Raw genomic sequence first — 144,179 nt, 5'->3', positions numbered from 1 at the left:
GGAAGCAGAGAACAGAGTAAGAGAATGCAATCAAACTGAACAGGAGGGAGGAAAAAAATTATAATAAAAAATAAAAATAGACTTAGGGAACTCAGTGGCACCATCAAGCACAATCATATTCACATTCCAGGGATCTCAGAGGAAAATAAGAGAGAAAGGGGGGCATAAAATGTATCTGAAGAAATAACAGTTGAAAACTTCCCAAACGTAAGGAAGCAAAGAAAAATTCAGATCCAGGAGGCCCAGAAAGCCCCCAGCAAAATCAATCCACAGAGGTCCACACCAAAACACACAGTGATTAAAATATCAAAAAGTAGTGATAAAGAGAGAATTTTAAAAGCAGCAAGAGAAAATAAAATGGTTACATACAAAGGAAACCTCATAAGTCTATCAACGAATTTTTTAGCAGAAAATTTTGCAGGCATTCCCCAGAAGGAAATGGCATGATATATTCAAAGCACTGAAAGAAACCCCCCCCCCCCCAGCCATGAATACTCTATCCAGCAAGGCTATCATTAAGAATAGAAGGAGAGATAAAGAGTTTCCCACACAAACAAAATTTAAAGGAATTCATGATCACTAAACCAGCCCTACAATAAATGTTAAAGGAGACTCTCTGAGTTGAAAGGAAAGACCATACATAGGAATAAGAAAAGAAGGAAGCACAGAAGCAGTAAAACTAGGTATATCAATAATAATCAGTGGAAGGATTCACAAAATAAAAAGATGTAAAGTACAACACCCTATATACCTCAACAAGAGTGGGAGGAGAGTAAAGAATGAGTTTAAACTTAAGTGACCATCAACTTAAATAGACTTATATTTGCAGAGCATATTACATACAAACTTAATGGTAACTGCAAATCAAAAACAAGTACTAGACATGAAAAGAGAGAGAGAGAGAGAGAGAGAGAGAGAGAGAGAGCGCATATTACTAAAGAAAGCCAGCAAACTATGAGAGAAGAGAGCAAGAAAAAAAGGAATGGAGAAAAACTAGAAAACAACCACAAAACCAGTAACAAAATGGAAACAAGTGCATATCTATCAATAATTACTTTGAATGTAAAGGGACTAAATACTCCAATCAAAAAAGATAAGGTGAAAAAATGGATATGAAAGTGACACCCTACAAGAGACTCATTTCAGATCTAAAGACCCATGCAGGTTGAAAGGGAAAGGATAGGAAAGCATTTTTCAGGCAAATGAAAGTGAAAAGAAAGCCAGGGTAGCAATACTTGTATGAGATAAAATAGACTTTAAAACACAGACTTTCATAAGAGACAAATAAGGATACTATATTATGATAAAGGGAACAATCCAACAAGAAGATATAAAAATTATAGATATTGATGCATCTAATACAGGAGTACCCAAATATAGAAAGCAGCAAATAACAAATAAAAATAAAGTAACCCATAGTAATATAATAATAGTAGGGGACTTTAACACCTCACTTACATCAAAGGATAGATCATCCAAATATAAAATAAACAAGGAAACAGTGGCTTTGAATAACACATTGGATCAGATGGATCTAACAGATACACTCAGAACTTCCATCTTAAAACTGCAGAATACACATTCTTTTCAAGTGCACATGGAACATTCTCCAGAATAGATCACATTTAAGGCCACAAAATAAATCTCAACAAATTCAAAAAGGCTGAAGTCGATCCATCTTATATGACCACAACATTATGAAACTAGAAAACAACCACAAGAAAAAAATCTGGCAAAAACACAAATATATGAACGCTAAATAACATGCTACTGAACAGAACAGTGAATAGTTCAAACAAGAAAGCAAAAAAGAAACAAGAAAAAAACATAGACATGAATGAAAATGAAAATGCAATGGTCCAAAACCTTTGAGACACAGCAAAAGCTGTTATAAGAGGGAAGTTTATAGGAATACAGGCATACTTCAGGTTGCAAGAAAAATCTCAAATAAACCACCTAACCTCACGTCTAAAGGAGATAGAAAAGTAAGAACAAACAAAATCCAAAAGAAGTAGAAGGAAGGAAATAATACAGATTAGAACAGAAATAAATAAAATGGAAACTAGAACAAAAACAAAACACAATACAGCAGAGCAATGAAACCAGGGTCTGGTCATTTGAAAAGATCAATAAAACTGGTAAACTTTTAACCAGGAGAAGAAGAAGGAGGAGAAGGAAGAAGGAAGGAAAGAAGAAGGAAGAGGAAGAGGAAGAACAACAACAACAACAAGAGGGAGAAGAGGGAGAAGAAAAAGAAGAGGAGGAAGAGGAGGAGAGGGAAGAGGGAGAGGAGAAAGAAGGAAAAGGAACTCAAATAAAAATCAGAAAGGAAAGAGGAGAAATAACAACAGACATATGATCATTTCAGCAGAGGCAGAAAAAGCATTTGACCAAGTACAACACCCATTCCTGAGAAAAGTCCTCAACATAGTAGGTTTAGAGGGAACATATTGAACATTGAATACACTGAACATATTGAACATACCTCAATACGATAAAGACCATACTGGAATATGAAGGCTGGTGCTTATGTGGTGGTTTTGGAGGTAAAAGCCACACATAGAGCATGGCAGAACAGCAATATATCTAGAGGGAAACAGCCTGAGTCCCATACCATTAGAAAGCTGCCCTATTAGACCTAGATAGCCTAATTTTATACTTCTTTCATATGAAAGAGAAATAAATTTCCACGTTATTTTTTTAATCTGTATATATCATTTTTATGTCATACAAAAATTACAAAAGTATTTACAATTTGTTAGCTAACTTTAAAAGATGTATTCATCTGTCATATATCAGCTGACTTAAAATTCTATATTTGACACATTCTCTTACTGTTTGAAGGCTTAAGTATTTGTTTCATAGAATTTATTATTTTTATAAAGAGATGAGATTTTAACTTGTGAGTGATTATTATTGTTTAAAAATAGATATTAAATTGACTGTAAACCATTAATTAATTCAGAATTTCTCAATTTATTTAAAGTTCCAGCTTTCCATTAAGTTACACTGAATCCATGAGTCTAATTCTGGATTTATTATGCCATTCTATAAATCAGTCAGTGCTGGGGTATTTTAGTTCTGGCATAGCAAATCACTCTTTATCATTAGTTTTCAAAATTCCTTTTATAATTGTCTATATTTATTCTCAAGATAAATTTGAAAATAGATTTATATAATTGCTTTGTATCAGGTCATATTAGTAAATTCTTATTTTTAATCATCCCTCAGCTTATTGTCTTAGAAAACCTTATTTCTCTACTTATATAAAAAGAAACTTTAAAACATATATAAAGAGAGAAGTTTGGAAAAACAGGGTACCATTTTAGAAAAAGCGTCGATCATTTCGCAAGTTTGTTGACTGCTGATATGCCCAGTTCTGCTTTGTGTTCTATCATGATCATTTTCAAATGCTTAACTGCAAATTAAGTTTGGTAAATACGTGATTAAATTATACTCCAGTTAGCGTTTGTCAGATTTGGTAAAAAGTAGAGGAGGATGACCAGATAATTTTACATTTCAGATAAACAACTTTTTTTTTTTTTTTTTTTTGATATGTCCCAAATGTTCAACACAAATCCAAATTTAACTGGAGGTCCATATTTTATCAGGCAATTCTAACTCTAGTACAAGGTCAAGTGACATTCAATTTAAAGAACTATCCTCAGTTTTAAGTTTGTAAGTTTGTCTTTCCTAAAGTTTAGTGTGCCTTCAAAAATGAATTAACTTTAAAAATCGTAATTTCCATTTTATTCCTTTCACTTAAGATTTTGAATTTTCAAAAATACATGACCTTTAAAAAAGTGAAGTTGGTAAATGTTTGGTATCTTTGATTATCATAATAAAAAGTTGAAAACCTTATGTATAACAAGGTTCCCATTTAAAGTTAATAAAATCCAGGGTGCCTGGGTGGCTCAGTCGGTTAAGCGTCTGACTTTGGCTCGGATCATGATCTCAGGGTTTGTGGGTTGGAGCCCCGCAGTGGGCTCTGTGCTGATGACTCAGAGCCTGGAGTCTACTTCGATTTCTGTGTCTCCCTCTCTCTCTCTGCCTTTTCTCTTCTCGTGCTCTGTCTCTCTCTGTCTCTCAAAAATAAATAAACGTTGAAAAAAATTTTTTAAAAAGTTAACAACATTCAAAACCAGAGAACCTATAGTTTATGGCATACCCCTTAACTCCACTGCCTTGGAAAGAAAAGTAACGATGCTCCTATGTTGTTATAAATTTGTTGTGTGAAGCCCAGAGGGTAGCTACCAAAGATGAATTGTCAAAGGGCCCAGAGCAAAATTTTCCAACCCGCACTTTGGGCTAGTATGCCAAATATTTTATTGGCATTATCCAGAGTTGATCTACTCCAACAGCTCCACCTTGGGTGAGAATACACTTATGAATTCACAAAACGTGGCAATTCATTTTATTTTTAAAAAATGCCATGTTTTAAAAATGAAAAGTGGGACCTGAGTAAAAAGCAATGTGCAAAAAACAGGATACCAGAATTCAGATTTTGACCATTTGAAGAAGCAGGTTTCATCTTGAAAATGTAAATTTTATTGCATTGTATTACAGATAAAAAGTGTGAAAGAATCCTGTGCATTCTTCTTGTTTAATCTCGCTTTACATGGTAATCTTTTACCTTTTTTTCCTTTATATCCTGTTCCATCCCCCTCCCTAAAATTCAACACATCTTTGTTCTTTTCCATTTTTATGCTTTTCTGTGTTCCTTGTTAAATTAAATCCTAAAAGTGTCAAAACGGTACCCATTCTTCTATAGCATTTATGATTTTTCAAAAATTATTGACAGCCAAAGGTGTATGTAGTTGTTCCATGAAATCACTGAGGGAAATTGAAATTAACATGAATATCCCTTATTTGAGCAACGGGGAGTTTAGCAGCTGCCAAGGGTAACAGACTAATTCAAGTCATTTCTATAAACTCTTCACTCAAAAAGAACAGGAATAAATTGCATTGAGTCTATTTGAATCAACATTATCTTTTGACTTTTTATTCTCTCGTAATTTTCACCCCCTCACCTACCTGCCTACCGGTGCTCAGTTCCATTTGATGTTGGGGAAGAAACCGGGAGGAAATTGTTAGATGGTACCCATTTTATTTATTTATTTTTTTAATTTTTTTTTAACGTTTATTTATTTTTGAGACAGAGAGAGACAGAGCATGAACGGGGGAGGGGCAGAGAAAGAGGGAGACACAGAATCGGAAGCAGGCTCCAGGCTCTGAGCTGTCAGCCCAGAGCCCGACGCGGGGCTCGAACTCGCGGAGTGTGAGATCATGACCTGAGCTGAAGTTGGACGCTTAACCGACTGAGCCACCCAGGCGCCCCAGATGGTACCCATTTTAATCTAATCTAATGTAGTCTGAAGTGGACATAAAGGGGCCCTATAGCAGATATACATGGTACCTGCTTGTGTTAATTCAAGAGTTCAATATGCAAAATAATATATTTATATTCTATTTCTAAATTAATAATCTAGGTATTCTCAGTTACTACCACTTAACTAATCCCATGCTGAAAGCATTAATATTTTGTCTGTACAACTCAGTGAGGAAAGCATTTTTCTTCTTAACTAGGATAATTTACTTGTCCTCAGCTTCTTAACATATCCATCTGGGAATAGGATTATAGTCTCATAAAATAATTTAATATTGTATTTGCTGTTTACTTCAAAAGCAATATAATATAATATAATGCTATTATTAGAAACAATTGCTTAATTGTTTGAATTAAACACTTAAATATCATTCTCCTTTCAGAGTCCTTAAACATTTCAGGGGTGCCTGGGTGGCTCAGTCGGTTAAGCGTCCCACTCTTGATTTTAGCTCAGGTCATGATCTCACTGTTGTGAGATGAGCCTTGTATGGGGGGCGTGGGGGGCCTCTGCTGCTCCCTCTCACCCTCTCTCTGCCCCTCCCCTGCTCACACTCACTCACTCTCTCTCTCTCTCTCAAAATAAATAAATAAACATAAAAAAAAAAAAAACATTACAGAGATGTGTTCATATTATGATTTAACCATATACCCTTATTTTAAAAGGTTTACTAAAAAAACTATTTCTTATCCTGTGAGCGTAATTGGATAGTGTGATATTGTGATTTATACTTAGAAATAAATTATATATATAATTATATTTTATATGTATAATATATATTTTATGTTATATATTTGGTCTAAATATATAAAATATATTTGGTCTTTGTCCACTGTGCCTGGCAGACTTCCTACAACCTTTTTAATTTCCTGAGGGGAACCGTAAAGGTGTCTTCTGTTACTGAAATGACTTATTGACTCCAATTTAGGATGGCAGCTGAGAAAGGACTGGAACTTTCAGTCTTACCCTCCAGACCCCAGGGTAGGAAAGCAGGACTGGAGTTTGAATCAGTTGCCAAAGGCTAGTGATTTCCTTGATCCTGCCTTTATAATTAAATCTCCATGAAAACCCAAAAGGACCAGGTTCGGGAAGTTCCTGAGATGGTGAACACGTGGAGATTTAGGAGCAGAATATGGATGCTCCATAGCCTTTCCCCCTACACTGCCCGTGCATCTCTGCCTTCTTGCTGTTCCTGCGTTATACCCTTTGCAACAAACTGGTAATCTAGTAAGAAAATGTTTCTCTAAATTCTGTGAGCTGCTCTAGCAAATTCATCAAACCCCAATGAGGGGTTCATGAGAACCTCTAACTTAGAGCCAGTGGGTCAGAAGTGCAGGTTAACAACCTGAGCTTGAGGCTGGCTTCTGAAATGGGAGAAGGGAGCAGACGTGAGGGACTGACCTTTTAACCTATGGAATCTGATGCTCTGGTAGATAGTGGTAGATTTGAGTTAAATTGTAGGACATCCAGCCAGTGTCCAGAGACTTGCTTGTTGGATGCCTGGGGTTATCACCACCCCCACCCCCCCCACACACACACACACACTAGAATTGGTTCCAGAATACTAAATAGCACAGATCCTTTCATTGTTTTGAACATACTTCCATTATAACAGCGTAAATTCTGAGTTTGCTAGAAATACTAATGTTGGGGAAATACACACACAGTGATGGATAAATAGATGATAGGTAATGTGTAACTTAAAATGCTTCTGAAGTTACTTTAGATATATTTTTTCATTTTTTATTAGTTTTTTTTTTATTTTTGAGAGGCAGAGAGAGACAGAATGCATGTGGGGAAGGGGCAGAGAGAGACAGAATGCATGTGGGGAAGGGGCAGAGAGAGAGGGAGACAGAGACTCCAAAGCAGGCTCCAGGCTCTGAGCTGTCAGCACAGAGCCCAATGAGGGGCCTGAACTCACGAACCGTGAGATCATGACCTGAGCCGAAGTTGGACACTCAACCGACTGAGCCACCCAGGCACCCCAATTACTTTATATCTTTATTATTAAATAATTTTAATCCAAAGCCCTCATATTAATCTTCCCACTCCTTCCTAGAAGCACATAGAAGAAGGAACTATTCTGAATTTGTTTTCTAAAATGTTGATTTAAGTACATGCATGTTTTTGTGAACTCAGAGCTCACAGTATCTTGCAGTATATTTATTATTTTTCCTTTCTTTAAATTAGTATTAATTGCCTTTTAATCAAAGAGTTATTACTTATGGGGGCTCTTTATATTTATTCATCAGCAGAGTGATTTGCTTGTGTTAGTTTTCAGTGTTTTGCAAATCCATGTTTATTTTTTTACTTAACCTTGCATTGTAGTCCAATAATATGCTTAGGGTTAAAAAAAAATTGCATGCATTTTCCTTTTGAACAACACTAAGAAGAATATTTTTTAGTTTTCAATAAAAGTTTCAATGGAATATGTAATCTCTGTTGGTTGGATAAAACATTTAATAATACCTACTAGCTTCTTTATAGTTAGCAATGAAATCAGCCCTCCTTTATGACACAAAATTGGTCCATACTTTCATGTCCTTATGTCAAACTGCATCAAATTTAGTGATAAAAACAGAGCCTTCTTGCTCCAAGAAATACTTTGCTTAGAAGTCTGATTCACACCTTGCACTTTAAGACTTAAAGACTGGTCTCAATCCAAAGATGATATGTTATAAATACTGTCTAATCTGAGTCAGCTTCTTGACTCCCAAGACCTGCTTTAAAATAACCTAACACAGGTCCTAAAATCCTATAATGAATAACCTTTCAATAATTTTCCCATTTCCAGACACTACTGATACCAGGTCAAATTGTTTTTTTACCCCCCATATTTTACTGAATCTAACGGACTCTACTCCATCAATGTTTTCTATGGTGATAATCTGGGAGTCAACAGTCAACAGTAGGAGTTTGCCTTTGTTAATCTCATATACTACCATGTTTTATTTAATGATCTTAGTCATATATGCTAATCATGCTAAACATGCTAATCAATACTAAGCATGCTATTTTAGCACTAAATTGGTGTATATATATGCATGCATGCATGTATGTATGTATATATATGTACATACATACACATGTTTGTATGTCAAGAGATGTATTATGACACCCCATCCTTGTATTTATAATTTTGTCTCATATAATCATAATTTTTGTTTTTAAGCAATGAATATGAAATAATTTATATTGGAATATTGTAATTTAATCAATTCTTGTTTTAATTATTGATTTATATAAGCTAATTCTTTACATTATTTTACTACAAGAGTTTTTTTCACCTTTATGCTTTTGGTGGAAAATTGAATATCCTGTGCTTTATCATTTTTAATTTATATGATTCTTTCTCTTCATTTTTTTTTTTTTTGAATGTTTATTTTTGTGAGAGAGACAGAGTACAAGTGAGGGAGGGGCAGAGAGAGAGGGAGACACAGAATCCAAAGCAGGCTCCAGGTTCTGAACTGTCAGCACAGAGCCCGATGCAGGACTTGAACCCTCGAACTGTTAGATCATGACTTGAGTCGAAGTCGGACACTTAACCTACTGAGCCACCCAGGCTCCCAACTTTATATGATTCTTAATAGAAAAACCCCTGGTGAAGGGGTTCAGTTACTCTCTCCTTACTTCTGCCATATTCCCACTCAACAAATCTCTTGAAAAATTATCACAAATTTTAACTCCACAGCATATTTTATAATTTTAAAAAATGTCTTCAAGAAATGTCACTTTGTAATTTTTGGTAGAAAACTGAGCATTTTAAATACTACATGAACACAATTTTGTAGTCCCTTTCTCTTCTAAATTGTTGTTGCCATTGCTGTTTATTTGATAGGCTGGCTGCTTGTTTATTTGGTAACTTGCCCGGAGTAGACCAGTGAAACGTGTCTCTCCTCAGTGTGTAACCGCTTATCTCACTCAACAGGTTTTGAAAACTCTTGCTATTAGTTTAGCCATCTCTTCCTGGAGTCTCCCCTGTGTCTGCTTAGACTGTCATCAGTCTGGGTTCAAACATCTAAGCCAGTAATTCTTCCATCCCTCCTCCCTACCACTGATGCAAGCGGGGTTGGGGGAGCATATTCGAAGACCAGGTGGCTTTCAGATCTGTCCAGTTTGACTTTCTGTTGACTCTTCTCACTTTCCCTTGCATGTGTGCACATTCTCACAATCAACCCGGGACATGTACACATGGTGGGTCCATGTCTTCTCCACATGTGCACGCAGCTTGCAGTCAGCAAGTGTATGCAGTGAGCTTATCACGCAGTCTCTTCTGGCTGACTCCTCTGCCGGCTCTTCCTGTTAAATTTCTGTCCAGTCTACTGGATTATTGCTTGCCCAACCAAGTCTATGCCCTCAGGTTCACAGAGATACTGCCTTTTCCCTTCCCACCTCCCTAAACTGATGTTGCTTCTCTTACTGCCAATGCCTATGGACAAAGGGTTTCCTGGGCTCTGTTCCAAATCAAGTAACTGCCATCTGATGGTAAAGTTACTCATTTTTGGTGGCCTGCCCCAACCTGGGAGAAGTCCTGTGCTGACCAAGCTTGGGGCCAAGTGGGGAATGATAGCTGCCTCAGGTAGAAATTCCACTGATTACCCTGTGTTCTTAAGAGCCACCGTGAGAGCCAGGATTCTCAGATGGCCCATGGTCCCTGTTCCTGAGGTTCACACCTTGTATCATCCTTCACTTAAGAGTGGGAAAAACCTGTAACTTGCTTCCAGCCCTTAGAATATGGCAGAGTGGAAGAGATTATGCGGATGTAATTAAGGTCCCAAATCAACTCTATTTAAGTTAATCAAATATACATCCACACATTTTGTTAGAGATTAGTAATACTTAAATGCTTAATTGTCTTCAAAAAAGTCTGATTAATTTGGAATGAGTATGTGATCCAAAAGTTCAATCAGTGTGCCTGCCTCCCACTCATACCCCAGATTTCAGAGTAATTGATAATAGTTTTTCTCCATAAACATTACAAAAGAAGATAGCGGTTTTTGAAAGAAATAAGCATGGGACAGGATACAGCACGGTAGTGTGTATACATATGTGTACACACACATGCACACACAATGGTCTTGAGTAAAATATAAAATAACTATAGATGAAACAAAATTTAAGAGAACATTAGGAAATAAAGTCCTGACTGAGATGTGGGTGAAGGTCCTGGAATGACTAGGTCAGTGTGTATGGTTTGATTGTATTCTGATCTAACATGTGTGTTTTGTTTGTTTTTTGGGTTTCATTTTGCTTTTTTGGTTTTGGTCTGTTGTGTTTCTTCTTCTTCCACTTTTTTTTTTTAATAGAAACAAAGACTTTATTTGTTGTTTTATATTTTCAGGGTTTAAGGTAGAATATAAGCATACAAAATCTGGGCAAAGAGAAAACTTGTATGGTTATTTCAAATAATACAAGAAAGGCATCTTTATAAAACTTAATACTTCTACATTTAACTAGATATATAAGGAAACTTCATTATCATGGCAAATGTATACTTCTAAATAAAGATCCTCTAAGAGTATTTCTTTCTAAAGCATTCAAAGGAGCCATTGTAAAAAATATGGTTGGCAGCAGTTGTGAGAAGAACTGGCATCTAAATAAATCTATGAAGTCTCGGTTAATGTGGATACATAAAAATAATTAAAAACCTATCTAAAAATATTGTTGTCTTTTTTGCATTGGTATGTTATTTCCTAAGGATAATGGTGAGTGAGGTACACATTCTTCCAGCCCTGTGTGTCTATTATTCTAAATAATCCATTTCTTTTCATTAAGCCTCACTGTTTTCTTTATATCTTAAAAAAAGATACAGGTCCTATAATGCAAAGTTTTAAATTCCAGATAAGACGTATAAACACTCCATGTTCTTACCTAATTAGATACAAGCATTTTTTTTTTTATTACTCACTTTTTCCTACTTTTATCTTCCTTTATTTAAATGCCTTTTTCTCTGTATCGCTGTTCCACAGCATAAGTCTTAACCAAAAGTTGCTTATTAAGTGCCCTTGTGTGGATTGTTACTAAAAGGATGTACCAATGGGCATGTTACAAGAATTTAAAAAAAAAAGGATAAGATTTACCTTCTGAGAATGTAGGTTTCAGATGAAGCGAAGGAGGATACAAACACAGGGGAGGGAAAACTGAAGTACAATAGAGAAAACAATGACTTAAAAAAAAAAGTACATCAACATAAAATGCTTACAGAAAAGGGCAACTTCGGAGGATGGCCGGTGTCACACATACCTACCCAAAGCTTCATGAGGACAAAATAATTGTCAGAGAGAATGAAGAAAACCCCTGAGGTTTGATATTTTAGAAAAGAATAAACCTCACCATACAAAAGAGTAATGTGATAATTGAAGTGAAAGGCAAATGTAACAGGATAGTCTGATAATAAAAGGTAGGTGCCTATTACGCAAGATACGACTAATGGGATTTACACTGGCCTAGCTCTCTCTCTTCTAATAAGGGCATCAATCCCATCATGAGGTTCCCACCCTCATGACCTCATCTAAACCTAATTACCTCCCAAAGCCCCATCTCCAAAGACCATCCCATTGAGGGTTAAATCTTCAACATGAATTTGAAGGCGAAACAAATATTCGACCTAACACAGCCCATTACTCTTCTCTCTTCTTTCGCTCCCGGTGACTTTTTAATCACTCTCTACGTGCCAATGATTTTCTAAATCTCACTTCTCTAACTAGAGAGGCTTTCTATGCTCAGGACCTACACTTCCACTTTCTCTTTAATATTTTCGCTTCAACATGTCAGCACAGACTTTTCAAACCATGGTTACGTTTGATTTCTTCATTTGTTTGCGTCTTCTCACGAAACGAGGCCTCTCTTTATTTTCCAAGTTGCTTAAACCAATATATGGCTGATGGTGTAAACTGTTCTGAATTTTTTATGCTATCTATCTGTTACATCACTGTACTCTGCTCATGTTCACTTCAATATTCTTCTGAAATCAATTCACTGCATTTCATGGCTATTTCTACCACACTGGCTTAAGTAATCATCACTATAACAATACCTACCAACCTTTCACTCCTGTAAACACAGATTGATTTTCAACACATCAGCCACATATATTTGTTGAAGATGAATACATAATTGTGGCAGATTTCTATTTAACAGCTTCTTAGTGAGTTTCCATTGCCTTCAGGTAAAATTTAGACTCTGGAACAGGATCATGACGACGTGTATTATCAGACTTATGCTTATTAATCCATTGTTAACTGTTCTGGCCATTCCTGTGAACTTAGAATTCACATTTGCTTCCTTAGTTTCTCGAACACTACAAGCAGTTTCTCACCTAAGAACTTTGGCATATGTTGTTCTATCTGCCTGGAAATTTGGATCTACTCTGCATAAGATGAAATCTAAACTTATCATTCAGGTGTTAGTTTAAAGTTCTCCAACTCAAAGATGATTACAGGGGCACCTGGGTGGCTGAGTAGGTTGACCACTGACTGGATTTTGGCTCAGGTCAGGGTCTCACGAATTGTTGAGTTTGAGCTCTGCACTGGCAGTGTAGAGCCTGCTTGGGAGTCTCTCTCTCTCTCTCTCTCTGCCCCTTCCAAGCTCGCTCGCTCTCTCAAGATAAATAAATGAACTTTAAAAAAAAAAAAAAAAAAAAAAAAAGATTACATCGATGCCCCAATCCAAAGTAAGTCTTTCCAGTGATTCTTTTCAATTTTATCTGTACTCTCTTTGATAAAAATTTATCATCATAATTTCCTGATTTTAATTTGCTTAATGTCTTTGTACTCTTCTTAAAAAGATTATGGTCTTCCTGAAGGCAGACCTTTTTTTTTTTTTTCCTGCCTCTAGTTCATTCATTCTTCAGTGGGTTCCTGAAGGATGGAAACAAATATCTAGCCACAGGAAGTACTAATTTTTTTTTTTTAATTGAGTAAATGAACTTGTCATTTTTTTTTTTTAATTTGGAAACATTTTTAAAAATCTACAATTGCTAGAAATCATTACTGAGGAGTATAAATTATCCAGCCTTTAAATAAATGAATGCGCAGATACAAAAAGTTTTAACCTACCAGACTAACAGTTGAAATTTGGGGAGAAATTTATGAAAACAATGCCTTAATTATTTTGCTGCTAGTGCTCTGTGTATGGTACGAAGAAGATAACCATCTAAGTATTTAGACCTCCTCTACATCAGTGTATTGTTTCCACTAGTCAAGTCATTAATCAAGACGTGCGGGGGTTATGTGTGTGGGGGTGAGTAGGAAAAGGACACTGAGGAAGAAATTTAGCATGAGAAATAGATTTAGAAAAAAAAAATAGCATGGAATTAATTACCTGAAACAACTCGAGTGTGCATTACTTAATGATTAAATTTCTCTGAGTAATTCAGAGCACTTTCTCTAAATCTCCCCTCCAGACCTGTGAAGGCCCTGCCGGGCTTTGCCTCCAGGCGCTGCTGTGTCACAGAACATGCAGGCGTAATGGGCACATTTGCTCCACTCTTTGCATGACCCTCTCCACGGGCCGGATTCCGCCATGACTGACTCATGCATAAATCCACCAGAAGCCAGCGGCAGTTTTACATGATTAAAGATGGCAGAATCAGGGCCACACATACATTTCCATGCAAATGGGCTTGAGAAAATAGCTTACAATACATTATGTAAACATATTTAGAATGAATAAACACACTCGGCTAAGTTTTCAAACATCTGTTCAGCTGGTGGCAGCACCCCAAATTTGCATACCTAACTCCTTTTTAACCAGGGCTTAATTTTGCCCTCTGTGTTATTAGATCATAGTAGCCTTTTAACTCCGAAATACATAACTGTCATGGTATCAGTGATGCTAATTATCATTTGTTTTTTCAATCCAACTGCACTGCCGTTTAGCTTTAGACTTCCTTCTGTGCTTCTTGTAAGAGAGAAGGGTCTATGACTGGGGGAGGACTTTAATGCATATTCCAATTCAAGCCATGTGTTACCAAGGAAAGAACTGAGACTTGAATTATTTGCATAACTGTGCTTCTAGCCATATACAAATGCAGACATTCTAACCACAAGATGCATATTACGCCCACTTAGTGGCATAAACCTGCCACTGCTTGTAGTTTATGTACCCTTGAGTTCAAACAGTTGTGTAGTACCAGTATTTTGTTTTCTATTTTTATTCAGCGTGCCCTTCCATAGTCTCTATTGGTTTCTGCCGAAAGTCATACAAATGGATAACATACGATCTAAGAGTACCAGGGCTTACTTAGAAAGCAAAATTTCAGAGCAAGAACTCCAGCTTCTTTCCAGATTTAATGAACCTGAGCTCCTCCTTATGAAGAAATTCTAGAACAGACAAAGCAAATATTCATTTGTTTCTTTGAAAAAGACCTGTTTCCAAAAGACCGTGCTTGCAGAAGAGTTATTTAAGACTAAAACAAACAAACAAATGAAGAATAAGAAAATACACCCCCCCCAAATATGCTACTTTGGCATCAAAATTATTTTCAGCTAATGGTAATTAAAAAGCAGCAAATATAGGGGAAAGCTCTCTGGACCTTCTCCCCTTTCTGCCTAAAGACAGGATATGAGTTCTCCTTTTTCTAGAGAAAGACTCTTATCAGCTCATTTGCAACAAGGAAAGAACAAAACTTACTCCATTGGTTTCCTCCCATATGTTTACCTTCCTACCATCTGCCACCCAAGAAAGCCTACAAATGCTATCTCTGTCCTGTTACTCTTCCACAAATGTATTGTTCTTTCTTGAAGATGCTATATAAACCAGAGTGCTTAGTCATCACATTGAGTTACTCTTATTTTTAGGTCTTACTCATGTGATGTTCATTAATAAGCTATTTTTCTCTTTTTAATCTTTATTTTTGTTAAAGAGCCCCAGACGAAAATATAAGATGTTTGCCTCCTCTATACAAACAAACAGTGCTTCTCGCAAACTCTTCTGTTATATTTATTCTTAGAAAAAAAATTGCATTTCTCATTTTTGAATCTTTAAAATTTGGACATTTCTTCCAAAATCCAGTTATGTCATTAAAAAAAAAAAAAAAGAGGAAAGAAATGAATGATATAAACATTGTAACCAGTTATGGGAAAATAATTATTAGAATTCATTTCAAGTCAAGTCAGAGTCATTCATTCACATATTCACTCATTCAGCACATAATTACTTGTATCTAACACTCCACCAGTCTCTGGGGACATGCTATTTAACTAAATAAAGACCCAATTTCACAAACATTACATTCTAAGAGGAATAAAAACAACAGGCAATTAAAATATAATGTGTCAGTTTTATGATTGTGTACTAATCCAAAATTCATATGTGTTACCAGAAAGGCTTCACTGATTGAAGATATCTGAGTGTCCAGGACCCCCAGCAAAGGTACAAGATATGGGAGCAAAGCCCTCTGGGGGCCTCCAAACTACCCCATCTGCTGGATTAATACAAAAATTTGACTTCAGTCAATGTCTCTAGAGCTAAAAACTTACTCAGTTGGAATATTTAACCAACAGATATTTCAGATATAATGAAACTAGAATTTTTTTTTAAGTCTGTATCTTTTGGAATAATTTATGACTCGTCAGTAGATAATCAATACAACATATTTGACCTGGAAGCTTGATGCTGTTTTAACTGAAACGAATGTGCAAGGCATTGGCTTTGGGAGTACAGGGTAAGCATAGGCTAGAAGGGCTCTATGACCTCAGGATATTCTCATAATTGAAAAGATAGTAAGGAAGTTGTTACTGGAGCCTAAATAAATGGCCAGGAAGTTTGGTAACATGGTCATCAGTAGTAATACTTGGAATAGAAAATATACCTTATGACCTATTGGATTTGGCTAAGAAAATGGTCATGTGGAAATTACTAAATAGTTATTTTAGGCATATATGACAGGTATGCTTAGAGAAAGAGGTGCCAAAAAAGGTAAATAATCAGTTTTAAGCAGAATTTAGAAGACATTTAAAGAGCCAGGGATTAATGGGAACAAATTAAAACTATTTTTCATGCCCAATCTCTTCCTTAAAAAGTCCCTCAGGTAGAAAATGGTTTCGAGGCAAAGGTTAAATCCATAGCACTTCCACCAAAACAGGGGCTGAAAGTTAATCTCAACACTGAGGCTTGAAGAACCTTTATTGGGATTTCAAAAAGATTGAAGGGCAGCCATGGTTAGGTTTCTAAGAATCTTAAGGGCATGTTTATTAAACCTATCTTGAATAGACAAAAAGGCTTCTAAGTATCTAAATGTGTTGTTTGCATAGTAAACTATCAGCACAAAGTATAAAAGAGTCTAGAGTGAGATATGTGTGACTTTGTCTAATGAATTAAACGATATTTCAGTTCACAGAAACCTCACAAAGTTTTTAAGTCAACTGTACCACTACCTGGATGTGTGGGGGCCTAGGTGGTACATAACATGTCTCTGTAGTCTGCTGGTCTCAGTGCAAGAGAAATTGTATTCAAGGAACCGAAGCCCAGAATACACAGAAATGATTTAGTACAGACTCATATATGTTATAGATAACATTCAAGAATTTCTGCTGAGTTGTATTATATTTGTGACTTAGAAGAAAGTATACAGGATATACATAATCCAAATATAACAAGTTAAAAGTTTCTAAATTAAAATACAGTTTTCGAAAACTACTGTAATAGATTAAGTGCAAGAATATTTTACTGAACCTGAAGAGGCTCATCTGCATCTAGAACCGATTTGGATGCTGGGATCCTGATCTTTGAACCAATGATGGAATGGAATGAAGCTTCTGGAGAACTTGGAGGCAACTGAGTTTATTTTGCATGTGAGAGACATATAAGTAACTAATAGCTTATAACCAGTGGGCAGATACTAGTATATTAAAAATGGCCACAATATTTTTGCGACTTCTCCTACGGAGTTTCATTTTTCTCTCCATGATGGCTGCTTCTCTCATTGACTTACAAATAAAATACTATAGATGTGACATTGTCAATTTCCTGCACTAGGCCTTACGTATCTGGCAGCTTTTGGTTAGTCTCTTGGAAGACTAGCTCAAAGTTCAAAAGCTGCCAAGAAGTCCAGCTACCCTGAGACCGCCATGATGGGGAGGCCACGTGTAGTCACTCCAATCAATAGTCCCAGTGAGTTCAGCCTCCTTGCCAGCCCTGCCTAGGCATCTAAGACATGAGCAGAGCCAGCCTGGACCCTCCATGCCTGCCAGTCCATCAGCCAACTAAATCCCAGTAAGTGAGCTGAGTCAATGCCATGTGGAGCAAAAGAATGGCCACATGAGAACGGCCCAAATTTCTGATCCAACAAAATAAAACGAAAACAAAAACCGAGAGATACAATAAAATGTGGGGTTTGTTTGTTTTAAGACACTAAATGTTGAGGTCATTTGTTAGGAAAAATTAAATAATCAGAACATATAAAGGTCTTAGTTGCAAGTTACATGAAGATAGACATTTACAAAAATACTAGATAGTATTTGAAAGTTGTTTCTTGGTCCAGACGATCTTGGTGCTACTTTCTTTGATTTTATACAGACGTGAAAGCCTAAGTCATTTAAAGATACTGATTGCAGTATGCAGAATATTCATGTTACAGGCTATTTTTAAAGAATGGAAAGAAATGCAAGAACAATATTATCAGTTAATGTCTAGGGAGATTTACAGTAAAAAACCTGCAGTATATTACATTGGTTCACCTATTACCAAAGACATTAATAACCATTTACAGAGTTCTTTGGAGATAAATTAAATAATGATGAGGATCTTAAATGGCACTTTTATATTTATTATTAGGTAAATCATATATCTAATTTTGAATTGCAATTTTCTTTTCCTTTTCAGTGGTTACTTAATTTGTAATACCTATTTAACAGTAGATCAAAGATTCTCCCTATCTGAACTTATAAAAAAGGAGATAAAACATACTCTATCCCTTCATAAGCTTATTTTTATGGCCTTAGTGATATTCAATACTTAATAATCTAAAACTACATTAGTAACTTTATAAACTACATTTTGAATATATAATATGTGAATTGTAATGAATAAATCACACTAATTGCAATAAGAAATATATCTCTCATTATAAGAATTTTATTACAAAGGTCGCTTTTAAAAGAATAATCTACATTTAATAGATTTTGTAAAAAGATGGAAACAATCAGTAAAATCTGAAAGTAAAGAAGGTACTGAGGGATATTTGAAGGACAAATTTAGGAAGTATTACTTCCCCATTTGTAAACGTCTATTCTATTATTGTACCGTGTAAACCTGTCACAGAAACCAACAAAAATGTGATGATTTTTCACATGTAACTGTTATGATACATGGTCTTAGTAAAACATTGATACAGTTTTTGATCAGTAACTAGGCAGATTTTTACCCTAAATATATTTTAAAAAGAAAAATAAAAGCTCTTCTACAAAAAACATGTTAAAAATAGGTGCTTCTAATTATTTCATAGAAAATATTATTTCCCGGAAGATACCATGTCACCAAGTTCACTTGTATTTTATTAGTCCACGAAATATTCATAACATTATATAGTTATCAATTAAGTGTGCAGGTGATAATTGTGAGCATTAACCTGATGAAATTTAATATGAATGCTATACATTATATAACGTTGATTTGTTGATCTCACTGTTTACCTTTACTGCAATGATTTTTTGATTCTTCTTTTAAGAATGTGTTAATTATACATAGAAGAATTTTGGCATCAGAAATTAAAATCTATTAGTTACATTAGAATTTTTCAAGAATAAATAGAATTCCCTAACTCAATAGGTTTAAATGGAAGCAATATATTTAGTAAGCAAGAAAATTGTGCAGTTTTTTTTTTAAATACGATGTTTAATCATATTGATTGTTCATGCTCTTTGAATTATGGTAGATAGAGCATATAGTTTTACTCCAATCCTTTTGAAACTTCTTGCTAAATGACTCAATCTTCCTAGCCATTTTTTCTTTAATTTTTTTTTAACATTTATTTATTTTTGAGACAGAGAGAGACAGAGCATGAATGGGGGAGGGTCAGAGAGAGGGAGACACAGAATCTGAAACAGGCTCCAGGCTCTGAGCAGTCAGCCCAGAGCCCAACGCGGGGCTCAAACTCACGGACCGTGAGATCATGACCTGAGCCGAAGTCGGACACTTACCCAACTGAGCCACCCAGGCGCCCCTTCCTAGCCATTTTTGAGCATGATGGTAGAGAGAGAAATCTGTGGTAAGGTAACTGAGCAATGAAAGCTAATAATGTAAGAATGAGATTCGTGACTTTCTTCACATAAACTGTTTCCCTTAAACAGACTCCCGATTGTCTTTCAAGGAAATCACCACCTGGGATCACAAAAAAAAAAAAAAAAAATCATTTATAGGCTGGAGACAACTAACACATTTTGGACACTGTGTAGCACTCTCTCTCTCTCTGTATGTATGTATATATATATGTATATATATATATATATATGTATATGTATGTATAAGTATATGTATGTGTATGTATATATGTATGTATGTATATGTATATATGTGTGTGTGTGCATGCATATATGCATGCACACACACACACATATATTCCATCTTTTTTTCTGCATCTAATACTAGGGTTCCTATCTTTCAGTCCCAAGAACATACCCTGTATTTCTGATACTATATTGGTTGGAAGCAAAGTCCTGTGCTCCTGAGAAGGGCTCAGAGGTCCCCGTGCTATTAGCATGTCTTGACGATAATACGCTATGCTCTTCTTAGTGTAGGCAAGACATTCTAGGGTGTGTTGAAGACAAAACTCTTTAGAGCTTAGCTTTCTTTAGACTTTGTAAGTCTACATTATATGAGCACCAAGATTCTTAACAACTTTAGTACAATCCCTTGTGTTACACCAATATTTGTGTTGATATCAAATTGATTGATTGGGAAGGAACGGAAAGCAAACTTAGTTGAGTGTCACCAAAACAAGAACTGGCTGTACCTCTGTTTCACATGACAGAGTCCATGGTCTTCAGTTAAGCTTGTAGCTATCACTTGTGGGACAAGCTGTCCGATATGTCACTTCTACCCTGACTGGAGGAAAAATATGACCCCATGTCTCAGCTGGAGCTGCAGACTTGTGAGAGGAGTTCCTATTCCTCTTCCACATTACCATCCTAAAATGCCGAAGCTTCACTTCCATTCCTTCTATACTGAGGGGCCATGAGCATTGGCAATGAAATAAATGACACGAAAGACACCTGATTTCCTTATTTTCAGGGAAAACAGAGCCTGAGAGCACAGTAATCAGATCATAGTCAAGTGACAGACTTCAGCATCATTAATATACCCACTCTGGCAAAACTTCTCCTCATACCCTTCAGTTATGTATATGCACAGGTAACTAACATTTGCCTTTATTTGTAGAACTCTGAGATAACTGGATGGAACAAAGTAAAGGTATTTGAAAGATTACGTTATCAAAAGCTTTTCTTAGGTTAAAAAAAATTAACATTTATTCATTTTTTGAGAGACAGAGAGTGAAGGGGGAGGGGCAGAGAGAGAGGGAGACAGAATCTGAAGCAGGCTCCAGGGTCTATCTAGGCTGTCAGCACAGAGCCTGATTCGGGGCTCGAACCCACAAACTGTGAGATCATGACCTGAGCCGAAGTCGGACGATTAACCAACTGAGCCACCCAGGCACCGCTTCCATATTTGTTCCCAAATGTTTGACCAAGTGATGATCCCAATGCAGTCAAGGCTCAGGAGCATGCTCACTTTAGCATCACGATTTGCGTGAGAAATTTGTGTTTTTCACTTTGATGCAAATTTGGATAGTTTATATGGGTAGAATAAACATTCACCAGAATACTTTATGAGCATGAGTTTGAAAGAGATGTCCTAGTGGGTTTAAATGAAAGAAATGATTAGACTATGTTATTAGGGATTTAATTGTCAAGAAGAAGTTAAATGTACAGATTGTGATAATTAAATACATTAATTGTAAATAAGCCTAGACAAATATTCATCTTCTCTGTTTTTCTCCATTTTCCCCCCCAAACTTTTTTGGTACACTTTTAGCTGTGTCTCTTCTTTTTTCTCGTAAATAAAAATGACCTTCTTGGCAGTTACCAAAGCTACTCCTGGTAAGGTTAGTTGGAGTGAATACTAAAACAGAAGATTTGAGTAGCAAGGGACTTACAACAAAATCTATTTCTGTTCTCTCATTCAGCCACCAAATGAACTGAGGTCCATAGGAACTAAATTCCTTTTTGAATTCAAACACCTGGAAACCTGCATATGTCTCATGCCTTTATTATAAAAACATTTTTAAAAGATAAAATAACACGAAAAGGAAATAAACAAGAAATGGAATGGGGAAACTATAAATAAAACAAACCCTGAAAACATGCCTCTGTTCTGATTTTCTTCATGCGAATGACTTCACTAATCCTGAGGATCGTGTCTTTAATTCTGAATTCCTCAAACAGTTCATGTAGCTTTCAACTATATAATTATGCATACTTGCAACGATTCTGGTACTGTTAATCTTTCCTCATTAGTTCACGGAACATACACATATTGAGTACATACTATGGGCAGACCTTCTGCTGGGAAAATCGTCTGTGACTCAAAAAAAAGGACTAGACTCTACTATGAAATATGTACATTTAAATATATTAATAATGGTGAAAATGATAAGTATGCATAAAGATGCATGTGAAATTTGCTAGGAGAGAGGTTGATTTCAGGAAAGTTAGGAAATCTCTGCCACTAGTCTTCCCTACAGATTCCATAAATTAATAAATAATTCAGACAAGCCACATGACATGTAGTATAGAAATAAGCATGCGGACAAAACACGCCAGGATAATATTATGAATGCATCCTGTAGTAGGGAAAGAATCCAATACATTCAGATACATCCATGGACTATGCATTTGAAGGGGTGATATCAGACGCGAATCTTCAAAGGCATGTAAAATTTGGCTGATAAAAAATAGAAAAAGGAGTTCTGTAGAGAAAGGAATACTAATGAGACTGATACAGAGGTGTAAGATGGGGTGGTCTGGAAACAAGAAGAGTTTGATATCTTTAGAATGCAGAGGTTAAAGGAGAGCTAGGAGGAAAAGAAATAAAACAAAGTATTTGAAGGGAAGAACTGAGTAAACCTTGGCTTTTTATATCACATATAATAACATTAAAAAGATATCATATCTATTGTGCTCGTGTTTGGCATAGAAGTATTATTAAGAAATGGACCAGAAATTACACCAGAGGTGTTTTTTGCTGATCGTGTGAAACAACAGTATATAGATCCAATTTTGAGGTAGTTTAAAGGATATTTCATTACCTTTCATTCTCTAAGAAAAGCTGTCCAAAGTGAGCTAGAAAGACAGAGCATTTTTCAGTACCAGGATATGGCCCTTCCACTCTACATCTACTCAGTTTATCCCAGTTTTGATTGATCTTATCCACAAAGGAGACAGAAAATCCTTCAGAGTCAGAAGAGTTGGAGTGTGTTTCTGATCAGAGACTGCTCAGATTAATCAAGTTGTCAACCACCCAGAACCATTATACTGATCAAGATGTTGGAGATACTTAGTAGAAAAATAGAACATGTATCTTTTTTTTTTTTCTTGTCTACAGTAGGTATTAGAAAGCTGTAATGACTATATCATATGTCAGCTGTGGTAAATCCTTCCTATGGATTTACTATATCACTCCATACGATTTATATAGTAAAAATTCAGGTATATAGTAAAATTTTATATAGTAAAATTCAGGTATATACTATACCTGAGTATACAATATACCTCTGTAGAATACTTGAATAATTATGATACTAAGATCTTTACCCAGGCAGTTAGGTTAACTATCACATATCTAAACATTTTTAATTACCGAGCTTTGATTTTTTTTTTTTTTTTCAGTATCTGGTTAGTTTCATCATGTCAGAACAAGAAACTAGTTGGTTGAAGCAGGTAAGTAAGTGCAAAGCACTTTCTACAGAGAAATACACGGGTATAGAATTCCTCAGGAAAGGACCTAAGGGTTAGGAACCAGAACTCCAGAGTCAGTATTAGCATTGTCAATTTTAATGGTGGGAGCTTAAACATTTTCTCTAAGATTCAGTACCCTACTTTATAGATGAGGTTTATAATTAAGGAGACGACATGGGTCCTGTTGACAATGAAAGAAAGTGAAAGCAAAGCTTGGTGAACATCAGGCCCTGCCATTCCCAGCAGAATAGAAGCGTGGCTCAGAACCACACGCAGCCAAGGCCGCACTGATGCCACAAAAGTGACCAAACGTGCCCCTCTCCTGACCAACAACTTGAACTCCCCTCTAATCCTCTTACATTCTGAACTGACGTTAAAATACACCCCGCTCCCATTCTTGCATCATCCAGTCCAGAAGTGGCTCATGCTTCTCAGTTCTCTTCTTCAAATCACCTAGCACAGACTCAAACCCCCAGTACAGGTCCCTCCTACTCCCCTTTCTGTGACACTATCGAGACTCCTCGCAGGACACTTTTTCCCATGCTGCAGCAAGTTAAATAAGCCTGATTTTATTTGACTGCGAAATGCATCATGTAGATAATTTTGATGTTATACGATTAGGTCTTGTAGAAAGATCACATTCAAGTGAGCAACCAGAGGAAGCTTCATAGAGCTGTGGTTCTTTAAGACTGACATCAATGAAAGCATGTCAATATTATAAAAAGGTGGAGATACACGTGCACTCCAGATAGAGAACAAGCATAAGCAAAAACCCCAAGATGAAAAAAAAAATGCAGTATTTATAGGTTTAGCAAGTGTGGGTCGTGCTACAAACTCGGTGTACAAGATAAATCCATATCTCCTTTATTTTCTCAACTATCAATTACTAATCGAACCAGCCACCTACCCTAAGGAAGTAGTCAAGGGTCTATGTCTCAAAACCTCCCAATCCATGATTGTCAAAGAATTGGCTTATCCAGCCTGTGGGAATTCTGTTTGTTTGTTTTTTTCTCTCTTTCCTTTTTAATGACTGAACGTCAGAGAGAACTATTTCCAGGGCATTTCAGAATCTATTTCCTCCCCACTCCCATGGTGTCACTGTTAACAATACCTGCATCCGGCATAAAAAGCTGGAGCAGGGGTCTTAGTTTACATCCCAGTACAGGCAGAAACGAATCGCACCCTCTCACTGCTACATTTGACTTAAGCTGCTTCTCTCTTTACTTCTCCTGGTTTTCCGTCTTTCATTTACACTAATTCATGCTGTTGTCAGCACTTATCCTGTGCTGACAGCAGAGTTGAATGCTAAGAAAATACACTTAAAAGCAAAATCTCCTAACCCATAACACCTTTCTACCTTTGTAGGTAGAAGAGAAAGACAACAATTTTATCACTGAATATTCAGAATGTGATGCACATCACAGACAGCCTGCTAAGAGATTGTAAAGATGAAACAAAATCTTGCCCTTTATTATATCCCAGCAGATATGAATCGTTACCTCCATGTTCTCAAGATGAACAATACCCAGTCCCCAGGTAAGAGGGTTTAACAGCACGTTGCCAGGCACAGTTTATCCTACATTTTATGGTAATTGGGGTGACCACATGTATTAGCAGATGGCTTTACCTAAAAGAAAAATAAACTTCTTGTATCTATAAAATTCTTATTTATTTTATTTTGATAGAGAGAGAGAGAGAGAGAGAGAGAGAGAGAGAGGGAGAATGAATGAATGAATGAGGAGAGGAGTGGCAGAGAGAGGGAAAGAATTCGACGCAGGCTCCACACTGTCAGCTGGGAGCCTGACCCGGGGCTCGATCTCATGAAACATGCGATCATGACCTCAGCCCAAATTAGGAGTGGGACGCTTAACTGACTGAGTCACCCAGGCACCCCTAAACTTTTTGTATCTTTATGACAGGAGGTAATTTGGGTGCAAGGTGACTTCTAAAGTTAGGCTCCTCCCCTCCCTCAGAAACCGGGACAAGAGTAGTTGCATTATCTTTTTTGATGAATATATTTCAAAGACATGACTCTCAGGTCCTTGAGAAAGGTATTTCTGGGGCTTTACCTTGGCAAGAGGCTTACTTAGCTTTTAAAATATTTACATACATTTTAAAAAGACAGAGTACTTACAAGTTTTCTAAAGTAAATGCTGTAAGAAGAAAGAAAAGGAAAGTTAATTAACCTCTGTGCTTCAGTAAATAAGATATATGTGATCTATTCCATACTATGCCAACAAAAGTATCCAGAATATCACTGGTTATACTATGGAATGAAGAGTACTTAGAAGGCAAGGCAGTGTCCTATCAAGTGGTGGTGGCACTAAGTTTTAAGGCAACAGTCATGTTCCTTTTTATAGTCACAGGGAGCAGACATAGGGAAAATGAGTTGTTAAGGAAAGGTACGGAGGTAAAAGTTTATTAAGAGACCTTTAACTTTTGAAATCATTAGACAAGTATGGCTGAGAGCAAGGGTGGATTCTGACTCTCTGTGTTACAAAGTATTAATGAAAATTAATCCTCAGCTTGTTCAATATGGAGCATTCTTTCACAGGCCAAATGTAGGAAGGAGGGATGCTACATGAATAGGTTTCCTGATCTCGCTGGAAATGAAGGCTTTCCTTCATTGGTGGAGGGTCGGTGCCGATACTCAGGTATCAGAGACCAGTTGCCACAATAGCCATAGGACTGAAATGGCGATCAGAGTTTGGGATGCATAGGGAACTCTCCTTGCTAATCCTTCTGTGGATGCCTTACGAGTTAAACTATTGGGTAGCCTGCTATGATTTTCTGTGACATACTTGTAAGGAAAAAGCCTAAGATTGTTGGGCAAGTGCAGCAGTTACCGTGGTGGGGATATACTGCCTCTTACTCAGTTCTTGATTGTAAGCACTTTGGAGAGCACTAGGCTCTACACTGATTGGAAGGCTGAGATCCTTGGGGGAAAGATCCTTGGGGGATAGAGCGTGAATCTCCTCCAGAGTTTTCCAAAGAGTCACTGTTTCCCACAAAAATAGATATAATCAAACCTCTGGGGTGACTGTATATTGGAATTAACATTAGGCTGGTCCATAAGCTCATCCCTCAGAGTAAGGGACAACTAACGAAGACAAATAACTGATGAAGAGGTCGGGTGTCTGATTGTGTCTTTGCCCAAATTAATCTAGCCATAGATATAATGGGACTATAGACCTATTCTACGATCTTTCGCCCTGGTAGAGAGTACAGAGTGGGAATAGATCTATTTTATAGTTGTCAGAACCATTTTATTGGTTTCAAAATGAGCTCTATCAATGTGGGAGGGACTAAGTGGTAGTTCTGGGAATTGACTACTCCTGACCAATAGTAAACAAAAAAACAATTCTGAACCTCCAGTAGAGGCCTAAAAAATTCAGCACTAGTGAACCCTGCCATCTCTATTTAACTTCTCTATCTGGCTGTGAAAATTCAGATGGGCTGTGAAAAAAGACAAATCATTGAATACTTCATTAAATGCTATTGCCGATCCCAACTTTGGTTCAGATGTGGTATCTTTACTGGAGCAAATCAGGACAACTTGTAATGGCTGGTATAAAGCCTTTGCCCTGGTAAGTATTTTCTTTTCCCTCCCAAACAATAAGATCACAAACGTTTTTCATTTTCATGACAGGGACAAGAGTGTACTTTTACTATCTTACTCAGTGCTAGGTCAAACCTCCTGCTCATCATCATAATATATTTCTTTTTTTTTTTTTTTTAAGTTTATTTGAGAGAGAGAGAGAGAATGGGGGAGGAGCAGAGAGAGAGAGAGAGAGGGAGACAGAGAATCCCAAGCAAGCTCCACACTGTTAGTGCAGAGCCCAATGTGGGGTGCAAACACATGAACCATGAGATCATGACCCGAGCAGAAGTGGGATGCTTAACCAACTAAGCCATCTGGGCACCCCATCATAATATATTTCTTAGAAGTTTCAGCCATTCTGATATACCACAAAAATTTCACTGGCCCATAACATTAACAACATTATGCTATTTATACCTGGTCAGCAGAGTAGCAAGCACATTTATTAGAGGCCTTATCAATACATATGTTTGACCATAGGTGGAAGAGAAGCCCAGTGAAATTTCTAGGGAGCCTGATATGAATAGGATCGCCTTGTAAAATGAGAACTGAGCTGTGGTTGTCTACCTACCATGATGAGGACACGATTCTTAGTGGATCTCTTCGAATTTGAAAGGCAACATATATCACATATATCACATTTGAACTTGCCCCCAGAAGCTACCTGCGCAATAACCTGCAAGGTTGAGAGTTCTAAATGAGAACCAAAACATGAACAGGCTCCACAGAAAGTCTAGACTGGTGTGAGCTTCCCTGTCACTTGGAACTTATGACCCAGCAGTTCCAACAATGTGGGAGGCAGATAGGAGTGCAGAATAAATTCCTGGCAAGCAGTCCTGACAGGAGAATCACAAAATACTTTTGAGGTTTCTGAGTAAGTCCATCCTTCCTTTTATTGGTTCATATTCATTTTTAAAGGAATTCTAGGCCAGCTGCTAGGCCCAGTGGAGACTGAACATTTGATCACAGGACAAAAAAAAAAAAAAAAAAAAAAAAACTACGTAATCTAAACTGTCAATCATATATTGACATGGATATCATCAGACCCATGGAATCATACATTTGGACATGTGCAGTGCTCACATTTTATTACAAAACAGACATATTCTATAAATGGAAAAGTTTGGGTATATCTATAAAGTGTCCACAAATTTCATGATGGATAACACTTGCTCTTACCTCAACATACATATTTTTTTCATCCACACCTTTACCTTTACTTTGAGTACTTAACAAGAGGAAAAAAATAAGACAAAACAAAACAAAAAACATCAAACTGCTTCACAGAAGGATTTGCGTGGTATGTTGGTAAGAACCTGCAGTGGAAAGTACTAATTTTACTTTAATAAAGAGTAGACTTGAAAAAAAATAGAGGGATTCATTCTCCCAATGAATAGAATTTTGAATGTGCCCATTATGCAGAAGAACAGGTTAAGTCACAGATAAGAGTAGACTGACTAATGCTTGGCAAGGAGGTCAGGGACTGGGAGAAAATGGTGATTGGGAGGAGTGGGTTAGGTACATTGGGTAGACTCCTTGGAACAACATAAATTGAGAAAATATTCATGTTTTGCATAAATACCTACCTGGCATCTACAAGAGGGTATCCTTATAACAATCAGGGGAAAGGTTACCCTCTCTGCAAATTTAAGTCAGCAGCTGTGCTGAATAACCATTACACTTACCCAACGGGTCTACTTAACAAAAAGGCAATAGTAGCAAAGACAATGCACGGTGATGAATGGACTTAAAAGAATGGTCTTGTTGATGCTGATTTGTCTACTATTGCAAAATGTTCAACTATCAACATTTCACCATCCCCTTAGAGTATACGCTGGTCATCTGCATGTAACAGGAAAGTATTCTGCACACGGATGCCCTAGAATGCTAAACCAACAATGCCATTTATGGATCAGGAGACTGATCTATGCCATTTGTATCCATAGGCTCCCATGTCCTCTGGCTCCTGACTAGATCGGGCTTTTGGGATCTGCCCCTGGAAATAGGAGGTAAAATGAAATAATGAGGATTTTACATTTATTCTCTTTTTCCCCATCCTGGAGCTTTCGTCAAGCTGCTTATTGTCACTTGACTAAAGATCACTGCTCTTCTTCAGGAATTCTTCTGGGTCTACGTGATTCTCCTTCCAGAACAAGATCCCGTGTTGCTTTTTGATGGGGATAATGACATGGTTGCCGGTACCATCAAGCTTCTGTGTTTTGCCTTGTTTTACCCCTATCCCTGCCACACCCTTGTAATTAAAGGATCATCTGTGTGCGCATTTATATGCAACTTTAAATATGAATATTTGTTGTCAACAGGCTGTCTGGCTTTTTTATTTGCCAGGAAAGTAGAAAATCGAGTGACTAAAATCAAGGTGGGCACAAAACAAACCTTGTCGGCTACATTTACATTCATCCGAGCAACAATTCACTACTTCATGGGTCACCACATTTCATCAGGGTCCTAAGCCTCCTTGATATATAAAATATATAAAATCTCTAATATAAAATCAGAGTTCATAGAGAGGGAGACAATGGAGTGGAATACATTTTAGTTAAGCACTTCTTTGCATGTTTTCACATCTTTTAACTTCTTCTGTTCTAGACTCTGTCTTTGAAGATATTTACATAACAACCAGCCTTAGGAGACAAGGGTGTTGTCTCCGCCTGGGGGAAAAGACAAGATCAGTTTTCTGGCTGGAATATGAAAGACACTATTTCACTACTTTGGAAAATTTCTCAGTGTCTCCTCCTTAAATAGTCCGAGGTTCCCTAAACTCGGAGTTTCTAAGACTCTCTTAAAAACTGAGAATAAACTGAGGGTTGATGGGGAGTAGGAGGGAGAGAAGGGTGGGTGATGGGTATTGAGGAGGGCACCTGTTGGGATGAGCACTGGGTGTTGTATGGAAACCAATCTGACAATAAATTTCATCTTAAAAATAAATAAATAAACTGAGAGTTTCTCTGCTATGATGCAAGCCCCCTGTCTAACTGAGCCGTCCAACAGGACCCTCGGACTTGGAAGGCAAGAGTAACCTGCCTCTCCTGCTCCCTGCTGTGCAGTGAGTAACAAAGTTCTGTGTCTGACCCAGGAGTGACACATTTTCTTCCAGTATCCATGAAACTGAAACTTGAAATCAGGCTAAAATTTCAGATTCTTCACAGTTCTTGATAATGTGAGTTGGAAAACATGGGGTAATTATAACACAGAGGGTCTTAAATGCTATAATGAAAACAGCATTTACTTCAGGAGATGGTGAGGCACCACTAAGTTCATTTTTCTGAACATATTTTAGAATTAAAGGGAAGCCTGGGCTTTCATAAGAGTAGAGATGGCCTGAAGAAAAAGGAAAGAGAGAATGCATGTAATGAAGTGTGAATATTTTATTAGGTTGTGTATCAAAGAGTATTTAAGACCTGATTAGAATAGAGTCTTTGAGGAAGGAAATTAGGTGGTATTTACTACACATGGCAATTAATTATAAGTAAATAATAAACAGTGGGGCGGGGGGAAGATAAAAGGTTGATGCCAAAGATTTGAAACCAAGTAGAAAGAAAGTTATTGGGGCCAGTTAAAGAACTAAAAAGGACAGGATTCTGGGGGGGGAAATAATATATATATTTTATATTTGGAATGACAGTAAGTCATACATCTGGGTAAAGATATCAGAAGTGAATCAGAACCTGAAACATAATTCAGGATTCATAGCTATATATATGACTATTGGGAGCTATTCTGAGGCAAAACCTTTGGAAAGTCTAAAATTAGAAGAAAAGAAAATGTTTATTGAGACAGTAACGTAAAAGTCAGAGAGGTGAGAAGGAGAAACAAGATATTGCCATGACCTTGAAACCAAAGGAAAATAAAAGGCATAGGAAAAAAGGCGCCAACTTCGCAATTTTTGCTGAGAAATTAAGTCTCAATGGACAATAATAAAATGTTTCAGAAAAAAAAATGTCTCGCTCACTACTGTATTCTCAGAGCTTAACACAGTGTCTGATATATAACAGTATTCAATAATTTACTCCTGAATGTGTCAATGTAAATTAGAGTAGCCTTGCATTCATACAGATTGGTTCAGGACATCACCTATGTACCAATCCTGCTGTTTTGATTTCTAGATCGCTCTTGGCCAGGTTTGTGATACCTCAATGGTAAAGCTGACATATTTCGTTTCCCTTGAGATAAACGGTAGCATTGTTATCTTTGAGGTAATATGAGGTAATAGCTGCCTCCCCCCCCCCCCAAAAAAAAAAAAAATCACTGCAGTTGAGATATACAAGTTTCATTCTTTTAGTTTAGTTTCGTTTAGTTTACTCAGGGTTCAATGCCTATGGTATTTATGATATAGAGTTTAGAATGGATTCTCAGGGAATCGGAAATAACTTTAACTGCCGCTTGGTTAACGGACAGTGTTTTACTTGCCATTTCATAAATTCGGAGTCAGCACGGTCCCTGTGCTGTCTCCTTTGACTCATCAATGTAGAATGAAATCTAATCAATCCACAATCATGCTAATGTACTGTGCTGCTTCCAGTGCAGCAAAGAATAATGTTGTTATACTCAGTTACATTTTAGAATAATGCAAAAATTGAAAGTGCTATTCTATGTGATATGTAAATGAAGCATTTTATGACCTGAGGCTTTACCATCAAAATTCCATTTTGATCCATCAATTTTCATCAACAAATTAAAAGAACTTGTAACTCAAGTAGGGGAAACAATGAATTTAAAGTTACAGCTTATTATTTATGTAGAATGATACAAAATAGATTACTTGTAATAGCAATATATAAAAATACACAGGCATTGTGAAATCAAAAATCCAAATCGTTTCTGTACCACGCCGAGATAAATATTATAAAAGGCTGTTATGCTCTAATTGACTGAACTTTTTTTTTTTTTTCTTTTATAACCAAACCAGTGAACTTTCTCCCTCAGATATAGGAAACAAAGCAACACATCTTCTTATGTTTCAGAGATTTCACTCACTTCTTGGAGTATTCCTATTTCTATTATGTGGTCTAGCCTCTAAACTTTCCCCACCATTTGGAGTTATACCTTGTCATTATAAACCGGACTACACTCTTTATCCTTTTCTATGGGTATACCTTGATGATAACTGAAATATAAGAAAAAGGCAATTGATTTTTATCACTCAAGTACCTTCCATTGTGTAAACGTATAATCAGCATCAGAATGAATTTTACTCTACCGGAATGTATTTATGTGTGTCTCTCTCTATACAATATTTCACTCTAAGTTTCCTCTTCTAAAGAGTCATTTTTTTTCTCTTTCATATTGAATGTCCGACCCATTAAAACAATTATTCCAATACATTATTTTTGTCTTTATATATCCTTTAAATAAACAAACCTGCTTGTTTCGAATTCATGATTTCTACCAGCCAGCCCCAAATGTGTGCCTCGTTTTGTGTAGACAATCAACTCCTGAGTTTGCAGTGCGTCCAGGTGAGGTTTTAGTAGAAATTTTATATCTCAATGAACATTTGTCTCTTACTCATTTCTACCTATTTGTGAAAAAGCAGTGCCAGAGAGGTACTTTCAATGAACGGCTCCATTAGATACACTGAGAATAATTACAGATGCAGAATAGATATTCGCTCGCATTTGCACCTATTTTTCCCCATTTGGATTTTCTTTCATCAGAGAAATTGCCAGAATGATATAAATCAAAGTTAGGTCATAACTTCAGTTATGAAATAAAAATGATGTCATTAAATACACTTTGGTGAATGGCAACATATTTATGAAATTTCAACTCTTATGCCCTAAAAATTGTGAAATCAACATTTTATTCAGGACCATGCTGTCGTATCAAAATATTCATAGTAATAGTGTATTTATTGCTACTAGAGTTAGTGCCAACTTAGTACAACGATAGATAACATTGCAGCATAGGTCTCCCTTTCCTTTCTTCCACCTACTTCTGCCTGTCCAAACTGGGTACAGATGGATATGCAAAACTGGCAAAGGGAGCAAGTGAAAATCAGAAAAAATTACCACTCTTTATGAGAAGTGTCTAACTCCGAATGATCAATGGAAACTGTAAACTAGAAACTTGAGAAAAGGTCGACGTAGACAGTCTCTGAAAAGGCAGCATTTAGGCTGAGCCCTCAATGACGAGAAACAGTTCGCTGGGGATGAGTGAGGCAAGAGCATTCTGTGGAAAAAGTACTTTATGTGACTACTCTGAGGCAGGGATTAATTTGCAGAATTTCCCAAACACAGAGAAGCCTAATATTGTAATAGAGTTATTAAGTGTAATATAGGGTCTGAGAGAAAGGAAAGGACCAACCAGTTCATTCAGGACCCTGTAGGTCATTATAGGACTATGGGATTTTGTTCTAAGTACAATGGAGAACCTGCACTAATTACTGTAATTGACCGATTCAATATATGTGTTACAAAAATCAATCTAGCTGATAGTTAGAAAATGGATTACAGCAGCAAGAGTCACACAGAAACTAGGTCAAAACACAGTCACTGGATCTAATTAATGGATGATGGCCAATTGAATTAGAGCGCTGGTAGTAAACATAAAATCAAAAGGAATTCAGCAATATTTAAGTAGTATGGATGGGCAGGCCTGGTGGTGACATTGGTAGGGTTCTGAAGGAGAGATTAAGATTCAGTGTCTCTGGTATTCACAACTGAAGACTGCAAAGCATATATGGCTGGTTGGATTCTGTTTTGGTCATTCCAGGTATGAGAAGTAAGGGAGATGATTCCTTTTCAGAAATACCAAATAAAAACTGTGCTTGTCTAGGTGACAGTAGGTTTACAACCGATTGGAAATATATATGAACCTCCCCCCGCTCATAATGGAATTCCAAACCCTTGGACACTTTACTTCCTGGTTCTTCTTCCCCTCTCCCTTTGGGAGGCTTACTTTCACAGGCTTTGCAATGAGAATGCTCCAAAGAACAAAGGAGGAACTGAAAGTCTCAGAGTCACCTCAGGAAATGTACATTTATTCCAATCAGACTACTTTCTGCCTTACTTGGGCATAGGCGATGTCGGGGTAAGGCTGTAACCTCTGTAGTACTCAGCCAATGAGGAACCAGGGGAGGGACTTGCAGGCTAAGAAATAAATTGTCTGCTGTCACTGCCCTGAGTGTGCCTGCCCATCAGACACCTGCACTTGCAAGAATGGTGATTAAAGCCTCAATTCACTGTGCTTGAGTCTCTGTGTCCCTCCTTTGATTGGGACAGTGGGCATTTTTTTCACACTATCTTCTGCAGGCCTGAACGGACTTTTTTGCCTTTCTCAATGCTGTCTCCAATTCCTCTGTCCTTTGTCATTATTGTGACAGTTAAGACAGTTAACTTTTTAGTGTCAACTTGACCGGACCTTGGCCCAGATGGTGGGGGCCTAGATACTTGGTTAAATGTTATTTCTAGGGATGTTTGTGGGGTGCTTCTGGTTGAGATTAACAACTAAATTGGTGGACTGAGGAAAGCAGATTGTCCTGCCCAATCTGGGTGAGTCTCATCCAATTCTTGGAAGGTCTGAATAGAACAAATAACCTGAGTAAGAGAAAATTTGCTCTAATTGGGTGAAAATCACCCAGTGATTCCTGATTTTAATTTTTTGTATGATTTAATTTTCTAACAGAGGGGTAACTTGTGGACTATGTAAAACTTGACTATTTATTTTTAAATAAAAGCTGGAACACATGTCTTCTCCTGCCTTTAGACTCAGACGTGAGCCTGGAATTTTTATCACCTATCCTGGTTCTCAGGCCTTTGAACTCCGATGGAACTGATGTGGAGAACAAAGGCAAAAGAAATATAGTAGTAAAATTAAACTTCCTTATAACTTACAGCCTTGACAAGTACTTGAGACAGACAGAGTGATCTTCCTCTAAATATTCAACTGCCTCAGTGTTAATACTTTGCTAGAGGCAAAAGACAACCTTAGCTTGACATTAGCCTGACCTCCAGGATCCTGTAAGTCTTCTTTAATATAAGAAAATCCCTTTGGGAACTTCCTTTTTCTCTACCCCTTACCCCAAGATGTATGTTTGCAATCATCCTCCAAGCAAATGACCAACTGACATATATCTGAAGGGTCTCAAGACTGAGGTTTTACTCGACAGTAGTAAATGACCACTTAAGGTCCTGGAAACCTTGTTTCCAAATTCCTTAGAGAACTAGGCTATCCCTCACCCCCTTCCCACTTGAGGGTATATGATCAGTCACTCCTCACAACTCCAGTGTTGCTTTTTCTGCCCACAGGTCCTGTCCCTGAGCTTTAATAAAACCACCTTTTTTGCACCAAAGATGTCCCAAGAATTCTTTCTTGACTGTTCCAAAACTCTAATATTTCCCATCAGAACTATAGCATTGACACTCCTGAGTCCCCAACTTGCTAACGACAGATCTTGGGACTTTTTAGCCTCAATAACTGTCATCCAATTTCTTATAATAAACCCGTGCATATGTATCATATTGGTTCCTTTCCTATGGAGAAACCAGAGTGATCCATGTACCAGATAACATCCTATTTTCTTCCAAAAATTGCTCTTGGGGGCATACCAAAAGCCTTATTAGTTAGTGCCTTAGCAGAACTATAAAACTGAACCTTTCAGGTTCTTATGGTGAAACTTTAGGTCTTATGGAGATAGAGAACTTTACTTATCTAGGTTAATAACTCAGTTCATGGTTGGCAAAGTATGCAAATGGTGGTCAAGGGGTTCCAATTCAGATGACCCTTGCTCACAAATCATCCCTTCCTTATGAATTCTAATTGAAATATAACACACATAAGTAAATATGCACAAATTATCACATATATCTCAAGAAGTAATAACAAACATGATTTGTCATGTAACTACAATCCAGGTAAGAACATAGAATATTTTCAATATCTCATTATTTTCTTGCTCAATTACTACTTTTATCCTCTTTCTTAATAGTTTCCATTATCTTGACTTCTAATACTATATAATTTTCCCCCTTTTTTTGACTTTATAGGAATTAAGGAACATTGTGTATTCTTTTGTGCCCAGCGTCTTTTACCATATATATACTTCTTGCAACGGTAATAACCCTAGTACTTTAAAATATTTTTTTAATGTTTATTTATTTGAGAGAGAGAGAGTGTGAACAAGTGGGAGAGGGCAGAGAGGGGAGAGAGAGAATCCCAAGTAGGGTCCACACTGTCAGCACAGAGCCCAATAGCGGGCTCGAACCTATGACCTATAAGGTCATAACCTGATCCTAAATCAAGAGTCTGATGTTTAACCAACTGAGTCACCCAGCCAGCCCATTAAAACAGGTTTATTGTAATATAATTGACATAAATAAACTCAAACATTTAAATGTGTGTGTATATATACATGTATATGTATATATGTAGGTTTGTGTGTATATATATATATATGCACATATATACACATATACAAATGAAACCATCATCGCAATCAAGTTAATGAACATGTATATAATCCACAAAAGTTGATTTTTGCCTCTTTGTAATTCTTCCTGCTTGTCTCTTCCCAAACACCCTTACCCCATTCCCCAGGTAATTAATGGCCAGCTGTTATTATTTAACGTTTTTTTTTTTTTTTAATTTATTTTGAGACAGAGAGAGACAGAGCATGAACGGGGGAGGGTCAGAGAGAGAGGGAGACACAGAATCTGAAACAGGCTCCAGGCTCTGAGCTGTCAGCATAGAGCCCGACGCGGGGCTCGAACTCACGGAGTGCAAGATCATGACCTGAGCCGAAGTCGGCTGCTCAACCGACTGAGCCACCCAGGTGCCCCCAGCTGTTATTATTTAAATTGCAACTATTAATAACAGTTTGTTTCTTTTCCTTAACTTTGTAGAGCTTACAAAATTTCTCACTTATATCTAATTCTAGGCACAAACTTGTGACATGGCTTGGATTGAAATTAATTGAGCAAACAGGTTCAGAGAGGTTATGCCATTTCCTTAGGGTTGGTCACATATTAAACAGCAGACTAAGAACACAGTCTCATTTGGGTCTTCTGATTCCAAGTTCTTTCTTTTTATTATACACAAAACTCTCACGCTGTACCTTTTTTGTGGTCAAATTTTAGATTTCCTGTATCCTAACAAAGCACTAGCTTCTGAGGTTACCAATATGTGAATACTTTAAAAGTTTAATATTCTTTTTTTTTTTTTAATTTTTTTTTTGTTTACATTTATTTATTTCTGAGACAGAGAGAGACAGAGCAGGGAGGGGCAGAGAGAAAGGGAGACACAGAATCAGGCGCCCCAAAAGTTTAATATTCTTAAAACAAAGTCACCCTACTCCCAACAGTCTTCACGCTTCTTAATGAGTGTAACTGACATTTAGGAAGGTACAATTAGAATCATAGTTCATCACTTACTACATTATTGGAAACTCATAACTCTGCTTTTCTAACAGGAAGTGACTTATAAATTATGTGCAACTGGACTGATCATTTGTAAGTGAAAAAAAATGAAGAGGAAATAGAAAGAGTAAGGACATTATACACTTACTCATATTCTAACTATTCGCTCTCACACAGTCTCTGTCATCACAATGATGATTGTCTATAAATATTTGTTATGCACTTGAACCTATAGCAGAGTGTGACAGATGCCAATAAAATATTCAGTGTGATGCTTTGAGGTCTTCCGAGGAACATGAAATAGTTCCCAAACTGCACATTACATGTGGTTTTCCATTACAGACTGCACAAAACGTCCTTGACATTCAAGAGTGCACCATCATATTTTAGTCTACCTCACTCCAGGGTGTATTTGAAAATACCCTCCATTTGCCTTTAATAATAATGACTTGTCATATGGAATCTAGATCTCAGCTAATCTAACATAATATGTACTTGATGGTTTTTATGAACTGTCAAATGAAACCCAACAGTCGTCAGAAACATTTCCCCCTTCTGTCGTGCAATTGTTCTCAGCATGTTCCATTTCTGACCATTAACGTAAAAGGTTAATAAACACAACTCCTTGGTGTTATTAATATTCAATATGCGTGGCAAGTGAATCATTTTGCAGACTTATGATTTTTAAAGATGCTGGACCATTAATGTTACTGTTTTGCAGGCTTGTAAAACTGTACCCCGCAACATGCCTGCCATAATTTGAATGCTAAAATGTCTGCGAAGAATTCTTGCTACATTACATTTTACTCACCTTTATTGAAATCAGACTCCTTCTTTGGAATGTAAAAGAACTCTGTCTCACTGTCTCTGTCTCTCTCTCCTTAATAATTTATTTTTACTTGTTCTTACTCCTTATTAATATTTGTTATATTTAATCTAGTGTTATTTAATTCTTGGCTTTATAGAATTGCTGATTAAAGTAAAATCAGCCCCAGATTTTATCTAAGAACTCTTTAATCGTCAATATACCTTGTCATATAGATTAGCGGTTAAATATGTTTAACCGAGTTCTACAGTTGTAAAATATGTTTCAAATGTGAAAAGTGTCTGAACCAGATTTCAGGCAAAATTCACAGAGTGTTACTCAGAATCATTGAAGAGGTGTAGGGTTATAAAAGTAATGGATTATAAATGGGAATTCAAAGACAAGCTTTGTCTTCAAAATGGATCTTTTAATTTAGTTTTCTTTTTCATTGTCTGCATATCTATTAGGTACTTTTCTATTGAAACTGAAATCAATTTCCCATAATGCATTTTATTTTCAAATAAATACCTAACCACCAAAAAAAGTAAATAAATAACAAAAGATACATTAGCTGAATGAATCTTATTAAAATAATTAGAACTAAGCAAAACACTCAATGCTTACTAAAATAAAATAGAAATCTATGTCAGGATATTGTGAGCTGTCATTATAACGTAAGAAACATGTCTTTGGTAGTAACTGACAGAACTAAAGGTAGAAAAAATTTACAAGGGTAGCATTCTCTTTTTTTCTAGGTACTGTATTTGTAATCAACTATCAAAAGACATCAATTTTAAATGATTAGGATGTAAAACATAATTAATTAGGTATATATTGTTCCTAAAGTAATCTTGAAATAAACAAGAGAATTTTTGAAGAAATATCCTGGCCAGATTATTTGTCAAGTACATAAAAATGCAAATAACCACATGTGTATACACATATACTCAATATAAACATGCCCACAGAATATACTTCTTTTTGTATTGTGATTTACAAGCATAGAGCATTTTAACAGTATTGAGAATCTATTACCTAAAATATAGTGACTAATATTATCAACCAACATTTTTCTCTCAAGGTTTAGAGCAATTGTGCTGTTGACTTGGAAGATTTTAACCCAAATTTTCGCTTTGTATTAGAGAGTAAACATCAAAGAAATTATAGATGACTTATTCCATGGAGATGGGGATAAAATTTATGGTTCAGTATGATTTTGGGGCCCAAAAACAACTGTACTACTGGAATTAATTTAAAGATCGTTTGATCTGAGGCTTCTAAGAAAGATTTAAGTTTGCAAGAAATCTATTAAAAACTTTTAAATTCAACTGTGGCTTCATGGAGAGGTATTTGACAATGAAAAAAGAAACAAGTATAGAGGAAAAGATTTTTGAGAAACTAAGGAGAACACCTCAGATAGCACTTGATATAGACAAGGCTCTTATTTCTGTCCCCCAATCCCCCGAAGATTCTTTATCTCCAGTATTTCACAAAGTAGAATTACAGAAGTGTTTTACATTTTGAAACACCAGCAGGTGCACGCATTAATGTTATAACAAGTAAAACCAGAGAGATGACGCATTAGACAAAGCACCTTTTTTAATAAAGATTTTGTTCCTGGAGAACTGGCAAGCAGAAAATGAAAATAATTTTCATTTTTTGATTAAGCCCTGATAAAATAAAGCAACAAACTTATCTGAATTGTGCGGGCTGATGTAGGACAAGATTAAGAGATACCACAGAGTCTGATTTGATGACAAAGGAAAATCTGGATCCAAATAAGCACAGAGTAATTGTGTGGTCATTACTGGCCATTAGGTTTCTCAATATCACAGGCAGCAGAAACTGACCAGAAACAAATGCAAAAAGTGAAAATCCCATGATGAGATAATCAGGTAAACATACATTCCTCTAAGTCTCAGCTCATTAATGTCATGAATGCTATAAAAATTTCCCCTGGTTACAAGGGCAGATAGAAAATTTCTCTTCTCACCTTCTGTAAATTGAGGCACTTATAAAATGTATGTTAAATATGGCTTTGGAATTTATAAATCCTTGTTGCAAAAGGGAAATAAAATGCTTATAACTTTAATATTTTTTTTCTTAAAAATCTATGAACTGCCTCTATGAGAGAAATTAACAAAAAATTAATATTGGCTTTAGCTTTTACTTTCACAGAGTGGATCAAGTCAACATCAAATTCAAGCATAGATAGTTTCAATGTTGATTTTACACATTCTCTAAAAATTTAAGTATTCACGAGGGGGCAGGGCTCGAAAATAAAAAAAAAATTAAAAAATAAATATTCACATAGAATGTTTTAGCATTTTTCCATTCTGCTTAGAAATTTTAACCCCAAGTTAAAATTTTGATGTTTTTCGTCCAGGTATGTAAAGCATTAGAAGACCAACTACAAACAAATTTAAGGGGCAATGATAATGTCACAACAAATATGCTTTTCACCGACTGTCAAAGAGGTAATGAGGAAATGCTAATATCCTTAGCTATGTGCAACTCTCTACAGAAACAGCATGATGCAGGCACCTGGGTGGCTCAGTCAGCTAAGCATCTCAGGGTTTGTGAGTTTGAGCTCCTCATTGGACTCTCTGCCATCAGTGTGGAGCCCACTTTGGATTCTCTGTCTCCCTCTCTCTCTGCCCCTCCCCCACTTGCTCCCTCTCCCTACAAAATAAAAATTAAAAAAAAAGAAACAACATGATGTGTTTGACGAAACACAATTCGTAAGATCTTTAAATAATTAAAAACTAGAATTAAAAGTAGCAAGTCACATTACATCAAAGTACAAAAATATTAAATTGAAATTGAATTTCTCAACAGCAAAAATGGAAGCTGGGTCACAGTGGAAAAATAACTTTAATGGTGCTGCGAAGATATAATAACAAAACGAAGAAGTGTATACAAAGCGAAATTTCTTTTGGAGAACAGGAGGAAATGAAAACATTTATAAAAGGAAAGCAACATATGTATGTATATAAGTATATATCCATCTCAAAGCTTACCTTTTATTTCCCAACTATTTTACAAAATTAGAAATAAAAATAAAAACAAACATGAAAAAGTAATTCATAAATTTAATTTTTTTCAGGTATTTTGAAAGAAATAAACTGCTGCTTTGGGTTTTGGTTTAAGCTTATACATCTTTTTTCTTAATGTTTTTGGTTTTGTTGTTTTTTTTTTAACATTTTTTAAATGTTTATTTTTGAGATTTGAGATGTGAGTGTGAGCAGGGGAGGGGCAGAGAGAGAGGGAGACACAGAATCGGAAACAGGTTCCAGGCTCTGATCTGTCAGCATAGAGCTGGATGCGGGCCTGAACCCACAAATGGTAAGATCATGACTTGAGCCAAAGTTGGATGCCTAACTGACTGAGTGACCCCGGCACCCCAAGACTATACATCTTTCTATCTGTCTCAACTATTAAATACTTGACCCAAAATATGTATTTAATATTTATACATATATGGCTGAAAGAAGAAAATTGTAGTTCAAATATATTTGATTTTTATGTGTTTATATACTAATATATGAAAGAGCAGTGACTCACACTGCTATGTGTGTATATATTTTCATTTCCTTTATCAATTCATCTATTGATAGACCTTTAGGTTGTTTCCATATCTTGGCTATTGTGAATAATGTTGAAATAAACATAAGAGTGCCAATATCTCTTTGGGGTACTGATTTTATTTCCTTTGGATATATACCCAGAAATGGGATTGCTGGATCATATGGTATTTCTGTTTTTTAATTATTTGAAGAACCTCCATAATATTTTCCATAAGGTCTGCACCAATAACATGAGCCTATTTGACTTTTAGTGAACCTAGGTAGAACAAAATTACTGTATTTAATGCTGATAACTCTAAAGGTATGCCTTTCTTGAATCAGCAAACTTAAACTGACTTTTATTTCTTTTATTATTTTATTTATTTTTATTTTATTTTATTAAAAAATGAACAATATAATCCAGCAATTCCACTTTTGGGTATTTATCTAAAAAAAAAAAAAAAAAATGTTCATTGCACCATTTTCTACAATAGCCAAGACATGGAAACAACTTAAGTGTCTATTGATGGATGAATGGATAAAGAAGGTGTGACATATATATAATTCATATATCTATTACATATAATGCATAATTTATATATACAATAAAATACTACTCATCCATAACAAACAATGAAATCTTGCCATTGGGGACAGCATGGATGGATCTTGAAGGTATTATAAGTGAAATAAGTCAATCACAAAAGACTAATACACACTTTGGTGTGTAATCTAAATAAACAAAACAAATTAACAAAACAAAACAAAATGAAACTCATAGTTACAGGAAACAGATTGGTGGTTGTCAGATGCAAGGGGGGTTGGGGATAGGAAAAATGGATGAAGGGGGTCAAAAGGTACGAATTTCCAGTTATAAAACAAATAAATCATGGGGATATAATTTATAGCATGATTAACTGCATATTTAAAGTTGCTAAGGGAGTAAATCTTGAAAGTGCCCATCACAAGAAAAAAAATTGTGACTTCACATGGTGATGGATGGTAACCAGACTTGTGGTAATCATTTCCCAAGGTATATAAATAGTGAATCATTACATTGTACATACGAAACTCATATAATGTTATATGTCAGTTACTCCTCAATAAAAAAATAAATAATAAGTGTGTATCAGACCATAAGTACCACCTTCCAATTTGGTCAATTTCTTACGATAGAGCTACTTTATTTATTTATTTTTCTTTATTTATTTTGAGAGGGAGAGCATGAGTGGAGTAGGGGCAGAGAGAAGGAGAGAATCCCAAGTAGGTTCTGTGCTGTCAGCACAGAGCCCAATGTGGGGTTTGAACTCAAGAACCACGAGATCATGACCTGAGCCAAAACCAAGAGTCAGACACTCATTAGAATAAGCCACTCAGGTTCCCCTAGGAGCTACTTTTAAACATGACAACAGCAAAGTTCAAGTATGTTGTTACTCTTCAGCCTGAACAAACAGTAAATATTCCTGGCAGTATTAAAACACACGCGCGCACGCACACACACACACACACCAAAAAAACCATGGACCCAAAGAGGGTGAAAAAGATACTACTCTCCCAAGATCCAAGCTACTCCCAAAAATAACCAAAGAAAGGTTACTTCTTTTAGACAATTCCCCTGAGAGCCAGCACAGTGCATAGAACCCTAAGGGCAAATGCGGTGTCAGCCACATTTCTGTTCCGCCATATGTAACCACAAATAGGGAACAACCAGATTTCTGTTTGGCTATATTTTGGGATGCTCTAACCTGACAGTTGCCAAGCCAGGTTCTCAGGAAACAACCGAAGACAACAAAAGAAGCAATAAGCAGTCCCTGGGAGAGAAAAGATCAATAACCAATGTTTTCTCCTCCCCATCTGAATTTAGAAAGGAAGGGACAGTGTGAAATTTTGCCTTCCTTTCTCCACCAGGCACCACAGACAGAGGTATGGGAGATTTGGCTTTCTAAGAGTTCTTACCCGTTGCAGTCTTCTGCCAGTTTTCCCCAAATCTGGCTGCAGGCTCTGGAGTGAGTGGGATATCCCAGCAAGTCCCATCCTGGTCACCAGAAACTGTAGAGGAGGACAAATAAACTATGGTGAATGCTTGGCTGAGGTTTCTTTTTTCTCTAGGGCACCTCCTAATGGATGTGCTTATCCAAGATGGTTAAAAGTTTTCTGCTGTGGCCACTGTAATTCAAGATTATCTTTGGTAGGTTAACCTGCTGGTTGAGCCTTAGCACAAAATCTCACTCACCTGAGACCTCACGCCGGCCTCAGCCCTGTTTCTTAGATTCATTCTGATCCCGGACTGGTCTGGTTTCTGAGTCGACCCCAGTCTGACCCTAGACCCTCTGGTTTCTAAGTCAGAGATAGTCTGACAGCAGAAGGGGTTGGGTTTCTAAGTCAGATCCTCCCCCGGAAGAGTTTTTAAATCGGAGCCAGTAAGACACCAGCCCAGGGAAAGAAAACACACACACACACAACCTCAGGTCAAGTCTGAAAGCACCTAATGAAGACCTGCAGAGCAGGGGTCCAGGACACAGGAGGGATTTACCCACTGGAGGCAGCAAGAAAGCAGTGAGCTACAGAGGCTCAATAGGTACCCACACTTGCTCCTTGGTATTGTTGGGGGCCTCCTTTGGTTTCTTATCCTGACACTAGAACTGTTAAAAGGTAGACTGAGACATATTAAACATTCCAAGAGTTTCCATGAGTAAAAATTGGCTAAAATTAAGCACAGGCAAAAAGGACAGGGTTAAGAATGCTCTACCCACACGAGCTTAAGAGGCTTTTATAGGAAGAAAAAAAAAAAAAAAAGGCAGAAGCAAAGTAAGGAAATTTTTGATTGGCTATAGCTAAAAGCCTGTTAGGCTGCTTGGGATTGGTTGTCCTTAATGTTTTGGCTTCCTAATCTCAAGGCATTTACAGGCTCACTGGTTTGCTCACTGAGAGGTTAGTGTCAACTCAGTCTCTTGGCTTCCTTGTTTAATCAATTTAACAATTGTATGAGTTCCTTATATATTTTGGATATTAACCTCCTTATCAGATATATGGTTTGCAATTTTTTTTTTTTTCCTATTTCATAGGTTGCCTTTCATCTTCTTGGTTGTTCTTTTGCTGTACAGAAGCTTTTTTAGTCTGATGTCATCCCACTTGCTTATTTTGCTCTCGCTGCCTATGCTTTTGGTGTCATATCCAAAAGAAATAATTGTTAAGACCAATGTCAAAAAGCATTTTCCTTAGAATTTCTCGTAGGGGTTTGATGACTCCAGGTCTTACGTTTAAGTCTTTAATCCATTTTGAGTTTTTTTGTGAGATAAGGGTCCAATTTTGGTCTTTGTGCATGTGGATATTCTGTTTTCCCAGCACCATTTATGAAGATACTATCCGTTCCCCATTGTGCATTCTTGGCCGTTATGTATTCTTGGTCCTTTTGTCAAAGATTAGCTTACTGTGTATGTGGGTTTATTTTTGGTGTCTTTATTCTATTCCACTGGTCTATGTGTCTGTTTTTATGCCAGTGACACATTGTTTTGATTACTATAGCTAGCATTGTTTATATACTAATATATGGAAGGGAAGAGTCTCAAACTGAATTATTTTAGACTTCCATTTCTTGAATTATAACATTTATACTATAGTTTATTTTTGAAACATTTTAGAAATGTGAATAAGATTTTAAAGCATACAGCTGGAATTTTGTATCAATACAGAGACTCATTACAAGATGTGTATTATTCTTATTTGCTATATTTATAGATAAAGCTTTCCCAAACATAACCCATGTGCAGTGGATATTGAAAGTGACTTGAATACTGGGGTATCTCCCTGTTCTTGATCAACACGTTTATAATAACAACAATTTCAAAAGCTGAACAATTGTTTCTAGATCTCAAAGAAAGGTCTACTGTACAAGATATAAGACACCAAGACTCAGATTAATGTTGGGCTTTCCCGTTGGGCTTATTTTCTCTTTTTGATTGAGTTTAGTCAATAGGGGAAGTAAAAGTGGAGAAGAGGTTTTGAGAGATACGTAACTTTTGTAGCTTCAGTGGGGTCCAAAAATTAATAAAACCACTTACAGCATATTAATTTCAATGGTTAGTCTGTAGGCTTTCTGTTAAAGAAACATTCCTGCTATGGATACTGACATGAGTCAGAATGTTCACCCACACAGAGACAGTTTTCTAGTGAAGCTATCATTTTCAGCTCTTCAAATATTTCAACAAGTTGTTTCTGATAGTTCAGTGGGAATGGTTAGAGATTTGGTCTCCGTGAGGGACAACTGATACAGGCAAGCCAGGTCTGAGGAGCCCAAGAGGGTCCCCCCGGGACCAACCAAGAGGGTCCTTGACTTCATGCAGGATGGAAATCAAATGTGAGCCAGCAGGAGGTGAAAGCAGAAATTGTTGAAGATACTATGTATAGAGACAGACTGTCCAGGAGACTTGGAAAAGAGGAAGTCTCTACTTTGCTTGGGATCTAGGGAATTTTTTATTGAAGACAGTGGATTGGTGTACATATCCCCTCAGACATCTTGGAACCAATTAGAGCAAAGATGAGGCCCCAGATGTTACTCCTTGGAGCCAGGGAGTCCTCAGAATCCAGATGCCTAGCATCTAGCACAGGTGGTCTGGAATAGCTTCCTTAGGTCATTCTCATCTGGTCCTTCTACTCTAGAGAAATCATTAACTCCTTTACAAGGAGGACATATGCTATTTGCATTACAAGGCCTGTGTAAAGTGAGGTGGGGAGGTTCAGGTCCCAGCAAGAATAGTAGCAGGAGGCATCACAATCCCGAACTTCAAGCTGTACTACAAAGCTATAATGAACAAAACAGTATGGTACTGGTACAAGAACTGACACTCAGATCAATGGAACAGAACAGAGAACCCAGAAATGGACCCACAAACGTATGGCCAACTAACTTTTTACAAAGTAGGTAAGAATATCCAACGGAATAAAGACAGTCTCTTCAGCAAGTGGTGCTGGGAAAACTGGACAGCGACATGCGGAAGAATGAACCTGGACCACTTTCTTACACCATACACAAAAATAAACTCAAAATAGATGAAAGACCTCAATTTAAGACAGGAAGCCATCAAAATCCTTGAGGAGAAAGCAGGCAAAAGCCTCTTTGATCTTGGCCGCAGCAGCTTCTTACTCAACATGTCTCTGGAGGCAAGGAAAACAAAAGCAAAAATGAACTACTGGGACCTCATCAAAATAAAAATCTTCTGCACAGTGAAGGAAACAATCAGCAAAACTAAAAGGCAACCGACAGAATGGGAGAAGATATTTGCAAATGACATATCAGATAAAGGGTTAGTATCCAAAATCTATAAAGAACTTATCAAACTCAACACCTAAAACACAAATAATCCAGTGAAGAACTGGGCAAAAGACATGAATAGACACTTCTCCAAAGAAGACATCCAGATGGCCAACAGACACATGAAAAGATGCTCAACATCACTCATCACCAGGGAAACACAAATCAAAACCACAATGAGATACCACCTCACACCTGACAGAGTGGCTAACATTAATAACAGGCAACAACAGATGTTGGCGAGAAGGCAGAGAAAAATGATCTCTTTTGCACTGCTGGTGGGATTAGTGCAAACTGGTGCAGCCACTCTGGAGGTTCCTCAAAAAACTAAAAATAGAACTACCCTACAACCTAGCAATTGCACTATTAGGTATTTATCCAAGGGATACAGGTGTGCTGTTTTGAAGGGACACATGCACCCCCATGTTTATAGCAGCATTATCAACAATAGCCAAAGGATGGAAAGAGCCCAAATGTCCATCAATGGGTGAATGGATAAAGAAGATGTGGTAAATATATATACAATGGAGTGTTACTCGGCAATCAAAAAGAATGAAATGTTGCCATTTGCAACTACGTGGATGGAACTGGAGGGTATTACGCTAAGCGAAATTAGTCAGAGAAAGACAAATATTATATGGCTTCACTCATGAGGACTTTAAGAGACAAAACAGATGAACATAAGGGAAGGGAAACAAAAATAATATAAAAACAGGGAGGGGGACAAAACAAGAGACTCTTAGACATGGAGAACAAAGAGAGGGTTACTTGAGGGGTTGTGGGAGGGAGGATGGGCTAAATGGGTAAGGGGCATCAAGGAATCTACTCCTTGTTGCACTAGATGCTAATTAACTTGGATGTAAATAAAAAAAAAAAGATGTAAAAAAAAAAATAGAAGCAGGGAAAGGAACCTAAAGCAGATTCCTATGGTCCTTCAGTTTCCGTCTCATAACTAAATGCACCTGCTTGGATTCCCGTGGTGGTTGTTTCAGATTTGGGCAGTAGTGAAAAAGTTGCAGTAGTTGAAGGCAGTGAAGTTATGGCTGTAATTAGGCACAAGAGATGCATGGATGTGAAAGATAAAGCTATCGTACAAAACATTCTTTTGTAGGACTCTAGAAGAAATTGGGTCACTATGAAAATATTTAATCATCCCATGCTTTGATATTTAGAATTAAATATCAAAATTTATGTCTCTGAAAACATTTAGAATTTCAGAGAAAATTATTTCCCTATTCACCGAAGAATTTTTTTTTTTTTGCTAATGCCAGTAAATACAGAAATAAGCAAAACCAAAATATAATGTATGTGCTATGTCTGTCCTTAAAAGCATACAGATCAGTGAAAGAAAAAAAACAAAAGTAAATAAATAACTACAATGTTTTGGCATTAGTGCTTAAATACAAATTTAAAGTGGGGCCACATGTGAGCTCCGTAAATAAAAGTGTAGTTAAAACAATGTGTGTATGTCTTCGGCAGGTGATGAAATCCTTTCTGTGGATTCTGCTACCAAAGAACAGGCTTGTAATCGAGTGATTTCTTATAATCAAGTGATTCTGTAAAAAGTGTTGAAAATAATGAGGGTGGCTCTACATAGAGATTTTCTGATTTATAAGGAAAATAATGGATTGCATGTCTCTGTACCTAAGCTACAATATTTGCATTTTGCATATTATATTGTTCCATCAAGGAAGCTTTGGGTGATACTTAATCACAGAATTGTCATTGACTTATTATTTAGAGTTTATTAATATTAAGCATTTGGGTTCCATGTTATTGTAGCATCATTATTTCAAACAAAACAGAAATTAATAAAATATTCATAGACATAATTAGTCATGAATATTAAAAAGCCTCTAATCCACACATTCAATCAACTAATTATCCATAAAAATATATTTACTACTTGAATTGCTATCTACCAAGTGCAATTTTGGCAGATATAGTGAATATTTCCTGCCAAAAGCAGTATTTCATCTTTTCTTTAGCAAAAAAGAGAAAGAAAGCACACGGCAGAGACTAGTACGTTCTTAACCAGGAGCTTGGAAGCTCCTTCATAGCCCATCACATAACAATTCATTATAGTCACTAATACTTTCATATGTGTTTGTTTTTTATGGAGATACCCTGAGTGACATGCACATATACATACTACAAAATATACTTGATATCAAATAACAAAAGATGTTGAAAATCCCAAACTAAATTCCCATAGCCTGATCTTTTACTAACAGTGTCCTTGTTACCATACCCACCCTCCTTTTCCCATTATCCCCCTCTCTTACCCTCGCTAATACTTGTGGATTGGAAATTAATCATACTGTTCTTTTATCTCTCTCAATTTTTTGAACCATTCTTTCTGAGTCAACTGATACTGTAAGTAGCTTTGGCTGTGGTTTTCATATTGTCTCTTATACTTAGTCTCTCCTCAAACATCTTGCTACTTTTGCCATAATGTTACTCCCCGCCCTCCCCGTTTTTTTAGAATAACGAAAGAATGATGAATTGCAAAATTGTTTGGATATTGTGGTTTCTATTTTACTTTCAGATATAGCTTACAGATATATGCAGTCATAAATGTAGTAGCAGTTTAAATGGATTTTTAAACGTATGTTCTTGTGGGGGTTTTTTCTTATAAAACAACCTATGATTTATTTCTCTTTAATTACACTTGATTCAGGGACTGTTTCCTGGTGCTTAGTAACTACTTAATGAGGATTTACTATTTCCCCGGCACTGTGATAACCACACAAAACACACTATCACATATATTCCCAATAAATCCATGAAGTGGATTTTTATTAGTCAATTTTAAGATGTTAAACATATTAGCTGATTTTAAGGTAATAAGTTATACTTTAATAATTATAATTTAAATGATAAGATATAATTTATCATTGAAATTATAAGACAATAATTAACCACTTCAGGTTCATATTTCATATAAAAATAGCAATAACTATCCTTGCTGGGTTGTCTACCCAAGTCCTTAATGGCAAAAATGGATATCTACATTATCCTTTTTCATTAATTATGGCAGTTACTCTGTATTTTTCTAGGTTTTATTCTTTTTTTATTTTTTTTTTAATGTTTATTTGTTTTTGGGAGAGACAGAGACAGAATGTGAGTGGGTTAGGAGCAGAGAGAGAGGGAGACGCAGAATCGGAAGCAGGCTCCAGGCTCTGAGCTGTCAGCACAGAGCCCAACGCAGGGCTCGAACTCACGAGCCGTGAGATCATGACATGAGCCGAAGTCGGACACTCAACTGACTGAGCCACCCAGGCACCCCTAGGTTTTATTCTTGATAATGGAACTATGTTGTAACAACCAATTTAGAATCCAAATCACATTTTCCCATGTAAGTTATGTTTCAGGACTTCAGAAGTTTTCCAATGAAAGTAGATAAATCCCTACAAAAAAATATTTCACCGATTTATTCATGCAGTTCTAAATTTTTCTTCACTCATGCAGGGAATTGAGGGATATTTTGCATACCCAAGCTAAAGGAGGTATGCCTAGTAAATAAACAAGGCAAGAAGAAAAAGTTTCTTTTGTAAAGAAAAAGTGCTTTTTCAGCAAATCAGATATATTTGTTCACACAAGAAAGGTTACGAATAGGGACACATGGGTGGTTCAGTTGGTTAAGCATCTGACTTCAGCTCAGGTCATGAGTTTCGTGAGTTTGAGTCCTGAACCAGGTGAACTCGAGCCCGGATTTGGGTGAGCACAAGCCCCACTTCTCTCTCTCTCTGGTTTTTGTGGGGTTCTCTCTCTCTTTCTCTCTCAAGAAAAAAAAAAAGGTTACAAATAAAACTCAATTAACCTGAGTATTTGGAAAGTTCAGCTCAAATACTGATAGTCTTGATTTTCTTTTTAACATATAGTAAAATTTCCAATCTTGTATGGCAACGTCAATTACTTGAGTAACTTACAGAATGCACATGGCTTCTCCCCTGTCTCGTTAGAGATCTTCTGAATCAAAATCTCTGAAAGATAGACAATAAAATTCAACTTGATATTAGTGAGCTTTCTAAAAGTTATAATCACATTCACTTTATAAAAATTTTTGGTCATAATTGGTTCTTGATGACTAAGATCCAGAAGAATTCTACGATCTGTTAAACAATATAATTTAGATTTTGCAATATATCGTTATACTTGTTTTGAAATAAACCTTAATTAGTGATGACTTATATAAATTTGGCTATATCTGTGAAAAAACTGGTATATTTTATAGCTACATTTTATTGACGGGATTACCTTCCATTTATGAGATTGTAATATAATGCTTTCATTTAATAATAAATGTAGTTAAGAATGGGTTTTCTAATTGATGGAAAAGACTGTCATTTTAAGTTTTAGGAAGGTATCTTATTTTTGTAAAAAGTGAATGGAGACATGTTTGTTTGGTACACTTATATAATGAAAAATGATTACCGTCATAGAGTTAGCTAACACCTCCATCAGGTGATTTAACTACCATTTTTGTTTGTTTTATGTCAATAAACAATAATCATATAGGTGGGTAAAAGTGAATGGAGAGGAATGGAGAAGTATAACGAGGGTGCTCTTACCCCCATTTCTTATTAAAAGTTAAAAGGAAAATTGGAAGTTCAGATTGAAAAAAAAATGACAATAAAGCTTTTACAATTCATATCATCATGTGTCATTTGGAACTCTGTGCACATATTTGAATTCTCCTAAAAGTGACCTGACTGCCATACAGCTTTATAATCAATGATAAAAGTTTTTTAGCATCTCCACTAATTAGTGAGATTTGCATTAATATACTCAAGCATCAAATAAATACAGAAGCATAACTGTTACATATTTGTAAAACTTTTAAACCATACATTTTTTAAAAACTTTGAAAATACTCTTTAAAGCATTTTAGAACTAAAAAAATCCCCATTAAAATGAAAGCTTTGTCAACTAAACTCAAGTACAGTTGGTTTTTGTCTTAATGTTATTTTTTTCTCTAATAGTCATAAATCATAACTGATGTAATGTAGGGTGCATCAAGTTAAATCTCAGATGTCAAACCATTTATTCCACTGATTAAAAATATAGTACTTTAGGGGTGCCTGGGTGGCTGAGTTGGTTAAGCAACCAACTCTTGATCTCCACTCAGGTCATGATCTTGCAGTTCATGGGATCAAGCCCCACGTCAGGCTCTGTGCTGACAGTGTGGAGCCTACCTGGGATTCTCTCTCTGTCTCTCTCTGTCTCTGTCTCTCTCTCTCTCTCTCTCTCTCTGACTCTCCTCTGCTTGCTCTGTCTTTCTTTCTCTCACTCCCTCAACATAAACTTAAAAAATATTTTAAAAAATTAAAAAGATATATAGCATTTTATAAAAGCTATTCTAAATATGTTCATATGTTACATTTTTTGTACTCATGAAAAGGATATTTCAGGTTTTGACTTCTGAAATTCCTATGGAAACTATACACGCCAAAAAATAGATGACTCTTCATTATTCAATGCCTGGGGAAGGGATGTTGTCATCTGACCGTGTATTCTTTAGTGAGACAACCTGCATATATATACTAGAGAATAAAGCTCTGTCTAAACACGAGCAAATTTGACTTTGGTTAAATTTAAAATAATTGATTTTTTAAAAATGTCTTTTGTTTATACTTTATATGTGGATCTACATGGTGCCTAAAGGACTAGAGGCTTATTGGCTATGTGTTTTTACAAAATTTCTAACTACTTGCTTAAAATTAGGAATGTTTTAGAGCAAAGAGCAGTAGACTCATATTGGAAATGGCATGTTCTTGCTCCAGTTCTGAAGCTAGAACTTTGAGCAAATAATTGCCTCTTTGTTTTAGTATCTTTACTGGTGAGATGAAACTACAGGGCCAAATGGACTCCCAGTTTGAACATTGCCGGTCTGAACATTCTTCAAAAACGAAGATTTGTTGTCCTTCTTTCAAAGAATTGATCTTTCTGTTGTATCCATGGAGGCCAATGATTCGTCCCTGGTATCAGGACTTTTCAGTGCCATAAGAATACTGCTCATTTGTTCTTCTTAAAACTTCAAAGAGCTTAATAAAATCATCATGCTATCTTCTCTAGCATCATAAGATTAATTACAATGCCATCATTTTATTCTTGGGAAAGGAATGATGTCACTCTGCAAGGGAATTATGGATATACTAAGGCTGATTACAGGGTTTTCAATTTTAAGCAGGCTGGAATTCCCCGCCACATCCTGACCTTCTCTTCTCCTGGATCTGTAAGTATCCACCACACTGGGCTTTTATCAGTGCCAATTTCCTCAGCCTACATTCTCTTGGAAATGTTGTAGCCTTATTCTGGAAGAACTCTCCCTGTTTCTTTCCAACTGGCAAGTTGCTACAAATGCTCCAAATCCTAGCTTGCATATCACTTGCTCAGCTAAGTTTGTTATGACTAACCCAACATTATCTTATCCTCTCTCCACTGAAGAAATAAACTTTATTGGTTTCTGGTCATTTGTTCCAGTGTTTCTTTCAAAATGGCAAGCACAAACAAGCATGGGTATATATTTTTATTTTTTTCCACGTTATCGCGTAAATATTCGCATCATTCCAATTCTTACTTCTTGCATTAACAAGCGTGGGGATCTTTAAATGTCATACAATTGTGCAGAGTAAGTATAATACATAGAAAGCTTCTCATTTTACTTGTATGATTTCGAAGTATTCCATTATATGGTATATCGTCTTTTATGCACCATGTCCCGATACATAGACATCTGAGGTTTTCCCAGTCTCTTTCATAAAAAAAAAAAAAAAACAATGAAACACCTTGTACACATATCATTTTGTATCAGGATATTGCTGACCTTATACAACTGTTGGGACATCTTCCCCTCTCTTCTATTATCTAATAGTTTTCTTTTTATTTGCTCAAAGAATTTGAATTGAAATGGTATTGTTTCTTGATAACTCTTAGATATTCACCTGGAAGCTATCTGAGAATCGAGATTGTGTTGTTGTTGTTTGTTTGTTTTTGTTTTTGTAAGGAGGCTTTCCTCTTTAAAGTGCTTGGATGAATGTAGAGTTTTAGGGTCATCTCACCAAGTTGTGACATCTGTGTCTTTGGGGAATTGATCAATCTCATCTATCTTTCTGCAACTGTTAGTTTAGAGTGTGCATAGTGGACTTTTAATACTTTTAATATCTTTTTAATATTTTCAGATCTTGATTATGACCTCTGTTTTGTTCTTGCAAGGAGGCTCCTCTCTATTTCTCTTCCTACTTTCCTTCATTTCCCTCTGTTTCTCTGTTGTGATTTTTCTCTTTAATCTGTTGTAACCTCTGGTCACTTGAGTTTTGGAAAAGCTTGAGCAGTAACTCTTGTCTCTACTTTGTCCACATTGGAAGCGGAGAAAGACATCGGTTGCAAATGTGTCAGATATGTTCATAAACATAATTACCTGTGGTGACAAATGCATACTGACTAATTTGGCAGTTTGGTAAAGTTCTAAAAATCAGATTTGGTTGATATTAGGTGGTATCTGAAAGATGGTCCAGAAATACTGCCTTAGCACACTAATCTATTCGATATGCCAAATATGTACTTAAGTAAGAATCTCATTCGTTATTCTGGAAGCTCTAATGTTTAATTTTCTCCATTATGGTGCATCATTCTATACTTTGGTCCTGTGGCTACTGTTGTTTTACAGCTCACTGCCTGAGGGATTAAGAGACAAAGCTATGGCTATTTTTTCCTTTTGGACAGTAGAGGTAATGATGATGGCTAGGTTATCTAGAACAACTGTGAAGAATGAAATAAAACCAAAGGCATACCTCGACGGATGAGCAGACAGTAGTGGTTCTCATTTCAAATCCTGAAGTTACAAAGTGTTACACACTTTTCTAATTCCTTGTAACATTTCCACACAGGTATCTTTATTATTAAAAATATATTAATGCATATTTCCAATTTTATTAAGTGTTTTATATCTGTTTCCTTCTGAAAACAGATGATTATCGTATTGGTCCAATTAGGAGCTCTGTTTGTTCCTTTATTTGGACTCCTCTAATTAGCCATTGATAAAAGTCTGTCAGTGGGTAATGCCTGAGAACATTATCAAATGGTTTGGTAATGATTCATGCCGAGCAGTGATATCTTTCTTTATTTGCCTAATCACTATCACACTTTTCAATTTGCCCAGATCATTACCCCTGGCCTGTCTCTCAATACTACTGGGGCCCAAGAATTTAGCTAAAAATTCTAACATATAAAGCATCAGTTGCTGTCAAATTGTTCTTTTCTATCTAAACTACTGAAAAGATCCAAGGATAAACAGTACATACTGGATGAATAGCTATCAAGAAGTTTCATATTTCCTGTAAATATTAAATACTTTTATAAGGTTTCATAAAATTTAAGAGAATACTGCTATATCACAGATATATTTACATGTAGAATAACTATAAAAGTCAATTCCTGTGTAGATTTTTATAGTAACTTCATTTACTTTACTTGAATTTTTCTTCAATGCTAAGTCCTTAACAATAATCATTTTATGTGTTGACTTTTTTTTTTGATGTATAAAATGTTGGTACTATAATAACATATACATAGCAAAACTGGTCGTATGTCACATAGGATATGCATTTAATATATATTTTGGCCCATATCATTCACTACTCTTTTTATTTCTATAATTCTCTTCTTTATGTTTTAAAAATTATTCTAATAAGATTAAAAAGAACTATTAGGTGCCTACTATATGACATATTTTGTCTTCCATGGTATTGATAACACCTTATTTATATTGAGCCCTGCTATACTTCAGGTAATGTGCTAACCATTTTAAGTGAATTTTCTAAATATATTATGACCCTATGATGTAGGTTTATTTTTAGTTCCACTTCATAGATCAAGAAGCAGAGGTTTATTCCGGATGAATGAGTTACCCTGAGGTTACACTTCTAGGATGTGGCAGAATTAGGATTTGAATCTAGTCATTTGGGTTACAGCATTTAAGAGTTTAGCCACTACTTTTGCTCTCGAATTCACATAGCACACTCTGGGGAAATATTTTCCCAAAAGCCACTGGTGTTTAGACACAGAAAAATGTAACGTGTTGATTCCATACTCCTCTTCTAATATGCATCCATGGCTGTACCTCCCAATGGAGAGAGGACACTTGTCTTCTGGACAGAGGGACCACTATTAGCAATAACTTTCTTGATGACAAGCCAATGGAATCCCATTACACTGTCCTGCTACTTCTCTCAGGCAGGGGAGCTAGTGAGTCAAGCAGGTAGTTTACGTAATAATTGATAAAAAAAGTCAACAGAGGAAGCGACACATTTCCAGTTCCCAGTAGCTTGCTTGAGCAGGCAAAGTCGAAGCAAATTTTTAAAAAATATTTTTTTAAAGTTTATTTATTTTTGAAAGAGAGACAGAGAGACAGAGCATGAATGGGTGAGGGGCAGAGAGAGAGGGAGACACCGAATCTGAAGCAGGCTCTAGGCTCCCAGCTGTCAGCACAGAGCCCAACGTGGGGCTCGAACTCACTAACTGCGAGATCATGACCCAAGCCCAAGCTGGGAGCTCAACAAACTGAGCCACTCAGGTGCTCCACAAAGTGACTTTGTTACATAAGTTATACATTTTCTCTCATGAGTTGATTCTCTTGATGGCAACAAACTTTCTAAAATTCTTCCTGAAACTTCCTCAAGGTCACCACTGATATTTTCTATTCTGATGAATGTTAATTTCACTTACATTCCTCCCAAATGCAGTCATGCCTACAAAAACACCAACAGAAATCTCAGCAACCTGGAATCAGACTCAGTCTCTGTTCTAAAAGGATGACACCTAAATAAAACCCAGATAAGAATGAGGCTATGAACGAATGAGACAAGTTAGCCGGTCGACACACTCAACATACAATATTGGATCAAGTCGAGGATAATCAGTATGGATACTTCTGTTCACAGTTCACAAAGCAGTAAACTAAGCAGTCACTGATTCAGAGAAATTCAAAAAAATATGTACACATTGTCAATTCCTTAATTAGGGTTTAATCCTACTCCCTGTGTTCATCGTTCCCTCAGGCTTTTGCCATCTGTGTCTTTGGGGACAACTCTGACTCATTCTTTCTTTTCCGTAAGAAATACCCAGTCCTGTAGATAAAAGACAAACCCACATACATCATTAAGATAAGCCTGTCTGTGCCTTGAGATTCCTTGTAAGACTATTGAGGGGTACCAACCCTAAAATTCTAAGAAGCTTATGGTTTTAGAGATGGATTGAAGAGGCATGTCTTTGAGATATTTAGATTTTTTTTTCTTTCTTTCTTTCTTTTTTTTTTCCTATCCGGAGAGTTCTCATGGCATTTGAGACCATGTGCTTTTAAGGGCACCCTAGAAGCCGAAATGTTAATGCTGTATCACTGCCATTTAAACAGCCTGGGATAAGTTAATGATTTTGTATTTGAACTTTCTGTGTGTGTGTGTGTGTTCATCAATTTTTAATGTACAGTACAATAAAGTTTGAGGCATATGTACAGGGAGATAGCCCCCACCACAGTCATAATATAGAGTGATTCTGTTATGCCAAATGTTTCCTCATGTATTTTTTGAATTCTAGATCATCCCCAAACCCTGACTCTGGCAACCAGTGATCATTTCTTCCTAGAGCTGTAGCCTGTGTGTGTGTGTGTGTGTGTGTGTGTGTGTGTATGGAAAATGTTGCATAAATGAAATTATATAGAATGTTGTCTTCTGTGTCTAATTTCTTTTATTTACCACATTCTTGTGACATTTATCCATGTTATTTTTTATCATTAGTTATTTTCTTTTTACCACGGAGTAGTTTATCATTATATGCTTGCACTACAATCTGTTTATTTCTTGAACAGATTATCTTTGAAACTAATGTAACACTTTGTTAATTATACTTCAATAAAAAAGAGATGATAGGCAAAAGTGTTGTGTATACTCTGGGTTATTATGAATTAACTTTTGTGTTACATTTATGATTATGGGAGAGAACATGCATTTTATTTCTTTTGATAAAATGGAATGGGATAAGCATGGGAATATGGAAAGTGTTTATTTCCCTTGTTAAGAAATAGCTACATTTTTTCAAGGTGGCTGTAAACATTTGTATCTATCACTGTAAAAATTTGTATCCTATCAGGTGTATGAGAGTCTAGTTGTTCAATATCCTTGTTAAAAGTGGTATTGCTTGACTTTTAACATTTTAGCCATATCGATAGTCTGCTTTTCCCCCCGGTTTTACTGAGAAATAATTGACACATGTCACTGTATAAATTTAAGGCAGACAGCATGATGGTTTGATTCAGAGATGCTGTGACATGACTACCAAACAGGTTTAGCTAACATCAATCTTTTCATATAGATATAATAAAAGTAAAAGAGAGAAGGAAAGAAAAACAACTGAAGAAAAGTCTCCTAGTGATGAGAACTCTTAGGATTTACTCTTAGCAGTGTTCCGATACATCATACATCAGTGTTAAGCTATACTGAGCATGTTCATTACAGCTCTATGAATTATCTTACAACTGGAAGTTTGTACCTTTGACCCCCTTCCTTCCATCCCCCCTCCCTCGAACCCCCATCTCTGTGTAACCATAAGTCTGAACACCTTTTCTGTGAATTTGTTTTAAATATTTTATTGAGGGTTCAATTTGCATCTCTCTGATGACAAATGGTGACAAGCAATTTTTCATGTGGGTATTCATAATTTGTATTATTTTGATGACCTGTCTGTTCAGTCTTTTGCTCACTTTAATTAAGTTGTCTTCTTATAATTTTGACAAATTGATGAGTTCTTTATACATTATAGATACAACACCTTTGGCACATATATATTTTACAAATATTTCATTCTAGCCCAAAGCTTGCCATTACAAAAATATATTTATTTAAATTCAAGTTAACATACAGTATGCTAATGGTTTCATCACTTATGTGTAACCTCCAGTGCTCATCCCAACAAGTGCCCTCCTTAATGCCCATCACTCATTTAGCCCATCCCCTCATGTGCCTCCCCTCCAGCAACCTGTTTGTTCATTAGCAAAAGTTATTTTTTCTTAATCCCCAATGGCCAAGCTTTTTTTTTTTTACCCTTCGTCTTAAAACTTTCAAGTTTATAATACATTATTATTCATTATAGTCACCGTGCTATGTATTATATCCCCAGAAATCATTCATCTTACAGCTGGAAGTTAGCAAAAGTTTTAAATTATTATAAAGTCAAATTTAGCAATTGTTATGCTTTGTTTGACATATGAAGAAATGTTTATGTAACCCAAGATCAAAACTTCTTGTACTATATTTTAATAAGACTTATTCTGTTAGCTTTGAAATTTACACCTATGAGCAATTTCAAGATAATTTTATGACATGTGATGGAGAGTATTTTCTTAATAAAGATATTCCGTTTTTATTTCATCAGTGTTGGTTGAAACAAGTATTCATTTTCACTGAAGGGCATCAGTATTTTTGTTAAAAATCGGTATATGTGTGTTTATTTCTGGCCTTCCTATCCTATTTAGTTATATGTGTGTATATGTATGTATCCTTTAAATCAAAACTACACTGTCCTTATTGATTGAGAATATATAGAATATATAGATCCATTTGTGGAGCATTAATAACAATATTAATTCTGATTAGTACACATGGAATACGTGTCCATTTATTTTAGCAATAGTTGAACAGCGTCAGCAGTTAAATTTTGCTTTATTTTGTCAGCAGTTATATTTAGTTAAATATATTCCTAATTAATTTATATTTTGATGCTATTGGAATGGGTATTTTTTTAAACTTTAGTTCCAATTGTTCATTACTTTCTTAGAAATGCAGTTGAATTTTCATATACGTCTTTCATATTCTTTCATATAGTTTCATATTCACGACATTTTCTTTCTTTTTTTCATTTTCAATAGGTATCATTGAAAGGGACATCAGTCATTCTGGGCAAATATAAGATCACAAGAAATGATTTTTGACAATTTTTAATTTTGAGAATAATGTCTCTGCTGCTGTCACTGTTCCTGTTAACTTACAGTACTGTATTTTATTGATATTGAGACTGATAAATTATTTCTGAGTATATAAATATTAGAATGGCATGTGCTGATGATTTTTGAAGAAATTTGTTTTAGATCATTTAACTCTTCAGACAAATCAGTTGAAGTCTGGATCGAAAACAATCATTTTAAAGCAATTGCATATTTTCATGCACTTGTAGGAAATAATACAGAGATTGCCTAGAGGCCATATGCTCCTTACTGAGTTTCCTGCAATGGTTGCATCTACCGTAACTATCGTGCAATATGACCACTAGGAAACTGATTTTGACAGGCTTCACCGATTTCATTCAGATGTCGCTGGTCTCCCATGCATTTATGCCTTTGTGTGTGTCTTTAGCTCCATGTATGTTTATCACAAGGTCCAGAACAGTTTTATCACATGGATCGTGTACACCTGCCATCGTATAGCCTTATAGCCACATCCTTGCTTCATCTTAGTCTGTTCTCCCATCTTAGAAAATTGCCATTATAATATTTTCAAGCAGATTGCAGGGTGTAATGGAGATTTTCTCTCTTACTCAGCATAATTCCTCTGAAATTCAAAAGTGTACCTACTAATTGGTCCCTCCCTATTTCAGACGAGTAGCATGGCAGGGTCGGGATGTCCCATAGTTTCTTGAACAGTCGATCAACTGTAGGACTTTTCTGTAGAATCTTTCTGCCTACTCAAGACCTTTCTGTAGCATAGCCTAGATTGATGAAATTTACAAAGTGACATCGTTATTCATTTTTCACTGTCTCAGCAAATTAACACAGCACATTCATGAGACTGATTGGCAGGTATTATTTTGTTATTTTGCTTATTTTATGGGTGAAACAGTAGTTGTTTTTTTTTTTTCCTTCCAGTGTTAAAGATTTATATGCCACCATATGGATAGATGGGGGAAGACCCTAAACTGAATGCATTTTTTTTTTCCTTAGCTAAGTGTACTGAAATACAAACTGGGCATGATTTTTTCCCTTCATGCTCTACTAGCATCAAGCAAAGAAGATTTTCATATAAGGAAGGATGGGAGAAAAGTCTTATTCTAAAAGAATATGGATGGTTACCTAGGATATATTTTGCTATTTAATTATTTCTAAAGCTAGGAGATGTCTTACGTTAGCAACTAAAGTTTCTTTCCCAGTCTCTTAGTGAATTTTTATGAAAAGTATGATCAGTAATGAGCTCAGGAAGTTGAATTACATGATAAGATACATTTTAAATAATCTTACAAGCACTCTGATAAATCCTTTATTTTTATTCACACATTCCACAGTGTCTCACCTTATGAAAATGGGACAGAACACCTGCTATTCTTTGAAGGAAATAAGAGCACTTATTGGCAGCCAGGAGAAGAAAGGCAGACAAAAGAATGTGCACGAAATCATAATATAATGAACATTTATACAGGATTATATTTTATTCATTACGCTGTAGGGTCCAGCCGGTGACTGAGCGTTAAGCAGAGTCAAAGCATATTGCTCACTTCAGGGACTTTTCTAAGTTTCCCTAACAACTACTTGTTCGAATTTTTGGTCCTATATATATCGCCTATTACATTAGTTTAATATAAGTTAATCTAACTTTACTAGTGGAATTTGTCATTTATTATGAGAAAAGTCCTCATTCCTTTAGTCAACTACTAACCTGGCAAGCACTTTTCCTTTGCTGGGAAGGTAGAAGGGTCAGTGCCTGTGTCAAAGCAGCCAGGCTAAGGATGTTATCAGTCTTATTATCTTCCCTAATTTTAACCCAGGAGAAGAGTTCACCGACCACCCTCACGGGTGACAGATTGATGCCTATCATCAAGCAGTTGATTGTGGTTCAGAACTTGCCCTTTTAGTCCAGAAAGAAAAATATAAGTGGCATAGATCCAGAGGTACATAACTGTGGATATGCTTTCTCAATTCATGTTGCTACTAATTTGAAGACATGTGTGTATTTTTTTTCTTTCCTAATTTCCTTCTGGATTTGCAGATGGAAGCAAATTGGAGAAATACGCTTACTGTTATAACGAAGACCCGATCCTCCACATTTTATAAGATAATACGCTTTTGGTCAAATGTGATCTCCAGTGAAATGGATGCAAAGGTTAGGCTTTAATACTGGGTCAGTCAGGGTTTATTCTTTGCTGTTAGATCTTTTTGTGGTTCGGGGCCACATTCAAAGTTCAGGTGCTTAGCGAGTCTGCTGCAGATTCTTTTTGCTTAATCAAGGTCTCATGCTCCTTTGAGATGAGTAGGTAACCAAGATCCTCTGGCTTTCTCCTGAGCCTGAACAAATACTCAGAAACGAGCTGCCTTCTACACCGGGGATACATGAATCTCATTAACGTCCATCATGAGCATTTCGCTCTCCCGTGTTTGCTAAAATTTCTGGTCTTTCTTCCAGGTTTTGGCTGCTCTCAATCAGTATCACCATCTCAGGCTAGCTGTGTGTTGACTTTCCTAAATGGTTTGGGATCTTCTTGGAGACTTCTTTTTTTTTTTTTCTTAAATATTTTGTTTATATTTATTTATTTTTGAGACAGAGACAGAGACAGCACGAGTGGGGGGGAGGGGCAGAGAGCCAGGGAGACGCAGAACCCGAAGCAGGCTCCAGGCTCTGAGCTGTCAGCACAGAGCGGAGGTGGGGCTCAAACCCACTAACCAAGAGATCACCCGCGCTGAGGTCAGATGCCCAACTGACTGAGCCACCCAGGCGCCCCTTCTGTTTTTTCATAGCACTTCTCAGTACAATTTTCTATGCATTGTACTCTTGCTCTACATCAAATCAGAAGGCCCTGGCAGTAAGAATAACTGTAATAGAGTTGGAGGTAGGGTTGAAATGGAAGCATTCTTCCACTAAAATATCGGACTTCTGTCGTTCTTATTAGGGTTCAGTAGTCTTTTTGAATAAAGCCTTCTCATCGCAAAGTATGATTCTAATTAGTTTCCAGAAGTAATTGTTTTTGACAATTGTCTTTAGTTTCATGCTTGTTTTAGGAGAATTTCTGCTTTCTTCAATCGTTCTGGAAGTTGCACTTACCACCCATAAGCTTTTGCAGTATAGGAGATTGTGAATCTCTATAACGTTTTTTTTAAAAATGTTTTCTCTACAATTTAAAAAGAATGTGCTTCTGGAGGGTAACGCACATGTAAGCATAAATTTACCGGAAGCAAAGAATGAAAATACACAGTGATACAAATGTAGAGATATTGTCTACATTGCCATATGCCGTTGAACAAAATGAACACATTTTAACAGTGTGCAATGCAATATTTTGTTCATTAGCCTCGTTACAAGAAATATCTCTTGTTGGTTTTGTTACCAACTTTCATATTATAAACATTCTATAATTAAAAAATAAAGATGTTAAAGATAAAAGGAGAAAACTGATCCCGACAAATATATATGCCCTTTTGGTTATACTTATGTGGAAAGATAATTGGCACATTGTCCTGTCATACTTACCTGAAACAAAAATTAAAGAAAAACAAATGACCTAAATAATTAGCTAAGGCACAACTACAACTGTACACGTTAGAAAACGCATATGAACTATATTGTAATGGATCATTTTTTAACAAATTGGAAAACACTTTCCATGAATATTTTTATTTAAACCAGGGAAAAATTATAACTCTAATGCCCATTAGTTAACTTTCAAAGTTTCTTTTTATATTCTACATGCTAAATTTCAATGCTACAAATACTTTAACGAGTACAAAATTTGGATGAGAAGTGTGTACCAGAAGACGCAAAATTTGTGTCTATCATTCTACTGAATATATTTGCTATTAATGAAAGTACTGAGATTTTTCCTAACCAAATAAGTATTAAGCAAGCATTGCTTGAATCATCAAACACTAATGTATAATTGACAAAATTTGTTCAGCTTTGCGTATAAAAATGTTTCAAGTTTCTTATTTTTCTCATAAATAGGACTATTTCATTATTTGGTTTGAAGTCTTTTCATTTTTGATTTTTAAAACAAGTAAAATAAATACTTTTTGTGAGTAAATTCTCAAAATTTCAATTTTCTACTTTAATACACTAGCAAAAAATCTAATTAGTTCTCTCTAAATTATGTATTTTTGATATCAAAATGTTGAGTTTGGGGAATATTATTCACTGAGGAATTTGAAGGCTTATGATGAATAAAGATTGGCTGGGCACTATTTCTGTTTTATGGGGATTATAGGTATGTTGCTAAAGGAAAATGTAGAGATAAATGATTCAGCGCTGTTGAAACTATCCAGCCTATGAAGGAATCAGAGACTGTGCATACACACTATCATGTACAGTCAGCTCTAAAATTGATAAATTATAATCTATAAGGACATGGATAGGTGCCAGTTTCTACCACTTTCTATGGTGATATATTTTTCTGGTATAATGTGGGGAGATGAGAGTGATCTCATCACCCTAAGACTGAGTCAGAACTGGATCTCGTACAGAGTCCAATTTTTATAGCTCAATCCTGTTACCTGATTGAATCACTTCTAACCTGTTGCATATCATTCATTAGCATATCAGAAAGTATTGTATTTCATTGTTTTATATGAGCAAGAGAAGACAGCGCATAGCATGGCATAAATCAACTTCAATAATGTTGCTTCTAATGTATTAGTATTTGAAGCTTATCGTAGGTGTGCTTTAATGAATAAGGTCACATAGTAAAAGTCTTTTATTTTCAGATTACAGACAGTATAGAATACGAGATAATGTATTCACATTGACTTTTTAATGAATCTGAGATTAATGTCTTTGTTATTTAAAAGAACATTAAGAAATGCACTTTTGGGGCACCTGGGTGGCTTAGTTGGTTAACCCTCTGTTGATTTTTGCTGGAGTCATGATGTCATAGGTTCATGAGTTCAAGCCTCCCATCAAGCTCTGTGCTGATGGGGTGGAGCCTGCTTGGGATTCTCTCTCTCTCTCTCTCTCTCTCTCTCTCTCTCTCTCTCTCCCCCTCCCCCACTCATGCATGTGCTCTCTCTCTGAAAATAAATAAATAATCATTATGAAAAAGAAACACACTTTTGTTTTTATTTGGAGAGAAGCATTTGTTTAAATCTGTTATAAGACTGCATACTTACAGTCTAGTTCGTAAAAGTGTTTGATTAATTATCGATTTCTGGATTTGATATGCAATGAAAGCTTAGGTTTTCTTTCTAAGAAAAAACCCTACCAGCTCTGTTTTTTTTTTTTTTTTTTCCTTTCCTACCTGTTTTTCACCTCTGAGTTCAAGAAGGAATTCTTCCTTTACTCTATCTAGCTAGGTGCATTTCGGGCCTGTTTCCATCCAGCTCATGTTTGTTTCCACGTTGTTTAACACAATATTTAGTATGAAATTATGCACTAAATTTGTGTTTGATGAATTAATGAATCAGTAAATGCAAGGATTAATTAAAATTATTAGCAAAGAAATATAAAAACTGTCAACAGATGTCAGTGGATTAATTTTATTGGAAATAATCAGATTAATATAATCTTAGAAATCTCTACAAATAACATTAGAAATCACATTGTTGATCACCTTAATGTCCTTTGTGCTGTTAGGAAAACAGACATAAAAGCTTAAAGGTATTTTTCAGTGTTTTTATAGAGATAAAATTTATTTAAAATTTTTTTTTAATGTTCATTTATTTTTGAGAGAGAGACAGAGCAGAAGCAGGGGAGGGTCAGAGAGAGAGGGAGACACAGAATCTGAAGCTGGCTTCAGGCTCTGAGCTGTCAGCACAGAGCCCCACATGGGGTTGAACCCACAGACCATGAGACCATGACCTGAAATGAAGTCGATGCTTAACTAACTGAGCCACACAGGAGCCCCTATAGAGATAAATTTTAAAAAGACATGTGACTTCTCCTTATCACATTTGGCCAACCGCCTTCTGTAAAATTACACAAGCACATACATGCATAATAATTAGGGCAAATAAATTATGAAAAATATTTTTTCCTTTAGAGAAAGTCATATTATTGTTTAGAGAACTCAATCTCTTCTTTGTTTGCTAAGGAGAAGTTAATATGTTCAATTAATAGATTAATAGATCATTTTTGGCTTCATTTTTAATTTGTCTTCAGTTATGTTTCAAGGAACTAGAATACCAGATGATTGTTCACTAGGATGATCGTCTCAGACTTCCTTTTACTGCCCCCAACACATAGTAATCTTTACAGTCTTAAACCAGAATTCACATCTGACATCTCATCACCACATTGAACATTTAAAAATGGTTACATTTGTATTTAGATAAGTAAAAACAAATACTGTTTCTTTTTTTGTTTCACACTAAAATCCCTGAAATGTATCCTGAATCTTTATGTCACCAAAATAATCATGTGTACTTTTCTTGTCTTCTTGTGGCATGTAATGGCTAATTTGTGATACATGGCAAATGATTGTTAATTGCTTCTAAATCTCACCACGTATTTATGACTCACTTCAACATGAATTGCTATATTCATTAGACATACATTTTTAGACGTGATTAAGGAAAATTTTTTAATGCATTTTCCCAGCCTGAAAAATGATACCAAATAATAAATATACATTATTCCTCATGCAATTTTCCTGTGGTTTGACACAGTATAATATGAACATATAAATGGCCTTATACAGTGCTTTCTTGTTTCTTTACACAGAGATGTGTGTCCTCAGCGTGGGACACTGATATCTTACAGTTATACATGTGCTGGGTCAAAGGAATTTGTTTTAAAGGATAGTTAGGTATGGTCTTTTGCAATTTGTTTTCTTCTTTTTAAAATAAGTACATACAGGGTCTCCTGGGGGGGGCTCAGTCGGTTAAGCGTCTGACTTCAGCTCAGGTCGTGATCTCACAGTGAGTTCAAGCCCCATGTCAGGCTCTGTACTGACAGCTCAGAGCCTGGAGCCTGCTTCCCATTCTGCGTCTCCCTCTCTCTCTGCCCCTCCCCTGCTTACTCTCTCTCTCTCTCTCTCTCTCTCTCTCTCTCTCTCTCAAAAATAAATAAGCATTAAAAAAATTAAAAAAAAAATAAAGTAAGTACATACAGTTTCAGACTTTAGCCCATGATCTATCATTATTTACTAAAGTTAATATAAAATTTAATAGTGGAAATTAAAATAAAGATCTAGGAGCAGTGTTCAGGATGATAAATAGAATTATCCCATGTTTTTAAAGCAAAAGAAAAAAAAAGACAATTGGGCCTTGTTAGTCTTACATTTTAATTTTTTACCCCCAAAAGCACCCTATATATTGTTTTGTATAAGTGTGCCAACTGAGAAAATTACATCAAAGTTAGATTATTCCAAACTATTAAATGGTATGTCATATTATGTGGTATGGTTGAAATAATCTATATACCCTCAATCTATTTGCTAACTTTCCACAACATATTTTGTAAGTATACTGCTTCAATGGGGTTATTCTAGTCATTAAAATTTCTCCTGTAGTAAAGTAGATAATTGCCAATAGAAATATATTTTGTTAAATTTCAGAAATCTCACAAGCTAGTATTATTCACTTATTCTCATATTAAGGAACATTAATTTTGTTCCTTATTTTTCAAAAAGGACAGAAATTCAAACTTGAAAAACCATTAATGTCTGACTGTATTCTGTTTCCTTTTTAGAAGCTAAGCTTTGATGGAAATAGGATTATCCAGCTATGTTTAATATAGCAAAAGTTCATTGTATCAGCTATTAATAATGCCATTAACTATAATTAAGATAATTTCTTTCTGTGCGAGAAGTTCTTAGTGAATGTTGATCTTCTTGACTTTTTCTTTATATCCCAAATGTGTGGTTAAGTTCAAAAAAAGGTTTCATTTTCAGTATTTAATTAGATGATTTTCTTTTGATCCTACCAATGCGTAGTCATTCAAATGATTTTATTGAAATAAATACTTTTTTTTCTTATACTTCCCTCAATTTACTACTAAAAACAAAGGTGCCATCTTCCTGTGTTTATTGTATAAAACAAGGTTGTTTGCTTCTATTTTTAATAAAATTTTATTGATACCTGATTCGTTTAATTTTGAACTATTACAAATATTTATATAAATTTATTAAGGACTATGTTGACAATTTTCTTTAAAAAAAGTGAAAATAGTATGTTGATAAAAATAAATGTTTTAATTGTTCGGAATGTCTGTCATTCTTGTTATTTTTTTAAAGTTTATTTATTCAATAAGTTTTTAATAAAGTTTTAATAAGGGTTTTTAAATTGTATTTAAAGTTTATGCAGAGTAATCTCTACACCCAGTGTGGGGCTTGAACTCACAACCTCGGGATCACAAGTTGCTTGCTCCACCGACTCAACCTCCCAGGCACCCCTGGTTTTAGTGCTTTTTATTTATGAGAAATATTTGCAAGGTTCTGAAGTGGCATTTCCACTAATCCCGTCACTCTTCTTCCATCTTCTCTTATTCTCCCTTCTTGGGGTGGCTTTTCTCTTAGTTTAATTGCCTGTTTTGTGGGAGATGACTTTGATTCTCAGTTCCAGAAGAGGCTTTCCTCGTTGCTGGTTCCGCTCCTTCCTGCTCTCTAAGCTTTCTGTCTCTACAATTCTTCTGGCAGAACATCCACCTGTGAACAGAACTCATTTTGTTTATCCTTCCTCTGGTTAGTTAATGGGCGTTTGCAATTCTCTCGCTTTGGGTAATTATCAAAACTGCCACTTTAAACATGAGTGTGCAGATCTGTGCGTACATCTATCATGTTTTCGTGTCTCTTGTCTAGCTACCCAGGAAGCGAATTCCTTGGTGGTACATTAAATTTCAGTTTGCTATCTTAAGAAGCTTCCCAACTGTTTCCGTGAAGACCATGCCATTTGCAATCACACCAAAAATAAAAGAAGGTTCCGGTTTCTTCACATTCGCACCCATATTTGGCACTGTCTTCCTTTTGGATCACGGCCATCCTAAGAAATATGATGGGATACCTCAGTGTGGTTTTGATTTGCTTATTTTTTTTAATGTTTATTTATTTTTGAGAGAGGGAGACAGAGTACGAGTGGGAAAGGGGGAGATAGAGAGAGAGAGAGAGAGAGAGAGAGACTCAGAAGCAGGATCCAGGCTCTGAGCTGTCAGCACAGAGCCCCACCCGGGGCTCGAACTCAGAAACTGTGAAATCATGACCTGAGCGAAGTCGGACGCTTAACCTAACCGAGTGAACCACCCAGGTGCCCCAGATTTGCATATTTTTAATGATACACAATGCTGATCATCTTTTCCTCTATTCAGCCGCTATTCATGTGTTTTTTTGTTGGAAATGTCTTTTAACTCTTGAGTGCATTTTTATATGTGTTCTTGGTCTTATTTATATAGTTTTTGTGCTCTGTATATATTCAGAATGCAAGTCCTTTAATATAATTTGCATATATTTTCTCTCATCTAGGACTTTTCAATTTTGAATTTGTGTGTTTTAAGGGACCAAATTATTTAATTTTTATAAAGTCCAATTTATCAAATTTTCCAATATATATTGTACTCTTGAAGTCATATCTACAAATCTTTGCCTAAATCAAGAACAGAAATATTGTAGCCTCCTATTTTTTAATTCAAAATTTTAATGCATCTGTTTAGGTCTGTGATTTATTTTGAATTATATTTTGATGTGATTTTTTTTGAATTATATTTTGGTGTGATTTATTTGAATTATATTTTGGTGTGGTATGAGGTGTCTAGCTTTTGAAATTTGTTAATTAATTAAAATTTTCATATAGCTATCCAAAGCATTTAAAAAAAAATTAATGTTTATTTATTTCTGAGACAGAGAGAGACAGAGCATGAATGGGGGAGGGACAGAGAGAGAAGGAAACACAGAATCAGAAGCAGGCTCCAGGGTCTGAGCCGTCAGCACAGAGCCTGACGCAGGACTCGAACTCACAAACTGTGAGATCATGACCTCAGCCAAAGTCGATCGCTCAACTGACTGAGCCACCCAGGCGACCCTCCAAAGCATTTTTTAAGGACTGTCTTTTCTCTAATCAATTGGTTTGGAGCCTTAGATGCAAACACTTGAGCATCAGGGTGAGTTTGTATTTCTAATATCTGTCCTGTTCCATTGTTCTATAGACTTGTCCGTATACCAGTATCATTGTCTTAAGTGTAACTTTATGGTAAATCTTCAAATTGGACAGTGCAAATTTTGAAAGTTTCAATAGTGTTCTATCATGGCAGACATCACTTTAGTCAAGTGATCCAAATTAACGTCTCATACATGGGACTAATAGCCATGTGTATTTTCTGATATGCTAAAAAACACCATGTCATTTCTGGTTTATTCCTTCCCCAAATCTACAATCTGTACCAGATAAATCCAACCTGAGGGATATTCTACAAAGTAAATGGTCTGTATTTTTGAAAATACCCCAGTGATAAACAAAAAAGATGGATGAACTACCTGATTTAGAGGCAACTAGAAACATGATAGCCTAATGCACCTATAATACTGTATCAGTTTCTGGACAAGTAGTATTTGTTTTATAAAGTAAGTTAGAGGAATAATTAGGTGAAATTATAACATACTCAGTAGACAAGATAATTGTATTGGATCAATATTAATTTCCTTATATTTATAATTGCACTGTGCTTACATGAGAGAATTTCCTTATTTTACAGAAATATATAATAAAGAGATCAGAAGAAAGGGGACATTAGATAGACAAGCCACTTTTAAAAAATTCAGAAAAAATACACACGTGTGTATAATGTGCTATATACGTAAATATATATGTGTAAATACATATATTTGTACACATATATATAAACCTACAAATAGATAATAAGAGATCAGTAGATGGATTGATAAATAAACAATATAATTACATGGTAGTTTTTGTGAAATTTAGATGAAAAATGCATGGAAATTCTTTGTAATATTTTTTCAGCTTTCCTATAAATCTAAAATTGTCTCATAATACAAATTTTAAAAGTAGATAAAAAACAAAATGTGATGACTTTATAAATTCTACACAAGTTTATGCATAAAATAATTTAAAATTTTATCAAATGTCTTAAAATTTGACCAAAATATCACAAATATTTAAAAGCAGTTTTTAAGAGCTTAAGCCTGAGTCAGGACTGAATAGTTCAAAACCCTTAGATAATTTGAATGAATTACAATTTTTGTGGATGTGCAAATACATGCTGAAATGGAATAATTTTACTATTTTTTATTTATCCATCCTCTTTTCCAAAAAAAAAAAAAAACTCTTTAAATTTAAGAGTTTCTATACCCAGAAAGATAATTATAGCAGAATGATGTTGAAGTAAATTGTGCCAACTTTGTTTATACATAACAACAAAGCCAAGTTATTTTCTACATTCTTACATGATCATTATGGAAAGTACTTTGTGCTAAGAAAACATTATGTTGTTGTCACTGCCAGAAAACAAATAATTCTTTTAAAGCATTGTTAGAATGATTATAAAATTGTGTTTACAAATCCTGTAGAAAGAAAAGTTTTAATCATTTTCAATTTAAAGCTCCACATTTTGAATGGAAAACATTTCAGTGAGTGGAAGATGTAACACATAATATTATATATAGTTGTATGAAAATAAAGATGAACTCTTCCTGGTAATTTTATTTCTTTGTTGTTTGGTTTGTTATGGTCACATGCACAAGAATAGCAGTAGAGAAACTTTAGTCTATATTTATGTTTTCATTCTTCCCACACCACACTGAAAATGAAAATGTGCTGAGTTTTCTTTGGGGTAGTTCTCGAGATATCATGCTTTTATAACACATACGGCTAATTTTTCTTCAGCAGGCAAAATATAAATATATGATATCACCAGTTATATAATGAAATGAATATCCTGATTTTGTTCAACTGCCCCACAGGAATTTAGTGCATTGGCAGAACTGATGACCCCAAAATTTTACAAAAAATAAATTTAGAAGTTGTTACATATCTGGGTCTATCTTTAAGAAATTAGAATGTAATGAAATCTAATGAAGAGAGTGTTTTTTAAGATACATCTCATTTAAGCATATGCTTGAGGGGAATTAAATATTTGTGAAAATAAATTTGTAAACATTGTTTTTCTTCCATGGATTTCTTCCTTGAGTAGGATGGTGATTTGGGTACCATAACCAATAAAGCCATGACAATCTGTGTCCCTATATCTTTTGAAAATCACTGACACACTTTGATGGGTATGTTTGCCCTTCGTTATTAAAACCATGACTCTACAGTGACCACTGTCATATGTTGTCATATCATACAGTACAAATTATATTATATTAGTTTCAGTATACCCTTTGATCTGGTTATCGATTTAATTAGGGAAAAAGACTGGTGAAAAGAGAATCAAAGTAATTTTCAGAAAGTTATTTTATCAGCAGTTGCATTTTTAAAATGTTTCCAGTTAGAAATTTCTGTGATAGTTAGAAATCGTAAGGGGGGTATTCTTTCTTTGCGAATGTTAAAAGAAAGTAGGAGACTTGATATTTATGATGATAAAATAGGTACCTGCATTCCGATATTTTTATCAATACCAAATAAATGGAAAAGAAAGAAACATCTAGAATCATCAGAAAAGCATTGCTAAAATTAAAAACAAAGTCTTGAAACTACATATTAAAAGTGTAAAATATAATTTGCACCTATGGAAATAGACCTAGAATAATCAACATCAAGACATAGTCCAGTGAAGTTACTGGCCTTTCAGTACAAGGAAAAATTATAAAAATGAAAATATTGGTATGTACTAAACAAAAACCAACTAAGCTTGTTACCAGATTATTGATCCAGAGCAAAAGACCAACATTTCATACTAGAAAATATTTTAAGAATCTCCATGAAGAAAATGCAATGCAAGATTGTGTTTCTGTCTGTCTACGTATACCATCTTCAAATATATGTGCTATAGTCCAAATTTTAGGAACATGAAGTACTCAGAGATATTTAACTCATGAACCTCTCTAGGGTATTTGCTAGAAAGGGAATACCAGACAACCTTGCAATGATTGCATGAACTTCATTAGCTTATGCACTGATGCATCTATTCACAGAATATAGAATAAAAGGAACAAAATAATAATATGATGAAAATACACTACACAATTGTTATGTGTTCTGATAATGTAGAAATAATATGATACACCAAATGGGAAATTTTGGTTCTACCTGTGAGGGAATACTCACATTGAAAAATCCTCTTTCTGAAAAGACTTGAAAAAAGTACAAGATACATAGAGAAGCTGTTTGAAAACATTGGAACACAACAGATACAGGCAGAAATTGAAAAGCCATTATTCCTCTGAAATAGAGAAGTCTTGTGATCAAGATACACTCTCAGTCTTTCTCCCTGAGGGTACTTGCCCCTGGGGCACAGGCAAACAGAAACCTAAAGAAAACTGCAGCCTCCTTGGGCTGAATAGACAGGTCAAAGGTCACAGCTGCCCAAACTGCTGAGTTGTGAGGGGCAGGTCCAGGCAGTCAGTGAAGAGGCTGAAGGGAAACCCAAACATCTGTGTGGATTATCACTTCAAAAAAATTTTTGCAGACTTTTAAGATAAGCATGCACAGGGCATAATTGTAAGAAACCAAAAAAACAAACAAAAAAAAAAAACAAAAAAACAAACAAAAACAAAAACCATAATAGCTAGTAACCTAGAAAGCAAAGGAGAGCTTTCTTCAGCCATGCAATGCTGAGAAGAAAGAAGTCAGAGTTTGGGTTAAGATTACACAAGGGCCTGGGTGCCTGTGGGACTCAGTGGGTTCAGCAGCTGAATTTGGCTCAGGTCATGATCTCCTGGTTCCTGGGTTTGAGCCCTGCATGGGGCTCTGTGCTATCTCAGAGTCTGGAGCCTGTGTCACCCTCTCTCTCTGCTCCTCCCCTGGCTTGTGCTTGTGCTCTCTCTCTCTCTCTCTCTCAAAAAAAGAGTTAAAAACAAAAAGATTACACAAGCGTTACACTCCAGGTATAGGGTAGTGTACTATACCTTTAACGTTAAAGAGAAATCTGAAATTAAAATTAAAGAGATATCAGATATAAACCAGCCTTACCAATGCCTAAATTAACCAGAAACAGGATGAACATGATCTGTTTGCTTTCCACCTTCCCAGCAGAAAAACGCTTACCGCTCTGCCCTTGGGGAGAAGATACCATTAGCCTGGACTTTGACAGACTTTCAAACACAATGTCAGTCATTGGATAAAACATGGACAAAAAAAGCCTAATCCCTGAAAATGAAGATAGAGTAATAGAAAATTAGGTGCAGACATTGAGTGACTAATACTTTCAGTTATTAAACAGGGACTTCAAAACAAATATGATTAAAATTTTCTCAAAGGTGTCTGACATGTATATAAATGAGTACAATATAAATTTCGAAAGCAAAATTAAGAAGTAAGTACAGTTTCATAGCTTAGGGAGAACAGAACAAAGGATTAATGGGCAGAACAACAGGAAATCTAGGTTGAAGCTCAGTGTTAAATTAATTAAACAAGGAGGCCGGGAGACTGTGCTGGCTCTAACACCATGGTGACTTATGTAAGGAAACCAAATCTAAGCCTGTAAATATCTAAGTTTATGAAATTGACACCTAAGAACAACTAATCACAAAGAGCCAAATAGGCTTAAGCTATAGCCAACTAATAATTTCCTTCCTCTTCCACATTTTCTTTATGAAAGTCTCTCTTGAGCTCTTGTTCATGGAGAATTCCCTAATCACTACCACTTTGGACTTGCCCGGTTTGAATCAATTTTTGCTGAAATAAACTAAAAAATATATATATTATATACTTCAATTTATCTTTAAAAAAACAGCGAGATAAAAGGGAAAATCACAGAAGAGAAAAAATCGAACATGGAGCATGTTGCATATATTTGTAATTGGGGTTCAAGACGGAGAAGGCAGAGAGAGTGGCAAAGATGGTATATTTGAAGTGTATTTGCCAAGAGTTTTTTAAAGGTGATAAAAAATATTAAATCACAGGCCAAGAAGCTTACAACATCCAAGCTCTATATTAAAACTGGCTGAAAACACATGTGTGGATTTGTTTTAGAAATAGGCTTGAATAATCAAACATAAAAATACAATTTTGAGAAAATCAAGGAAGTTTGATCATTAACAAGAGATTACATGATGCCAATAAATTATTTTTAATATTGTTAAATGTGATGATAGCATTCTGTCCACATAAAAGTAATCTGAGTTGTTGTTTTGTGTTTTTTTGGAAATGCGTAGAGGAACCTGAGGGGTAAAGTTATACAATTATCTGTGATATTCTTTAAAATATGTAATATTCTGCAAACAAATATTTTTAAAACATAGATTCATAGTGGAAACAGAAGCATGTCAGCTGACACTCTCTCATTTATACCTTGTAATGGTTTCCAATCCAGTTTCCTAGTAAGACTTGTTTTTTAAGTTACTCATCCTGTTTGTCATGGTTAACTCAATTAAAATTAGATGATTTTCTGCTTAACTAGATGTAATTAATTAAAACACATCTCAAAACACCTAATTTGGAAGAGTCCCTAAGGCCATACCCACCCTCTCTGCCCAAGCCATTTCCATTAGGACATCTCAGATGCCCGAGTTGTTGCTGGGCACTGAAACAGAAGGACCGAGTGATGGTATGACAAGGAATCTGTGTATCATATATTACGGAAGCAAAATGCTTCTTTGTAAATTTCACATATACATACATAATCTCTCTATAATGTCATCTATGAAGAAAAATATAATATATATGTTAAAATTTATAATATCTAATTTCTGTACTCCATGGTCTTTGCAACCTCACATAGGTATATACAAAATGCTTTGGATAACATGGCCTTTTTTGTTTTTTGTTTTTGTTTTTTTTTTTGATAATGCAATCGATACACCCAACATGGGGTTTGAACACATGACCCGGAGATCAAGAGTCACATGCTCTACTGGCTGGGCGGCCAGACACCCCATGGATAATGTTGATTTAAATGGCCTCAATTTGACCTGTTTGAATTCAAACACTACCACAATTTGATATTAGGCATCTTGGTACATTGCCATAAACACATTTTATATAACAAAAAATCACCACTAGCTCATAACATATACATACTTTATAGTATTTATTGGATGTGTAAAAAATTATAAATGTGTCCTTTTGTGATATTTGCTTCTAAAGGTGCTGGTCTTAGCAACTTTCTTAAATGATGAGATGAATGAATTTGATTCAAAGATATCTTTTTGCTTTACTTGATAAAACCCTCTGCCTACTTCACTACTCCAAGGACTTTTGTACTGCTTTCATAATTAAGGCCATCAATCTTGAACATTTTTATGGCTGATTGTGGTACAAGACTGCTTGGCTAAGCCTCTGAAAAGTAAATGATTATGGAGTGTAGTTTTCTTTGGCAATTTCAGCTTTGACTTTGTCTTTGGTTTCCACAGTCTGTTACCCAATACTGTGGATGAGATGCTTATAAATAAGAGCTTTGGTGGTTAATGTGGGTAATTGGAATGACAGAAAACAAAGAAACAAAAACACAAAGCAAAACTCAGATTTCTGAGATGCAATGTAACCAGACCTATAAGAAGTTACACTTAAACCCTAGTTCTCTCACTTGTTTCCAGATTAAGAATTATCTGTTTGTTTTTTTTTTAATTATGGCCATTTTACTATGTTGGAAACAAATCATTTTCCCCTCAGCACAAAAGTAATTTCTATATAGCTTTGCTATCCCAAGCAAAGATTGGGATGGATATATACATACATACACACACACACACACACACACACACACACACACACACATACACACACATGTATACACACACACACACACATACACACACACACACACACACACACACACACACATACACACACACACACACAGAAAGACATTTACCAAGATTGGGAGTCTCAGTGCCCAAAATCAAGTCTGTTAAATTGCTCCCTAGTCTGGTTGCTCTAAAGGTCTGGGCTGCTAACACTACTGATTTCTTGGCCAGCTTAATAAACAAAACCCAGTGACCTGTGTAGTATTGCAGTATTTGCAGTATCTGTGTCCTAGAATCCTTACATCTTCTCTGCTTTTCCACCTCTTAAAAAGCAAAGCAAAAAAAAAAAAAAAAAAAAAAAAAAATCACCAGTATAATTTCCAGCAAGCCCGGCATTTCCAGCATTGACAATTCAAAAATAGGCAGGAAACAATTTCAATGGGTAGATACAAAAATTATAATAACTATTTTTTACTAAAATATATCCCATACTATAGGGGCTCTGAACCCAATTTCAACATGTGTTAGGCAGCGGGATGGTTTTCCTACAGCACAAAGCAATTCTCTGCTCTACAAGCTGGGTGACCTACAATTCAGCTTGATTCTGACACTATTTATCAGTAGATAGCATCAGATTCCAGTTTGAGGGCTCAGTCTATAAGACCCCCCATCCCCACCCCTCACCCCCAACTGCTGTCCATGGGACACCTCAGACACCAGGTGAAAGTCCAGGCTTCTGATAGACCAGTTATAGATTGCAGGTTTCAGTGACCCCCGCCTGGGGTTTGTTTGATTTGCTAGAGCAGCTCAGAGGACTCAGGGAAATATTTAGTTACTAGATCACCAGTTTATTATGAAAGCCTATAACCCAGGAACAGCCAGAGAGAAGAGATGCCTAGGGCAAGGTACCGAGAAGGAGCCTGGGGCCTGTGTTTCCTCCAGACCACCCTTCCCAACACATGGAGGCACGTACTGTCTCCATTTGGTCACCAACCCAGAAGCTTTATAAACTCTGTCCTTTTGGGGTTTTATGGAAGCTTCATTACAAAGTCATGGCCGATTAAACCATTAGCCATTGGAAACTGATTCAATTTCCAGCCCTTTCCCCTCCCCTGAGGTCAGCAGATGAGACTGAAAGTTTCAACCCTCCCATCAGCCAATAGGTTTCCCTGGCAACTAGCCTCCTCCTTCCCTATGCAGGGTCCAAAAGTCACTTCATCAACATAACAAAAAGACATCCTTAGTATTCTCCTCACTTAGGTGATTCCAAGGGCTTTAGATATTCTATGCCGGAAATGGAGACAAAGATCAAAAATATATTTATTATTAGAAATCACAATATCACAATATTGTGTGCAATGAAAATATGTTTAATTTTTGGCAACAGTATTTTTTTAAGTTCAAAACTGAAGAAAAGATAAATAGATCAATGCTTTTTTTTTTTTTAAACTTCCAGTTTGTAAGTGAAAACCCTGCATCTATCTTTTATAAAAAGAGACCAATCTTAGGGTTTTTTTCAGGCACTTAGTGTTTGAATATCGTCATTTTACTGTTCAATTTTGTAATGCCAATATCATAATATCTTTGTCAAATCTAAGAAATCAAAATTGTCACATTACAAAACACTAAACTCCAGCTTTTTTGGATTTCACCAGTTTCTCCATGAAGGTACGTTATCTATTCCAGGATCGGATCCGGGATACCACCTTGTATCTAACGATCCCGTCTACTTAGCCTGTTGTGGTTTCTGTGACTTTCCTTATGTTTGATTACTTTGACAGTTGTGAGTGTTGGCAAGTCTTTTAAAATACATCACTCATTTTAACTCATCTTGGGTTTCTGAAGTTTCTGATAACCAGACTGAGGTTATGGCTGTTTAGAAGGAATACCACAGAAGTGATGTGCCCTTCCTATCCTGTCCCATCCCATCATATCACATGAGGGCCACATAAAGGCATCACTGGTCACTTGGTTAGGTGGTCTCTTGGTTAGGACAGAGGGGTCCAGTCTTCTCCATCGGAAGGTATTAATTTTCCCTTTCTGTACTCTAAATTGAAATCCATTTCACATGATAGATGGGGAAACTAACTTCCACCTCCTGAAACAGGAGTATGTGTACATGTTATTTAAGATACTTTTTTAAAGATTTGTCTCTTTTCCACATTAATCTACTTTTCAATTATTCATTTATATCAGGAGAGACCCATGTGTTTTTATTTTGTGCTTTGGGTTATAATCTGGAACTATGTGATTCATTTTGTTGCTAATATTGTTCCAGATTTGGACATTGGGAACTTTCTAGGTAGGTTCTGGTGTCCCATTGACGTATACCTATTCTTTTATTTTTGAGTACTTCTTTACTTTTTTGGGCTACAAGAGTGCCAAGCTCATCTTGTGTTTTCCTTTTACCAGTCTAGAATCAATCAGTGCTCTAAAGAAACTCAGCTTCCTTTTATTGGAAATTGGTATTTTATTGGTTTATTTTATTGGATATTGGTATTTAGAAATAAGATTTAAATGTTGGGAGTGTTATGTGTTACTGGGGTTCATTGCTTCTAGGGGTTGAAGGCAGAAAGAACCAAATAGTATATGTATGTATAATAATATAAGCCCATTTATATCCATATTTATAATAATTGTTTCTACATCTACCCAGCTAACACATACATATGCTTACACACACACACACACACACACACACACACACACACATATAAACATAAGTCCATACTGATGTCTCCAACTGTAATCCAGCACCACAGGATTTATTATAGCCTGGTTCTCCTGCTTATCTGTATCTTTTCTGGCAGTGAAAAATCTGTATCTCACCATCCACCCTCCATTCACTTATTCGTTCAACCCCGGTATGTATGAAAAGTAGTTTCGGAATTGTTAACTCATACCTCCGTGAAAAACCAACTTACTGATTACAGTGTTTATATATTGTTCATTTTACCTTGAACTCACAATTTGTAGCCAAAACACCATTTTCCAAGCTTACCATGTCTGCTTTTTCCTTCCGTACCCTGTTTGGTGCTCTTAGGTCAGATTTTTTATTACAGTCCCATTCATCTGTCATAGTCTGCATTCCATCTTGGGATCCCTTGACATCCTGGTTCATGATTCTTTTATTTGTTTTGATAGTTTGTTAACTGATTTTTTAAAAATTTGCCTATATTAAAATTTCCCCTTTGTGACGAACAGTTCTGTGTGTTTTGATGAATGCATAGTTGTGTATCCACTACCCCAATGCAATATAAAATAGTTCTATCATCTTAAAATTCCCTTCTGTGTCCCCTTTGCATAAAAGACCTCCGCCCCCAATCTTTATCACTTATATGTTTTCTAAACCTATGGTTTTGCCCTTTATAGAATGTCATGTGAATGGAAATCATGCAATATGTAACTTTTCATTTCTGGTCCCTTCATTATAAAAATGCATCTAAAATTGATACATATTGTTCCTGCACCACAGGAACAATGTGGTGCATTCCAAGCACCACATCCTTGCCTATCAGTAGGCTTTTTTGTTTTGTTTTTGCTTTTGCATATTAACCATTCAAATAAGTGTGTAGTGCTATCTTATTCTCACTGGAATTTGCATTTTCTTAGGAATAAGGATGTAAAGGCTTCTCTCAGCTTTTTACTTGTCATCAATATACTTTTGGTCATTTTTAAATTGAAAAAAAATTAAATTACTGTTTTAATGGTTCTTTATATATTATGGATATAAGTTCCTTATTATGTATGTGGTGTGCAGTCATTTTTTCCCTAAGATTATGGCTTGTCTTTTTATTCTATATAAGTTAGTTTCACAGAGCAAAGTATTTAATTTTGATAAAGACCAGCCTTTTAATATTTTCAACCTAAGTTTGCATAAATATTGTGTATTTTCTTTAAGCAATGTTATAATTCTACACTTTGCATTTATGTATGTGATCAATTTTGAGTAATGTTTATGTGGGTTCTGACACGTGTGCTGTGGTTCATGTTTTCTTTCTCTTTCTTTCTTTCTTTCTTTCTTTTAGGTTTATTTATTTATTTTTGAGAGGGACAGAGAGAACACACCTGCGGGGGGTGGGGGAAAGGGACAGAGAGAGGGAGAGAAAGAATCCCAAGTAAGCTCTGCACTTTCAGGGTGGAGCCAGACATGGGGCTTGATCTCAGGAACCCTGAGATCATGACCTGCGCTGAAGTCAGCAGTCAGACGCTCAACCTACTGAGCCACCCAGGCACCCCTGTGGTTCATGTTTTTAATCAATTTTATTTACATTTTCAAAGAACCAGCTTTTGCTTCTCCAGTTCTCTCTACTACTTTCCTATTTTATTTTATTTTATTTTATTTTATTTTTCAACGTTTTTTATTTATTTTTGGGACAGAGAGAGACAGAGCATGAACGGGGGAGGGGCAGAGAGAGAGGGAGACACAGAATTGGAAACAGGCTCCAGGCTCCGAGCCATCAGCCCAGAGCCTGACGCGGGGCTCAAACTCACGGACCGCGAGATCGTGACCTGGCTGAAGTCGGACGCTTAACCGACTGCGCCACCCAGGCGCCCCAACTTTCCTATTTTAAATTCTACTCTTTTCTGCTCTAATTTTTATTTTTGTAATCCTTTAGCTGCCTTTAGGTTTAATATGTATTTTTTTTTCCTGCAGTCTCCTAAGATGGAGCTCAGGTTATTCATTTTAAGTCTTTCTTCTTTTTTTATTATGTGCATTAGTGAAAAATAATTACCTTTAATCACTGCCTTGGTGAAATCCTACACATTTTAATAATTGTTTTCTTTTAATTTAGCTCAAAATTTTGTTTTTCTTAAAATTTATCTGTGAGTTCCTCTTTGTCTCATAGTTGCTTCTAAGTGGATATTAAATTTCTAAATATTTGCAGATTTTCCAGAAATCTTTCAATTATTAGGGTCTAATTTCATTTTATTATGAAAATGTATAATTCTTTTCATTTAAATGTATTGCCTTTTTAATTTAATAGCCTAAGGATATAGGGTAAATGCATCTGTGTGGCTTTAGAGATGACTGTTCTTCCCGTGCACCAGCTTCTACTACTCTGGGGGGTTGTCGGCAGTCAGGGGAGGGAGGGGTGAGCTTTCTCCTGACTCTTCAGGATTTTTCTGAGAGCCTGATGGGCTTCTGGAGGAAAGTACAATAAATAGGTGGGGACTTCATTACACCTGTGTCCCATGCTGGCCCTTTACTCTCCTGCTTGCCCAAACTCTGTCTTTAGCAATTTGTCAATCCTTCCTATCCAGTTTTCTAGAACATTCCCCAGGCTTTATGGCCTTTGGCACTTTCACCCAAGTAAGCAAATGCTCAATTTTGGTGTCTCACTGAAGTATCAGGTTCAGATCTTGATTTTAGTATGGCAGCTGGCCCTTGTTTCTCAGTTTTCTTATGGGCTCACAAGAAATCTGTAATGTGCAGTCTTGTAAGGGAGTGGGGGGGGGACGTCTTTCCTGTTTTCTGTCTCTGAGCTGAAACTGAAATTGCTATTTTTTAATATCCTTTTGCATTGTGTTTTAATAACCTCCTCTAGTCGTTTTCCATTCATACTCCATAATAATTGAGAAAAGTGAACTGGAAAATGTTAAATCATAAAGGTTGAAATTAGATAATTTTCTTTATCGTCCAATCTTTAAATCCACAATTTTTGGGAAAGTGGATCAGACCATCAATTTCACTTCTGGAAAAGTGTTTAAGCACAGAAGGATGACGGCAGGAGAATGAGTTTCCTAACATCCGTTTTACTGCTATGAAATAATAAAATCATATTTTTTTTGGTATGTAAAAATATTCAACAGTTTTGGGCTCCTGGGTGGCTCAGTCGGTTAACCATCTGACTTCAACTCAGATCGTGATATTGTGGTTCGTAGGTTCAAGCCCCACCTCGGGCTCTGTGCTGATGGCTCAGAGCCTGGAGCTTGCATTGGATTCTGTGTGTGTGTGTCTCTTTCTCTCTGTACCTCCCCTGCTCGCATGCTGTTTCTCTCTAAAATAAATGAACATAAAAAAAAAAATTCAACAATTTAAATGATCCAAATTTCATCACAGAAGTATTTTCTGGTAAACTGACTTAGAAATTTTTTCTTGAATGACATAAATAGGATTATTTCTTTCATCAGGTGAGCAACAAAAGAAACAAAGCTCCAAGTACCCCAAGACTAAGACACCTAGGATAACATTGTAAAGCTGTTGACTGTAATACATCCAATTGCTTGAGAAAATTATTGAAAGTTCTTTGCTTCTAACATAGGATAATAATCCTATTGTTAATAATTACTCTGTTCATGATGAGGTCCTGACTTTTTGCTTTACTTTTTTTTTTTCATTGTTTTTGAGTACAAATCTATTCATGACGAATGATGCCATAAATATTGTATGTTCTATATCTTTGCAAATGCTAGATCTTATGTTTCTATTTCATAACAAATCTGATATTGTTGGCATTTTGACTGGAATTATTTCTCCTCTAAATTATTTAGCAAATCTATATCCATATATACATGTTCTGTAGATTTGGGGATAATGACTTTTATTCTGCTATTTTAACATAAAATACCATAATAAACTCATGTTTATTACAATAGATTCTCATTTATTATATTGTCTTTTAATAAAGAGAATTCATAAAAATCCCTCAATGACTATATTTAGGTTAAAATCTAAACTACTTATAGTGACCTTTCAAACCCTACATGATTTAGACTCTACTAATGTCATTTTGTACCCTATTTATTCTTCCCCATTGGGACTCAGTTTTCTATCTTGGAACATACCAAACTTATCTTGGGATACCAGCCAATTGATAATTTACATTGCAATGTCAGATTTTGAAATTAATCATGCTTAGTTATATCAGTATCAGTACAAGAGATTAGATATTTTTCTTTTCTTTCTTCTTTCTTTCTTTCTCCCTCTCTCTCTCTCTCTCTCTCTCTCCTTTGAGAGACACTGCACTGGGGCAGGGAGGAGGGAGGAGAGACAGATGTGCCGATGGATGGCTGGGTCTGGGGATGGGGATGGGGATGGGCTGGGCAGCCAAAGTTGGGGGAGGGGTCCCACACCGCAAACTTCCGAGTAATAGCACAGGTATCAGAGGAAGGACCCACCCGCTTGCTTGGATGAGGCTGTTCCCCCCGGGGCGAGGAGTGCACGTGTCCCACCCTCCCCCTCACACCCGCTCCCCCGGGACCACCTGGCCCCCTCAGCGCAGGGGCAGGGAGCGCAGTACTGAGGGGGAGGCGGCACGGTAGCAGCGGTACCCCTCCAGGGCAGCTGGGAGCAGCAGCAGGCTGCTCTCCTTTGAGAGAGAGAGAGAGAGAGAGAAGGGCAGAGGGAGAGAGCAACTTAAGCAGGGCTCACCCAGGGCAGAGCCCTATGTCTGAAGCAGAGCTCAGTCCCAGGATGGTGAGATGAACTGAACCGAAATCAAGAGTTGGTCACTTAAACGACTGAACCACCCAGGTACCCGAGAGATTAGACATTTTGAAGGGCATATAAAATATATAAGGATTAGTGTAAGTCAGGAGAGAGTTAAAGAAGGAAACCAAAAGAAATCTTTAAAATGTTTATAGAGGGCCACCTGGGTGGCTCAGTTGGTTAAGTGTCTAACTTTGGCTCAGGTCATGATCTTATGGTTCGTGAGTTCAAGCCCTGCATCAGGCTCTGTGCTGACAGGTTCTATGTCTCCCTCTCTATCTGCCCTTCTCTGCTTACATTCTGTCTTTCTCAAAAATAAATAAACATCAGAAAACAATTTAAAAATAAATAAAACTTCTCTAGAGATAAGCTCTCATCTTCCAGGTGGTCTTCATTTTACTTGTCTTAGCTAATCATGATCTCTGAAAGAACTCCAGAGGCATTTGTCAAATACCTCCCAAATTATGGAAGAACATGTAGGGTTCAGTGTTCCTATTTCTTAAGGCCAAGAACCTTTCACCAAAATTATTAAAGGGAGGCAGTATATGGAATATATAGACTATAGGAATGTTTGTTCTCACCAAACATCATTGTGAATATTGCTATACTTAGATTTGGGGGATCAAAGCTGTTAGCCTTACTTATAACTTTCCCCCATTGTTGCTCATTTGACAACTGAAGTTTAAATATTTTGTGTAATTGCCAACATTTCCAGTGAGAGAGCATTTATAGCAAATATGTTCACTCATTCCCTTGAAGTTTTACACCACCATGAGCCTGATGGACTATTGATCAGTTTACTGTGGTTGCCAAAATCTTTCTGCTAGAGCAATTTCCTGTAATTGCACTTGTACAAAAAAGCTGGTGACATTTGGGGAAAAGAGTGAGAATTAAATAGATAAAACATTTTGAGGCGCTAAGTATTCCTGGGGACTTAATTATTATTAGGCTGGTAGCATTGAAATGAGATATTGTTTCTTGGCTAAAAAAATGAAGCCTTTTTATTATAAGCTTATTTGCGAAGGTAGACACTGTTAATAAAATAATAATAATAATAATAATAATAATAACAACATATTTTGAGTGAAAAATCAAGGTTTATTTACCTTTGGCTCCTTATGCTCATGATACTGTCCCCACTCTGGATTCAGCAACTAAGAATCTCTATAAATACTGTGTAGACAATGATATAGTTGAAAATAAAGAATCTATTTTTTAATACTAAGTTCTAAAATAGAACATTACAATACATAAAGGAAAAGCTCTACCTAAAAAGAGCTTTCAATTCCAAGATCTAATTTTATCAAATAATTATTTTAATCATATAAGCTAAGAATTTTGAGAAAAAAAATTACAGAAATTTAGGATATAGAAAAAAGGATAATGCAGAATTTTGTAAAGAAAGAAATACCATCTGAAAAGAGGATTAAATTTCCTCCAGTCAATGAGAATTGGATGAAATTTAACATGAACTTAAATGTGGGCATGGAATTTTTAGTGCTTGAGTCAAGGAGGAGAAGGGGAAAAAAAAAAGAAAAACAACCATCCACTTATATTTCGGAATCCCAGAATACAGAAATTATTGCCTAGCTTCCAAAGATAGCCTCTAGGAAGATTGCCAGTGTCCTAGAAAGATCCACATGCCTCACAATAGCAGCGACTGAGCTGAGATTGTAAATAATGGGCCTGAGGGGTTCTCAGAATTTCCTGGTCCCTCAGCAGGAATATGAACATATCTGCAAATGTGCCAGTAGACCTGGAAAGGGTTTGGCGACAGGATTAGCAGGATATTTGGTGAACGCTTAAGATAACGGAGCTAGAGAATATGAGGATCCGTGCATATTTAGGTGTGTATGCAGTGTGATACATGGCTCTTTTGATTATCTGTTTTGGGCAAAGTTATAACTTAAGACAACATTAATTATTTACTCTGTCCACAAATCTGCAACCTGGGAAATGCTCAGGTGACATCTCTTTTCTATTTCACATAGTGACAGCCAAGGTGGCTCAAGTGGGGCTACAAGAGCTACTGTCAGTATGGCTCCCACATGGCACATTGATGCTGCTTCTTGACCAGTGGCTCAGCTTAGACGATCAGCTAGATGACTCATTTTGCTTTCCTTCTGGAGCTTTCCACTGAGTTGCCTGGGCGTGGCCTTCCTCCAGTGGAATGATAGCGGTTCTAAGGAAGAGCGTGCCAAAGTTTTAAGTGAAAGCTACAAATCTTCTTATAACTTAGCCTCAGAAGTCCCATATATCACTCTACACCATCCTATTGGTCACATAAGTCACTCAGGCCAGCCCAAGTCAAGATGAGTAGAATTTGATTCCAACGCTTGGTGAAAAGAGTAGCAAACACTGGTGGCCGTCTTTAATCTACCACAGTTTACTCTCTGGCCACAAAAAAGCATGTTACTTCCATCTGCAAATACAGTCACCCTCCCCAAAGCCTTGACAAAGGCTCATCCTATTTTTGCATTGGTGTGAAGGCCAGGATCTTGTCATGTAAATCAGGTTTACATGCAGCTAAGACTGCACGGTTACTGTTCTTTAAGTACTATTATTCCCCTTGATCCGTCTATTCTACGAAATCAAAAAATAAGTTTTACTTTAAAAGCTCCTAAAATGTAAACCTCCAAATGAGTAACATACACTCTTCTCCAAAGTCAAAGTTTAGGTTGGTAGAGTTTAGAGAAACAATAAAGATATCTTATCATCAGAATCTACAGAAGTAAATATCAGGTTCTAGGAGTACATTCTATTTTATTCTATTATCTCCACATAAAAATAAAGATCTCGTCCTCTTTAAATACCACGAAGGTTATCAGTGAGGTGAGGTGCTGATATCCGCGTTTATGTGTGATATGTGTTTATTCCATGGGTTTTATGTTTGTGTACATGTGCACAATGTATGCAGTTTGTTCCTCTTAAGGATCAGAGTTTGAATATCCATTAATGCATTTCAAGCATGCCTAAGTACAAAAACTTTTGTTAGTTTAATTTACGGAATTTTATTACTGTAAATATCTGGATCCTGTTAACAAGGGCAGAGCTTGACCCCAACAAATCTGTTTCAGTCTTCCTAAGATTTTACTGTCCCTTTTTCAAAGCAAGGCCATTTGCATTCTAACATTGTCATGGAAATAACTTTTCAGTGCACTCCAAGCACACTTGGAAATCATTCTTTCAGACACTTTCTTCTCCTTCCACGCATTTATCTATAGGCCTTTCATTCTCTTGCAGTTTATTCTTGCCAATATCATGGATTAAAATCTTTCACCCAGCTGGACACACTGACCTTTGTATTTGCACCTGTTTGAACTAAAACTTCTGTTAATTAAGAGATTTTTACCAATTAGTTACATTCATATTTAGTCTATCACTGTGTAATGACTACAGAATTTGAAGGACTTAGATAAATGTATGCAAATTAAACCTGAGGTTTACCTGGCTTTGTTCAAATTTGTTTAAACAATTGAGTTCTTCCAGGGAAATTATTCACAATTGACAGTTATAAAAAGATAAGATCTAATATTTCAGGATTATTAACAAACTTGAGAATGTTATCACCTAAGAGTAAATTTAAAAAATGTTTGGTCAAGTTGTTGTGCAATTCTTGATATGGTAACTTAGTTCAGCACTGAAATTTTGATTCTAACTTCAGCTATCTTAAAATTGTAAATAATAAGTAATTCTATTGGGTGTCACAGTCACTGTTTCAAAGTTACTGTGAGGTGAATTTTAGATCCTATGGCACCAGACTTTAATTTTTTGAGTATATAAAGAAAATGTAATTCACAGGCTACACAAATAGGCAGATAAAGTGTTTAAAAACTAATGCCTAATGGATTCTGTTTTAAAGACTTGAGAGTGAATAGAAAAATTCTTTAAAAAATATAGAACTGTTTTGTTCTATTTATACATTTATTTTTAATTTTTTTAATTTTTAATATAATTTATTGTCAAATTGGTTTCCATACAACGCCCAGTGCTCATCCCAATAAGCTTTTAATTATTTTAAAATGTATTTATTTTTGAGAGAGAGACAGAGAGACAGAGAGGCAGAGTGCAGGCAGGGAAGGGGCAGAGAGAGAGGTGGAGACACAGAATCAGAAGCAGGCTCCAGGCTCTGAGCTGTCAGCACAGAGGCTGATGCAGGGCTGGAACTCATGGACCACGAGATCGTGACCTGAGCTGAAGTCAGAGGCTTAACCAACTAAGCCACCCAAGCGCCCCTGTTCTATCTACGCATTTCACAGTGGCTCCATAATTAATTCAAAATTGATTCAACCACCATTTCATGAGTACAATCTTTTTTTTTTTTTTTTTTCATTTGATAAATGAAAGATGTGAACTGGGGACAAGTATATGCCTTCACAATATCCAAACAAGTACATTTAAATATAATAATAAAAAGTGAAGTCTTTAAATGTAGACATTTCATATGTTTATCAATAAAGTTATGATAAAATCTCTTATGGATCGAATCAGTCATTTTAATAGAAGAAATTCAATAAATGTACATATAAAATGACAATTTATCTTAGTTAAGAATTATTACTAAAGTATTTGAGTAAACACACATTATTATTATTATTAATTATTATTATTTGCTTGTCTCTAAAAGCAATAACCAGTTTCTATATACCTATATGTTACTTCAAGTCAATGTGTTCAAATAATGAAAAAAATATCCTAGGATACTTGTTTTATTTATTTATTTTTTATTAAAAAATTTTTTTAATGTTTTATTTATTTTTGAGACAGAGAGAGACAGAGCATGAACAGGGGAGGGTTAGAGAGAGAGGGAGACACAGAATCTGAAGCAGGCTCCAGGCTCTGAGCTGTCAGCACAGAGCCCGACGTGGACCTCGAACCCACGGACTGTGAGATCATGACCTGAGCCGGAGTCAGATGCCTAACTGACTGAGCCACCCAGGCGCCCCTAGGACACTTGTTTTAAAGGGACTAGAGCTTTATAGCATCTTTCTCATATTGGTTCCATTAAAATGAAATGATATTTAACATTTAACTTGTTCTTTTTCATTTTGAAGTTTCTTTGAGGATATACTTATATCTGCCAAAAGAGAGTAATAGTGATATAATTTTGGTAGGTATCATATGCTAACACAGTTATTTAATTTAAGAAAACATACTGAAAATATAAAACTTTTTTTTTGCTGAACAATGTAATAATGTATGAACAAACTACTAATGACTGTACAATTTTCACAGGCATGCTTGTGAGAAAGAAGATGTCATCTTTTTTTTTTTTTTTTTTTTCAACGTTTTTTATTTATTTTTGGGACAGAGAGAGACAGAGCATGAACGGGGGAGGGGCAGAGAGAGAGGGAGACACAGAATCGGAAGCAGACTCCAGGCTCCGAGCCATCAGCCCAGAGCCCGACGCGGGGCTCGAACTCACGGACCGCGAGATCGTGACCTGGCTGAAGTCGGACGCTTAACCGACTGCGCCACCCAGGCGCCCCAAAGATGTCATCTTTTAATACCATCTAGAGTACGTTCTGTTTCACAGTCTTCATCAACATCATACCTGACCGTTTGCCACCTCCTCTCCTCCTTCTCCCCCATAGTTGCTCCTCTATTCAGTTCCCTGGGATAACAAAGTGATTTATTGGTAGACCCTTTGTAGTTAATTTATTTTTTTAATGTTTACTTACGTATTTTTGAGAGAGAGACAGAGTACCCACACAAGTAGGGGAGGGGCAGAGAGAGAGAGGGAGAGAATCCCAAGCAAGCTCTATGCCCAGCGCTGAGCCCAATGCAGTGCTCCATCTCACTAACTATAAGATCATGATCTAAGCCTAAGTCAAGAGCCAGACGCTCAACAGACTGAGCCACCTAGCTGCCGCTGTAGTTAATCTGAATACTTAAAAGCAACACCTCTGTCTATAAATGAAGCAAAAGAACATAATCTTCAGCTATGTGTCTGTGTTGTGTTCACATATGTATAAAATTGTAATGTATATGCAAAAATATAGAATAAAATGAAAACACTATGCATTACTAACTTTCGTATACTTTAATTTTGTTTTTGTTTTTGCCAATTTAAATTGGTTACCTTTTGTGGTAAGACACAGTATGTAACTTATTTTATTCAGTTTCTCTGCAGTTGAATTGAATATTTATTTGCTTCTGGTAATGCATATATTTGTATCAATATTGAAATCTGATAGAGGTGTATATGAATGTATCTTTTCATCTTGACTTATTAACTATGACTATTGTCCTATTTGTTTCCAATTTTAATGGAATATTTTTCATATGATAAAAATGAAATATACGCATTGAAATATATCCATTTTAATGTCACCACCACTGGTGATTTATAAAATAATATTAATGTCATTTCTATCTATACATCATGTATATCTGAATATAATTGTCATCATAGGTTATATATGATTGTATATACTTTTTAATATAACTATGCATCAGAGTCATTTTCTAGAAAATAATTCATAAATATAATTCTTGGTAATTTTATACTTCTTTTAGAACATGAAAAATGTATCCAGGTGGGTCAGTAACTTGTCCAGTATCTTATGGTGGTGACATAGTCTACTATGTATTAATGCTCAAGTCTTTTGATTAGAATGTTGTTTTTTTTTCACAATATAATTTCAATTTCCTCAAAAGCACAATCACTTCCGGTCATAAAAATGTAGTGAAAATTAGCCATATGTGAAAGAGAGAATTACATGGGTGTCCCTGATATCAAACTCATTTCATCTATCGATGAGAGGTGGATCACCTGGGTGGCTCAGTCAGTTAAGCATCTGACTTCTGTTCAGGTCATGATCTCGCAGTCTGTGAGTTCGGGCCCCGCGTAGTGCTCTGTGCTGACAGCTCTGAGCCTGGAGCCTGCTTCAGATTCGGTGCTTCCCTCTCTCTGCCCCTTCATGGCTCGTGTTCTGTCTCTCTCTCAAAAATAAACATTAAAGAATATTTAAAAAATCTATAGGGGCCCCTGGGTGGCTCAGTCGGTTAAGCCACCGACAATTGGTTCAGGACATGATCTCCCACGATCTCATGGGAGTTCGGGCCCCGCATTGGGCTCTGTGCTGACAGCTCAGGCCTGGAGCCTGCTTCGGATTCTGTCTCCCTCTCTTGTCTGCTCCTCCCCCACTCATGCTTGCTCTCTCTCTCTCTCTCGCATTCAAAAATAAGTAAACATTAAAAAAATTAAAATAAAACAATAAAAATCTATCAATGTGAGTAAATTATGTAATATTTAATAAGATCAAAAAAGTGTTTGTATATGGAAATATGTAAGAAATGCTTATCTGAGAAAAATTTGATCACAGCTTTGTGGTAAAAATACCTCTCTTCCAAAATGTTCAGTGTCCAATTGACAAAGAAAACACAAAATCATACTCTTGAGAAATTCTAGATATCAGTGTAAATTGTTGCAATTGAAGTGACGGTAAAATGGGTTTCAGTGACAGCTCTTCTTAATGAAACTTTAGCCATATAATCATAAATCAGAAAAAGAAGTTAAAAACATTGTTTTAGGAATGCAAATCATGTATAGAACGGAAATAAGTAAAGTAATGATTTTTGGCAACAGAATATATAAAAAAAAAATAATGTGTTTTTTCCTCACCTACAATCTGAACAACCATTAATAGCATAGGTAGATGGGCAAACCAGCGAGAATCCGCATTAGAGAACAAAGATGTGTCATTCTCATTCTGTGTTCCACAGTCACCTGTAGTTGTCAAACAGGAAGATTCGAAATGGGGACAAATGGAGACCATGTCTTCTTACCCTTGCTTCTCCTTTTTTGCTAGAGAAAATGCTCTGAGCTGGCTTATTTGAAATTTGCAAAAAAGAATAAGCAAAGGAGAATTCGAACATTTAGAAGCCTACACACATACATGCAACACAAGCACATACAGCCTGAGACAAAAAAAGAAAAGGGTCTGGTAGTAAGAACCGCTTATCTCACCTGAAGTCTGCTGGTTACAGGATTGCATACATCCAGAATTGGGGGTTGAGTTCAGATGCCATGAATTCCATGTGAAAATAATCCAGCGTGCTTAAACTTTATCCCAAGTCCCTCTCACAAAGGGCATCATAGGCATGTGAATACAGCGTTGGTTATATTCTAAGTCCTGGGAGCCCAGCTGAAGTACAATTCAGCAACTTGTTAAACAGATGTGTTCTCTTCCTGTTACACTACATGAAAGCCTGAGTGGTGGGGAAGTTCAAGTAGAAGTCTTTGTGATTCTCCTTTCCTTGGAAAATGAAAAGCTAAGTGGCATCCATGAGGATATGGCACGGATTAGTGTTGCCACAAAATCCTCTAAAGATTAGGGGTGTATATTTCAAATTTATTACTGTAAGAATAGCCTGTCTGCCAATGAAAAACAACGATCTATCTAAGATTTTGACAACAGGATTGCTTGGAGCCTCCAATCAAACAAACTCTTGTTGATGTTCTCTCTTTGTTAGAGCAAATCATATGACCTCTGGCATCTGTAAATATCCATTGTTAAAGAAAACACCAACTCTTCACCAGGCATTAGACCATTACTTTTGAAAATATTGAAACAACTAAACATGCAGTTCTATAAATAAGCACCACTTAGGTTGAGTTTCACTTTATCAATCACTATGCCAAATAGTCATATAATAATTTAATCCAAACCACAAAAAAAACATTTTAAAGTAATCTATAAGGAACTGTATCTCAGTGAAGTTAAACAACTTAAAAACGTGTTACAGATAATAGATAGGTAAGTTTTCAATCCCATGTCTCTATGGGCATGGTGCAATATTAACAAAAAAAAAATTACATTGTAAAGATACTAAGGCCCAAAAGACAAATTTGTAAGAAAACTAAACTTTAACAAGATGAAGACAAAATTAAATACACAACAAATTCTTTAGATAAGAATTAACATATTTACTAATACAATTTAGACAACTTTAAAAATGGATAAAGCAAGTCAAATTATTTCGTTAAAGGAATCCTCTGTGCTAAATCTTGGGATTCTTGGCAAAAAAAAAAAAAGGCTATAGTTTGGAAAGTTAACATCAGGAAAGAAAAATAAGACTAATGGGGCTCTCTGTCCTCTCACAGTGTAACTTCAACTTGTGTTATATCCTTCCAGAACTTCTGTGAGACTAGGCAGACTGTGAAAGAAGTCTGTGTCTGAGATATGCCTCCAGTGTATGCAAAAGGAATGGATGAACAGTCTCTGTGCTTAACATTCTCAAATTTATAACTCATCATCACATTGAAATTAGCACAAAATTCTAAAATGGAGTATTTTACTATTTAATAATGAATTCTTTAATTAAATTATTTGTCTTGCAATGGTCTAAGATAGCATTCTTTCCATAGAGGAAAAAAAGTCAACCATGCCATTTGCTTAGAAACAATATGATTATAAAAACAGGCTTATAAAAATCACTTTAAAGTTTTTTTTTTTTCTTTCAATTTTTAGTTAGGTAATTTTCTTTGAATTTATGTAATTTTCTTTGTCTTTAAGCTTAGGAATTCACAATAATACATGTGTTCTTAATTGGCAGCCTGCAGTTTAATTATATCAATATAATAAACCATTCCCTGAGGTGTCTTTTTGTTTATTTTGTTCTAAAATATGTATGAGCTTTCAAAGTTAATATTTGGATTAAACTTAACTGATAATTAAATGATCAGAATCAGTATTACTACATGCAATAACATAAACCACTTTGTTCCCTAACTGCAAACAGATTATGAGACCAATTCAAGCTGCATAGATTTTATGAACTATTCAGTATTTTCATCAAGGCATTATAGCTTTTTTTTTTTTTTTTATATAACGAACACATTGTTAACTGATGGGAAAAGCATTATGAAGTCAGGATTTTATATGTCTGTTATAAAATAGTTAGCATTTATAATCATCAGTAATGAAAAGTTGTAATAACTACCTCCTAAGAATTTGTTGACCTCCTAAGTAAATTATTGCAGAAAGTATCATTTTTCAAACACTAAATTATATGACCACATCTCCCATTTATTTTTAGGTACGTCTGAGAGTCAGGGAATTTTCATTTAATCCTCTATTTGGAGAGTTATTTCAAAAAGCACAGAGTATGGTAATATAAGACTTTTACACTTTTATCATCGAACTAGGTACTAGGAAAAATGAGTTTTTGAAATGTAAAATCATTTTGAAAAAGCTGTTATACAAAATGAGAGCATAAACTTAACACTTTAAAGAAAGATCTACAAGGTTAAACATAAAACAGTTGAAGGCACATGCATATTTCAAAAGCACTGGGAGAAAGAAGGACATTAAAATTTACTGAAAGCCAATAAGATGCCAAACACTGTGGATACCAGCTCTATGATCTGGTTTAATTCACATAAACACCCTTCATAGTAGGTTCAGTGTACCATCATTGTAGGAAAGGAGCCTTAGAAGCTTATGTAATTGGCTTAGATCCACAAATACAATAGAATTAGACCCAGATATTGACACAGGTATGTCTGTTTCCAACATTAATAACCTTTGCATTCTAAAAAAATAAAAAATAAATAAAAACAATTGGTTGAGAGTACAGCTCTGGAGCTAGATTGTCTGAATCCATTTTTTTTTTCTTTTAATCTGCTTCCTATTAGTCCTATAACTTGGGAGAACTGCCTAACACTCAGTTTCCAACCTTTGCATTGGGTATAATGTATGACTATTATGATCTATAGGGTGACGTACACGTAGTAAATACTCAATGATTATCAACCACAATTCCTTTCATTCAAGATCTAATAGCTCCTGACTGGCAAAGTAGGGACAAGAATTCTGGTCCTCACCCTTAGTCAAACATTGTGCTCAGTCACCTAGATACTATTTTGCAAAACAAAGTACATTAATATTTTATAACAGTGTATTATGTATATGGTCTGCTCTGGGGATGTTAAGTTACTTACATAAATTTGACAATGTGTAGTGATTCTAGAAGCAATGAACCCTCACCAAAATAACTGTACACTTTAATACGTTAACCTGCCACAATTGCATGGATGCTGACTAAGATGAGAGACTCTGGGGTCAGAGATGAAAACTGTATTAGTCATAGCACAGCAAGCAACAGGCACATCAGAGTATTTGTGCTCAATTCCCCTGTTCCATGAGGCAACATGATGAATCCAGATGGATGCTTGATGTGCAACAGGCAGTCTCACAGTCAAGGAACCCAACGCCTAAGGGACCTGAGTTCTACAGCAAGGGGTAAGAACACCCTTTTCTTTGCCAGGAGAGCAACCAGGTGCAGGCAGGAACCCCTACTCCATTTCTGCTTTGTTAATCTTCTTTTCAAAATTTCCAGCAGCAAAAAATGATCCTGAGAACTGTTCTGGAATTTGGTTTGCATTATCTCCCTGTCTCTATATGGAATAATATATTATCCAACCAGTAAGACCAAATCAATGGAAACAATTTTATCTTTGAAATAGCTTCTGAGAGATCAAGGTGAAATGGGTGTCTTTTGGTATTCTTGACAAGCCCCTGTCAACCACACCCAAGTTTATATTAATGAGATGATTTTTGGACAGCCCCTAGATAATCACAGGGTAGTGGCTCATTGCCAAGGACCCAACCTTGTGGTTTGAGGATTGAATCATTCAGCCCCACTCTCCTACCTCGGGGAGGGGAGAGGGTGCTGGGCTTAAATTAATCCCCAATTGCCAATGGTTGGCTCAACCATGAGGATGTAATGAAGCCTCCATAAAACCCCAAAAGAATAGGTTTTGGAGAGAAACTTCTGAGTTGGTGAAGAGGGGTACACCTATGTGCTGGGAGAGTGGCCAACCTCAAATTCTGTGGGGGACAGAGTCTATCGTGTTCAGAATCCTTCTACACCTCATCCTATGTATCTCTTCATCTGACTGTTGATTCATAGCCTTTGTGATAAACTAGTAATCTAGCAAGTAAGTCGTTTCCCTTAGTTCTGTGCGCCCTTCTAGCAAATAATTGAACCTGACAAAGGTCATGCCAACCTTTGATTTATATGTGGTTGGTCAGAGAGAAACACAGCTGACCACATGGACTTGTGATTACTATCCGAAGTGAGGGCAGTATTGTGGGACTGAGCCCTTTATTCCAAACAGTATGATAAAATATATAATTGGTTAACAAATATCCACTCTTCCCTCTGTATCTTCATGGGGAGAGTATACTAATTCTCCCCATTAATGTCTGGCTTCCAATGGTCCTCGGAGTGTAGCTAAGAAGAAATAGGGATCTCAGTCCTATAACTACCAGAAAGTGAATTCTGCCAGTAATCTGATCAAGAATCAGATTTTCCCACTAAAGAGACACACAGCCTTACCAGAACCTTGGTTTTATGCCCGGAAGACCGGTGCTAGACTGCTGATACACAAAACTGTAAGATAACAACTTCATGTTGTTTTAAGCCCCTACATTTTTCGAAATGGTAATAGCAGCAATAGAATACTAGTACGAAGGACACACATAGCAGGCCTGGAGCAAATGTTTGGTTTTCAGACACTCTTAGTCTACGCTAAAATATTACTATTCTGGAGTCACATGAGTAAGGAATAACTCTACATGAGGTATAGCACTGATGATCAATGTCATTTGTTATGTCTCATTTTTATGGCAGTCTGATGTTGATTGATGCAGAGATAAACTAGCATTACTTTTCTGCTAATAAAGAAGAAACGAAGGCAAAAGTTTAATCAACTGGATCACTGTTGCAGTGAAAATGTACCAGACTTAAACCTGGAGCTAGATTGCTCTCCCTGACACCTAGGTTTACGGATGTCAGTTGCAATGCCACACTGATTCCCACTTACCACCAAACATACACTTTCCCCTTTGGAAGATTAATATGGTAACACTGAGTAAGCTGCATTTTATGGAAATAAGGAAAAGAGATAGGAAAAATATCAAACTACCGAGGACATGAATTAGGCTGTGTGCACTGAAATAAAAAACAAAAACAAAAACAAAAAAAGCAAGCAAAGGACTAATTATATTTTAAGACATTTCTGGAGTGTCTGGGGCCTCAGTCAATTAGGCATCCGATTCTTGGTTTTGGCTCAGGTCATGATCTCATGGTTTCATGGTTTTGAGCCCCGCATGGGGCTCTGTACTCACAGTGCCCAGCCTGCTTGGGATCCTCGCTCTCTCTCTCTCCCTCTCTCTGTGAGCCTTTTCGGCTCACGCTGTCTCTGTCTCCCTCAAAAATAAATAAACTTTAAGAATTCTTAAAAAAGACATTTTTTAAAGAAAAATAGACTTTGCAATAAGGTTGAAAGATTAAATGAATGGGAAAGGAGGAGAAAAGGATGGTTATATAACTATGAGATCAAAGTTCTTTTTTTTTTTAATTTTTTTTTTTTCAACATTTTTTATTTATTTTTGGGACAGAGAGAGACAGAGCATGAACGGGGGAGGGGCAGAGAGAGAGGGAGACACAGAATCGGAAACAGGCTCCAGGCTCCGAGCCATCAGCCCAGAGCCTGACGCGGGGCTCAAACTCACGGACCGCGAGATCGTGACCTGGCTGAAGTCGGACGCTTAACCGACTGCGCCACCCAGGCGCCCCAAGAGATCAAAGTTCTTGATGGAGTTGATTAAGAAAGGTATAATTACAATTCTGGAAATATTGACTTTTAAGTGATAAGGCATATGCATTGAGGATGTATGGGACCTGTTCATACCATGAGTGATGAAGATATGCAACTCTGAGTCTTTTGTGGCTTTAGTTGTAAAAGAAGGTAAACTTTCCACAGAAAAGGAAAAGGACAAAAGTATTCCTATAATACTTCTGGCATAAAGGCGTGCTTATGGTACAGATGAATACTTCTTTTTTTTTTCTTTCATTTCTTCTCTCATCTACTGAAAGTTACATGTTTAAAATAAGGGCTGGATAACCTCAGTAACCTGAGATGTTTACCCATTTCTACGGAATGCATGTGTCTTTTTAATGTAGCTTGCATATCTCTCCATTATTTAACACAAATAACCTATTCAGACTTTTATACATTGTTCCAAAAATTCTTGGCTCATACACATACATGACCATTACTTTCTGAATTCACTTTTTCTATACCCATTTCTACACCATTACTGTATTCTATAATTTACATATTTATTTCTTATAAACTATTAAAATAGTCTTGGGGCACCTGGGTGGCTCAGTAGGTTAAGTGTTCGACTTAGTCTCAGGTCATGATCTCGTGGTCTGTGAGTTCAAACCCTGTGTTGGGCTCTGTGCTGACAGTTCAGAGCCTGGAGCCTGCTTCAGATTCTGGGTCTCCCTCCCTCTCTCTCTGTTCCTCCCCATCCCCCACTCTTTCTCTCTCTCTCTCTCTCTCTCTCTCTCTCTCTCTCTCTCAAATAAATAAACATTAAAAATTTAAATAAACTATTAAAATACTTTTGATCCCATGTCCACTAAAAACACTCTTTTCCTCTATGAAGTTTTCTTTGATTCCCTGAATACCAACAAAGCTACCTTTTCTCTAGAATATAGCAATAACTTAATGTTCTCACTTAGTCAATTAGGACACTCTCCCTCCTTGTTGATTATAATTGTGTCTCTCCATAATCGATTCCTTGCAAGTTTCTACAATAAATATACAAATCTCATTTGTTTTGGTATCTCTCACACTCTAACAGGGTTCTTTAGACATAGTATCCTCTCAATATTTGCTTAATGTACCTAAATTGGTAATTAGCAATTATTTTCTTTAATATGTGAAATATGGTACATTTACTACGGAGGCTACCCAACTGAGTAAATGTGATGGAATGTGCTTGAATTTGTAGAAAATATATTTTGCAATAATTTCCAAAGTGGCTACTAAATATTAACGATTAGCACCCTTTCTAATGAACAGATGGCATGAAACAATCATGGGAGTCAGAGGGAGCCAGTTTAGCTGAGATGTTTTTAAGGGACGGCAGATAGTCTCAAGCAGTAATAGGATTTTTTTTTTTCTTTTTCCATTTTACAAAGGTCTACTTTATGGTCTAGTCTTATTAGGCTTTCCAAGATGCTGCATGTGAATGATGCTGCAGTACAACTCTGTATAGATTATTGGTTTGACAGCTACTAGAGACAAGTCACTATATGAAATGAGATGTCCTCTAGGTTCAGAGCAGCGTTCCAGAACGGAATTTTAGGTTTAGTACACTTCTATATAAACGAGTTGAATAAATAAGTAATTTAAATGCAGATGTTACTATTTTCTATGCTAGTGGGGATTGGTGAAAAGTTACAGTCTTCCTGGGGAAAGATCTTTGCTGCTTCTAGATAACTTTATTTCAAAATAGAAGGCTTTCTAAGGAAGGGACAATGCAACTACTGTATATTTTGGGGGTTAGACAAGATCACCAGGACACGGAATTAAAATACAAATGTTGAATCTCTTCAGAAGTTATACATGAAAGCTGATATTTAGGAATTTGTCAATTTCATGGTAGCATGATTATTTTTGTTATAATTAAAAAAAAAGGTAGCTTAATGGTTAGCATGAGTAACCAGAATTAAATGATATTTGGTAGGTACTTTATAGCATAGCTGTCAAAAACAAACAAACAAACAAAAAACTGATGAGTATGGCATTATGAGTAATTAATTTGTTTTGACAGATATAGAAGAAGATGCCCTTAGCAAAAAATAAAATAAAGTAAAATATTTGTGTAAAATAAAAAAAAAATGCCTACAACTGGAAAGTAACAAAAAAAATTCTGTCATATACTTCAAACATATTTTATAATTTCCATATATTTTGTCTTTTCATTTAAGAAATTAATGAAAATGGAATTTTTTAAAAGTCAGAAAATCAAGCCTTTCAGAAGGTTTTGTCTCCTAGTCAAAATGCCCAATATGAGACTGAGCAGATAACTAAGATACTAATATTTCTTTTAAGCTCTCATTTAAAGGAATAAAAAAGAGATTGGAAAGTTTAAAATGGAGCTTCATGTCAAAGAAATTGATGTGATTGAAAGTTATGAGGCCTTGTTAGATATATAGACTCGTAAAGTACCATTGGTAATAAAGAGACTGGATATTACATTTTGAACATAATTATTAGCTACTTGATGTTCATAGTAATGTGCTACTTTGCTGTAGAGAATTTTTAAACCAGAAAACATGTTAGCTTGTCATAAACAATGTCATAATAGACTATTAATAAATAGATATTAAAATAATGAGGGAAAATAATGACATTGGACAAAAGAATAAAAGGAGGGTATCTTGAGTTGGAATGAAAATAATAATATTCATACTAAATGAAATATTGTCAAGGTTACCTGTTAGAGGTAAATAGAATTAGAAACAGGGACATAAGATAAATTATGCCCTGCATGAAGGAAAAGGAGTGAAAAATATTTTAAAAACAATATCAAGTGTGCAAAAGTTAACATATGGTTATAAATAGTAGACACAACTAAATGGGTTTTCTGATCACATGTTATATACCATATACTATATATTATATATACATACACATACACACAGTATATGTGTAACATGTTATACACTATATATATTGTGTGTATACTATATATATATATATATATATATATATATATATATATATATACATATAATAATAAGAATTGGGAACAATAGAGCTGCAGTAGCTTACTAGAGTTTAACAATAATTGGGGTGCCTGGGTGGCTCAGTCGGTTAAGCGGCCGACTTCGGCTCAGGTCATGATCTCGCGGTCCGTGAGTTAGAGCCCCGCGTCGGACTCTGTGCTGACAGAGCCTGGAGCCTGTTTCAGATTCTGTGTCTCCATCTCTCTGACCCTCCCCTGTTCATGCTCTGTCTCTCCCTGTCTCAAAAAAAAAAAAAAATAACAATAACTGATCTACATATCATCCAGTAATCAAGATGTTTATGTCATCTCTCTCTCTCTGTTCCCCTTTCCACTTCCCTTCATTTTCCTGTTGCCCTTCCTATCTTTCCCCTTTGTCTCTGTTTAAAACATGATGTCTATAATCATTTTCATTCAATTCACGATACTTTCTAATTTCCCCTGTGATTTTATTCTCAGATTCATCAGTTATTTAGAATGAGGTTGACTAGTTTCCAAATATATTGGGACTCATGTTATTCAAAAGGTGGAAACAACCCTAATGTCTATCAAGAAATGAATGGATAAACAAAATGTGATATATAAAACAGACTACTATTTAGCCTTAAAAAGGAATGAAGTGATGGGGCACCTGGGTGGCTCCGTCAGTTAAAGCACTGGACTCTTGACTTCAGCTCAGGTCATGATCTCACGGTTCGTGAGGTCGAGCCCTGCACTGGGTTCTGCACTGACAGTGCAGAGGCTGCCTTGGATGGCCTCTCTCTTCTCTCTCTGCCCCTCCCACCCTCAAAAATAAATCAATAAACATTAAAAATAAAGGAATAGAAGGAATGAAGTACTGATGCATGTTATAATATGAACGGACTTTGACAATTGCGTATTGTGTGAAAGAAGCCAGACACTGAAAGCCACATATTGTACGATTCCTTTCAAGAAATGATCATAATATATTAATCCACAAAGACAGAAAGATTAGTGTTTGTTACTGTCTTGGGGAGGGGGAATGGGTAGAGAGACTTCTTGAATATGATATTTCCTTTTGAGGTGATACAAAATTTTCTGGACCTAGATATTATTGAGGGTTGCAGAACATTGTGAATGTGCTAAAAGCCACAAAATTGAATGTTTTAGAATAGTAAACATTACAAACTTTACGTAAGTTTTACCTCAAAAATGCAGTCTAAAAAAAATCATATTTGGTGTTGCCAAACATGAACTATTTATTTAACCATATAGTTGAGGCTTATGCATTGAGTATTATAAAATATTATAAAAGACAGTAAATGAAGAAATATTCAATTTTAATGGATCAATACATTACGGTACAATATTGTTAAGACTATGATTCTTCTGACATTGTTTTTATTTATTTTATTTTTTTATTTTTTTTTCAATGTTTTTTATTTATTTTTGGGACAGAGAGAGACAGAGCATGAACGGGGGAGGGGCAGAGAGAGAGGGAGACACAGAATCGGAAACAGGCTCCAGGCTCCGAGCCATCAGCCCAGAGCCCGACGCGGGGCTCGAACTCACGGACCGCGAGATCGTGACCTGGCCGAAGTCGGACGCTTAACCGACTGCGCCACCCAGGCGCCCCGTGACATTGTTTTTAAATTCAAGGCAAGCCTGATAAAATCAAAGCAAAGGACCCTAGGGTAGAAAGAATAACTTGGAAAAAGAGAACGAAGGCAGTGGACATAGGTGAGTGATTTCACTATGTAATCTAAAGCTGAAGTATTCAAGATGGTAACGTATAAATCAGTGGGACCTAATGGATCGTGCAGCAATGAACCCCCAAAAACATAGTGAAATATTCACTGACAAAGATGTCAGGACAATTCAATTGGAGAAGAAATCTACAACGGCAAAGGCACGAGAACAACAGATTATCTGTGGAGGAAAAAGACCAACATTGCCTCTTACCTCATACCATCTACAAATAAAACTAAGCATATTCACAAAGGACATAAAAATCTGCAAGGATACATTAGTGAGAATCATCATAAATGGCATGAGTGAGCAAAGATTTCTTAGGAAACAAAATTCACGAACAATAAAGGAAAAGCTTGACAAATTAGACTTTACCGTCATGAAATCCCCTTTAGTCTGATAGTGTTAAGGAAATGAATAGTCAAGACACAGACTGGGAGCCATATTAAAAATACACAGATTCAAAAATGTAAATATCTCTAAAATTTAATAGGATAAAACAACAAAAAATCATCAGTGCTTCAACAGAAATTTCACACAGGAAAATATGTGAATAACCATTAACCACATGCAAATTTGTTTGCTATTGTTCTCAAGCTAGAAGTCACAGTGTGATACCACTCTCCACTCACTCAAATGTCTCAAATAGACTGGGAATGCTGGATGTTCTCAAGAAGAGAGGTCAGCTGAAGCTCCCACGCATTAATAGAGGTGGTATGATATGGCAAAACCACCTTTAATATATACTTACATGTGATGTAGCAGTTCTACTTTTAGGAATTTAAACAGCAAAAATGAAAGCACATGTCATATAAAGATTTGTACATGAGAGTCTTTTCAGCTGCTACAGATTAAATTGTGCCCTAAAGATATGTTGGAGTCCTAACCTCTGATTCCTATCAATGTGATCTCATTGGGAAATCGGGTCTTTGCAGATGTAATCAAATCAAGATGAGGTCACTAAGGTGGATCCTAATCCAATAAGACTGCTGTCCTTAATAAGAAGAGAACAAAGGCCATGTGAGAATACAGATGTGCAGGGGAGACTGGAGTACGCAGAGAGAGACAGAGATTGAAGTGAAGCATCTAAAAGCCAAGACATGTCTGAGGACACCACAAATTGGAAGAAACAAAAAAGGATTCTCTCCCAGAGACTGAAGAGGGAGACTGACCCTGCCAACTCCTTGATTTTAGCCTTCTGGACTCTGATTTCTGTGGATATACACTACCCAGGTTGTGGTACCCCCTTAGCCATGGCAAATCGGTACATCAAACCTATGCATAAAGCCCAAACTAGAAATAATCAAAACGCTCTCCCACAATTGAAAGGATAAACAAACTGTGTGATCCCTTCTGTGGATTACTATTCAGCAAAAAGAAGAATGAGCAAATTAAGCACAAAAAACGTTGATGAATCTCAAAAACATTAGGCAGAAGTGAAGGAGATTCCTTATGTGTGACCATGAGCAAATTTTGTAAGTCTTTAGTCTGCACTTTAATAATCTGAACAGTGGAAGGATTTTATTTTATAATCTTTAAAGTGTCTTTTATTATAATATTGTATAAATCAAGAATCATGTCCTGGATTAAAACCTACACTTTAAAATCAGCCCATGATTATTGAATGACAATTGTAGTAATCACCTATTAGAGATGGGAAAGGATTCTTTTCCTTAGTTATGTTGGGTAGAAAAGAATGAGCAGTAGCAAACTGTAATGAAGAACTATGTCAGAGAAAAATCTAAATATGGTGAAACAATTCAATGTAATTTAATTTTTTTTTTAGTTAAAATTAAATTCTATTTAAGGAACACATTACCATTTCTGCTGACATTATCCAAAACAACCAAAAATAAATAGATAAAACAACATGTTATAATAATTTAAAAGCCTTCAAATTATATAAAACTGTTGAAAAAAAGACTGTCAAAGTTACTATTTGTAATGCAGTTGGTCATTACCATTGTACTGCATTTCATTTTTAAATATCAGAAATGGCAATTACAAAACTTTGTTTTTTCACGGAGGAATTTGATAAACATACTTGTTTTTCTAAAAAGTCTGCACAAAGACTTATTATATGTAGCACATCATATTTCTTATCTATTTTTAATCTTTAGTTATTTTTGAGAGAGAGAGAGACAGAGCACGAGCAGGGGAGGGGTGGAGGAGAGAGGGGGAGATACAGAATCCCAAGCAGCCTCCAGGCTCCAAGCTGTCAGCACGGAGCCCGAGGTGGGGCTCCAACTCACAAAACGCAAAATCATGACCTGAGCTGAAGTCATATGCTCAATCAACTGAGCCACCCAGGCGCTCCTTTCTTATCTATTTTTAACAGATTTTTATTTACATATCCTGTTAAAAACTAATGGGAGTTAAAAATTATTATGTTTTTACCATGGCATATGCTCAGAGTAGTCCATGCTAGGTACTCACAAATAATCTGTAGAATTCTTGAGTCAAATTATTCATAATAGAGTGATGTAATGGCAAATAAGTTCCTATCTTCAAATATCTCAAAATACGAAGAGAAGACATAGGCATAATTACTTACTACAGTACACTTAAAATATGAGTATGGTGAGGGTATTTGTGTTCTTTAGGCGATGCATACCAATGAAAATTCAATGGACTACTAAGTAAATTGTTCTTATTTAGGTTACAACATATTAAGAGTTCCAACTCAATTTCAATTGTTTAATATATGTTATTTTCACTCTAAGTGGGTTGAACTCACTATAATTATTCCTTCCTTGGTTCTAAAACACTTATTTCCCTTAAAATGAAATCATTATTCACCACCGTTCCTTCTTTAAAAAAAAAAAAAGGCAATTTGTATCTTGGGTACCAGTATATCTGTGAAAAAGACATTTTAGCCTTTAACAGATGGACTTATTTCAAGTCATTGATTTTGGGATGTTAAAGAAAGCAGCAGAAAAGTATTCTTGGTAATTTTTATTGAATAGACTCCTATTAAAAATGGAAGGCATGGCAATAAATAACAGTAACCTTTGTGTAGTACAGCTTTAGGCGGTATTAAGGCCAAAAACTTCTCATGGGATTGAAGACAATTTTAGTGCTAATTACCCCTTTTTCTATATGAAATGTTAACTGTCTAAGAATTAATGGAACAAATCCTTTTCACTAATCTAATGCTTCAAGAGTTATGTCATCCTTAAATGTCTCAGTTGTTCAACGATAATCAGTGTATTTTCACTGCATGTTCAGGCCTTGTGTCTGTTTCTTTTACGCGTCGAGATTGTGAGGCCCAGATGTTGAAGTGCATTTTTCTCCTTCTTGTATTTTTTAAGGGGCATTCATCCAGGGGCAAAATCTCATGTTAAAATGTTGCTAGAGTTTGAGATTTGACGGACACAGCCTTATAAAGCAGCTTGATCTTTCCACTCGCTTGCGGAACCATCAATCCTTGCACAAACGGACATTGAGATGAAACATCCAGACAGGCGTGGAAAATGGCACCTTGTCCCTGTCATAGCTGCAGCGAGGAGAGAGCCCTGAGAAAGCCTGGAGTCAGAGGTTATTCCCTTGAGCATGAGAGCTCTGCATCCGAGCCTGACCAAGACACGGTGTTGTTCAGAATCAGAGAGATCAGGTAATTTCCTTACCTTTTTTTCCCCTGTAACACTGGAGGCTGCTATTTGCCACCATGATGAATGCTATCATTTATCAAAAAATTAGTTTAAGCTGGAAGACGAAGTCCTAAGATCCCTTCAGCAATTGAAACTTCACTGAATGAAACACATCAGACAATTTGGGAGAATACAGAACAATTCCACATTGTTCCTCGGTGTAGGGGAAGCCAAGCAACTCTAAATTTATCAAATTATTTGAAATGGTTCCCAACATTGATTCTGATTTACAGAGAAAAGAGACCATGATTCTCTATTATGAAGCAAAAACGTAAGTCAAATTATAGGAAAATAAGCTATTTGAAAATGATATGAATGGTAATTTTATGTCTCAAAACTCACGTTAGCAACACGAGCTGGAGAACACAGTGTACCGTTTAGCTTATGAGATGGTTGGGCCTTCTTAGAGCTGTGAAATCCAGAGACTCTTTCAGAGATTTGTAGGAACCGAAAGTAGAATTTGTGATTGCATTTATCTTGATCTGGTTTACATACTTAACTCACCCTGTGGTCTTTACAAAGGCTAATATAGAAATCAAAATGTTTCATATGGAAATAAGACCAACAATTAAATAAGTTCCTGGTCACTACATAGAAAAATCGACATGGAGATAAATTATAAAGTAGTTGTTTTGGAGAAACTATAATCCAGCTAGGGAGAATTAGTTGGGTACTTTGCATGGCCACTGTCATCTCTTCAAAGAATTGTCCGCTGGCGGGATATGCTTGGCCATCATACTAGAAATGTGTGGTCAACCTTCATCCCTCAGTAATGATGCTGACAAACTCGTCTTTCTTTGACTCCTATTTTCTTTAGCTACAAACAGACTATTCCCTTCTGTATCTTGATTCCTTATTAAATTTAATATCATTTTAAAATTGTAGTTTGATTTGATTTTATTTTTTTTAACGTTTATTTACTTTTTGAGACAGAGAGAGACAGAGCATGAATGGGGGAGGGTCAGAGAGAGAGAGGGAGACGCAGAATCTGAAACAGGCTCCAGGCTCCGAGCTGTCAGCACAGAGCCCGATGCGGGGCTTGAACTCATGAACTGTGAGATCATGACCTGAGCCGAAGTCGGCCGCTTAACCGACTGAGCCACCCAGGCGCCCCTTAAAATTGTAGTTTGATTTTAAATATTGATCAAATTTGATCAGATTTCTAAGTTTTGCTTTGCCTTTGATCTGGCAAATAACTCACTTCTTGGGTAAGTTCCACTCATAACCTATGTAGTCCTTTCCACAACCTATGTAATTGATTACAACTATTTCTCAAGAACATGCACCAACTCTGAAAATTACATGAGGTATTTTTTTTAAGATTCCTTCCCTTCCCTCAATACTGAAACTCTTGTGTCTGGGAGTAGGACCTAGAAAACAGTTTTTCATGAGCTCCCTAAACTATTACCCTGGATTCTAATGTTTGAGAGCCACTGGACTAGAATATGCTTATAGCCTAAACTTTAAAGGAAGTGAAGTACGTTTAGTCTTTCCAACACTATCAAGTCCCCAAGCTCATATAAGACCTGTGTTATCCTGCTCCTAAATGCTCGCCACAGAGAAGGTTTGAAAAGAAAAATTTTTTTTTTTTTTTTTTTTTTTTTTATTTATTTTGGGGACAGAGAGAGACAGAGCATGAACGGGGGAGGGGCAGAGAGAGAGAGGGAGACACAGAATCGGAAACAGGCTCCAGGCTCCGAGCCATCAGCCCAGAGCCTGATGCGGGGCTCGAACTCACAGACCGCGAGATCGTGACCTGGCTGAAGTCGTACGCTTAACCGACTGCGCCACCCAGGCGCCCCTGAAAAGAAAAATTTTTTAATAAAGTTTAAAATTTGTGCAGAGAATAACTATCCAACTTCTTTGTCATTAAGTTCCTTTCAATATCAGATGCATCATCATGCTGACATTAGCATAATGAAAGGCTTAGGGAAATCCCAGCAGATTGCTATGGATGTTAGCGAGGAGAAAGGCCCTATAAATGCATTTTCAAGGATAGAATGGAAGTAAGTCTTGGCACTAATTGATAAATGATGAATCACCTTCTCTACCAGCCAGATATCACTTGGGGTTTCTTTTGTTTTTTAATTTGCTATTTGAATGTGTTTTATTTTTGCATCTAGGAGGAGAAATTCATAGGAAATATACAAAAAAAAGGCAAAAAAGGATGATTCGTTAGAGGTCTTCAAATGATGTGCTGCATATGCTCGAAAATCAACAAGCGCCTTTTATTAAGAAGTGTTTTAGCTTTTTGCACAATATTGAATATAACCTTCAATGCTTCTTTCAACTTCTCTTCTCCCTGCTTCCTTTCACCCTGAACTTGATACAGAGGTGTGTTTGATACAGAGATGTGTTCCTGTTACCTTGAGACTAGACTTTCCATGTTCTTGTTAATGCTAGTCCTGTCTTTCCAAGGGCTCAAGTTTAATGTTCCTGGATGTCTTTTCTATGCACCCCCTACCTGTGTAGGCACTACTCTTTTCAATGACACCAGCATTTTCTGCACAGCATAAGAGTAATTTATACAAATGCCTCAGCTCCCTCTGTTGAGTACCTGTACTACTTTAGGGGAGAGAAAGTATTCCTTTACTCTCACCCCACATGCAATGACTAGTGGGCTACTTAGTACAATACCTGCCCAGGTGTACAATAATTTCTTGGTAAAAATTAAATAAACGAATAAAAAATGGGGACTATTCTATTCAAAATCTGTTGAGAATTAAATGTCTATCTCCAGTCCTTGTGAACAATTTGACTCCAAAAAAAGAAAAAAAAAAAAAAAGAATGAAATTCAGTATTTTAAGGACTATGTGCAAATGCATTGTAATTGTTTTCACACTTCTGCCTGGAATGTGTGTCTTCCTCACATATTGTGGGTATACAGAACAGAGAGTAGCTATAAAGACAACAGTATCCTGGTAAATCTTGTATCCTTTCATTTTCATCAACTCACTTTAAATGAGGTCTTTATAAAATGTAATATTAACTAGATCCTCAATGGATCCTATATATATCAGGAATATAATCAAGAAATATAATTTTCACATACAGGCTGTGTGTGTGTGTGTGTGTGTGTGTGTGTGTGTGTGTGTAAAATCTATAGAGCACACTAGATTGGGATCTCATGATGCACTTAGTGACGTTATTTTGACATACTTTATGTTTTGATCAGAGTTCCGTCATGAAAAGTAATTATTGAGTAAGTAGAGTTTGCAGTTTACTAAGGAAGAAAATACTTTGTTGTTCTTTTTAAAAAGAGCTTATTTATGTACGTACGTACGTATGTATGTATGTATTCTAGATGCAAAGAAAGAGAGACAGAGAGAGCAGGGGAGGGGCAGAGAGAGAGAGATGGAGAGAGAAATCCCGAGCAGTCTCTGCGCTGTCAGCACAGAGCCCATGAGATTATGACCTGAAGCTGAGATCCAAAGTCAGACGCTTAACTGACTGAACCACCCAGGTGCCCCAATACGTTGTTGCTCTGTAAACTGGTTCCATGAGTCTGTTTTAGACCCACCTGTGTTCTTTTTCTCATGTCTACTGTATCACCACTTCTTTCTGCAGAATTGCACTTTCTTTATAATTCCCAGCATTTTTTAATCTGAGTTTTTCCCTCATATCTTAGTTTTTTCCTGTTTTCTGCCCCTCTATTTTGCTATCTAACTACAGCTTTGGACCATGTTATTTCACACAGATCTCCAATCATTCCATCTTGTTCAGGAACTGGTAGCCAACCCTGAACTTGGACTCTTTGCCCTGTTATCCAGAGGCCTGTCACCAGAAAGCAAGGACATTAATCTAAGCCCAGTCCCTTCTCACCTGAAAGAGAGAACCTACATCTGGGTTATTATGCATAGACGAGCAATTACAGTTAACTGAATACCACCTGTGTCTCAGAACTGCTCTATAGCCGTGGGGTTACAAAATGAGCAACACTCATACAAAGACCACTCTCTTGGAATTTAGAGTTTAATTTTTGGAAAGCAGACAAAAGCACTAAGACATAGGTAATTCATAAATTACATGGAGACCATATCGTAGAACGTTGTACATAGTTTGGGGAGGCAACATGATACCTGACAAAATTTTGAAAAGCCTCATCCACAAAACACTGTTTGAGCTGCAAGAACCTAGTCATGTTGATATCTGAAGCGAGCGCTTTCAGATGGATGAGGCAGCGAATTCAGAGGCACTAAGGTTAAAGCAGAGTGAGTCCCGTCTAGAAAGGGAGAAAATGTGAGGGTGGTTTAACGCGGAAGCCTATGGTTTCTCTCTTTAGAGAATTCACGATGCCGTAGCTGAGCCCCTGGTCATGTTACTTGCTGATCGTCACTAGTACTCTCCTCATGAACTTCTTACTTACTATGACTTGAATTATTATTACTCTTGAGCACATCAAAGTTTGGCTCTGATCTCAGGGATCTGTTGGAGGATAAGAGTTCTCTGACTTGTCAGGATACCAGTGGTTGTTGTTTCTGAGTGCTGCAAAAATAGTCTGCACAGAAGCAATTCTTTGTTATCTAGGGGTACTTCAACACCTTCAACAAGTGAGTGTTTAAATTTCTTAATTAGGGGCGCCTGGGTGGTTCAGTCGTTTAAGCACCCAACTCTTGTTCGCGGCTCAGGTCATACCTTCGTGGTAGTCAGATTGAGCCCTGCCTTCATCAGACTCTGCTGGGCCTGGAGCCTGCTTAAGATTCTGTCTCTCTTGCCTTCTGCCCCTCCCCCGATCGCACTTGCTTCCTATCTCCAAAAACAAACAAACAAACAAACAAAAAACTTCCCCATGTAGACTTCCAGGTGGCAATATTGTTACAGATGCACAATCACCGACTGGGTGATGTTCACTCCGTTTCTATTTCCGAGTGTCCACATTTTGCATAATCCTTAACTGTCCAACCTGCGTTCCCACTCCCAGCCTGAGCACTTACAGCCAGGAGACAGGTGGAATGCCACATGCACCCACATGTTTCATTTTATGCTTACGTTCACATATTTGTGTTTGTACGTACACATAAACACATAGATTTAACAAATTTAAGGCTGCTCTTCCAATAGTCCATATTGGCAGAATATCTCTTGATTCAACTTAAGTTTTTAAAAATTAGCTCTACACTCAACACGGGGCTTGAACTTATTACCCTGAGATCAGGTGTTACATGCTCTAGGGACTGAGCCAGCAGGCACCCCAAATGTCTCTTCATTTTAAAGGTTATATAATTATAATATATGGAACTAAGTCTACGTAAATGTATGTGACCAGATTATACAGAAAGTGACAGAGATGAGTTCAGTTTGGGTTTACAGATTATTAATTATGTTTTATTTCAAGTTAAATCTTATCTTTTTGTTTCCCAATAAGTAACACTAAGATAATGTTATTTAATTCCCAAGGTTAGGGGGAATAAAAATTATATATGTGAGAGTATTTGAGGTGGCTGTTAGTAAAAGTTAGGTATTCAATACTGTCAATACTTTCTCCTTTTTAAAAAATGCTAACTCAACATTTATTTATAGAAACTGTAAGGAGTTCTGTGATCTGATTCCCTGAACCAACATAAATAGCAATCAATTTTGTGAAGAATTTCTTATAGTTGGGACTAGGTCTAAATAACGAATGAACAGATGAAACCTTTTTCTTTTTACTCAAATAAGAAGGAAGGCGATTTAAATATAGTAAGACTTTTTTTTTTCCATTCATTTCTAGCTATTACGCTTGATGCATTAAAAGATAGTAATTATATAGTACACATATCATGTAAAAAGGATGATATTTTTTAAATGCTTGCTAAGATTGTCTTAATTTAACAGAGAAAACTAGGAATTAAAACTGGTTTTAGAGACTACATTAAGATTTTTAAATGGCCCGTGATTTAAGGTTGGTATAACCGGAGAGCATTATCTAAAAGTCTTCGAATATGATTGATAGTAACATGAAAGAAGTCTTTGATCTTGAACTTCAAATAAAAATGGCACATTGAAAAGAAGGTAGGGTATGAGGCCATCCCTAGGGAATCAGAAATTCTCAACACTGTGAGATCTTAACTTCACAAGTGATTTAATAAAATCCATGGCACAACACTCCTAATGTTTGTGTAATTGCATAATATTACTAAGGGATTTTCCCTTCAGGGATGTGATGTTCAGACTTACATATCTTAAAATACATAATAGTTTTGAACCTACAATCTTAAGAGAAGTGGCTTCAGTAAGGCAATGTGCTGTGTGTGTGTGTGTGTGTGTGTGTGTGCATCAGTGCATGTGTGTGTGTGTGCGTTTGTGTTTTTCCCCCACCTAGGAACCTTTAGTAATTTAGTCAGGAAAGGTACCAATTAATTGAGCACACAGGGACTGCAGTCTTTTTTGGTAATCTGTATTTGCTTTGCCTTTGTAAGCCTCACCAAATGAAAGGACTCGTGAATGAAAATAAATATATCATCCTGCTAGGTACAGACCAGGGCATTCCCCAATATCCTCAATCCTGGTTAATAGCACAAAATAAGAAGGCTGCTTTGATTACTGGTTTCTTAATGATTCACACAAAAACAAGTCTGCACTAGAAGCAAAACGCTATCTGCTGTCAAGAAGAGGGCCCAGTGAAGGGGAAAAAACCTTTAGCAAATTCTATCTACAGGAAGTAACTGACTTAAACATTTTTTAAGCTTATTTCTTTATTTTGAGAGGGAGAGAGAGAGAGAGAGAGAGGGAGAGAGAGAGCATGCAAGTGTGAGTGGGGGAGGGGCAGAGATAGAAGGAGAGAGAGAATCCCAAGCAGGATCTGCATTGTGAGTGCAGAGCCCAACGTGGGGCTCAATCTCAGGAACCATGAGATCATGACTTGAGCCAAAATTAAGAGTTGGATGCTGAACTGATTGAGCCACCCAGGCATCCCGTGACTAATAGTATTAACTAACCCAAAGACAAAACCACTTGACTCTGTGAACAAGTATAATACTCACGTTGAAGATTTAAATTTTAGGGACATATAAAAACTCTATCAATGTTGTTTGTCCCTTCTTCCCTGTAAAGTAAGTGGAATTTTTGAAATATCTAGAAATGTCACATAGATCGTATCATAGCAATAATGTAATATTAAGAATTTTCTTCTTTGAACTGGGTCATAGAAAGAATGCGTGTGTTCACATAATTATTACTCATCCCTGAAAGAGCATGCTTGGCTATTTTTAGCAACAGATGAAACCAGCATACCTCTTCACATAAATACGCCTCATGTTTTAGTGAGAAAGTCATTCCAGTAGGCAAGAGAATAACACTGATGATATGATATTGTACCCTGCATATAGAGACCTCTCAATTAAGGTTTGGTACATAATAGAGCTACCAAACTAAACTTAAGGAACTGTATCATAATGCTCTTGAACCTCAGGGAGTCCACAGGTTGTAACTCTTCTGATGGTACGCTTGTCTCTCCCTTGGGCTCGTTTTGTCATTTAGGTCTACATAAAATAATTTCTGCCAGTTTGTCAAATGCCAGAGGTTCTGATGTCTGCATTGTAATTATCCCAAGGATTCTGGTTCAAGTAACCTGAAGTACCACACCTGGCATAACATTGACACGGGATGATGCCAGGCTGACTGGTAAATCCCACCTATTCCACCAAACAGCCTTTGACCTTGCACCTGTGATTTAACCTCTCTAAGTCTAGTTCTTCTCACTGATAAAAGGGACGGACATCATAGTACTGTTATAAGGACCAAATAAGAATATTTAAAAAGTGACTAACACATCTCAGAATCAATAAATTAATTATTGATTTGTATGTTAGTGATTAATAATAATACATTATTAACAATTAACACAATGTTAATATAAATTCATAGGTGATGTTATATACAAAATGTTAACACATATGTATTAAACGTCTGCTCTATAACAAGCACTATTCTTTTTTCTTGGAATAAAATGGCTCAAAATTATCTTAAGATAGTAAAACTAGTTAAGCAAGACTTAGTGACTACCACCGGTGAAGCATGTCTTTTTAGGGGAAATGAAAAGGTTATATGATGTTGTGAGAGGAGATTAATTAGCTGGCAGGCAGTAGTGAATAAAGAACAAGTTATGCATTGCCTGTAGCAAAATCAGCGAGGAACATTTATTTTACTGAGGATGTTCCAGGGCAACTAAAAACTGTAAGTGCTGACACTATAATCTGATGTGATCATGCAACATGTTTCTGTTAAAGAAGGGAATATACTTATCAGGAAAAATATTTTGAATTGGCACATGTAGTAAATTAATGGAAAACATTTAATTTAGCTTTTCCCAGAAACCTTGATTCCCTCTTTATAGGAAATCGAGAATGATGAATGGACCTCAACTTCCTTATGAAATAATTCTCTTTCCCATGGAGGTGAAACATGATGTTTGTGCATTCCTGTTACAGACTTTTTTCCTATTATATGTATTTCCTAGATCTTAGACAACCTCGTGTTCTCCCTGTCTCTTCTTAGGCTATTCCCCAAAATATCTCTTTTCTGCAAGTTAGAAGCCACTTGATGCAAATCTTAATTGCTTTTATTCCTACTTTGGTAAAAGGGGATTTCCAAGCTCTTGTGACTGTGGACCTTGAGATATTTTTTATTTTTTCACTCAGTAGTTTTAAGAAATTTACCAGTTTCAGATATCATTTGAATACTGTTGATTTCTAATTGTATATTTTAAGCTCAGATCTCACTCCTGAGTCTCAGAAACATATACTCATATTCTTATGCACATACTTGGCCAATTTCCCTTAATACCTTAGATAGATCATGCTGGAAATCTAACTGCTCATCACCTCTGTGAACTGTGCTTTTCTCATTTGTTTGATGGTGAGACTCATGCTTCAAAATCCCCCAATCAAATCTATTCTAGAGCCTTTTGCTTTTAACTCCTATTTCCCAAATTTCATCTGTTGCGCAATTTCTGTTTTTCTGCCTTAGTTTAGAACTTCGTAATCTTTTATCTGACTCTAACAACATGAAAAACCATGCCAAATTCTTCTCCGTGTGGCATTTTCTTCTGAAATGTATGCTCAGAAACTTCTGTCCATGTTGCTCTACTAGGTATAAAAACTTTTATATAAAACCTTTTAATAACTTGACTGAGACTGAAAATGTTTCAAGGATACTTCATCTGGTCCTTTATTCCCTAGTCTCCTCTCTAATTACTCTCTCATTTCTGCTTTCCACTCCACTCAGTTGGTATTTTAGGTTTGTTTGGTTGGCTCATATTCCTTTTTTGTTTCTCTGTCTTTTTGGTCATGAGGTGCCTTCCACCATATCTCATGACCCCAGTGTCTTCATTTGACCTACACTTACTTATGTTTCAGGCCTTAGACTACAAATTACCTCTTCCAGGGAGGTTTTCCTTACTCAACCCTATAAGCCTCCCCCCATATCTGGGTATATAACTCTTTCGTTGTGATCATGGCGCTTTTCTGTAATTCTAACACAGAAAGAACAGGCTCTGTCACTGATGTAACTTTAGAATGATGGAGGCAAGTTACTTAAATGTTGTAAGCCTCAGTATTCTTTTTCCAAATGAATAAGTAAGACTGACCACTCAAAATATTGCTATTGTGTGGATTAAATAGACTAATATATGAAAGACTTGTAACAAAGTCTGGCTTATCGTGAGGAATCAACAAAGAATAGATCTACATAAAGAAACCTGTTGAGTTTCTGTCCTCAGAGGATCAGTTCTCCCCCTTCATGGAGCACAGTCTGAGTCCCCCAACCTCATTTCCAAATTAGAACTACATGCTCTACTGGTGACACTCAATCTAAAACAGATAAAATTCCTTTCCCCTGAATTCATTAGGTATTTCCAACCCAAAATGATCACTGCAGGAGTAGTGGTTTGAGTTATTGATTCAATTACTTAGCATTTCTGTTTCAGGTACTGTAGATGTATTTCGTAAATATTATCTCATTTAGTCCTTGCAACAACCACGCGGAACTATTTTATATGCAAAACATTAAAATAAATTGTGGCTTAGTGAGATATGATTATTTTTATAAATCCTTAAATTACAGGAAGAGCAGGGATTTGAACTTGGCCTGAATGGGAACGCCCATTATACCACACGTTTCTTTATCCTCTGTGTTTCTCCTCTTCCACTTTCCCATCAGGGAGCTTTGGAAATATTTCGAGGAATGAAGGCTGGACGTTATGGAAAAAGCTCACCAGGTGATTGTAATAGTGCCCGAAAACTTCCTCCCAACCCACTGAGATCATAGTGATTAACATTGGAGGGGATTATTTATTTCTAATTAGGAGAAAAAAATGTATTAATCATGTTGGAATTTTTGTGAATGAGTCATTCCTTTTAATTCTTTCCTACACAAACATTTGTCATTTTAGTCTTGAAGGCTGAAAATGAGCAAATATGGAGTGTTCCATCTTCCTATTGTCAGGGCTTATAAAAATGACAGGGAATTCTATTTATATACCCAGTTGTTTCAGGCCAAATATCCTGCTTAGTGGAGTCTATGTCTCTGTGACCTCTTTTCTGCATATTTTTGTCTTGCCAAAAATTATAGACAAACACACAATTCCTGTGAAGAATGTAGTTTGCTGTCTGAAAACTACCTTTCAATGATGCTCAAGCAGTGTGTGATATTTATCAACCCTCTGAGCAAAAAAAGATAGATTTAGAAGTGTCATCTATCTATCTATCTATCTATCTATCTATCTATCTATCTATCTTTCTATTTATCTATCTATCATCTATCATCTGTTGATGTCTATTTTTTTTAAATAACATACATTTGTGTTTCAAAATGATTTTAAAATTGATTCCTCTTTAGAAATTACAAATAATGACAAATTACCACCCCTCTACCAGATATACTTTAGATGGGCAGAGGGACAAAATTATCTTGACTATATTGCTAAAGTAATGTAGTTATGGGATAAGTGATAAGTGGCTGATGACAAGCAGAATTTACAAGAAATGGGATTAGATATTCATTTAACAGGACTCTCATTTCCTTTTTCTCATTCTTTATGTGGATATGCTGGGAAGCTTGTTATATTTATGAAGAATGTATTGGTATGGAATATATAGACACAATCACATTAAAAGTAATGGAATGGGATTCCTTGTACCATTACTTTCAATGAGATAATTCAATTTTACTTGATAAATGGATACACCATTCTTGATATTTCCTGCCACACATGCACACACACACACAGACACACACACACACACATTTTAGAATTTATTATAGGTTGAACAGAAACATATGATGTATGTGGTAAGATATATAATTTTTGATCCTTTTTTTTACAAGTCCAGACCCATAGCTTTTATTTATTTCTTCTTTGCAGTTTTACATGGGAAGGTAGAAATTGTTTACCTCAGATAAAGTGTTTTAAATTACTGTTTGAGGATATTTCTTACTATATTATTGAGCTACGACATTTTATTCTCCTTATACACTGAGGCGATTTCTTAGGATAGGATATATTCTCCTCTAGCTAACCTTTGAAGGCAAGCTGTCAAACAGTGATGGTCTTCCCTGTGCTTTGAGCTCTCCTGGAGTGTGCAGAAGAGTGGAGGCACCTCACAGTTGCACATTTACTGCCATCTAGTGATTGGATAATAAATACATCCCGCACACTTCAATTGCTATTATTTAATTTTTTTTTTTTAACCATAGTAACACTGAACCATGGAATAAAAATAAATGCAAATTTAGAAGTCATGTAGACTGATACAAGAAAAAAACCCAGCCCTCAAAAGGATAAATTCCCATCAATACTATGGGGTTGAACCAGGGTTGATATCTGCTCTTTTTACACTCTTATTCAGTATTTTTTTTTACCTCTGCTTATCTCACCTGATTTGAATAACCGTGCTGTCTTTTCCTTAGCTGTTTCACTTCAGAAGATTTAGAATGTAATTTTTTTCCCATGTTGCTTTTCTATAGTGTCTAGGGATTTATAAGGATTTTTCAGTTATTAAGCAACAACCACATTCCGAAGATTTTGAGTGGGTTTATATGTTCCAAATAACCTCCGCAAATATTTCAAATATATGTTTTATTTAGGAAGATACAGGATAGCGGTGAGAAATGACACTAAGTTGACCTTCATCACTGCTTAAAAATCTCCAGCTATTAGGGGAGCCTGGGTGGCTCAGCTGGTTAAGCAACTGACCCTTGGTTTCCACTCAAGTCATGATCTCACGGTTTTGTGAGTTCAAGCCCCACATAGGGCTCCAAGCTGACAGTGCAGAGCCTGCTTGGAATTCTCTGTCTCCCTCTCTCTCTGCCCCTCCCCCACCTGCACTGTCTCTCTCTCAAAATAAATAAGCTTAAAAAAAAATCTCTAGCTATTAGTCCAGTATGATTTTAACTTATTCGACACATATATTATTGTTGTAATGTGTTGGTGAGGAATTTTTTTGAAAGTTTATTTCTCATTTTTGAGAGAAAGAGAGAGAGAGAGAGCATGCACAAGTCGGGGAGGAACAGAGAGAAGGAGAGACAGAATCCCAAACAGGCTCTGCACCATCTGTGAAGAGGCTGATGCTGGGCTCAAACTCACCAGCCGTGAAATCATGACCTGAGCTGAGATCAAGAGTTGGTCTCTTAACTGCTCACCCCATGAGGAATTTTCTTAATGACAAGGCCTAGCTCTATATTAAGTGTCACTTGAAAGAAAATCTCATGGATATTTACAATTCATGGCAGACATTCTTATATTTAAAAAATAAAATAATAAGCAATATGTTTAATTTGTGTACGAATGGATATTGGCAATAGGTACAAAATTAAATCATGTTGTTTAAAATAACAGACATAGAATTTTAAAATTCCATTGTCTTTCACAATTTCATAAGCACATATACTCCTCTTCCTAAGTCCTGTGCAAGGTGTTTCAAATTTCTCTATCCCTCTCCATGTACTTGAAGGTACATCTAATACGTATTTTTTCAAATGCCTACCCATACAATCCATCTAATCATGCTGCTTTCCCAATTTTCTGTTTGTTTGTTTTTCTTTTTTTTTTTTTTTTTTTCTTTGCTCCACTAATCTAATTTGTGCCCTGGAAATGAAGTGAATGACGGTGAGCACTGGGATATTGGCCGCATTGGAGAGAAACTGATAGCTTAAGGTAGCAATGGCATGTGGCAATTTTTCCTCCCAAGCAGATTGAAGTAATTTTGTTGTTCATCTTGCAGCTCTCAGATGAAGTAGAGCTGAGGCTACATTTCACTGAATTTGTTAACAGAATCTGCCATAGGCAAACCAGCAATGTAAATACAGCAGTTATTCTCAACGTTTGTGTGGACTTGAGTTTATTGGAGATTTCATAAATTTGGTCGATCTTGGGTAGAGTTCAATGTTCTGGTTCTTAGTAAGTATCCTTGGAAATTCTGAAACAGATAATCCCTAAACCGTATTTTTAAAACACTATCGTTGAACTTATTTTTCTAGTTCCTCTATCAGCCGGCTGTCTCCTACACCTTCCAATGGCTTCTACATCTCAGGGGACACAACCTACCAGCTTTTTCTCTCACAAAAGAGGTTAGCTGAGAATTATATTTACATTATGGTGCTAGGGACTCAAAACTCCCAGAAATTATTGCAAAAGTAGAAGCTGAGAAGTCAGGTGAAAAAAATGATGTTCAGGGACATGGGTTCAGGCTCCCAACCAGCCTCTGAAAACTCAGGCAATGCGTGACATTGGACAAGATGCTTCAAACCTGTTTCCCGTGGTGTAAGTGCCTCTCAGAATGGTTGAGAGAATTAAATGAGTTAATGTGCACAAGTTCGAGAACTACACACTGTTTTATTTACATTAAAACAGTATTTTAGTTAATTGTTTAACTTGTTTAATTTGTGAATTAACATTTTACTGACATTTAATTTATTTTAATTACACCAAAATAAGTTTCTGAATTGGTTTCTGTGATTGAATACAAACCAATTGGTTTGGCTTTTGATTCTGCAGTGAAAGAGACTGTGGTAGACTGTCCTGGCTCTTACCTGTGGACCTGAATTGTGGAAACTACATGGAGGGCAGACTCAAGTCCCTTTAGTCCTGTCCCATATAAGTTACTCGAGCCTCTAAACTTTACAGCTCATCTAATGACTGTGCTCAGTTCAAAAGTACTTACAGAGGCTACTGTCAGTATTTATATTATAATTGATTTTCTATAGGTATATTTGATGTGATAATTTACTTTAAAAATGATTAGATAAATGAGAGTATTTGGAACTTATGTTTTGTTCTCCTAGTCAGTGTCTATATAGATTAAGCATGTGTACCAACGTATATACATATGCCTATACATAAAGCAAAGTAGTGACTTCAAGAGGCTTATAAACATATTCTGATTCAAGATCCCAGCAACATCCAATTGCCTTTAGCTTGAAAGGATGGCATTATCAGGAGAACTGTATCTTATTCCTCGACTTTACTTTTGAACACTCAGTCGTAGTCAAAGCCCTATGCAGGTAATCAGATGTTTTGCCAATAGGCATTTGTTTTGAAGTGTATAAACCTAATGTTACAGATCAAAAATCAATATATTCCTGTTTTTCTTTTACTATTCTGTAAAATTATATTTTTTTTCTTGAGAGAAACACCCATGCTATTCAAGTGATATAATCTCAATAATTAAGTTCAATGAAACTTAAAAAAAATGAACTTAGATATGTTATAAAGTGAACTCTCAAAGCATAAACCAATATTGAACAGCTACTAAAACTAAAACATGAGTATATGTTCCTGTTTCCCACTACCCCTGGTTGTCATAGACACCACCACCTGCCTCCACAAAGTCACCCTCTTCCTTCTTCCTCATTGACAAAACCAAAACTTTGCTTATGTTTATGTTTACATTTATGTTTATGTGCTCTCCTACGTGCTCTGTGTCATGGGCAAGGTTGGAGCCATCCTTAGTTTTACAGGAGAAATGTTAATTATTCTAGGCTAATATAGGCAAAAACATTTAAGGAACGGACTTGGGATTTCGGTGCATGGAGAGGTGATGCTTGGTGCTGCTGTAGCCATCCTGTGACACATTTTTCTATCAGTTAAACCTGGCTCTTTGATGATGATGTTGAGCCATGAATTAATCAAATCTACAACCAAACCTTAACTACTTGTTCTGAGAGATAATAAATATCTTTATTTTGGGGGAAAAACAAACCCTCCATTATACTAGCCATATTTTCTACCAGGACTCAGGAGTAATTGATTTAAGTACATACACTGGAAAATTACTGAAAGAAAATTATATTTGGTAAAATCATGAAAGCACCAGTAACTCATATATGGCAATCTATTCCATACCAATGTGAAGTTTATATATTGTTTAAAACATAAAGAAAATGACTATACACAGCCATGTAACATTTTACCCACATTATATATATTTGGAGAATATGCAGTACTGAATCCTGTGGGACCAACATAAAATTTTGTCAGTCTTAAGGGTCAGATTTTGATAATTCACATACTCCTCTTACAAAATTTGGATTTTATTATTTGACTTGTAGTCAGGACAAATCATTTGAAAGCTTATACTTGTTTCTACCTTTACTCAATCATTTTTATTTCAGAGTTTATTTATTTAAACTTTATAGAAGCCAGCCAGGGATATATTAATTAAAAAAAAAAAACATGGGGATTAGTTGATAGAGCAGTAAAAATATGAAAACTCATTATAAACAAACATTTTATAATGTGCTGGGCAAAATAATGGCCACCCCAAAGGTGTCCATGTTTTAACCTTTAGAACCTAGGAGTATGTTAGGTTACACAATGAAAGAAAATTAAAGTAGTAGATGGAGTTAGGATTATAAATAGCTAACCTTAAAATAGGAATATTGTCGGGAGCTTAGGTGGCTCAGTTGGTTGAGCATCCAATTCTTGACTTCAGCTCAGATCATGATCTCATGGTTCCTGAGTTTGAGCCCCACATTGGGTTGTGCACTGACAGTGTGGAGCCTACTTGGGATTCTCTCTTTCTCTCTCTCTCTCTGCCACTCTCCAACTCGTGCCCTCTCTCAAAATAAATAAATAAACTTAAATAAAATGGGAACATTGTCCTGGATGATCTGAGTGAACCTAGTGTAATCACAAGAACCCCTATAAGTGGGGGAAGAGGCAGAGGGAGGAAACCAGAGAGATCACAGTGGGAAAGGGATGGCACTGAAGATGGAAGAAAGAGGCCATGAGTTGAGGAAATCAGGCAGCCTCTAGAAACTGGACATAACAAGGAATTGGATTCTCTTCTGACTTAGAAAGAAGTTTAGACCAGCCAACACCTGGATTTTAACACAGTGAGACCCATGCTGAACTTCTGATCCCCAGATAAATAAATTTCTGACCCTCAGATAATAAATTTATATTGTTTGGGGCACCTGGGTGGCTCAGATGGTTAAGCGTCTGACTTTGGCTCACGTCATTATCTCACGGTTCGTGGGTTCCAGCCCCATGTCGGGCTCTGTGCTGACAGCTCGGAGCCTGGAGCCTGGAGCCTGCTTTGGATTCTGTGTCTCCTCTCTCTCTGCCTCTCCCCTGCTCATGCTCTGTCTCTCTGTCTCTCAAAAAATAATAAACATTAAAAAAAGGAAAAATAATAAATAAATTTATATTGTTTAAACCACTAAACTGTGGGAATTTATTTAGAAATATGACTCAGTCAAATCTACACACATTTGGTGAAAAGTTGTTATGGTAGCAGTAACTATGGTGTTTATATGATACCCTTCCTAAATTTGTTACATATAGCATTTCAGTGAATTGCAAGATTGGAACTATACACAAAAACATGAACGTGGAATATGTTTTATGGGAAATTTAGAAGAAATATCTGTGACACTACTGATATATTAGAAAGAAAAGGCAAAGAGGAGATAAAATCTTATGATGATAATATACAATTCATTTTAATCATTTGTAATTTATAATTTATTTGTGATAGTGTTCTCATAAAAAGACACCTCTTCACAAACGTCTAGAAACCAGAAATTCTTCACTTTATTTTACAGAAAAAAACTATTTTTCTTATTTTTCTCTCATAGAATTTGTAAATACTTTGCTTTTTTAAAAGAATGTCTATGTTTATCACATAGTTTTTCAACCGAGCTTTGTTATATCAATATAGAATATAACTCATTTTGTTAAAAAAAAAACAAAAAAAACCTCCTAATACTGTGATATAATAGATGCTGATAGCCTTTTTTCTTGAGCATATTTTCTGAGCCTATATAAGATAATAGAAAATTCTTTCAGTAATCAATTAAATATGTCTATTAACATGCATATCTCCCCAAAGTATTCACTATGTAATTAGTGTTCGGGTCATGCAGAAAGTAAGTCATTTCATTTCTGTGACTACTAAGCATGAAAACATTGATAAGATGATATTTACAGCTATAAATCACATGATGAATAATTTTCTTTGGAAGAATAGAGAAAGCCAAACACATTAAAAGTATAACTTGTATAATTTTAAAAATAACTCTTGAACTCCATTTACAAAATTGGAAAATACTGACCCCTATAATAGGAAGTTAATCACTATCCATTAATCTTTTCTGTGGGTTGCTGAAGGTAATCTTCAAAATGTAAAATCTCCACTGGTTTCAAATTCCAAACCTGACAAATATTTTAGCAGTTCAGCATTCCTGACCTTAACAGTATAAGGGCAATCTCGTGAAAATTAGCCATAGCATTGTTATTCCAAATGTATATTTGTTTTGTAATTACCTACCAACAAGAAAGTGGACATGTGAGGCAAATTGACAGTTCACATTTGTGATCGGACAACCCAATCAATGACCATTGGTGGTCTTTTCTCTGAGAAGCTACAGGAATAAATCTATACTTGAGTATGAAGTTATGAGGTGATATGAAGACATTTGGAAAACCCTGGGAAATCTATTTCTTATGTTCTTTCTTAACATGTAATTGTTAAAATCATTCTTTAGCTTCTGGCTAGCACACTGTCTTCTGTCAGTCTTTTTTAGCCTCACCCTGATAAATGTTTTCTGTTTACTGAATTTTTCTGCAAAATTCATCACAAATATTGCTTTGGTGACACCTCATTAGTTCTTAAGTTTGGTAAATGAAGCCATTTTTATATGTCAGAAATTAAATATTTGCAGTATCATTTTGTTTCTGTTTTAATTTCCTTGTTGTACATTAATCAATAATAACATGCCTCTGTAAATTCTGGTTTCTCCAAGTACCCATCTCTATTTATAAACAACATCTTTATTCATATGATCCATTTGACATACATAAGCTATCCTCTTTAAATCACAATCTTAAAACAAAGCTAAAGTGGCTAAATGTTATATGGAAGGAAGATGTTGGTCGTATGAGTTAAATGGGTGGCTTGAATTTCTGTTATAAAGAAAATCACTGCTGGGGTGCCTGAGTGGCTCAGTTGGTTAAGCGTCCGACTTCGGCTCGGGTCATTCATGATTTCCCGGTTTGTGAATTCAAGCCCCATACCGGGCTCTGTGCTGACAACTCAGAGCCTGGAGCCTGCTTTGGATTCTGTGTCTCCCTAACTCTCTGCCCCTCCCCTGCTTATGCTCTGTCTCTCTCTCTCTCTCTGTCCCTCTCAAAAATAAACATAAAACATTTTTTAAAAAATCAGTGCTATCTTTCCAGGAAAATTATTTTGACTAAGATTTGATTGTTGATTATTGTATCCAGTTCTCTGTCTTGTGGAAGTAGGAAATCGCATATTAAGGCCTATCATTTGTCTTATATGAGAAAATGACCAAAATATTTTGTTTCTTACAGAAAAATTTCAGTGTAAATAAGAGGTTTCTTAAAAGATTCATCCAATTCCTGTATTCTTCTGTCTTGGTGTGATTTACTTTGGCAAATGACATTCATAGCAAGAATTCCCAACATTTTGCTACTAAGCAAAAATGTGACTTTCTATAAATACTTAAAGCAAAATTTTATGAAATCAGCAAGCCTGGGAGAAGATGTGTTGTATGAAGTGCAACTGCATGGGTAGAACAAAGCACAGTGACAATTTAATTTATTTCCGTTTTAGAATCTTTCTAGTTTATTGACTTCTTTCAGCATTGAAGGACACAATCTCAAAGTAGAATAATTTGCTCTTTAGATTTTCTAGTGAATTGCAAATCCTATAAAGTAAATTTTCTGGATATCTGCTAAAACTTCATCCCCTTTGCTATGTTTTTAGTGGTTTTGCTCTATCATGTTATTGAAACAAAAACTCAAACTCTGTATGAGGAGAAACAAAAATCTAAATGATGAATATACTTGTTATAACAAATCTGCTTAAGAAATTATTAGAGGGGCGCCTGGGTGGCTCAGTTGGTTAAGCACCTGAGATTGGGTCAGGTCATGATATCTCAAGGTTAATGATATTGAACCCTGTATCAGGTTCTCTGCTGTCAGCACAGAGCCTGCTTCAGATCCTCTGTCCCCTCCCCCCCACCTCATCCCTGTGCTCGCTCCCTAAAAATACATACATACATACATACATACATACATAAAAATTTAAAGAAATTAAAAAAAGAAGTCCTTAGAAAATGGAAGTTTTGTAGATATGTCTACTTATCTCCCAAAGTGAGAAAATTACCAAAGTTTGTATATTTGTTTTCTAAAGAAAATAAACCCCACACAGATTTGAAAGTAATAATTATTCCATTTACTTTTATATGTGTGTGTGTTTTCATGCATATACATTTCTCCCTCTTTCTCTTTCTCTCTCTCTACATGTGTATATTTACATATATGTGTCTATGTGTATAAAAGCTCTAGTGTGGAAAACTGACTTTGACCTTCATGTGATACTGATAGCTTTTTTTTATTATGGATAAATTTTATATTGGAAATAATATAAAAATATTGGCATATTTTGGATATCACTGGTAATTGGTAACCAGAAAAGATCATGCACAAACAGAGACCACATATTGAGAAAACAGAAGGTCCACAAACAAAAGAAGATAAAATAATACCATCAGAAAACTGGCGTTAACTAAAATCTATTTTTAAAACAAATGTATTTATAACACATGGTTACTTAGAAAATGAATCACCAGCAGGTATTCATTGTTGTTATATAATTGAGCCAAAGACTGCTCTCTGTACATTAGCTTCTAGGTTTATTTCCTTACTGCTGGCTGAGACCTTGTAGCTCAAAAGCCTACCATGGAGAAATTCTAATTGTTATACATCAAATTATTTCAAAAGTAGCCCAAACAAGTAAATGTTTAGATACTTGGAACCTGCCTCCTTTCCATAGACGGGAAACCTCATCCAGTACCTGGGACCTCCTGATAACATATAATGCTTTGCAGTTATGAGGCTCTAGGAGCAGCTGTACTCTGGAGGTCTCGGACCCAGAGAAGGCCCACCGTGCTGCTGAGGGACATCGCGTAGACAGATAAGCCCTCTCTTCAATTTCTCCTTTCCCCAGGACATTCCATTACCTCCCACCCCTTCTGAGTCGCATGGACCCACCTTCCTCCCCAGTCTCTGGGCAGACTCCTGCTGTGCGTGACTTCCCCCACACCTCCAAGCTGTTGCCCAGTAAATCTTGTGTGTGTGCTACTGTTGTCTTGCCATGTCCTTTGGATTGGCCTCCAAATTCCTTGATCCCCTACACTTGCCTACAACACATGACCAACGGACTCAACAGATCTCCCCCTTCTTCTTCAGTCACCTGCTGTCAATGTCAAAAGCAAGTGTTCACCATTTTTCACTTTGTCTATTTTTACAGCTCCTACCCATTCCATTGCCATCCGTACTACCAGTCAGGAAGAGATTTATTTCTCTGGAGCACCCTAATAATGACACTTTTTTTTTTTTTTTTTACTTATTTCATGTCTCTGTACGGACTTTGGGAAACACGGATATTTTTTAAAACTATGTAAGGCCTCCCATAGTCTGCCTTCCTATTAATTTAACAGCTTCTTCCATCTCTCTCAGCTTTGGATCTCCAGTATGTAACATGGTATCTGAAACATACTTTTCTTTTTTTTTTTTATTTTCTTAATGTTTATTTATTTTGAGAAAGAGAGAGGGAGAGAGAGAATCTCAAGCAGGCTTCCCACTCAGTGCAGAATCCAAGGGCTCCATCTTGTGACCACAAGATCACTACCTGAGTCAATATCAAGAGCCAGACATTCAACCAACTGAGCTACGCGGGGGACCCTAGAGCATACTTTTAAATAAATACTAGGTGTAAGGGTGAATAGTTATCACTGTGAATAAAACCTTCATAAGCTTTAAGCTTGATGTCTGAGTGATACGTAAGTGTCAGAGCCTGATGTTGCTTTTTACTGAGAATATTCTCCCGACAGATGTTAGGTTACGTATTCCTGTGCTATTATGAAAATCATCTGTGCTCTTTTAAAGATTTTGTTATTTATTTAATCAAGCATAAAGAGAATGAAGACCCCTCTGAGATGACATGGAATTATTTTGCATTAAGGGATCAATAATGAGATGCTTCACTGCTATTAAATAAAATAAAAATGAATTGGATAAAAATAACTTTACTATTTGCTAGAAGAAAAGGAACATAAAAATGATAACAGGAAAATATAAGACGAAATTTCCTGGTGTACCATGAGGAATTCAACCCTACAAAGTGAAAAGTCAAATATCTAAATACACCTGAAGATTCTTGAGTGGCAAAAAGATTTGTACAAGTTCAAGAGATAAATCTCTGTCTTAGAGAAAGGCTTGGGAACCTGGAAATATTTTTACATAAAAAGAGGGCAGTGAGGGAACAAAGCAAGAGAGAGAACTTCTGAACAGTTGCTAAGTTAGTGTTATTAGGATTTATGTATTCAAACATCTATATACATGTATATATATAATATGCATATGATTTTATTATATCCATGAAAGTTATAGTGCTCCTAATTATAGAAGGTTTATGTGGCTGGGAATGCGAGAGGATACATGATCAATCCCCAGGGATAACATAACATTTATTCCCAGGTGTAATACCAGACAAAAAAGCAGAATAACCATAAAAATCTTTAATCTAGATATGCTTGGACAACCAAACAATGTAAAACACAGTTCTTAAAAATGCTTGTGTGTGTATTTGGGGAAGAATGTTGAATACAATTGTAACATAAGTACTAAAACCATCAAAATTTTGTTATCTGTAAAATAATAAGGCCCAGAGGGTTGGATCCTGCAGAATATCATAATTTTTGGAAGTTTGATAGTTTAGGTAAGCCCAGAGGAGATTATAAAGCCAGGCTGTCACAGCCACTCTGAAAAATTATAGAGTTGCACTCAGAATATAACCCCACCTCTTTTCCTTGAGAACACTGAACGGGTTGCATGTAGAATACTGAGAACACGTACCTTCTGAATTTCATCATGACCATCTAGTAGGTTCTGGTGTGGATCCATGTGACAGGGCACCTGCCACTTACCTTTCAGTTTGCACATGGGGATACTGGCATCATTCTGCTGACCTCACTTCTTTTCCCTTTTCTCCTTTCTCTTTGTCTGAAGTTCCTAACCGTTATCTTCACATCAGACATGTTCACTCCTCTCTGTTGAACAAGATATCCATATTTAAACCGTGGTCTCACTTCTACGATACTTATTGCTGAGTGCTTTTTACACCCATCTTTCACTTAAAGACTTGAAATCGTTTCTCAAAATCTTGACACAAAGTGAAAAAGTGTTTAATAGAAGAAAAAGAAAATAATCTCATTAATCTTAAAGGGGAAATTGTGTTGCATTCAATGACAACCCTAGATACCCCAGCGATTTTCAGGATTATTAACTGTATCATTAAAATAGGTTTATACTTGTAAGAAACACCAATCTAAAAGTAAATAAATGCAGATTTGCATTGAAAATCAATAAAATGGTGTTATTGACTAGTCAAAGGAGAGGGAGAAAACACTTGAGAGATTATAAAAGAGGAAAGGGTTGGAAAGGGTGGATATCATTCTTTGGGAGGTGTGATGGATTTTCAGACAGGTACAGGCGTTTCACATCAGAGTCAGTCAAGCCTGAGGATAATTTTCTTTTCATTGAAACTTTGACACTTAGCAAGAGTTCTTGATGCAGAAAGTTTTTGGATAACCATAAAGAGGTGAGTTCTTTGGGTCAAAAAAATGCAAGATGGATTTTTGTTTGCCTCCTCTAAGTTTCAACTTACATACCTTTTTAAAAACCAGTCTGCATGACAAAATACAATTTCAGAGAAATGTATAACTGATTCAGAACTTGTTTATATCTTCTTTTATCGAAAAAAAGTCAGAGATTCAGTAAAACTCAAAAGAGAGTTTAATATTATTTATTTTCTATATCTAATTGTATTTATATAATAAGAAAGTAAAACTCTTTATTTTGTTTTATTTTATTTTTTTTTTAATTTTTTAATGTTTATTTATTTTTGACAGAGACAGAGACAGAGTGTGAGCAGGGGAGTGGCAGAGAGAAAGGGAGACAGAATCTGGAACAGGCTTCAGGCTCCGAGCTGTCAGCACAGAGCCCGTCGTGGGGCTCGAATTCACAAACCTGACCTGAGCTGTAGTTGGACGCTCAACCGACTGAGCCACCCAGGTGCCCCTCTTACTTTATTTTAATATCTATGAGATATTTCTCTTCACACTGTGGGGTTTCTGATTATCTTGTACATGGAGTGCTCTCACACACCATAGTGCAGAAAACAATTATAGAGCAAAATAATGAGTAAATGCAAGGGTCTTCTCAAATACATAGAAATAGCACACCTACAAAAACCAAAAAAACAAAACTGAAAAGCTGAAGAATAAGGAGCTTCTTCAACTGTCTTCATAGCACACATGCAAAGAGCAAATCGCTTTGGTTCCTTTAAACATGGTAAAATTTTGTGTTTATCTTGTAAGAATATTGTTGGCAGAAACTGAAGAAGGTGGCTTTGCTCACAGTTTAAATGTTGAAGACATTACTTCTTTCAGCAAATTTATGTATAGCCTGTGGTTTTAAGTAAAAGTAAGCTTTTATTTAAAAAAAAAATCTCTTTTACCTAAACAATGGCATATATTTTCACTACCTGATATAAATAAAATGTAACTAAAATCCATACTTCCTTCCTCTCATCTTGAATACAAGACTGAAGGCTTTTTGTTGTGTTGTGTTGTGTTTTGTTTTTGTTTTCATTTTTGGAAAATCCCAAGTCTACGTGGATATGTACATGATCACTGGTTACTTAATCATAAGGATTGCAAATTCCTTCACTTTTGCAACAGTATCCTAGCTCTGCCCATGTGATGAAGAGTCCCTTCCATATTTTTTCTTCTGTTGGATGAGTGCCTTCCTGGCTAGAAACTGAACTTGAGATTTTAGATTTTTATTAGGTAAATCACCATCCAGTTAATTTGACATCTTTGAAGAATACTCTATAGTCCTGAACAAGGGGAAGCCAGGATTAAGTAAGCAGGAAACAAAATAGTGGATCAAAACTAATAAAGAGTTTAGAAATTGTTAGAAGAATGAACAATATGACCTCCAGTTAATTTACCAACCTGGAGTCTATTGGTAGCTGATAAAGGTGAAGAAAAACATGAAGTTTAAATTTTGTGCACAACTGGCACAGTTACTTAATCTTCTTTTCTCCTGGCCTGAATCATGGAAATGATTCAAATGTAAAGAAATAAAGTTTATTAAAATGCATGATGTACTTTTGTTAATAATTATCTTTCTTTTAGGGGCGCCTGGGTGGCTCAGTCAGTTAAGCGTCCGACTTCAGCTCAGGTCATGATCTCATGGTCCGTGGGTTTGAGACCTGCCTCAGGCTCTGTGCTGACAGCTCGGAGCCTGGAACCTGCTTCAGATTCTGTGTTTCTGTCTCTTGCCATCTCTCAAAAGTGAATAGATGTTAAATTTTTTTAAAATAATAATAATTATCTTTCTTTTAAAATAAAAAAGGTCTTATTTCATCTAGATTTTTAATTATTGCTCCCTTGACAGTATTTTTTTTTTGCATCATACATCTTCTGTAAGTGCTTTTGCTTTAAGCATGTCTTGTCATTATTTTAAGATACCTGATTTCTGTTCTGATTTTTTAAAAAATTTTGTCTCAAGGCATCTTTCTTCCATCAGAAATCCCTGTCTTTGCACATGAAGCATGTATGTTCACTATCTCCGTGATTCTAAATGATATGCTGTCGCTTAGATAGTTGACGATAGCTTTAGTTCCACCATCTACTATGCATGACATTCAAAATTGTTGCATACTTTGTAAGAAAAGAAATGAGTTGTCACAGAAATTTTAAAAAGAAAATATGTATGCCGAATCATTATTGTGTTTATTTTTTGTGTGAGAAAGAAAATGCTGCTAAGAGTTACCATAGGGATCTGATCTCACCTCTTCTGCTTTACTTGTGTGGTGTTTTCATGGTTCTTTTCTTCCCCTGACCTGACCCCAGGCTCCAAAGTTTTGTGTCCTGTGGTCTCTTTGATTTTTCATTTTACAGCCTATTGGGGAGATTTAACATGGCATGGATTCGCCAGTGAGAGCAGACATAGGTGCAAACAATGTCAAAAGTCAAACAGCAGGACAGCGGCCTTGGAGGTATTACAACTGCCTGCTCATGTGTGGAGGCCTTGGGTGTGCCCTCCCCAGGCTGGCATGCCCAGCCCCCTCTGCTGTCAATGGTAAAGGCTAATGGCTCATACTCTGGCTGTCCCCTTCCCTGGGGATTGCCCTCTGTTAATGGGAGACCTCTCTTTTGTTGGGAGGATTTAATTATTATTTCTGTTTCTCTGATATGTATAATATTTTTCATATTATCAATTTCTCCTTAGGTGATTTTGGGTAGGCTCTTTCAATCAATTGCTCCATTTCATCTAAATATCAAGTGTGTAGGGATAGAGACTTTTTATATTATCTCTTTAACCTTTTAATGTCCATGGGATTGGTAGTGCTGGCTCCTCTTTCTGATTTTGGTCATTTTTTTTCTTGGTTGGTCTGGTTAATCAATTTTACTGATATTTTTCTATAGTTTTGATTTCAGTCATTTTTATCAGTTCTTTCTCTGGTTTTCTTAACTATGGGAACAATAATTTTATTTTGGGCTTTACTGAGTTATAATTGACAAATAAGTTATATTTAATATGTACAATGATTTGATACACACACATATTGTAAAATGATTCCCACAATCAAGTTAATTAACACATCCATCACCACACAGAGTTCCCTTTGTGTGTGCGAGAGGGAATGCTTAACTACTGTATTACATTTCAAGTACAGTCCCCTGTTGTGCATTAGATCCCCAGAATTTATCAATCTTATACCTGTGACCAACCTCTTCCCATTTCCACCTCTCAACCCCTTGGAAATCACCATTGTATTCTGTTTCTATGAGTCATTCATTCATTCATTCATTCATTCATCCATTCATTCTAGATTTCACATATAAATGATAACAAACAGTATAAATCTTTCTGTATCTGGCTTATTTCTGACATCTTCTCTAATGTTTACTGATACTTTTTATTTCTTCTTGCTTTATGTGTATGAAATTCTTCTTTCTCCAGTTTCATAAGATGGAAACTTAGGTTATGGCTTTTACTTCTTTTTTTAAAAATTATATATGCATTGAATGCTGTTTTCCCTCTAAGTACTTTATCAGCATTTAACAAGTTTTGATGTCATATTTTTTTTTCAATTCAGTTCAATTTTTAAAATGCCATTTGAGATTATGTGTTTTGTAAAAGGTGTTTCATTTAATTTCCAAATATAAGGGGTTTTCTCCCTAGCTATCTTTCTGATATTGATTTCTAGAATAATTCTACTATGGCCTAAGAACATACTTAAATTAAAAAAAAAATTGTCAAGATCTATTTTATGACCTGGAATATGATCTATCTCCACGAATGTTCTGTCTGTGCTTGAGAATAACGTGTCTTATGTTGTTTTGGGATGCTGTATAAATGTCTTTGTGTGTGTGTGTGTGTGTGTGTGTGTGTGTGTGTGTGTGAGTGATATTTGTTCTGCTGAAAGTTATTAGAACTTTTTAGATGTAAACTTGAGTCAATTTTGGAATGTTCGTGGCCATTACTGCTTCAAATATTCATTTTGTTCCATTTTTCATCTTCTCCTTTTAATATTTCTTATACGTATGTTATACCTTTTTTAATTTCCCAGGATTTGAATGTTTTGTTCTGTGTTTCTTCAGTCTTTCCTCCTTCCACATTTCAGTTTAGGATACTTTTCATTGACCTATCTTCAAGCTCACTGATTCTCTGCTTGGTCATGCTGTGTCCACTGATGAGCACATCGAAGACAGTGCATTTCAGTTACAGCTTTGATCTCTAGCAGTTCTTTTGTTTTTTTTTTTTCTTGGAGTTTACACCTTCCTGCATGCTTTAGTTACATGTTCGTGTCCTGGTATGTTTTTCACTTATTCTTTACAGAACATAACATATGAAAAACTGGTTATTTTGAAATTCTCTATGTGTCTGATCATTTTAGCCATGGTGTCATATCTGAGTCTGGTTCTGATGTACGCTTTGTGCTCTCATAGTCATTTTTCCCTTGTCTTTTGTTAGCTTTGTAATTTTTTGTCCAAGATGTGATGTGTTGCATGAGCTAATAGAAATTGAGTAAATAAGACTTTTGCCTGAAGCTGTAGGAGCTCGTAGGTTTCATGTGGGTTGCAGGTATGGGTAACAGAGGCTCCACACCCCGTAATTTTCTGGGCTTTCATCTTCCTTGTCTGGGGCTTTCCTGTATTTTGCTTCTGGGAGAAAGTCTGTGTATCACAGCCCTTTCACTATAATGCACTGTTGTGGTCAAGAGCCTTGTGATGTGGTAGTAAGGTGTGAGGATTATAGTTCTATGATATTCTGATCAAATCAGTCTTTCAGAGGGTTGTGTCTCAGTGCTAGGCACTTTACGGGTTCTTTTGTCTTTTCTTCAATCGTATAGTTTTGTGTCTCTTGCCTTCTCCTCTCTTAGCTGGCGGCAGTATTCCTGCCGTATAAATAATTTATTTCTTACAGTCTCATCCCCTATTGAATACATTGTTGTTGTCCCCCTCCGTGACTCACTTAGAGAAGACAGGAAGACCAGAAGAGGCTGGAGAGGGGAGAAATTCTTTGCAGCTATCTGGGAAGGTTTCAGAAGCATGCTTTGGTGAATCTGGTGCATCTTTTCCCTTAGAGAACACATTTTGATATGGAGAAGTCTCTGGGTATGGTTCACAATTATTTTTCTTCTTTCTGTCTGAGGCCACAAAGGGAAGTTTCTCATCATTGCCATGTGAACCTTGTGCAGTTCATGGAGGGAAAACCCAGGTAAATATACGGGACTTCCCTCAGACAGTGACCTATAGGAGATTACTTTCATGCTAATCTACACTCAGCCTCCATCAGTTTATTAAATTCACCATTTATGTGTTCCTACCAGGTTTTTTTGTTTGTTTGTTTGTTTGTTTTTTGTTTTTGTTTTGCTCCAGTGACTTCCAATTCAGATAAACAGGTTTCAGTTACTGGTCTCCATAAATACACCTGACTCTCAGATTTCAGGATAGCAGCTTGCCTTGCAAACTCATTTCTATAGTCGGTATAAAGAAAGACTGGTTTTTCAGTTTGTCCAACTGTTTTCTGTTGTAATAATGGGGAAGAAAACTCCCCAGTTTTCACGTGTTATTGCTGGAGCCAGAATCACAGAAGATTCACGTGTTATTGCTGGAGCCAGAAGCCTTGAGCTGTTTTCCGGCAGAACGGCTCTGTCTTTGGAAACTGAGATCGTTCAACGGAACCTCTGTTGATTCTCCAGTGGGTGTTTTCGGAGCCTCCGCACACTAAATTCATCTATCATCGTTCTATAACTTGGAATCATGTGTCCCAAGGACTCGAGCAGATGATACCAGTGCTTGGAGCTGCTCCATCGCCTTCTCTTTTCCTGGTATCTGTCTGAAACTGGCAGTCTCCCGATCTAAGAAAGGTGGATCAAAGCTGCTGAAGTGTAATGTGTGTTGCCTTCAAATCATATGAAATCCCACCAAACTGTGTGTCTTATTATTATTTGCAGAAGATATGAAAACAGCATCTTAACTTTTGTATAGATATGCTGGCTTGACTTAGGAAGCTGGAATCCTGAACATATCACCAAATATGGGTCTTACCTCAAACCCTCTGGCATGCATGTGTCTTATTTGCCCATTCATACCCACCACATCTTATTAGCTTATTGTCATCGACATATTAACTAGCATGATGTTCTTTGGAAGGTCACCATGATTAAGATCTCTTTATTCCCATTATTAGGGATGGTAGAGCAATTAAGATACCCATGAGTTCAGGCAGCAAAGAGTTTCTTTTTTCTTGCCATGCCATGGCATCTTGCTTTTCATCTGTCTTCTTCATCTGTCCTGAGAAGAAATTTGCTAAAACAAAAGCTGTATGCCAGGTGTCTGAAGCTATACTTGTCTGCTCTGATCAGCATACAATATCCAGGATGGCAACTGCAGTTGAGGTCTGACCTGTTTATATTCATCATTGTCCACAACTATTGAGCACGATCTGTCTGTTTTTGCACTGTCCACAGAGGTCGATTAAATAGGGCTGTGGTAGAACCTCCATCACTGCATTTTGCAAGTATTTGAAGGTGCATTAATTTATGTGACCTTACTTTTGATTTACTATCATTGGTGTATGTGGAGGGGAAGGGCAATTTCACGGGCTTTCACTAGATGTTTTGTGTTATCGTGGCCCTTGTTTTCCAGGCCAGGAAATCGATGTGAAGTTTCTATCAGCTGCTAAGTATATCTATCCCATTATGCTTTAAAAATGAAAAAAAAAAAAAAAAGTTCAAAGAGGTTCCATTAGTTTCTTATTGCTAGTGTAACATAATTTGTGGCTTAGAGCAAAAACAAAATAATTATCTTATATATCTGAAGATCAGAAATTCAAAATGGATCTTACAAGACTGAAATTAAGGTATTGACTTCAAGGTGAGTTCCTTTCTGAGGCTTTAAGGGAAAATTTCTTTTAGGGGCACCTGGGTGGCTCAGTTGGTAAAGCCTCCCACTTCCGCTCAGGTCATGATCTCGCAGTTTGTGAGTTCAAGCCCCGTGTCGGGCTCTGTGCTGGCAGCTCAGAGCCTGGAACTTGCCTCAGATTCTGTATCTCCCCGTCTCTCTGTCCCTCCCATGCTCAAGCTCTTTCTCTCTCTGTCTCTCAATAATAAATACACGTTAAAAATTTTTAAGAGAAAATATCTTTTATTCTCTTTCCAACTTCTAGAAGCTTCCTTTATTCCTTGCCAAGTGGCCCTTATATCAGTTTTACCTCTACTTGCAACGTCACAATCCTTTCTCTAACTCTGACTGTCCTGTTTCATTTTTTCCCATAAGGACCTTTTGGATTACATGGAACTCACACTGATAATCCAGGATAATCTCACTATCTCAAACTCTTTATTTTTTTAAGTTTTTTATTTTTAATTTTGTTTTAGAGAGAGAGAGAGAGTGAGCACAAGTGGGAGGTGGGGCAGAGGGGGAGAGAGAGAATCTCAAATAGGCTCCATGCTCAGTGCAAAGGCTGATGAGGGGCTCCATCCCACCTGAGCCGAAATCAAGAGTCAGATGCTCAACCAACTGAGCCACACAGATGCCCCTCAAACATTTTAGTCACATCAGATAAGCCCCTTTTGCCACGTAGGTTAACATACACACGGGTGGCAGAGAATAGGTCATGGGCTTTGGGGAGGGAGTGTTACTCCTACTACGGTAGTCATTGGATATTGGATTCACTGACTCATACCACAATTCCATTTATCACCTGGAGTTTTCATTTATATTCTTATTATAAAGCATGATGGAATTTCAGGCCTCTTGGTATTAGTTCTGTATCAGTCCTTGTATTCAACGGACCTTGAAAATCTTAGGATTCTCCTTTTCTTAGTGACATTTGCCTTGGTGAGTAGCTTTAGAATCTGGTTGGGAAAGAATGTTTACTGAATATATTTATGATGTGCAACATCTCGCCTCAAGCTCATCTGGTCTTTTCTTCATCCTGGATCAGTCAACTGGCTCTAAATCTGGTACCTGGGTAAGAGGCCATAATTTTTTGTTGTAGTGACTGATACATTCACCCTCTCTGTGCCAACTTTCATTTTTGTTTTCTTATGTAAATATATCAAGCAACACTGTCATTAGCTATTTTTCTCTCTCAACACTCGTCACTCTAAAATGTATTAGCCGCTACTGTAAATAGTCACAGGTCAAGAGATAATGCTTCCCACTCGGGCCTCGCTGGTCATTTTGACATTATGACCACCTTGGCTTTAGTGTGAAATGCTTCCCATTCTCCCTGTCATTTTGGGATGGCCCGAAGGTGTCTTTCCCACTGTGACGTGAGAGCCTACCTCTGTAACAGAATGTGTGGTTTACAGGGGAAACTTTCCTCAGCTTCTCAGAAGTCCCAGCACTTTACTCAATAGTCCATGATTTTTTTGCCTTAATAAAAATAGGGCTCTCTGGACCAATCAAATAAATGCAACAGATGGTGGGTTCTCAGACCAAATATGATACATTAGGCCTAACATTTCCACTTCCAGGAGTTTTTGTGCCTTTATTCAACACCAGTATAAGGAAGTTCTTATTTCTTCATTTAATTTGATAAAGACCTTCACTGGGTCCATGTTTTAAGTAGCCATCCGAGAAATTATTGCTACTAACTGCCGGTGTCTTTGCCAAAGTATTCATGAGTGAGTGGCTTTTCTGTCAATACTGTGTTCCAATTCAGTCCTTATATTCTGCATTGTCGGTCAAGTTCCTTTGGTGACTAGGTCATTTTTTCTTAGAGCGGGGTTTATTTTTCTCCACTTTGGCCAACCTGAGCTACAAGTACTGACATGAAGCAGCAAGAGAAGGAAACTGATGGATTTGAGGAGAACAAAAGGTGCCTTAATTTAAAGGACCTTTATTTACATTTACAGGACATTTATTTCAAGTGAGATTATGTGGTTTAAAGGCAAGGAATGACTATTTGCTTCTGACAAAGGGAAAGGCGATATTTCAGGGATATTTGAGAGTTCAACATTTTCAGGCATCAGCGCCCTGTAAGCTGGGGATTTAGAAGTCAATTCTATAAGCTTCTGACCGGATAATATGCAGAGGCAAGAAAGACCATACTATTAGTTTTCTACAAAAATACATGCTATATAAAATACATATTGAAGAATTAATATGAATTAACATAAAACAAATGGCACGTAGAGAAGCATTCCTCTAAAGAAAAAGGAAATGTTCCAGTGATTAAAAGGAGGTGTGTACATCTGGTGGTACATTGTAAGTAATAGAAAAATAATTTGGAATCATTTCTTCAATCTTAGTAAAAAGCACTCAGCCTATATTTTATGACAATAGAAAATAGAAAATAGAAATAGGCTTTTGCATTATCAAGATGGACGAGGTCTGGGAGAGATGAAAATAAAACAGAATGAGGTTTAAAGGCAAGCTGAGGAAGCACAGATAAAGGTATTGTACAAAGTATGGAAAAAGCCTAAGTGGATAAATTCTAACAGTGCTGTAGAACAACTGATTGGACAGCACAAAGAGCAAGATGGCCAGTGGGAAAAATTCAGAGTGCGAGGGAACACAAAACTGAAAAGTTTTCAAAGAGTAGAGGCCAAAGGAGTAAGAGATTAAAGAGTGAAGTCAAAGATATAGAGGAAAGTGAACAGAAATCAAGGTCCATCCTGCATTTTCTAAGGTGGCAACTAGATGAATACAAACTGATGTTTACATGTTGTAATTGATGTAATAGAAACACATCTTTTTGGGATGGAAATACGAGGACTATGTTGGCTGGAGGAATGAGTTTTCTCTCAAAAATATTTTTTAGAATTAATTCGATAAAAGATGTTTTCATGAGGTGCCTGGGTGGCTTAGTCGGTTAAGTGTCCAACTATTGATTTCAGCTTATATCATGATGTCAAAGTTCCTGAGATCAAGCCCCACATCAGTCTCTGTGCTGACAGCATGGAGCCTGCTTGGGACCTCTCTCTTGGGACCTCTCTCTCTCTCTCTTTCTCTCTCTCTCTCTCACTCTCCCTCTCTTTCTCTCTCTCACTCTCTCTCTTTCTCTCTGCCCTTCATCTACTTGTGCTCTCTCTCTCAAAATAAATAATAAACATTAAAAAGAAGTTTTCATTTGGTTAGTTTAACCACCATAGGAAAAGTGCAGTCATCACTTTTGTTATCAGCGCTGACCCAGGATGGAACTTTGCTAGACATTTGAGCAAAAAGCATTGTAGAAGGATTTAATAAAAACATTACCATTAAGTTAGGCAAAATTCAAGTAGTTATCAGGCAAAAATACCTCAAGAATGCCATAGACTTTTACAGATATCAACAGGCAGGACAAAAAAAGTACTCTGTTACTAATTTAATGAATGATGTATTCCTTCTAATTTTTTCTGATCATTTTGTTTGTTTGTTTTTTCTAACTACATCAAACTTCCTAAATGTTTTGGATTTATGATACAGATATTTGGAATAATTCAACTGAAATTGGGAATGCATCCATTATACTATTATGTTCAAAAATCTATGTAATTAAATATTCTAATTTAACAAGTATTAGTTTCAAAAATTCCTTGCAGACTAACATAAAATCCAAGAAGTTTGTTAGTCATCATTTAGTTATTACATAACCTTGTCAACATGTTTTTGGCTCCATTTTACTGAATAAATCATGACTGATTCTTTTTATTTATTTATTTTTGTCTACTGGAAATAACTGATAATATCAAAATTCTACAAACAAAAATATCTGAGGCAATCATCATCAAAATGTCTGCATATCAATGTATTAATTTGCAGGATCATGATATTTAATTTGCATTATTCTTAGATTGGAATACCTAAAACAGAATTGAGTAAATTTGACTCAATCTGATTCAATTCAAATTAAATTTTAAAAATAGTAAAACTTTAATCAGAATACAGTCAGTTGTAGCCCACTATATTTTAGGTCATATTACTCTTTCCCTTTTATTCTGTGATAATGGTATTTATGTTAGTATCTCTTTCAAAATCATATTGCTTTGTCCTATCCTGATTTTCTGGGAAAGCATCTATTATGATGCATTAATATTAAGATTATGACAGAGACTTCTTTAAACTTACCATTCTCAGAAGGCAGTTGAAATAGCTTTAATAATCTGTATTGATCTACAATTAAGCATAGTATTGTGTAATGTTTTGTTGTATAGCAATATAGCTTTGCAAACTTGAATGGCATTGTGTAAATCAAAAATGCACATTATGGACTCAAGGGATATACAAATCCTGCAACCTAAGACTTTTTAAGACTCTTAATGTTTAAATAAAGAAAGAGTAAACAGATTCTATAAGCTGTTACCAAATGCCAAGTTTAACGTGGAAGACAAGTACACTTGGGAGGATTGAGTTAATCTGTGTCTTTCCCATTCTTCGTTTTTGCTGCCTCTTCCTCCATGTTCTTCCTAAGCACCGTTACATTCCCAAAATCTGCCTCTAATTTTGGTCTTTTTTTTTTTTTTTTTGCTACATTTCCTTTGTAATGTTTCACACACCCAGAATCCCAGAATTCCACTAACATTTCTTGCATGGCGAATTACCTTTTTACGTATTTGTTTCTCTTGAGCTCTAAATCCATGTGTCTCCTCCCTAGTAGAAGCTCTCTCCTGTAGTTTTGTAAATGCCTTAAAGACCTCTTGGCATTTCTTCTTTCAGATATTATCCATTTAATTCATCCTGAACAAACAAAAAGAAAAACAGGCAAGCAGATTAATTTCTCTAAAAGTATAGTGGTGTGCATTCCTTATTCAAAAGTCTCCTGTGAATCTTCATGTCCTTCAACTTAAATAGAATTATGTCAGCAAAGCATTTAGCAGCTTCCATAAACTACACCGACAGAATCTCTGTACATTGCCCCTCGCAGTTCTCTTGCAACCTGACTAACATACTGGGTCAAATGTGAACATTCATCTATGACTCAGATACATGTTAATCTAACTTCATTTCATTTAGGGCATTAATGCTTAGTTTTTTACATCTATCATTCCTCATCCATGTTTTAAGACACTGATGATATAAAAAGAAATTACATGAAACTTTCCTTGATCGTTTTTCCAGATAATATTCACCCTCTTCTGAGCTTCAACTTGACTTTGTATGGATATAACATAACTTTTCATAATTTGGTTTGCTTTATCTTTCTTCCCTAACCCAAAGATAGACAGTTATAGGAGACAGTCTTATTTTGGCATTCCATAAAGACTTCATTTTTTTTCTTTTTATTAACAAACTAAGAAAAACGATACTGAATTGACTTGGGTATTTTTTTTTAATATTTATTTATTTGTGAGAGGGAGAGAGACCGAGTGCTAGTGGGGGAGGGGCAGAGAGAGAGGGAGACACAGAGTCAGAAGCTGGCTCCAGGGTCTGAGCTGTCAGCACAGAGCCCCACGCAGGGCTCAATCCTATGAACCATGAGGTCATAACCTGGGCTGAATTCAGATGCTTAACTGACTGATCCACCCAGGCACCCCGAACTTGGGTGATTTTTATAGTGTACTCCTAACACCGTGAATGTAAGTGTGCACAGAAGATCGTCTCATCAAACCAGAAAAGTGCATCGGGACTCTTGTGGATTATGTGTTAACTTTTCTGTTGTTCCTATTGAATTATGTATATCAACTTTATATTTTTTCTTGTTTTCTCATTTAACCAATATTTTAGAATTTAAATTGTCACTGTCATGGAAATTGATTTTATATTGACTTTTTTTTCATTAAAAATTTTTAGTTCTGCATTCATCATCAATTGGAGGTCACATTACTCAGGTTTCTATACTTTGAATTGTGTTCTTAGTTACCAGTATGGAACATTTATTCTAAAGCGGTAGATTAAAACAACTATTATTTACGTATTATATAATAAGCATACAGATAATGTGATTACAATTTGAAATTGCTCCTTTGAAGAGCATTGAGTCTGAAGTTCCTGAGCCCAGTGCCTGGCAGTACTCTGGTGAGGAAGCAGGGCAAATCCCCAGGAGCAGGTGGCGGAGTCTAAGGTTCCGTGTGCCCCCTGGGAAGCATTAGTTCCCCTGCATGGGAAGAATTGGTTCCCCTGCTTGGAAAGCATTTGGTAGAGGCAATATCACCTCCCCAGCGGCAAAGTTTCCAGAAGATTCTCATGTTGGCTGGGATTGGGGCAAAGACGCCAGAGTGCAGGGAAACCTGGCTCTGTCTATGTGTTGTGATTTGCCACAATCTCTGACCCTCTGCTGTGTGATTCATGCTGCTGTGTGATTACATGAATATTTTCTAGGGTGAGCTGGCACTCAGCCATTGCTCAGTGAGACCCTCCCCCAGAGAGTCAGCCCCGGTCAAAGCTGAGGGGGTCTCTGAAGTGTGAGGTTTTGTTGTTTTTTTTTAAATTTTTTTTTCAACGTTTTTTATTTATTTTTGGGACAGAGAGAGAGACAGAGCATGAACGGGGGAGGGGCAGAGAGAGAGGGAGACACAGAATCGGAAACAGGCTCCAGGCTCCGAGCCATCAGCCCAGAGCCTGACGCGGGGCTCGAACTCACGGACCGCGAGATCGTGACCTGGCTGAAGTCGGACGCTTAACCGACTGCGCCACCCAGGCGCCCCTGAAGTGTGAGGTTTTGAAACACAACCCCATCTGAGATAACTCTGGAGGGAGGAGTTGCCTCACAGGCAACATGAACAAGATGAACATTTCATCCTAAAGAAGCAGAATACATAGTCTTCTCTGGTGCACGTAGAACATTCTTCAGAATAGATCACATATTGGGGCACAAATCAGCCCTCAACAAGTACAAAATGATCAGAGTCATACCTTGCATATTTTCAGACCACAATGCTATAAAATTCTAAATCAACCACAAGAAAACATTTGAGAAGACCGGGAATACTTGGGGATTAAAGAATATCTTACTAAAGAATGAATGGGTACATGAGTTAACCGAGAAATTAAAGAGGAAATTAAAAAGTACATGGAAGCCAATGAAAATGAAAAGACAACAGCCCGAAACCTATGGGACACAGCAAAAGCAGTCATAAGAGGGAAGTATATAGCAACCCAGGCCTTCCCCAAGAAGGAAGAAAGGTCTCATTTACACTACCTAACTTTACACCTAAAAGAGCTGGAAAAAGTACAGCAAATTAAGCCCAAAACCAGAGGAAGAAGGGAAATAATAAAGTTTAGAGCAGAAATCAATGATATTGAAATAAAATAAAAAAGTAGAACAGATCAATGAAAGCAGGAGCTGGTTCTTTGAAAGAATTAACAAAATTGATAAACTCCCAGCCAGGCTGATCAAAAAGAAAAAGGAAAAGACCCAAATAAATAAAAATCATGAATGAAAGAGGAGAAATAACAACCAACACCACAGAAATACAAACAATAATAAGATAAAAGTGTGAGCAATTATATGCCAACATATTGGGCAATCTGGAAGAAATGGACAAATTCCTAGAAACATAAACTACCAAAACTGAAACAAGAAGAAACAGAAAATTTGAAGAGATCAGTAAAGAAATTGAATCAGTAATCAAGAGTCAGGGTCAGTGGCTTTCCAGGGGAATTCTATCAAACATATAAAGAAGAGTTAATACCTATTCTTTTGAAGCTGTTCCAAAAATAGGAATGGAAGGAAAAGTTCCAAACTCATTCTACAAGGCCAGCATAACTCGGATTCCAAAACCAAAGACCCCACTAAAAAGAAGAACTACAGCCCAATTTCCCTGATGAACATGGATGCAAAAATTCCCAAGAAGATACTAGCAAGCCAGATCCAACATTACATTAAAAGAATTATTCACCATGATCAAGTGGGATTTATTCCTGGGATACAGGGCTGGTTCAATATCCACAAATCAATCAATGTGAAACATCACATTAATAAAAGAAAGGATAAGAACCACATGATCCTTTCAACAGATGCAGAGAAAGTGTTTGACAAAATACAGCATCATTTCTTGATAAAAACCCTCAAGAAAATAGGGATAGAAGG

This window comes from Neofelis nebulosa, chromosome 11 (assembly GCF_028018385.1).
Source record: "Neofelis nebulosa isolate mNeoNeb1 chromosome 11, mNeoNeb1.pri, whole genome shotgun sequence".
NCBI lineage: Eukaryota > Metazoa > Chordata > Mammalia > Carnivora > Felidae > Neofelis > Neofelis nebulosa.
Note: the sequence above shows the minus strand (reverse complement) of the source record.